The sequence below is a fragment of the Canis lupus genome, chromosome 5 (genome assembly GCF_003254725.2).
Source record: "Canis lupus dingo isolate Sandy chromosome 5, ASM325472v2, whole genome shotgun sequence".
NCBI classification, from domain to species: Eukaryota; Metazoa; Chordata; class Mammalia; order Carnivora; family Canidae; genus Canis; species Canis lupus.
This window is the reverse complement of record NC_064247.1, coordinates 64394481-64534287: the sequence shown is the minus strand read 5'-3', so window position 1 is coordinate 64534287 and position 139807 is coordinate 64394481. Positions and strand designations below refer to the sequence as shown.

The following is a 139807-nucleotide window of genomic DNA, read 5'->3' as shown; positions in this document are numbered from 1 at the left end:
GGATGATGGGCATCCCAGCATTGGGGCAGTGTCTGTGGAGTGCTCACGTGTGCTTACTGAACACCTGGCTGTGGAGGGCTTCAGGAAGAACAGAGGCAAGAGACAGGCATCTTCAGTGGGTGCAGACAGATGAAAGAGCAGGACACATGGATGGGAAGTGCAGGGGCTCTGTGCAGTTGCAACAAGAGGATGGGGGTGGGCTTGAGGAGCGAGAAGACTCTGGATTTGATTCTGAGGGTGACAGGGATGGGGAAAGGCTCCAGAAGGGCAGAGAAGGGGAAGAGGACTGTTAGGAGCAAGCCAGGTGAGTGATGGGGGAGCCTGACCCTGCAGGGAGTTAGGAAGACAGTGAGGACGAGGAGAAAGCTGTGCAGAAGGTGGTGGGACTGGGCTCCATCTGCATGGCCCAGCGAGGCACTCGGGGCACCCTCAGCTCTGGCCTCCCATCCACTTCCTATCTGTAGTGCCCCTGCCAGGAGCCTTTTCCCAGGTCCCAAGGGACCTTCAGCGGGACTATGGCCCCACAGCCACCCCGGCTCTGTCTCTTCATCCCTACCCAGGCCAAGCCTCCAGCCCGGAGAGGAGAGAGAAGAGGAGAGATCCTCAGATCAAGAAGCCACTAGGGAGAGCTTTTAAAAATGCAATTAAATAGAAAATAATTAAATCCAATTAAAAATGAACCATGGGGGAGTTCTGGGGGCCTCCATGTGAAAGCTCAGGCTGTCTCCATCCTGTGTTGGCAGCCTTCCCAGTGTTCATGAGTCGGATGTTTAAGGTGGAATGAGGAAGGCCAGGCACCCCCAACACCCTCAGGGCTCAGACACTGCTTGCCTTGGACCCATCCATCCTTTCCTACCCCTGAAGCTCCCCCCAAGCCTGTCCCTTCATCCTTTGGGATGCCTAGTAGTTTTACTCTTGCCAAATGCCAAAAAAAGCATCTGAAATTCATTCACTTAGGGCTGCCATCCATGCCACCCAGGTGCTCGTCTGGCAGATTTGCCAGTTCCATCCTATCTGGGATGGTGGACCTCTGGACTCTGAATTTATGGTAAGCCCCAGGTGATTCTGGCAACTAGAAGCTGTGGTCCAGTGCCCTCCTTGAGAAATAATCTATGGCCTAGAGAGGAAGTGTGGCCCAATGCTGCACAGGGAGCCTGGGGCAGTGGGATGGAGCTTGGTGGAAGGTTCTCTGGCCAGAATGTGGGGTAAGGTGAAGGAGATGGGAACAAGCCTGCTGGAATGGGGTTCCTCCCCTGACTCATCCACTATCACATGTGGCCACAACTATTTGCCAGGTGAGGGCTGAGTCCTGGGCTGAGAGTCTCCTGAGGCTGTCTCCCCAGGGTCCAGCGCTGTGTAGGTGCGTGTCTGTGAGACTGAGCTGCTCAGGACCATATCAGCAGAATGGACCTTGTGGGGGCCAGCTCTGCCAGGGTCATCTGCACTCTGTCAAGGAGCAGCACCTTGCTCTTTGCATGACGAGCACCTGGTTTCAGGGGCTCAGGTAGAGAGCCCCTCTAGGGTGCCTGTCTGCCTCCAGATAATGCTCCAAAGTCATCAATGGCCAGAAATCTCCTTCTTAGAGGGAGGGCAGTGTCTGGAGAAGGCACTCTTTTTATTATACACACAAAAAATAGTGTTAAATGGAGATTAAGAGCCTACAAACTGCAGTACAAGAAAGCCATCAAAAAAAAAAAAAAAAAAAAAAAAAGGAAAAAGAAAGCCATCAAAACGTCCCTTCTGTTTCTCACCTCCAGGGCCTCAGTGTCCCCACATCCTTCCAGGACAGCTGTGCAGAGGCAAGCACCTGCGTGACTGCGTGGTCACATAATGTCCATGTGTGTGCGCATATGCGAGCCACCAGCCCATGAGCACGTCTGCATCGTCCATCCTGTCCCCACCTGAATGGCAGCACATGGCAGGACAGTGAGTTCCAACTGTTGCTGGCATTGCAATCACCCAGAGAAAGAAGCATGGCTCCACCCTAGAGATCCTGAGCCCATCTCAGGAGGTACCTGGGCAGTTGTCATTCCATATATAATTTTATTCTGAGGATTTTAATATTCACCCAGTGCTGAATATCCTGTGGTAGAACCCAGTGGAAAGCTTTGCTGCTTTTCCTTTGACACGTCTGGACAGGAAAAACACCACATGCCCCAAGCTAGCGTATCAGGGGTGAATTCCTGGGGCAGACTGGGTGGGTCACAGGATGCTCAGTGAAGTCCTGCACAGTGGGGAGAGGGCGGGGGTCTTCCAGCTTGCAGGCGGGGAAGCCACACTGGGCTAGGTGGGAGCAGGCTGGGTTACTAGCGTGGTTATTTACCTTTTCAAAGCTGAAGGGAAGGATGCATGTGGCTACGAAGCAGTCACAGGGTGGATGAGGCAAGCATCTTAGATATGCTCTCTCCACCTGCCTCCCACCCTCTTTCCACTTGCAGAGGCTGAACGCTGATGGCCAATCTTGGACTCTCCTGAGGCTCGCGTTCTGGATGCAGGGGAGGCCCCACCAACTAGCTATTTTCAGAGAAAGTGGACAGGTCCTGGTGAAATCACAAGCCACAATTATCTCTAGCTCCAGGTTTTATGGGGCAGGCCTAGAAGTGGCCTGCAGCCCATCATCCGGAGCTTGGCCAGCCCCCTAAACAGTGAGGTGGTATGGAAAACACAGTCTTCTGGAGGATGAGCACCAGGACTGGTCAACATTGTCCTTAGCATGAGGACCTACATGGTTGTAGTTTCCCTGTCCTCAGAGAGAACAGAGGAGGGACTGAGCTGATGGGAGGTGTTGCTGCACAATCTGGAATCTAGCCCTCTAAATGCCACCAGGGAGTGAGAGCCTCACACAGCGGGGAACATAGTCCCACCCATCAGCAAACCCTGGAGAGCTAGCCATGTGGCCCTGGCCCACCGCAGGCTGGAGGGCAGTCTCCACACCGGTGGCAGGCAGGCAGGCATGCACCGGGCACATGGCTTCGGTAGGGGCTAGGCTTCCCTTTAGGGTGATGAGGAGGCCGGCAATCCATCTAGGGCATGCACACTGGGTGGACAGACCGCAGCTCGGGCCCATCTGTGCAGCCTCACTCTTTGCAGGCCCTGGAAGCTCTGGGACTCAGGACAGAGGGGAGGCTGGAGGCCAAAGCCCCAGGTCCTGGGGGATGGAAGAGGGGCGCTCCCGAGGGGGAGGCGGGGATGGCGGTAGCCCTGGGAGCATCGTCACTGAGGTGCAGGGCTCAGCAGGCTTTTGCTGCTCACCACCTGTCTGTCCAGCCCGAGGCCAGGATGGGAGCGGCAGGGCGTGGGGGCACCGACCTCCACGGTACTCCTGCCAGGTGCCAGAAGGCTGCCCGACCTTTGTGCACCGCTCTGCAGGCAGCTCACACCCCAAGGCTGGTGCACGGGGGCCTGCACCCTGGGTCTCCCCATGCCCAGCTTCTCCGTGGAGAGGGTATCCCTGGGCGGCCCGGGGCCAGGGGTCATGGGCGCCTGGCCCCTCTCCCTGCCAGGCAGCCCCCCTCCAGGGATGGAGCTGCAGGGGGCACCGGCCTCCTGCCTTCCCGGGCCCTCTTCCAGCCCTTCCCTCCGCGCCCCACTCCCCGGTAGCTCACTGTAAGGGCAGAGCCTTGCGGACAGGCCGGCCTCCAGGGTGGGCGCAGGCATCACCGGGCCCCAGCCTTCGTCCTCCACCTGCTGCAGCGCCTTCAGGTGCCCCGTGGGGCGGCTCCCTCGCCCACGGTGCCTCCCGGAGCTCGCGGCCGGACGCCCATTGGGCGCAGCATGTGTCCAACACTCCAGGTGGGGAGGAGCTTACAGCATCCGGTGGTGGGGGCAGTGGCCAAGGAGCCTGAGGGGTAAGGGGCTGCGGGTGAGGCCGGGCCGGAGCCTGGGGGGTGCCAGGAGCACTGGCTTCCGCAGGTCAGGTCCCAGGGGGTGGGGGTGGGGGCTGATTCTTCAGCCTCTCCTCCTGTCTCAGGTGGGCTCCAGGAGGGGCTGGGGTCTGGAGCCAGTATCCCTCCGCTCACCCGGCTGGAACACCTGAGCTGTTCAGGGCTAGGCGGGGCTGCAGGCCACTGCTTGGGGTGTGTGTGTGTGAGCAAGCCACGGCTTGGGGAGGGGGTTGCAGGCCATGGCTGGGGGTGGCGGCTGCCTGAGAGGGCTGCAGCCTGCTCCTCCACTGGCCCAGGGATCCCAGGGGCTGCCCATGGGAGCACGGGAAGGACAGGTGAGGTCAGCAGAGATCAGATGAGCTAGTGGGCCGGGAGGAGGATGTGACTGTAGCTGAGACACCTTCCTAGGAGCCCCCTGGGTGGCGGGCCTCATGCCTGCTGCCAGACCTTTCCTCTCCCTAAGGCAGTGGTGGCTGGCCTGTTGAAGACACTGTGGCCTTTTGTCTCCAGCAGGGAGGAACCAGATGTGGGGGGCCACTTGAGCTCTGTTTCGGTCCCAGCTCTGCGGCCAGCCGGCTTTCTGACCTTTCCTGAGCTGTGTCAGCACTTCCTCTGGTATGGGGGCCATGCCTGCTGCACAGACCTGCTTTGAGAATGAGGCGGGAGGACAAGGATGCGGTGTCAGCTGCTGCCTTGCCCATGGCTCTGCCCACCTCTGGGCGGGGGACCCTAACAGCAGCCCACCCCCTGCCCTTCTTTCAACTTACCCTTCAGCGGTTGGTTCAGAGATGAGCATGTGACCCAAGATGAGGGAGACTTCAGGAGACCATCTTTCTAGCTCTTATGGGAGATCTGTAGGAAGACAAACCACTGTTCTCTATGCTAGTTACCCATGTGTGGGTGTGAGGTTTGGGATCACAGAGTCATCTTGGTACCAGCCTCATCTTGGACTGTGGCATGTCTGAGGTTAAGAAGTTAGGCTTCCCTGCTTTCGAGGATGCTGGCAGAGGACATGAGACTTCTGATCAGAGCCGGAGAGCTTTCTTGGTCGTGGTGCAGGCAGAAGCTTGTGTTCTGGCTTTGGGGGCTTCCCTTCTGCCTGAGTCCCATGGGTGTGATCCAGATGGATGCTGTGCGTGCAGGGAGTCTGAGGAATGGTGTGCTGAGCTAGACTTAGTGACCTAGCTTGCCTGACTTTTCCTCCAGGAAACGAACAACTTTGCTCTTGACTTTGGAGGGAAGATTGCCTGTGCCAAGGCTGTTTGCTAACCAGGCATCCTCGATAATATGGTTGGGACCCAGAGTTGTCAGTGCCCCACCCTGCAAGGTGTGCAGAACTGTGACAGACCCAGGGAGGCAGTGGCTGGGTGACCATGTGAAGGAATCTGGGTCTCTGATGACATTATGAAGCTGCTGAGTCAGCCCCAGTGGGATCCTGCCCATTTCTGAACCATGTTTGGATAGGTAATGTTTCCTTACACTGTATGCTTGTGGGGTGCCGCCTAAAGCACCAGAAGCAACTGCCATCTGCTCCAACAGGCTTTACTTGGTCTTACTGCTGCTTTTTTTTTGTTTTTTTTTTTGTTTTTTTTTTTGGTCCTTTTTTTTTTGTTTTTTTTTTTTGTTTTTTTTTTGGTCTTACCGCTGTTAACCGTGTGGTCTAAGGCGGTAATTAAAACCCTGTGCTTGTCTTGCTGGGGTGTGGTAAGAGCCAAGTGAGGTTCTGTAGGCAAGTGTTGAGAAAGCCAGAACATGTTGGTGGGAAGACACGATTATCTCCACTCTTCCACTTCACCCCTGGTTGGAGATGGGGACTTGAACTGGTTTCCTGGGTCTTTGTTACAGCAGCTGAAGTAAGGGCAGGTGTAGGAAGGAGGGCACTGCCCCCCATCCCCAGCAACTCTGGTTGAACTTGTGTGGGAAAGGCCACGACCTAGCCAAACGTTGAGGGCACTGAAACTTGGAGGCAGAGTAGGTGGAGGAACTTAATGCTCTGCCAGGTGGGGGGCTGCAGACGGAACGTTGTGTCCTCCAAGTTCCTAAGTTGGACCAAGCACCCAGTGTGATGGCATCAGGAGGGGTGGGTGGGAGCCTCATGATGGGATTAGAGTCCTAACGGCAGAGCCCCCAGGGGTTGTGCCCATGCCCTGCCTGCCCTGTGAGTACACAGTAAGCGAGTACCGTATGTGAATTAGGAAGTGGGTCCTCCCCAGACACGAGATCGGCAGCACCCTGGGCCTGGACTTGCAGCCCCCTGGGCTGTGAGAGATCAGCCACCTCAAGGAACTGACCGCGCAGGATGGGGAGAGAAGAAGGCCATCCATGGGTGTGTCTATGTTCCCTGTCAGCGGGCAATGCCAGCAATTTTACAGGTCACTGGTGAGCAGGTGAGCTGCCCCACATCCTCACCAGGACTTGCTTCATTGGTCTTTTAACTGCAGCCTCTCTGGTGGGTGAGGAGTGGAGTCTCAACGAAGGTTGAACTTTTCCTATGTCTATGGGCTTTTGGGTATCTTCTTTTGTGAAAGATCAAAATCACTTGCTCGTTTTACTTCCTGATTGGTAGGAGTTCTTTATGTGTTTGCGGGGCATGGTCTGACATGTGGTGGTGACTAGGGTGGGGGGTGACACTCCTGCCTTGCCGGGGCCCGCGTGCAGCACCGGGGCCTGCCTGTGCCCAGCCTTGTGTAGCCCTTCCCGGCACCCTGAGCCCACTCCCCTCTCCCAGCCCAGCACTTCCCAGAGAAACACACACACGAGTGGCTTGAGGTGTCCTGCAGGAAACAGAGCAGTTCCCTTTTGTTTGACACAGTACCTGCACACTCAGCTGATCCTGGTTTTAGGAGTTTCTGTGAATGTCCTGTGGAAGTTGCGAGGCGTGTTCTGAGACAAGAGTAGAGTGTGCTGCCCAGTCTAATCCTGATCCAGAGCTAAGGCATTGTGGATGCAGAGTTTTAAACACACACTCACCGTGGAGACACATAGATGCCACACATACATCCACATGCTCATCCACATGCCACACATGTATTTATATGTACGTGCACATGTACCACACACATATATACATGCTTATACACGTATCACACCACACATATGCATACATACACCATGCACACACACCACCCACATACATATACATCACACACATATAGACATCACACCCACCACGCATATGCACACACCACACATGCCCTACATACATGTATATGTGTTCATGTGCACCACACATGCACACACCTTGTGTTCCCTGGGGGCTGCTGTTCAGGGCCTGGGTAGCACATTCTTAGCACTAGCCTTGGTGACTCTCCCCCCTGCAAAGTCTTCCTCTGCTCCACAGGCTCTCAATTCTTAGGAGCTGGGGTCTGCATCAGCGGGGGATGGAGAGTGCCGCACACCTTTGGACCTACCTGAAAGGTCCCCTCTGTTAGCCTGGCTTCCTGTCCCCCAACCTCAGGCCCCCTTCCATCTGGGCCTGGGGCTCCTGGCCTCCCACAGCCTCTAAGACACCCGTTCCTCCTCACCTCTCATCCTCCCTCCCCACCACTTGAGGCTGGCTCTGCCATGCATCACACTCCCCATGTTCGGCAACAGCTGGCTGAGCTTAATTAAGCCCCACAGTGCGGGTTTCCACCTGGTGAGGAATTAACAACAATAACAAAATAGTAAATATCCAAGGGGTGGGGTGTGAAGAGGTGAGCTGCGGGATGGGGAGCCCCCTAAAATAGCCTGCAGGTCCTGGCTGTCACCGACCAGTCCAGGCACGACATGACCAGCCCTTGCCATTCCTCCCACTGGGATGGTGGCCTCTGTCTTCAGGTGCATTCGTGTCCTTCCCTGTGGGAGAGGCAGGCCACAAGCAGCCTCACTCCACAAGTAAGAAGGCCTGGGCTCCAGAAGGCTGCATCTAAGGCATGAGCACGTTCGTAACTCACCGAGGTCTAGGCAGAATGACATGTAGGCTGTGATTGAGGTCCACATGCAGTATGCTTTGGGAGTGGGGAGGAAGGGGTCCTGGATTTGCTGTGGGCATTGTCTTCACTTTCCACAGAGGGGGTGTGGGCAGAGGCATTCCCAGCAAAAAGGGCCCAGAACTGGGACTGGGAAGATCTGCAGATTAAGTAGTGTCCCAAAATAAGCTTATGGCCTTGGTGCCACAGACCTTTTTTTTTGCTCATGGAGCCTGGGCTCTGCAGAAGGGTGGCAGTCCCAGGAGGGTTCTGAGTCTCAGCCCTGCAAGGCTGGAGCTGCCAGGTGACTTGCTTGGCTCCGAACAGTGCTCCGTTAACCACACCAGATGCACCCACCAGCTCTCCACAAAGGAAGCAGACGATGGAGTTGACTCAGGAGAGGCACTCCAGCAGTGTGGACCCCCCCAGGAAGGCACTTTCCAGGACACTCAGTGTTGGGCAGGACTGGCTGGTGCTTTGTGAGGTCCACCTGTGCACACAGATTGGTTCCTTTAAAGATGCTATTTATAACTTGATCCCCATCTGCTTCCAAAGGGGGCTTGGGAGATGCAAGAAACAACAGAACTGTGTAAATAGAAATGGCAGGCTGATTCATAGATTATTAAACTCCAAATCAGCCGTAAGTTTTATTCTGAACTTCCTGGCACCTAAGGCAAAAAGGGAAGCCAGAAGGATTTGTCAACTATAGATTTATATTTGTATGTTCAGATTTTTCAGGAAATTATAGGAGAGGACGGCACTTTCAAGGGAAAGCCATGGTAAGTGTGGAATGGATCCCCACTCTGGCCTCCAGAAAATCAATCGACCTGCCTGAAGCAGGAATAATGATAATAATAATAATAATAATGAACCAGTGTCTACCTGGTTCTCTCCACTCCCCCAGGACAGTGGGCAAGCCTGAGAGCACTGTGCAGACCATGACTATGCTGTATGTAGGATGCTTATTGTAATCCAGGAAGCTTCTGGACAGCAAGGATTGTGGTCACACCTCCCATTCAGGTAGACCACTACAGTTCCCAGGTCAGTGCTGGTCTGCCTGTCTTCCTGACTGGGCCATCCCCTTCACTCTCCAAGCAGCTTGGCTTGGGGATAAATCATAGGTCACCATATACACGTGTGTATATGTATTTCTATTTATTGCTCTTACTAATGTATTAAAGAAGTCTGTGATCTCCAGAGGTGTATGTTAAGAAAGAGTTAACAAGATACTAAGTCCAGGGAACAAGAGGGGATGTTTGCAAGATGTCACTTCTGAAGATGTAGGTTGATTCTCCAGCTCGTGGGGGCTTTTGTCCCTTGTCTCAAAGGCTCACGGGTGGGAAGGAAAAGGAAATGCAGGAGGCAAGCTCTGGGCAGTTCCAAGAACCCTCTTCACCATGGGCACTGGGAGAGAGCTCTGTCACTGCCTGTGTGACCTGGGCAAGAAACAGAATCTCTGTGAGGCTCTTCTTATCTGTAAAGTAAGGTTGTTGGAGGAGAGGAAATGGTTGGACAAATTGCTAGGCAGCTCATGGTGCCTGCAGCAGACACAGGGGAAGGCACAGGCAGCTTTGTGATTCTCCGCACATCGCTGTGTGCGGGAACCGGTTCCATGCTTCACCCTGCCTGGAGCCAGACAGCCGCCACCTTTTTCTGTGTGGGCAAGGTTTTAATTATGAATTCCTTTTGTTAGCTGATATATGACTTCTCAGAGTTTCTGTTTCTTCTTGTGTCAGTTTTGGTAATTTGTGTCTTTCAGGGAGTTTGCTTTTTTCTGCTAATTGTCAAATTATTGGCATAAAGTGGTCCATAGTGTTCTCTTGTTTCCCGTTTGATGTCTCTGGGGTCCTGGTGATGTGCTATGCTAGCTTTCATTCCTGATGTCAGAATAAAAACAAAATTTTGTTTTCTGTGTCTCTTTTTTCCTGAGTAATCTAACTAGGAGTTTATCAATTTTTATTAATCTTTTCAAAGAATTAGCTTTAGGGTTTTTAAAGTTTTTCTATATTGTTTAATTTATATTTTACTGATTTCTGCTTTTTATTGTATGCTTACTTCCAGTTTCTCAAGCTTAATTTCCTCTTTTTTTCCCACTTTTTCATGTAAAAGCTTGGGTAATTTCTTTAAATCATGTATTTTCTATCATGAGCACTTAAAGCTACGATGTTCACTTTAAGCACTATTTGGGTGATAGTCTGCAAATGTTGGTATCGTGTTTTCATTATTATTTAGCTCAAAATATTTTTTATTTTCTTCATGATTTGTTATATTCATAGGTTATTTAGAAATTTATTGTTTAATTTCCAAATAATTGAGGGAATTTTACAGATACCATAATGCAGTCAATTTCCAACTTTGCTACAGTCCAATCTAATTTGTATGATTTTAATTCTTTCATATTTATTCAGATGTGTTTTGGTAAATAAGCCATGTGTAGCTGAGTAAAAAAGTGTGTATTCTACTCTTGTTGGGTGGAATATACTATAAAATTAGGTCATGTTGGTTAATAGTGTTAAGTCTTTATATCCTCACAGATTTTTTTTTTCTCTACATATTCAATCAATTACTGAGAAGAGAGTATGAAAAACTCCAACTATGATTGTGGATTTCTCTTTGTCTCCATGTATATTTGTTAGTTTTTGCTGCACCTATTTTGAAGCTCTTATTATGCACACTCATTTATGATTGTTATGCCTTCCCAGTGAATTGAAAATACCTATATTCCACTTATGTTTTGAAGGACTTTTTTTGGTCATGATATAGACTTTTAGGCTCACAGCTTTATTTAAATACTTTAAAGATGCCATTCTGTGATATTGTGGCTTGTAGTGTCTCTCGTGAGAGGTCAACTGTGTATCTTTATCTCTTGTATATAATGTGCCAGTGATTTTCCTCTGGCTGCTTTTTTAATATTTTTTTTTAATTTTTATTTATTTATGAGTCACACACACAGAGAGAGAGAGAGAGGCAGAGACACAGGCAGAGGGAGAAGCAGGCTCCATGCACCGGGAGCCTGACGTGGGATTCGATCCTGGGTCTCCAGGATCGCGCCCTGGGCCAAAGGCAGGCGCTAAACCCCTGCGCCACCCAGGGATCCCTGGCTGCTTTAAAAAAAAAATTATTTACTTATTTGAGTGAGGTGGAGACAGAGAGAGAAAGAAACCTAAGCAGATTCCATGCTCAGCACAGAGCCTGATGCAGGAGTCAATCTCGCAATCCCGAGATCATGACCCCAGGATCATGACCTGAGCTGAAACCAAGAGTTGGAGCTCAACCACCTGAGCCACCCAGGCGCCTCTCTCTGGCTGCTTTTAAGCTGGCTTCTTTATCTTTTTTTTTTTTTATCTTTGATTTTAGTATATTTTTAGGTATTTTTTAAGTGTTTATGCTGCTTAGATTTTATTGATTTATGGGTTGATGTTTTTCATCAAATTTGGGAAAATCTCTGTTATTATTTCTTCAAATGTATTTTTTAGCCCCACAGTCCTTGCATTAGATAATATATTAGTATATACTATATAGTATATTAGTATATTAGACTCCTTGGCACTGTCCCATTGGTCATTAGGGTCTTTATTGTTATCATTGCTGTTTTGAAGGCTTCCCCTTTCCCCTTTCTATTCTTAAATTTAGATTGTTTCTAAGGAACATTTTTATTTTGAAATCCTTCAGTCATTTCTTCTATAGTCTAATCTGCTCTTAGACTCATCCTATGAATTTATTTCAGATTTGTATTTTTCAGTTCTATATTGTCCATCAGATTTTTCTCCTTATAGTTTCCACTCTGTTGAGAGTCTCCATCTCTTCATTCATGTCTTTTGTTTTAAATATTTCTGTTGTATTTCCAACATCTGTGTCATTTCTGGGTCTGCTCTAATGACTGGTTTTTATTTTATGTTTTCCTAGTAAAAGAAATATCTATCAATAATTTTGCATGTCTAGTAATTTTGTATTGTATGCTGGACTTTGTAAATCCTGGATTGTTGATGATCTGAGACATGTTGGGTTTTGCAAAGAGTGTTAAGTGTTGTTGTGGCAGAGTTAGTTTACAGGCAACTTGGATTAATATGTCCAAGCTTGGTTGGACCATGTGAGGGCAGGATCTCAAGTAGGGGTTGACTGGTTCTGCTTTTGAGACACTCTGTCTGGGGTGTTTGGTGTGGTCTCTCCTCTCCAGCAGACTGGAGTCTCCCAGCACTGTGCCAACTCCTGATTCTTGTCAGCTCACAGCCCTTAGGGGTTCTCAGCCAGGTCTTGTCACATCCCATCCTGGATGTGTATGGCTTACTGTTCACAGCTTCGGAGGAAGGCTGTGCAGATTTCTGGGCTTCCTTCTTTGTGCTGCATCCTCCCCTCTGTGCTCACAGACACCTCAGCAGTCCACCTTCAGTCTCTGTTTCCTCCACCTCTTGGGACCACTGCGCTGTGCTGGAGCTCTTCTTACCTGTGCAGGTTTGAGAATGGCTCTGCTCAGGAAGCTGGGGTGTTGTCCGTCATGCACACGTTTGGCCCACCTTAGTAGTTGTTTATAGCAGGAGAGTAAGTCCGATGCCCAGTCTATGTATCGTAGTCAAAAGCAGTGTCCACTCTAACTTTGCACCTGCTGCCTTGCTTTTCTTGTGTCCTTCTGAAGAACAGCCCCAGTCCCATCAAAGCCCAACTCAGTCCTCTGGACCCACTTCAGAGGTTGCGTCATCAGTAACCTTTTCACTTGTCCCTTTGGGATGGAGCTGTCCCCACGCTGAGCTTTATCATGTTCTCATGGCATTTTCTTCTGGACATTGAGCAAATCGAAGGTCACAGGCTCTGTCCTGTGCTCTGTGAAAACCTATATGGTGCCTGACACATTGTAGCTTCGATAAACCGTGAGCATACCGGACCAGAGGAGATCTAACCCCTTTGTTCTCTGTATGTGGGAAGTTTGCTGATGCACTTCAATTATGTCAGTCATCTACTCATTATTTAACCAAATTCATCGAACAGGCTTTGGGGCTAGAGATAAAATTCCTTGTCTTCACAGAGCCTTGAGACTGGAGTGAATGGGGAGAAATAAGGGAATAAGTGATGTCCATCAAGGGACCCTGGAATATAAGCCTAGAGGGGCCTTAGCCAGCCTGGCATGGGCACCCACATGTGTGGGCCAGGCCAGCTCTCCTGTTGGGGACCCGGGCAGGACATCTCCCAGGGGAGGTTCTGGGCCAAGTGTGCCCTACCTGAGGGTAGTCAGCCCTCTCAGGAAAGTTGGTAAGAGCAGGTGGGTCCCCACCACCTCATCTGGCCCTGCTTCCTACTGTTTTGATTATACTCTTTGCTGCTAGGTTTTTGGGAAAAGAGGCCAGGTGGCTTGTCAGGAAGAGAGGGGCCAGAGGAGTCTGTGTCCCCCTCAGCGCATCCCTGGCTCCAGGGGGCTGTGACTACGCACCCCTCCTAGCCCCCCATTCTCTGTCCCCCTCGATTCCTCCTGGTCTCTTCTCTCTCCCCTCAGACCCCCTCTCCTCCTGCAGCAACAAAGAAGTCACTGTCAGCCGCCACCCGGCCCCACCCCACCTGCTCAGAGACACTGATGCAGACTCCTCCCCCCTCTTCCCTCCTGCCCTCTCTCCCCATCTTGAAAGGCAGGAGAAATGAAGTCGAGATCTTCTCTTGGTGATAATTATTGAAAAGTTCAGTGCAGAGACAGACAGTGATGCTATGAGGAGGGAGAAGGGGGAGGATATTAAAATGCATGTGCACAGCTTGGCTTTGCAGCAGATGTTGGCATAATTAGAGAGGAAAAAATTATGAAATTAATTTGTGGTTCAATGTAAATTTCAGCGCTGGGCTCCAGTCACCTCGTGTGCACAGATAGACACGCACACGCACACACACACGCACACACACACATGCACGCATAGCCCAGCTGCCAGGGAAGTGGTAATTGTCAGAACCTATCCAGGGGGAGAGACTGGCATGAAAAACAGAGAGGAAGGGGACCGAGGGTGGGATGCGTCCTCTTAAAGGCACAGCCACTCCAGGGGCCGCAGGAGTGTGCCCCTCCCCCATGAGGGCACCTCTGCCCTCTGCTTAGGGTAGATGCACACACTGCTGGGCTCTGGGCATCCCCACTCCCCCACTGTGTGCAGCCCGCCCTCCCACTGCCAGGGCAAGCTCCCGGGAAGCAGCAGTTCAGCTGGTTCAGGGGTTCAGTCTGTAGCCGGGGTGGGAGCAGTCCAGGTGCACGGACTGTGAGCAAAGGCAGGAGGCGGCGGCACAGGTTTGGTGATGGCATGTTGTCACTCTGGCTGGTACGAGGTATACTGAGGGGGGGTGCCCAGGCCAGGCAGTGTCTGGGCAGCACTGGGGAGCCATGGGGAGTTCCTGGGCAGGGCAGGGGCATTAGGCAGCTCCTCGCTGAACCTCCTGGCTCTGGTCCCTCACCTTCACTCTCCTGCGTGTCAGCGTTGCTGGGACTTCTGAACCAGGCAGCTGCCCCTTGCAAGGCCCCCCGGGACAGGTGGATGCAGCAGAGGTGCCCTCTCCCACCACACTGGGGCTTCAGCCGGCAGCCCCCTCATCCTGCCCCCTACCAGACTGGGCTGACTCAGTGACCCCTTGGCCTATTTCACTGTCTGCTCACTGAGGGCTTCCCTGGGTGCCCTGGGATATGTCCGAGAAGGAGGTGTCCCTGGAAGCCCCTGGCTTCCCACTGGCTGCCACGGGGCCTCCCTTCACCTGTGAACAGTGACGAGCTTGTGGTGAATGCAGTACCCACTGCCTTCTCAGTGTGCCCTGCGTGCCGAGGAATCACCCACAGCCCAACTTGGGGACTCTGACCTGAGCCTCGGACCCCCAGGACCTCCACCTCCACCTTCTGTGGATGCTGAGCCTTCCCATCACCTTTCTCGCTTGGTGATTTCCCCACGTCCCTTCCAGGGGCTCTGATGTGTGCCCCCGAGCCCAGACACCTGTGCCCTGTGCCCACTATGAGCTGTTCCAGCCTGCTGGGAACTCCTATTCACCACTTTCTTCCTCATCCTCCAACACGCTGGATGAAAGCTCTCTACTGGCCCCTGTTCCCCTGAGGAGTCCTCATCCTTATGCACCCAGCTCAGGCCTTCCTCCTCCAGGAAGCCCTCCCTGACCACCCACTAAAGGGCAGGCACTTCTCTCGAGTTGTCAGTGATGTCTCTGCCCCTCCCTGCAGGACCACAGGCCTCTTCAAACACTGTGAGAGGCACCGCAGCCTTGAGCAGGTACCCACAGTCTCCTGGTTGTTTTCCATCTTCTCAGGAAGCCACATCGACATGCTGAGATTCATTATCTACGTCATGTTCTTCTCCTGGGACACGAGGAGAGGATTGGCTCTCCAAGACTCAGGCATTGCGGTTGGTGGGGTGCTTGCCCTCAGGGCATCTGGGTGGCAGTTCTGCAGGTGTCCAGCAGCGGCTCTGGTTTCACGGTGTGGCTGGTCAAGGCCCTGGGCAGGTAGCCCCCAGTGCAGGCAGGTTCAGAGGAGACAGCTGGATGGCCAAGAGTCAGGATTTTGTGTAGGGCCATTGGGCCCATGAGGGCTGGAGCCAGTGCTTTCTCCGTGTCCCTGTGGGCTCAGTACCCTGTGCCAGCTGCCTCCTCTGGACAGGGACAGAACTTGTGCAAGACTCTCCTGAGACACTCATGGTTGCCCCGGTCCTGTGGGTAAGCTCAGGCTGGCTTCCAGCCCTCTCTGAGTGATGGAACAGGCCCAGGCTGGGCCACAGCTGGGGTGAAAGCATGTCAGCTTCCTGCCCCTGACACTGTCTCCCTGCACGGCCAGCAGGAGGCTGGCCTCTCCTCATTCTTCAGTCTCTGGGGGCAGACAGACCAGTCCCCGTGCTGCGTTGCAGGCCAGAGTGCATTACCCCTCCAACCTGTTTCTCCTGCTGCCCAGGCTGGGGGTAGGGGTGGAGGATGCCATGGTCCCTCTGAGATGCTAGGACGAGGCAGGGTAGTGTAGATGAAGTCCCAGGCTGGTAGAGGTGAGGGGGGGAAGCCACGGTCCCTCTGAGACGCTGGGACAAGGCGGGGTGGTGTAGATGAGGTCCAAGGCTGGTGGAGGAGGTGAGTGAGGGGGGATGCCACAGTCCCTCTGAGATGCTGGGACAAGGCAGGGTGGTGTAGAAGAGGTCCCAGGCTGGTAGAGGTGAGGGGGGGCTGCTACGGTCCCCCTGAGATGCTGGGACAAGTGGGGTGGTGTAGATGAGGGTCTAGGTTCCAAACAGCCAGGCAGGAGGCTGATGTTTCTCACTTGGGCAACAGCCATAGAACTGCCCCCCTCACGGAGGCCCCAGGGCTCCCTCCCCACCACCCTGAGGAAGGTCAGCCTTCTTTGTACCCCTGGATTCTGTTTCTTTGTTTCAACTCATCCACATTCACTTCCTTGCAGCATAAACAATCAGCAAGAAGGGAGGCTGGGTCCCTGTCCGTGTGAATCTCGTGTGTAAATGGGTGTGCCCACGCTTGAAGGCACACAGAGTGGGGCTGCGTGTGGCGGGGGAGTGTGCAGGGTGGGTCATGGGTCTGTGCCTCCAGCCCTGTGTGTGTCTGTGTAGCATGTGGTCATGCGTGTTCATGGGGTTATTCCCAGAGGCCCCCCACCCCGCTCCACTCCCCAGCTCATTAAGGCTCTCCCATTATTCTGACATTTGTGCGCGTCACGTACTGGCAAGAAGTAATTTACTTAGAAGAAATTAAAAGTTCATTTTAATTGAGCGCACACTGCAGTATGCAAATGAGCACATTATGCACCCAACGCAGAGACAAAGCTATAATCAGCGCTTAACCCTGCACGCGCCGGCCCTCGTGCTTGTGCTGCATGGCTCTGGGGGGTGGAGAAGTTGCCCCATCCCCGAGTGGGGGCAGGCCACCCTGGCCTGACTCGTCCCTCCTGAGCCTCCTGTGAGCCTTTTCTGGATGTCAACAGCCACGTGAGCGCTGGTGCCTGAGGGAGAGCCCCAGGCCCTGAGCGCACCTCAGGCTCCAGCCAGGGCCCGGGCCAGCTGGGCTCAGCCAGGCCTGCAGCAGCCCAGCCCAGGCCAGGCCCGGCGGTGGGGAATCCCTGAGGCCTGCCATGCCCAACCCGCTGGAGGAGGGTCTCTGGGTGCTGGGTGCTGAGGGTTGGTTTCTGGTGCGCCACCCCTGGGAGGCAGAGCCGTGGGAGAGCCTGGGCAACCTGCAGGTCATACCAAACCGGCCAGGCCCAGGGTTGCTCCACGTGCCCTGCCCCAGGCGCGTCCATCCACTTACTGCCATTTATACTTGTCCTGGAAGTTCAGGAGGAGCAAGTGGCACGTCTGAGCGATGGAGACCTCTCAAGGAGTCAGGCTGGCCTCCATCCCCGGGACCTGCCTGAGTGCCTGTGCGACATGCCCCCACCCAGGGCAGCAGGCAGGGTCTCCAGCTGGAGGCCAGAGACAAGTGTCATGTTCCCACTGTATGTCATGCGTGGCATCTCTCCCTCCTCTGTCAGCGGGGCTGGCTGTGTGGGGCCCCTCACCGAGGCATCCAGCATCCTGTGAGATGTGCCACTGCAGCCCACGGCAGGGTCCGCACCCCACTCCCGCACTTCCCTTCCTCTTGTGCTTTGGTGTCTCTTCTCTGGTCCTGCCTTGCTGGTGGCTAGGCCAGCACCTGTTCAGCTCAGCCTAGCACACCCCAGAACTAGGGGGGACAGGGTGGGCTCCCCATCCCATCTCCCCGAGGACCCTGCCCCTGGGACGGAAGCTGGGCCCCCACTTGAGCTGTGGTTGGTCCCTGGGTGCTTATTTTTACGTCAGATTTTCCCTACCTGTCAGACCTGGGATTTTTAATGACACTGAAAATGAAGCTGGATCACAGATGTGAGCTGACAGCCAGCTGCGGGAGGGAGGCGATTACCGCCAGACCCAGCCCGCGATGCCCGCAGATTCGAACAAAGAAGCTATCCTGGCTCACTGGGGCGAGCCGAGACAGCAAGGGTCCAGGGAGGCTGTTTCTGCCCTGCCCGAGCACCCCCACTGCCCAGAGGCCACTGACTGAGCTCAGTCCCTTGGGGGCCGAGGCAGCGTGGCCCTGGCCCTCCCTCCCCTTCAACATCCCCAGCCCTGCCATGGTTCAGGTTCCGAGTGTGTTGGTGCTCCATCTTCCAGGCTCCCTGAGGGAGCCTGATGGGCCCAGGAATCTGCATTCTTAGCAGGTGCCTTAGGACTACCCTGTGGGCTGCACAACTGGTGTCCTCGGGCCTCGTCCTGACATAGAGAGTCCTCTCCCGGTCCACAGCCACATGGCCCCCTATTCCTAATTCCCTGGGAGGAGGAATGGTAGAGGCAAGAAGGGGTATAGCAGTGCAGCTTCTTTCCTCTTATTGTACCCCCAATTCCCTGGTGTGATGTTCTCCGGCCCCAGTGGGAGGCCAGCAAGTCTGTCTCCCTTGCTGCCAGGCTGAGTCCCCACAGCTGTCCCCTGACAGCTGAGCTGCTCTGTGCTGGTCGTGGCATTAGGCAGGTTTTCCAGCCCCTGTGTCTGTTCCTCCAGTGTCACAGCCACGACCTGGCTGCTTGGCTGAGTGATGTAGGGGTTCTCCCCATCCTCCCTGCAGTGGGGGGTCCGTGGTGAGGGGCCCAGCCACTTGTCTAGGCCCTGACCCAGCCATACTGGCTCTGGGGTGTTCCGGGGCGGTCCTCCTCTGGCAGCCCTTCTCTTGCTACAGCCAGAGGGTCTGGTTTTGGATGTCTTGGGTCTCTGATACCACTGCCATCCTTCCGCCTTGCGGCTCCCAGGCACCCAGCTGGCCACTGGCCTGTGCTTTTGTAGACTGGTTCCCCTCCCTAACCTCGCCACACCCTGTGTCCTGTGGCGCCTGTGCTGGGAGCTACATACTCCTGTGATTGTAGTCACTGTCCGCGGCTCTGAAGCTCTTGTCACTGTAGGCTTCTGTGGTTGAGTGTGCGTGTTAATACCCATTGGCACTGACTCCATTGCACATGTGCCGTGTGCCAGGTGTGGTCCATGGCCCCATTGGAGGCGTCCCCTCTAGGCCATGGCATAGTCCACAGCAGAGCTCGGGCCTTCCAGAACCCAGCTCTGTGTGACCCCAAGGCCTGTGTCCTTGGTCAGGGTGCGCTGCTGAGGTGGGAAGGAGGCAGTGTGCTGGGCAGTCTCCCATTGGTGTGGGTGGCCAGCAGTCCAGCTTGCAGCCCAGGGGGTGCAGCACTCGCCAGCAGTGGGATTTGTGGCCATGAGAACACTTGGTGAGAGCAGGATGTTCCTGGGTCTGTGGCCCAGGTCTCTTCTATGCTGGCAGCAACACTGCGGCTTGATGGCGTGCATGTGGGATGTCAACTAGCCATGGGAGGGGGCACCTTAGAGCCCATCTGTTCCAGGTGGCAAATGACTGGCACAGAGTGGCCCCCTGCAAGTCCCATGGGCTGTGGGACAGGGCTCTGTGACTGATAAACTCACGATGAGAACAGGCCTCTCATGATGCTGAGAAACTGAGTCTCCAAGAGGGAAAGTGGCCTGGCCTGGATTCCCCTGCAGACGCCAGTGTTATCTGTGCAAGCAGCCGTCTGCCAGGCCTCCCATGTCTGGTGGTCCATGCCCATGATCCCCATGGGCTCTCAGGGTGCCCATAGTAGCTGGCTGCTTCCTGATGTGGGGCCCCCATCCTGATTCCAAAGCTGTGGTTCAGGCGGAGTCTGTGGACTCTAAGAAATGCCATGCTTTGCCCAAGTGCAGCTGTGTCCCTTACTGCTGCTGGGCATGACAATGGGATGGTCTCACCGGTGTTTGCTGGCATGGGCCCAGCGTGGCTGCGCTTTGCACACTGCCTCGTCTGGTCCTCTAGGCAGGGGGACAGAGATCGGCTGTGTGCTGGTGTCTCTGCCGTGCTGGAGATAAGGCCCTCAGCTAGAAGTCTCACCCATTAAACATGGGCTCTGGGGGAACCAGAGCTGCCTGGTCACTTTGATGCTCCAGACTTTTCCAGGTGGACATGCTACTGTCCTCTGAGTGGGACTCTCAGCCATAGCATGTGGCAGTGTGGCCTGAAGATGCAGTCCGTGGACATCCTCAGCATCTCACTTCAGCCTGCACCAAATCCTGCAGTCCTAAGTGCCCTCCTCACAACTAGAGAGAGGCTCAGAGAAAAGTGGCTAAGTCCAGGGCACTGGCCTCCCTGTGCCCTCATCAGGATCTTTCTGAGACCTCACAAGCCCTGAATCTGACCAGATGTCTCTGATATGCCTCCTGCCCCTTAGGCCTGTACTATCACAAGCTCCATCACTTGGAGGAACATCCTCCTCTGTCTGTGAAAAGCCTTCTCCTGCAGGACCCAGGGCAAATGCCACTTCTTCCAGGAGCCTGCCTTGACTGCTCCAGTGGAAGCTCATTTTCCCTCTGAAATTGGAGGACTCTCTGCAGTGTGTCCTCTACCACCTTCTGTGAGTGCTGGCCTCTCACCCTGGTCAGGGGGTGGGGGGCAGCCCTTGTACCCACCACGGGCCCCAGCACTGTACCAAGATGGGATTTGGTGTCCTGTAGAGGCGGTAGGGTAAGTAAGGACATGGATGAAGATGAGGGATGGCTGAAGGGCCCAGGTGTCTCCAGTTCCTGACAATTGTAGGTGGGGGTCGTGAGCAGACTCCCAGCAGCACCAATCCCTGGACTGCTGGGCCTCCGAGGTCCCCGTATGGGCCCAGCAGAGAATGGGGCCCAGCCTGTCCGGGCACGTGTGGGAGCCCAGGGCCTTGGTGGGCTGGCTGTGCCCCAGGCAGGGCCTCCCCCGGGCTCCACACAGCAAACAGGAAAGAGTTAAGTCCTCTGCAAGAAGGAAGTGGTAAACAATTTTCTCTCCCTCGGCTAAATTAATATGCAAATTCCTGCACCCCTCCACTCCCTTCCCCTGCCTCGAAATTAGCGAGGTAGAATGCTCCGGCTAATTATACATTCAAACGAACAGGCGGCTTCTGGCGCCAAGAGGGCGCCGGAGGAAACTGATGTGTGTGCGCGTGCGGCCCTCCTGCTACATCTGGAGCCGCCCTCCTGTGGCCCGCAGATGTGACCTGGCAGTGACCGCGACCACCCAGGCTTAGGCAGAGGTGCGGAGATGGACACTCTCTGCACACACTCCCCTGGTCGCAGGCGGTGGGGAAGGGGAGTGCAGAAGGGAGACCCTGCACGCTGTCCCTTGTCCCCACCCGCCAGCCCACATCCCACCCTGCAGACAGGAGCCCCCTGATCCCGCGGTCAGGACTGCGAGCAGGGGGGTGACGGCTGCTGTCCAGCGGTCAGAGCCGGGCAGAGCATGGGTCCTGTCAGGCTGGGTGGGAGACAGGGGACAAGCCCTGGAGCTGCACCCAGAGGCTTCCCTGCAGGGCGGGCCGGGGCTTACGCGGGAGCCTCACCTCCAGCCACAAACTGTTCTACTCATCGTGGTTGTGGGTTAATTTCATCCCAGAAAGATGTTTTTCTGCAGAGTGGGAATTTGAACAGCGGGAGACAAGAGGCTGCCTGGGCACCAGGGGGGATCAGTGTCAGCAGGTGGTAGACAGAGCCAGACCCCCTGACCCCTTCTCAGGGGGCTGGTTCTTTCCCCTCCTGCGGGGCCCAACTCATCCTTGCACCTCCTCACACGTCCTGTGGGCAGCCCTGGGACCCACTGCCCCTCCAGCTTTGGTTTGCTCCATGGGCCCCTGGGGCCCCTGTCCCTTCCCTGCACTCCTGGGGGCACTTCTCCTGGTGCTGTGTTTATTTTTGTTGGGTATGGGGTTGGTTTTCCCAGAGTCTGGGAGGGGACCTGGTGGGACAGTGCCATGTGCTGGTCTTAAGATGTGTGGCCTGGAAGGTGAGCTGATGAGGAGCCACAGGGTAGCAGGAGCCCCTCGGTGAGGGACTCCAGTGACTAGAAACCCTTACCTCTCCCAGGAGGCTGTAAGGACACTGAAGTGGGCTGATGGGTAGGTGGTGACCCAGCCTGACGACTTACAGTGGAGCCAGGCAGACAGGCGGCCCTGAGCCCATAGCAAGCCGAGGTCAGAGAGGAGAGCAGAACCCCTCCCTCTTCCCCCCCCCCCCCCCCCCCCCGTGTTCCCTCACCTGGAAGCAGAAGTGTGGACCAGGCTTCGGAGGACACTGGCATGCACAGTGTGGCTCCTAGGTCCAGGTGATGGCTTGGGTCATGCCATGAACTTGGACATTCCCTGAAGGCCCCAGAGCGCAGCACTGATCTTAGTAGAAAGCCCAGAACAATCCTGCTCCCCAAAGAGGAAAGGGAAGCAGGGGCTACATAGAAAACTGGGAGGGAAGATAGGGCCAGGGGCTCTGGAAGCCGGCGAGGGCTGGTGAGGACCAGCAGGGCACACAAGTCCCTGGTTCCCTGCCACCCCAGCCTCCCTGCCCATCTGGAGAACAGCCCAGCTTCCCAGAGCCAGAAGGATCAAGAAGGTGAGCAAGAGAGCATGGTCCCCAGCAGCAGTGACAGGATTGATGGAGGATGTGATCACAGCTCTCCTCAGCACCTTGGGCAGGCACTTGCCAGCTGGATGGACAGGGGCGGCAGAGGAAGACAAATCACCCGGGAGAAGCGGTGCATCTCAGAGCCGCCGACGTGGCTATGATCAATAGGGACCCGCAGCTCTGAGCAGCCGATAGCGAGTAATAAATGGGAGCAAGTGGACAAGCGGATTAATGAGGCCTGGCGTGGGGAGGGTCTTCAAGAGGGGCCAGGAGCACAAGCCTGGGGTGAGAAGGAGGTGGGAGGTAGGGTGTCCATGGAGGCCTCCAGGGGTGGGGGGCCCAGTGGATGAGGCAATGTAGACAACAGGACAGAGCCCACCTACCCCACCAAGTGTGACCTGTGCTTCTGGGGAGGGGAGGCAGGCCTTGCACACCTGACCCCACGCCTGACCCAAGCAGCACCATCAGGCAGGCCTAGCGATGGGCATTGGACACTCTAGGCTGGGGTCTCTGGGAGGGGAAAAGGGCCAGAAAGCTGTTCCTCTTGCTTTCTGGCAGCAGCCCCCTCCCAGGAGATGCAAGGCTGCCCTAGTCGGGTTTGGGGTGCTTTGTCCTCTGACGGTGATGCATGGCCCCACTAATTCTCTGCACACGGCTGTTAATTCTGGCGCAGCTGCTGCCCCCGCCCTCCAGGCGCTCCGTAACGCCAGGCTGCGGAGCGCACTACAAATTAACACCATTTGTTCTGCCGAATGTGTTTTATTCCTACACTACACGCATAGCTTATTACCTCGCCGGCAGCGCGGGGAGAGAGGCAGTCGGCTGGGGAGCAGAGGGGGATGTGGCCCCTCTGGCTCTTCTGAACCCCCAGGCCCTCCGCCAGCACTGGACTCATGGACTATGACCTTGGAGGGCCACATCACTCCTGGGGGAGGGTCCTGGTTCCCATCTGCCCATCCTGGTGACAATGACCAGGGGTCCAGGTTTGACATTCCTGGGCAGTCTGTTCCTGCACCATCTAGCTCCCTGCCTTGGGGAGACGATCTGACCTCTGAGTTCCTGTGCCTGCCTCCCCAATAGTTAGACCTCCTTGGGCAGAGCTCAGGCTTGGCTGGGTTCATGGTACCGTTACCAGGTTTTTACCTGGTCACTGCAGGTGATTGTTCTCAATGTCTGAGCAAGCAGTTAGCCACAAAGATTCGATCCGGAGGCCAGGGCAGGTGGGTAAGGCCCTGATGGAGAGTCGGGGACCCCCTCCCAGGCTGGAGCCTTCCTTGCAGGTGGACAGAGTGGAGTTTGGTCGGGTGATCCTGGGCAGTGTCTCCAAGTTGGGACCCTGCAAGTGTGAGGGACAGGTATTGCCCAAGGGGGGCAGGATTCAGGCCCTGGTAGGCACAGCCCCTCCGTAGCTCTGCCTGCAGAGCCCTCACACAACAGTGCTTCCCCGCACCCTGTGGGCATCTCAGGAGCAGCCCTCCCTTGGGACCAGGGAGGCCCTGGCTGCGCAGAAGGCAAGAAGGCAGAGGATTTTGCTAAAAACCTGCCATATGCTGACTTCTCCTAAGACCAGGGACACAAGGACACCTCTAGGCAAGACCCGCCTGCTGACCTGTCCCCTCATCCCTGAGCCTCCTATGTTGGAGGGATGTGTTCTGCACCTGCAGGAGTGGGGTACAGAGTGGGGCAATGCTTGGGCGGCTTGCACAGCACACCTGGATCCCAACCAGGGTCCTAAGCCCCTTTCCCTGCTCACAGATGAACATAAAGGCAGCCGGATGGGGAGGCTCCATTGGGGCTGGGGTGGCCCTGGGGAAGAGGCAGCAGAGGGGTTGTCTAGACCATGGGTGGCCAGTGGCAGTTGCCAGCCTGGGCTGAGTGAAGCCTAGTCACTACCCGCTGGCATTTCCAGGGTTGATGCAGGCCAGGCTCTACACCAAGCACCATGCTTCTGTGATCTGGGGTGTGGCTTTTACAGACGAGAAGGTGGAAATGGGACAGATCATGCAACAAGCACCTCTCTGCCCCCCTCCCAACCATGTGGAGCTGGTCTGGGCCCCCAAGCCCCCACCAGCATCCTAGCCCTGAGGACACCCACCACCGGTCTGTAAAGCACACTGTAATGCCTAGAGCCTAGTCAGATTTGGGGAGAGGAGGGTGGGGCTGCCCAAGTGTGGGCAGCACCGGAGCAGAGGTGCTGAGGGCCCGGGCCAGACGGGAGGGAGCAGACAGCCAGCCTTGGAGCCATCAGGGGCAGCCACCCAGAGGCACCTTGGGCCTGGAACCCCGGCCTCCAGACAACTGTCTTGTTTCATGGAACGCTATGGTGGGGGCTGGGGTCCAGGAGCCGGTGCAGCAGCCCACTTCATTCCAGGCCAGGATGTGTGCCTGTGGAGCACCTTCCCACTGGTGTGAACAGCTTGCATGGGACTGGGGGACTGGGGAAGCGACCCCTGCAGGGGCTGCTCAGCCAGCTGGCCCCAGTGCCAGGTCTGCTCCAGCTGGGAAGGGGCACAGTGACTGGGGTCCTATCCATTGCATTTCAGAGACCTGGTGAGGAGGTCAGTGAGGGCACAAGGCTGGCCCCGCAGGGGCTGCAGATAGTAGTTGTGGTTCTCCAAGGGCCCTGTAAGGGCCTGGGGGCTGCCCTGCATGACCAGCATGTGGAGGATGTCTGGCCCAGAGCACAGGGTTGAGTCTGTTCTGCTCAACATTATGAACCTTGACTCTGTCTCTGTGTCTAGAACCCAGCGGATAGTAGATTTTCAGTTGATAATAAGACAGACAGATGGACAGCGGGTAACTGAAGTGCCAGGAAGAACTGCCTGTGGTTGCCGCCACACTGTGGCAGGGCCTTCGGTGGGCTATGGGTCAGGCCTCATTGCCAGGGGGCAGGGGCCCTGGGACACCAGAGCAAATGATGGAAGGGAGCCACAGAGCAGAATGGCCGGTCCCATGAGGGGCAGCCGGTGCTCCTGAGAGGTGGCTAGCGTTTAGAGCAGGGGTTGGGTGGGCACGCTTGCAGGCGCCTGCTATTCCTGGGACCGTCTGCAAGGCTGGGTGCCTGGGCTGACCCTCCATGCTGTGGGGAGCTACAGAAGCTCTTCTGTCAAGAGGCAGAAAGGCTCCATGAATATTTCATTACAGATGCAATGTGGTGTCCGTGAGGAACATCTGGCGGGAGTCTCCCGGGAGCTGGGAGCCCATGCAGGAAGCAGGACTGTGAAATTTGGCAGCAGAGGGGCCAAGAGCAGTGAGCAGAGGCACTGGCCTCTGCTGCTGAGGGTGACTTGAGTCCAGCCACCCTGTGGTCCCTCTGGTTCTCCCTGCCACCCACCCTGTTTCCAGAGATAAAGATGTGCCCGTGTGAGGGCGAACATCCTGACCAGCCTTCTCTGTAGCCTCCACAGCATAGCTCCCACTACCAGCTCCACCTGTCCCAGGTCCATGGCCACTAGAACAGGCTGTGATTGGCCAGGGGCAGAGGGGACGGTCACAGCAACCTGGAACTCCTTGGTTCCTGGTATTCCCTGCTGGGTACTCAGACCAGGGATCACCTGGGCCAGGCCAGTGCCTGCCCTGCTGGTGGGAGTGTCAGGGCTATTATTAGAAAGTCCTGGGGTCTGGGGACAGAATGACCCCCCCTACATCCAGCCTCCAAAGTCCTGGGCAAACATGTGCTAGCGCAGGGCGTGGTCCCAGAAGACCTGGGAAAGCTCTCTCCACAGGATTTTTTTGGTCCACACCTGCCTGTCCTCTGGGGGATGCCTGCCCACCTCATGGCCACCCACACTGAAGCATGGAGACCATGGGCCACCCCCCGCCAAGTGGCACACCCCAGACAATACCCGCCAGTGCCCAGTGCCATGGAGCCTACTCCTGGGAGCTCCAGAGAAGCTGCTCACCCGGTACTCTGAGAGGTGAGGTTCACACAGCCAGCCCTGGTTCTGGGAGCCCCTTACCCCCACTGCCCATCCAGCCAAGTGGATGGTGTGTCCATCAGAGCCCCTTCCCTCTGCCTGAGCATCTTCGTGAATGGGCCTCTTCAGGGGTCTGAGCCCTGCCTCAAGCATTCCATCTCCCCTGATGCCAGATACCTTGTCCCCCGGGCTCCTGCACCAGCTGTGCCCCACCCCCACCCCCCAGTCCCTGTATCTCAGCCCAGACCCCTAGCTATCCCCCAGGGTGAGGCTGCTCTGGCCCCAGCCAGGCTCTACACTCAGCTCTTCACACTCCCGCAGCCTTAGCTCCTGAGTCAGCAATCTCCACCTTTGCCTTGCCTGCCACATGCCCCAGGCCTTCTTGTGTGGCACCTTCATTCTGTGTCCACACCAGCAGCTCAGAGCATCACACAGGACAGGACCCAGTGCAGAGCCCCTGGTGCTGTCCCACCTGCTCCTGTGCCCCAGCCTGAGGCATGTGTCACTTTGGCACATGTGCTTAGAAAAGGGGAAGATACCCTGGCTCCCTCCCACCCGCCCAGAGGGGGTGGCCAGACACCTGCCCACTGCACACACACCCTCTTCTACCTCCTGCTGCCCTGGCCCTTTCTGCTCAAGCACGGCTGCTCCCCATTGGACAGCTTGCCCCTGTGCCCTTGGCAGCTGGGCTCCTTGGCACCACCGTCCAAGCTCCTGCTGATGGGCACGCTTGGCTGCAGTCCCACTGCCTGCGCACAGACACCGTGGTGCCGAGCCAGTCTGTGGGGCTCTGGGCAGCTGAAAGGGAGGGAAGTGGAGATGCTTGTCTTGAGGCCTTTCAGCCCCTCCAGCCATGTCCCCAAACCTGTCCTCCCAACCCCCACTGGGTCCCTGGGTTGACCTTTGAGAAGAAATAGCAGACATACAAGGACATTTGGGGACACCCTGGGGACAGGGTGGAGCTGGCCCTGTGAGCCAGCGGGGCATCAGGTGGAGGTGGCGCACCCAGGACCCCAGAGGGAGGGGCCCGAGCGCCAGAGCCAGCAGCGCTGCCAGGCTGAGGACCTGGGCTGTCCCCTCGCGCCCTCGCGCTGCACAGCCCAGCCTGCCGGGCCTTATTCCCGTGTGCAGGGAGAGTCCCCCTCCGCCCCGACGACTCCTGGCCACTGCACCTGAACCAACAGGCCCCCAGGGTGGAGGACCGTCTCCTGCGCCCTGGACAGTGCTCAGGGAGGTGGGCTTGAAAGGGTCCCCCTTATGCTGGCCTGGACTCCGGACAGCCCAGAGCCCCCTGGGTGCAGCCGCCGCTGCAAGCCGCCCGCCTCGCACCCCCGCCCAGGCCGAGCCGCCGCGCCCGTTACCTGTGCCGCTGCCCGCGTCGCCTGCGCCCGGCCGCTCCTCCACCGCTCCTTCGCCCGGCGGCTGCCGCCTTCCCACGCCGGCTGCCAGCAAGCGGCGCTGGGTTTTGTTTGCGAGCCTGGCCCCCGCGTGGCAAGCGTCCATCTCCCCGCACAGCCGCCCCGCACCTCGCCCTCTCCGGCCGGGTGCCAGCGCGGAGGGAACTGGCACGGACGGAGCCGGCCAGCCTCCCGCAGCTGAGCGTAGCCACGCCGCCACTGCTGCTTTTTTTGTATTTGAAACACACACGCACTCTCTCGCACACGCACACGCACGCACGCCAAGCCCCCCGCCCTGGCGACACGCATCCCTTCTGTCAGGAGCAGCCCCAGCCAAGAAAGCCCGGCAGCGGGCGGGCGGCCGCGAGAGCCTTCCTCTCCTCGCCGCCTCCCTCCCACGCAGCCAGCGGGACTCAAGTCGCACTCGGGAGCCTTCTGATTGGGTGCCCCTCGCTGCCCGCCACCCGCCGGCGGCCGCATCCGGCCCTGGCCCTTCCCAGAGGGGCGCTTCTGGTGGAGCACCACTGCCCACTGGATGGCTGGGGCCTGGCCTCCTGCAGCTGCCAGTGTGGCGGGCAGCCGGGCCACCCAGGGCCACCGTGGAAGGCATGTGGTAGTGTCGGGCCGACCTCCAGTGGAGAGGGGGTGGTGGATGCCACCAGCTGGCCGCACGGGGGGCCACCTCCATCTTCCCCTTGCTCATGGGCCACCAGGCTTAGCGGCCAGCACAGGGCCTGCCAGAGCCTGTGTGGGGCGAGGGTGGGAGAAGGGGGGTGCCTGGCCCCAGGCTCCATCCGTGCTGACCACGCTGGGCGAGGTGGGTATCCCTCTGTAAGACCCCTGTGGGTAAGGGTGCACCCCATCACCCAGCAGGCCCTGCCATTGGCCACGTTTCCCCTCCTGCCCATGATGTGACCCCTGAGGCGGTGAGACCTGAGGTGTGTGGCCACCATAGCAACTGCCACACTGCCCAGCCAGGTGACACCTGCAATCCAGGTGTGGCTGTGGGAGCCGGGATTGTGGCAGGTGTAGTGATGTCTCTGTGCCCTTCCCTGGAGGGTGTAGTCCATGGAGAACTGAAGAGCAGAAGTCTCCAGAACATCCCCTCAGAATGAAATGAACGACGGCTGTTCATCTGTGGGACACTCGCGGTGTGTCAGGTCCCCACCAGGTGGGCCTTACCTGTAGCCAGTTCTCCCAACATCTCCGTGAGGTGCCCCTGTGGCCACACTGTCCACCAGCTGGAATGCTGCTGCTTAGAGACAAGGAGCCTGATGGTGACAGCCGTCCACATGTGGGCTGTTCTGCAGCAGCACGCTGGCAAGCACGGCCTCCAAAACACCCCAAGACCCTGCTTAGCAGCTGTGTTAAGTCCTCCCTGGTGGCAGGTGTCAGGCCACAAGCGTAAGGTCCCTGAGAATAAGGTGAGCGGCACTGGCTCCCCTGGCTGTGCGTACCTGCCTGCACGTTCTTGTGCCCCAGCTTGTGCAATGGCCACTGCGCACGTGGTGGTGGGGGCCAGTGCACAGCCCGCCTGGTCTCTGGCATTTCCTTCCAGCTGCACTGTCGTGGCCACTGTGGGAGCCATCTGGCTCCCTGTCCTTTTGGGCTGTCTTCGCTTGGTTTTGATACCAGGGTTAAGCGATCTTTGTAAACTCAGTTGGGAATTGACTTTCCTCGTCTGCGGACAAGCGCTTGCCGGCAAGGCCTTCTGAGCCGACTGCCCTCTGGGGAGTAACTTCTGGATTATGTTTTCAGTTTCTTCCTTGGTTGTGATTATTGTCTGGATTTTCTGCCTTCTTAGGTCTGTTCTGATAACCTGTATGTTTTCAGAAAGTGAGTAATGCGGGGTAGAACCATGTGAGTTCTGTCAGCCTGTAGTCTAGTCTCCTGTGCCAGGTGGTTACACGTTCCTCATCGCTCCGCGCCCCAGCCTCATACTTCTGGGTTAGATTACATAGAAGCTGTACTACCTTGTTGTTTGTTTGCTTTTTTAGTAAAGAAATATCTCTCAGCTACATCTGTCAATACTATTTTCTCTGCCTCCTAATTTATTGTTTCTGCTTTATTTACTTATTTTGTGTACTTTCTTTTTTTATATATATATTTTTAAATTTTTATTTATTTATGATAGTCACAGAGAGAGAGAGAGAGAGAGAGAGGCAGAGACACAGGCAGAGGGAGAAGCAGGCTCCATGCACCGGGAGCCCGATGTGGGATTCAATCCCGGGTCTCCAGGATCGTGCCCTGGGCCAAAGGCAGGCACCAAACCGCTGCGCCACCCAGGGATCCCTTTTGTGTACTTTCTTTGGGTTATTTTTTCTTTTCTTTTCTTTTTTAGTTTTCACTTAAATTCCAGTTAGTCAACGTACAGTGTGTTAGGAGTTCTGGGCACGTGACTCAGCGACCCAGCACTCACAAACACCCAAGGCTTATCACGACGGGTTTTTATTCTGACCTTTGATCCGGACACCCTTTACCCCGTGGTCACTGATGGCCTCCACTGTGTCAACATCTAGAAACTTCACTGTTATTTTTTTGATATTTTGTACTGACAATTTTGGTTTCCTTTAATCAAGTTATATTTTAAATTCCAGCTGGAGTAGGGGGTTGCCTGGGTGGCTCAGTGGTTGAGCATCTGCCTTCAGCTCGCAGTCCTGGGATCAAATTTCACATCAGGATCCCCGCAGGGAACCTGCTTCTCCCTCTGCCTCTCTGTGTGTCTCTCATGAATAAATAAATAAAATCTTTTTAATTAATTAATTAATTACAGCTGGGAATTGTAGCAAACCCTCAACTGATAATTATTAGCTTCGACATACTGTAGTTTATGAGTCCTGCCTGGGTGACGTCTGAGGCGTCCAGCTGTCCTGGCCGTCCTGGGACTGGGGGGACTGCCCAGGACACGTACCTGTGGTGCCAGGCAGACCAGGACAAGCTGGCCACCCTGGCCACCCTGGCTTTCTTGGTCACCTAAAGTGTGACTTGTCTTAGTACTTGCTACAAGGGAACTTGGCAAGAATGTGTTTCCTGAGTATAGGTCACAGAGTTTAAATTTAGACCTACTTAATTAATTTAATTAATAATATTTCTCAGTTCCTCTATATCTATTTTTTTTTTTGCTAATTTGATTAGTCAAAAACTGAGGGAAGTGTGTTAAAGTGTGGCCACTGCTACTGTATCTGTCAGTTTTTCCATATATTTTCACCCCAGTTTGCCTTACACACTTCAGTACTGTTCTTGTTCATGTGAAAGTTCATTATTGTGAAATTGATAAGCCTTTAGCAAGACTGACCAAATTAGAATGAAAGAAGATTGAAATATCAACACCAGGACGAACCAGGGGGCCACATGCCCTGAAGCCGCTCCAGAGCTTATCAAGGAATCAGGTGCCTGGCAGCTCAGTTGGTGAATCATCTGCCTTTGGCTCAGGTCATGATCCCAGGGTCCTGGGATTGAGCCCCACATCAGGCTCCCCATGGGGAGCCTGCTTCTCCTTCTCCCTCTGCCCCTCCCTCTCTCTACTCATGCTTGGCTCTCTCTCTCTCAAATAAATAAAATCTTTTATACAAAAACAAAAATTGCGTTTACTTACAGATGTCATGATTATGTTAAAAAATCTCAAGAATTCTACAAAATATAATTGGAACTAATAAATGATTCAGCAAGATTTCAGGATGCAAGGTCAACACACAAAATCCGTCACATTTACATATGTGTCTATATGTATACACCCACACATGTACACACCTGTACGTTACACGTATACTTATAATACATATTGTGAATATTATATATATTATAAACAAGTATGTGGAAACTGAAATTTAAAATCCCACAGTATTGGGGCAGCTGGACGGCGCAGTCAGTTAAGTGTCCAACTCTTGATTTCAGCTTGGATCGTGATCTCAGGGCTCGGAGATCGAATCCTGCATCCAGCTCTGCACTTGGCATGGAGTCTGTTTGAGATTCTCTCTCCCTCTGCCTCTGCCCCTGCTCACCCTCTTTCTCCCTCAAAAAATTAAACAAAAAATAAAAAATAAAATCCTATAGTATTCATAATCACTCCAAAAGATGAAATGCTTAAATGTAAGCTTAACAAAATATGTGCAAGATCTATAAGCTGCATCTTCCAGAATGCTGCTGAAAGAACCAAGTAAATGGAGGGACATTTCATGCTTACAGATTGGAAGATCCAACAAATAAACATATCAATCCCATCTCATATTGAGCTGTAGATTTAGCATGATTCATATTAAAACTCCAAGGTGTTTTATAGATGTAGATAGACAAAATTACTCTAAAATGTACACAGAAAGGCAGAGGACCTAGGTCGTCCTGAAAAAAAGAAGAAAGTACATCTAAAATTGTACCACCACTGCAGAGTCAAGATTGTATGATACTGGTATAGGGACAGATCCCGGGTGGATAGAACAGAAGAGACCCACGCAGACATGCCCGGACGGCTTCTGACAAAGATATGAAAACAATTCAGTGGATGAAGGAACAGCCTTTTTACCACTTGGAGCTGGAGCAAGTGGACATCCACATGCAAACATTAACTCTAAATACAGTTAGAATCTGCAAATCTGTAGAGACAAGTTGGATGTGTGGCTGCCAGGGCCTGGGGCAGGGGCTGGGCACCAGGTGTACGTTTGGGGTGATAGGAAAATACCAGAGCTGGATGGTGGTGATGGCTGCACAACGTTGTGAATGTACTTAGCGCCTCTGAATTGTACCCTTTAAAATGGTAAATTTTGTGTTATGTGTGTTTTACTAGAATAAAAAAAAGTGAACTCAAAACAGATCACAGTCTTAAATCCAAAACGTAAAACTGTAACAGCTTTAGAAAAAAGCACACAAGATTTCTTAGGGCTACGTGAAAGTTTTTGTTCTCAGAATTGACAGCGAAGCACGATCCATAAATGGGAAAAACTGATAAACCGAACCTCATCAAAATTAAAAGCCTTTTCTCTGCAGATTATCTTGTTGAGAGGATGGGGAGACCAGCTGCATGCTGGGTGGAGTATTTGCCAAGCAAGCACGAGGCAGAGGGCTGGAATATGGGGTATATGGAGAACCCCGTAGCCCCATGCTGTAGAGATGGGCCAGGGAGAGTGCAGGAAAGGTAGGAGCAGAAACCTCACTGGAGAGGTCACAGCACAGGAGCCCCAGAAAGGACATCCAAGGCCATTTGCCTTAGGGAGATGAAAAATGGGGCTGCCATCACACATCACTGTTCATGTAACAGGCTGGCGAGAACAGAGGGGGGCACCTCACCCCAGGCTGGCCAGAGCATAGACGGGCCGGGCTCTCCGACGCGGCTGCTAAGTGCCCTGAGCACAGCCTCCCTGACTGTGGGGCAGCCTCATGAGGCAGAACAGGCTCCCCGGGGTGTATGTCCCAGAGGAGTGGACACCTGTGTTCACGCTAGAACCTGTACATGGATATTCCTGGCAGCTCCATGAAACACCAGGGGGGCACCCAGTTGCCCTGCAGCAGGTGGATGGTCAGCCCCGTTGCACTGCGTCCACACCAGGGGCATGCCTCGGTGCTGCGGGGAGCAGTGCCTCGTGCACATCCCGGATTGCCAAGGGCCTGTGCTGAACCGGAGGGAGCCAGTCCCAGAAGGTGACATGCGTCGTGAGCCCATTTGTGCATCGTTCTCGAGGTGACAGACCCGCAGAAATGGAACGCCGGCCGGGAGTGGTCAGGGGCTGCGGAGAAGACGGCAGTGGGAGGGAGGCCAGAGGGTAGCACTGGGGGGATGCTGCTCTGCAGCTCGTCGGGGACAAGGACCCCCGGGGTCTCCACGTGCATCCATGCTGACCTGGCTGCTGGGCAGAAAGCCTCTGACTGTGCGCAGGTGCTGGGCTTGCTCCCCACACTCACCTGGGGTGTGAGGCTGGAGCTGTGAAGGGCTCCAGGGACGACTGGCCTCCCCAGAAGAACTGGTCTCTTTCGTCTCATCTGAACCTTTGTGTGTGGAATTCCACTTCCAATCCCAAAACCTCTATTTCCTTTGGTTTCGATTTCCTGGCCTGTCTCATCCAACTTCAATGTCAACCTTTCTGACTGGCTCCTTTTACATATTTCTTACATATTTCAGTTCACTGTTGACTTTTTGCCAAATCTGAGAGCCTTTGTCTTTGAAAATGGAGTCAGATGTATTTGTAGTTATTGTCACAACGGCAGTGATGAGTGCTCTGTCCCTCTTGTGTCCCATGCTTGCCCTGCGTGTTTGCTGTCCCTGCCACTGGGCCTTCGCAGGTGCTCTTCCTGTTTTTCATCTCCTTGTACTCACCTTACTTAGGGGTGAACCTGCCTTCCTGTCTCTAACTAGCTGCGTCAGCCACTGTGGGAAGCCTGTCCACCCCCGCGGGCTCCTGCTTGGTCGCCTTGCCTGACTCTACCCTCCTGGATTGTGGAGGGATCTTAGGAAAAGGAAGACTTGCTTGGTGTTGTTTTAGCATATTACATTTTCTTTGAAATTCTTTTATGGCGGGGTGCCAGTGGAGGAGGGGTGCTCCATCAGGTAAGCATCTGCCGTCAGCTCAGGTCAGGAGATCAGGGGCCTGGGTTTGAGTCCTCTGTCGGGTGCCCTGATTGGTAGGGAGTCTGCTTCCCCCTCATGCACACACGCTCTCTTTCTCTCTCTCTCCCAAATAAATAAATAAAGTCTTTTTAAAAATAAAAGTAAAATCACCTATGGCCTTGAGAGGTAGGTGCTGAGCTGGCTCAGTCAGTGGAATGTATGACTCTTGATCTCAGGATTGTAAGTTTGAGCCCCACATTTGGGTGTAGAGATGACTTAAAAATAAAATCTTTGAAAAATTGTTGATGGCATTGGTATATCCTGTTATTTAACCACATCATACTGGTCATTTGGATTTGCTTCTGTGTTTAAATTTTTGCTCTCAGTTAGTCTTCAGTAGCACCATGTCCTGATTCTGATGAGATTTCCCCCGATTCCTCTCCTATTAGGTTGCAGCTTGCCCTTGGCATAATATCTGAGTTTCGCAGCTGTATATAAAATCTTGGATCAAAATCATTCTCTCTCAAAACTCTGAATACTGCCTTATGATTTTTAGAACATATTATTTTAAGGTTGTGACAAATTTAATGTAATATTTAATTTTTTTCTCTGTCTAGAGGTTTAATAGATTTATTTCTTTACCCTCAACACCTAGAATGCTTTTTCCTCTGATAATCATCTAAGGGTTTTCTTCTTTCGTTGAGTCGTTTCATCCTTAGATGAGAAGCATCTCCTTCATATCATAGATTGTTGCTCTGTCCTGCCCATTCTTGGCTGTTTGGGGGTGATGTCTGCCACCTGCACAGGGCCGGCCCACTGCCTGCCCATGTTCTGTCTTCTCTTGGATTTCTGGGGTGACTCCTGCATGTCTGCTATCCTGGGTGCTAACACCATTTTTTTAAACAGCTTTATTGTGACATAATTTTTTTCTAAAGACTTATTTATTCATAATAGAGACAGAGAGACGCAGAGACACAGGCAGAGGGAGAAGCAGGCGCCCCACAGTGAGCCCAATGTGGGACTGGATCCTGAAACCCCAGGATCAGGCCCTGAGCCGAAGGCAGATGCTCAACCACTGAGCCACCCAGGCGTCCCTATTGTGACATAATTGACATATGATTAAGTATGTATATTTTAGATGTAGGGTGTAAGTTTTAACATATGCATTCAGAAACCACAACCAAGATACTGGACACATCGCCTTTTGCAACCCCTCCCTCCCACAGTTCCCACCCAGCGGCAGGCACAGAGCCTGGGTGACCTGTGACCAGTGGGTGATTGGGATAGGAAGGGCACCAGGACAGCCCCCAAGGAAGGCATGACAGGGAGTGCCGTGGATGCAGATGGGTGGGATCAGAAGGATGAAAGTGCCCTGTCTGTGTGACCATAACAGAGCAGCTCTGGGCATGTTGTGGCTAGAGCTGGTCTGCTATGGGTCCGGGGAGGATGTGCTCGGCAGGAGGCAGAGGGAGGGTCTGGAAAGCATCCAGGCATGAGGACCTGGGACATTTATAGGGACTCCCATGCCCTGGAGAGAAGCTGTGACATGCTGGCCTGCAGATCCCCTGAGAGGCAAGGCCCTGGGAAAGGGAGTGCAGCTTTCTGCTCTGAGGTCATCTGAAGCCACATAGAAGACTGTGCTCAGTGCAGGGTGGAGACGAGTGTTTCTGAGTAGGGATGTGGCTGGGGGCCAGGCCTGTCCTGGAGGATGTGGGGTTCCTGAGCCTGACATCATCTTTGAGTAATAGTGTCTCTAGCAGCTATGTGTTGACCCAAGGACAGAGAAAGGACACCTGGTGTAAAGGGTCAGCTCCTCACACCTCATGGGTCCTGAAGGCCCAGCACCGTCTTAAGATGGTTCGTTATGGCCATGAGACTGAAGGCAATGGCCTCTGGGCCTCAGTTTTCCCTTCTGCTCCATGAGGAGTACAGGGTCTCTGAGAGATCCTCACCCCAAGTACCCCCTTGAGGGAGGAGACTTCTGGCCCTCAGGATGCTGAGGTGTCCACAGAGTGGGAAGAGGCTAAGAATGGGGAGGTGTCAGCATCGTGGCCGCAGGTGTGGTCCAGCCAGCGCAAGCCCAGGCCAGAGGAAAGAGGAAGGGAGACTGGCCATGGGGAGGCTTGGCTTGTGGGATTTTCCCCTGTTAGACACCCAGTGAGGCCCCAGAAGCGGGGGCTAACCCTCAAGCAGGCTGAGCTCATGACTCACCCAGGCCCACCTATCCTAGATCACGAGACAGCGGACAGCTGTCCGCAGCCTGGGGTCATGTGTTACCTGGGGGCACCCATGGCCCACCAGGAAGGGAGGTCACCTAGAAGCTCTGGCTCTGACCCAGGGTGCCCCATCTTCTCAGCATGAGGCCTCCCTTGGGGTGCGGGCCCTTCTGCTGCTGTGCCAGAAGCCCTAGGAGCCTTGTTCCTGGCTGTGCCTGGCCCTGAGCTCTGCAAGTGACCACAGCTCAGCCCTGTCCACTCTGCAGCCTGTGGGGGTGGGGGTGGGGGTGGAGTGGGAAACAACCAGCGACAGAAAGGCAGGGCCCCTCGGGCCTCTAATTGGGCCCTGGGCAGGTGGAGTCAGCGGGACTGGTGCTAGTTGGAGCTCATGACCGGCTAACCACTGCTGCATCTGTTTCTCTCTGAACCTTGGTCTCCCCATCCCCAGGCCGGGAACAGAGGTCCCTACCACAGCTGGCACATCTGAGATGGAGCCCGACCGCCTTCCCGTTACTTCCTGCCCTGTACGCTTAGGGCTAGGGAAGTCCTCCCTTCTCTTCTCCACAAGTGAACTCCCTTTGGGGAGGCCACGTGGTGATCCAAGAAGATGTTTATCAGATGAATGTCTTCTCTGTGCCTAGTACGTGTGACCTTGAAAGCTTTGCAAACCTCCTATCTTGGGATCCCTGGGTGGCTCAGCGGTTTAGCACCGGCCTTCACGCCCAGGGGCTGATTCTGGAGACCCGGGATGGAGTCCCACGTCGGGCTCCCTGCATGGAGCCTGCTTCTCCCCTGCCTGTGTCTCTGCCTCTCTCTCTCTCTGTGTGTCTCAAATAAATAAATAAAATCCTTAAAAAAAGCACAAAAAAACCTCCTACCTTGAGCACCATGCTTCTAGTATGAGCATCCCAACTGCTAATCCTAAAACAGATGGCCATTCAAAGCCAGTGGAGACACGCCGTTTTGCCTGTAGAGCAAATCCAAGATGCCCCGACCGTGGGGGCCCAAGGCTCAGTCCCACCCCTCAGCAGGGCTAGGGTTCCAAGATGTGGGCACCTTGACTCTGGGTGGATGCTCAGCTCTGGGAGTCCCTGAGCCTGTGGGAATATAGGAGGTCCCACCACTGCTCCTGGAGACTGCCTCCTCAGAGCCAGACCCCTGCCAGCCCTCCATGCATTGTCCCGAGCCAGAAGCACCCCTAGAAGAGAGGGTGAAGGCTTGTTCATGGTCCCCCAGCAAATCCGTGGCCACACCTGACCAGGACCAGGCCTTGCATCCCACAGAAGGGTTTTCCCTCTGGCCAATGCATCCCTCCTTCCAAAGCCCAGGAAGGCCTGGAGGCTGCAGGAGTTTGCAGGAATTGCCCTGAAGATGGCTAGGGCCACATCCCGGCCTCAGGCTAGGTCGCTTTGCCCTGCTTCTAGAAATTTCTATGAACTCGAAGGCATGATCATGTGAGCCACTTTCTTTGCAATCACACATTGACCCTGCCACGTGCCGGGGAGGTGGATGGTAGTGTCCCAGACCCAGGTCCTGGTTTGGAGTCCCTGGCCAACCCCTCCCCCAGCATGTCCCTTATGTTGCTGTAGTGGCTCTGTAGCCCATCCTTGCCCTGGGAGGCAACCGTCTGCTCTGGCTGTAGCCTGGGGGGTGGTCCCAGCCGGCATGGGCTGGCAGTGGTGCCATCCGGCATCTGCACCTGAGCCGATGCATACAGTGCGTGGGCGCAGGGATGATCTGTCCCTCACCCACCCAGCACTGGGAAGTGAAATTGCTGGGTGTGCAGGCAGCAGGGGCCACCAGGTGGGTTTTTAAGGGTGGCTCGGATGCTAGTCTCTTGCCCAGGCACCTGGGTAGACTCTGGTGTCCTCAGCAGTTGGTTTTGAAGGGCTGGGCCCCCGGGGGTGTGAGAAAGAGCCCTGTCCCACCCACACGCCACCAGCCACCGGTTTCCGGAGGAGGCGACTCTGTAGCCGGAACACCAGGGTGCCTGTGCACACGGCTTCCATGTCCCAGGATCCTACGTGGGCAGCTGCAGGAGGGCCCATGTGGAGAGACACCTGCCCCCAGACCTTGTCGTCATCCCTGTCCACCTTGTCCTTTTCTTCTTCAAAGGGGGAAGCAGGCTCAGAGCCAGAACTAGCCACACTCTCTGGGTGGGAAGTGGGGGAGGAATGAGCATGTTCACAGGAGCCTTGACCAAGTACAGACCCCTGGGGGCCTTGCTGAGCAATCAGTGCTTGCTCTGTTCAGCCCGCAGCCCCCAGGAGGAACTCGGGCCACCGCTCATTCCCGGGCCAGGCTGGGAAGGTCTGCTGTGCCACCCAATCCAGGCATTCTCAAACTAGGTTTCCGAGAGGACCAGGGTTCCAGGGGCCTCTTAGAGGCTGCCTAGGGGGTGGCACAGCAAACCTCCCAAGTTCTGCCCCTACTCCCAGCAACTCTGGCCGTCCGTCCAGTTTACATATTCCTGGGGAGTATTGTTTAGAGTAAGTCAATGTTAGGCTTTCACATAAAAAAATTTCTTTGGGGGCAGCCCGGGTGGCTCAGCGGTTTGGCACCTACCTTCAGCCCAGGGCCTGACCCGGGATCGAGTCACACGTTGGGCTCCCTGTGTGGAGCCTGCTTCTCCCTCTGCCTGTGTCTCTGCCTCTCTCTCTCTCTCTCTCTCTCTGTCTCTCATGAATAAATAAATAAAATCTTTAAAAAAAATTTCTTGGGGAAGAAGGATGGTTCCAGGAGATACATGTGTTAAAACTGTAAACCTTGGATTTCATCCAACCCTATATTTCAACATAAGGGAAACTGAGGTCCCAAGAGCATATGTGAGCTTCTGGGATGCTGTGTAGCCAACTCAGAATGCAGGCCCCTACCTGGCCAGTGGTTGTGGGTCACCCCATCGTTGCAAAGAGCTTGGCTGGATGGACTTGGGGCCGGTCCCCCAAGTCAGGGTCCTGTGGGGATGGCCTCACTGGTCTGAACTGCTCTAGGAATTAACCTGCATCTCACAGCCACAACCCCTGACTTGGGGAGCCCCTCACACTGCTCTCCACTGTGGCACTTACACAACTGTATGAGTGACCACTCGTGTCCTGTTTGTGGGACTGTGTCGCTGCATCTTGAGAAGCTTGTCATGCTATGGGATTGTCTGGTGGGGGAGGTGTGAGTGGCCAGTTGATACCTGCCAGCCACGGGCAAGGAGCAGTGACTGGGAAGGAGAGAAGTGGCGGGGTGGGGGTGGGGGGGTGGGAGGTCACAGCTCACCCAAAGAGAATCAAAGTTTTTTAAAAAGATTTTATTTATTTATTCATGACAGACACAGAAAAAGAAGCAGAGACATAGGCAGAGGGAGAAACGGGTTCCTCGCAGGGAGCCCAATATGGGACTCCATCCCCAGACCTGGGATCACGCCCTGAGCCAAAGGCAGATGCTCAACCACTGAGCCACCCAGGCGTTCCAAGAATCAAATTTAAGAATGTGATCATTGTGCTGGTCAAGAGAATTGCACTTACGGCTGGGTTTGATGGGCCCTGGCTGTGGAGGACCTCCCTCCATTGCAGATGCAGATAGGTACCCCACCCACCCACACACCACCAGCTTTGGCAGATACTTACAGTGCAGCATGTTCTAGACAGACACACCAGGAGCAGAGACCAAACCTGCCCTGGGGGCAGAATTTTGTCTGTTGTTTGGGAGGAGGGTGTCCCCATGATCCTTGTGGCTAAAATAAGATGAGGGGTTAGGGAGGGGACAGCCTCTGGGGGGATCCCCAGGGACTAACCAAACATTGGCAGTAATGCTGCAACAGCGCCAGGCCCTAGAGCTGCAGCCACTGTGGAGAGCCATCACCCTGGTGTGCGTCTCCAGTGCCATCGTTCCTGGTGGGGCTGTGTGTGGCCAAGCAACAGGCAAACATGGGACAGGCAGCCTGGCACTGAACGCATGTGCCCAGCACTGCCCCACAGCTGAGGTTCTTGTTTGCCAAGTGTGTTGGCCAGAGGAAACGGGCCTCACTGTGGCAGCCCTGCCCCTTACTTCCCCACCCAGAGCCCGAGGCCAAGCGCTGTGGCCCTTACCCCTCTTCCCATGCTGGCTCTGCCGAATACCACCCACACAGGAATTGCCAGCCACCACACCACCCAAAGTGCCAGCCAATCACAGGTGATTACTGAGTGCCAGGCTCCATGGGAGACCCAGAGTGGGGTTTGGGTGATCCCACTGCCAATGTTGAGCTCATGCAAAGGCTCTCTGCCCTGGCTGCTGCATGGAGAAGCCCTGAGAAGCCTGGAGTAGTCTTGATGCCCAGGCACCAGCCAGACCAGCCCTGCCAGCACACTCGTTGTTGGCAAGCTCACAGGGTATGATTCAGGAGAAGATCAGGGAAGGGATGTGAACAGAGTCCACCTCCAGTAAATCCCAGGTTGCTCTCCCAGCTCCACCACCTACTGATCCTAAGGCCTTGGCCAGAACCTGTGCTCCCCAATTTAGTTTTTCCATCTGTAAAGTAGGTGCCTCCTAGGTCCCTGAGATCAAATGAGGACAGATTATTTCCGTTCCTAGCAAGAGAGGGCACCAACCCAATGTGCACTGTCATGTCATGGGCACAGGTTAGTACTTTAATCCTCACAGGGAGGAGGATTAATCCTCTGGGAGCTGAGATGTTGTTACCTCAACTTATAGGAGAGGAAGCTGAGGCACTGAGAGGGTCAGCAGTTCACCTGAGACCATGCAACTAGTATGGAAGAAAGCTGACAGTCAGCTGATACAATGATGGTGGTCATGGTGGTCATGGTGATGGCAGGGATAATGATGGTGGTGATGGTAATGATGGTGATGGTAGTAGTGACAGTGATGATGGTGGTGGTGATGGTGGTAGTGGTGGTGATGGTGATGGCAGTGATAATGGTGGTGGTGATGGTAATGATGGTGACGGTAGCAGTGACAGTGATGATGGTGGTGGTGATGGTGGTAGTGGTGATATCTAGCATACAGCACTAATCCACGGCTGGCAGCAGTTTATACAGCTTAACTCATTTAACTCTCACAATTAGCCACTGATTATCTCCAATTATAGATGAGGACAGTGAGTCATGAGAGAATAAATAACTTGCTTGAAGCTGCACAGCCAGCCAGTGGCAGAGCAGGGACTCAGAGCATCAGAGGCCTGACTAGTTTAATGTAATGGTGCCTGTGAGTCTCCCCCACAAGCCTGCTGCCCACTCCAAGTGTCCCTGCCCCACTCTCCTTGACTGTTAAAGGCAGGAGATTGTGGCCTTTCTGTGAGCTTGAGAAGTCCATATGGGATGATTCTATGGAGTCCCTTGGCCCCTGCTGACCCAGGGTGAAGGTTCAGTATACTACCCATGTCACTGTTGTCACTGTCCTGCCTGTGCCTTGTCCAGTCCACCAAAGGCCTGGCTGTCTCTGCATGCAGCCTCTGTGGATGCCATTATGTTGGGCCAAGGACTGGTCTTCCTTTGCGGCTATGGCAACCAAGGATGCCAGGGGATAGCTGGCCCCTATACTCCCTCCCCAGTGTAGGGATCAGGGCGCAGAGATTCCAGAGGGATGGGATAGAGTCTTGCACAGAAAGGCCCTGGGAGGGCACAGGACAGTCTGGTCCCACCTCTTGCTCATGGGGAAGGGGGACTGAGGCACAGAGGGGCCAGTGGGCAGCAGGGAGAGTACAAACACAGGGCATTTGTGCCATGGACTGGCTGGCATGGAGCCCACTCTGGAATGGGCTGGGCTCAGGACTGAGACTGCTCAGGTGTTCGTTTTATGAAATCAGATGCCCCTACTGCCAGTGTACATATGTTCCAGGAGTATTGAAACGAAAATCATGAGCATGGGAGAAGTGTTCCCAGGAAGGGGCTTTGTGGGGACCCCAGAAGGGTGGAGAAGACTATGGAAGCCCCAGGCTCCTTGCTGATGGCCAGTAGCCCAGTGAGGGGTGGCCCTTCCACCCACTAGCCTTTGACAACTTCTTCTAGCCTCTGACAATAGCCCACGCTGTTAGCCTCCCTGCTGGGAGGCCAGGAGCTAGGCAGGTGCTAGGATGGGGCCCAGGGCCACTTTGCTCCCCCGAGACCACCCAAGGTAAACCTAGAGGGAACATGGCTGACATGGACTTGCTGTGGGTCTGGAAAGGGGATGTGGAGCCCAGAGTGACCTGAATTCCACAATCATTCCAGCAGAGAATAGAGAGACAACCAGCAGCCAAGGCCAGGCCTTGGAAAGGAGGGTGTGAGGTCAGGCACCCCCTGGCCCAGGAGCGGCTCTGGGCTCCCCCAGGGGCCAGCACTGTGTTCGGTCCCCCTCCAGCCCCAGGACCGTGCTGAACCCGGGGGTGGGTGTGAGCCTGGGCAGAGCTGGGCTCTGGAACTGCTGGGAAGCTCTCCTGGGCCTCTTGTTTCCTGACAGTAAACGTACTCTGAAGCCCACACCATCTCCCCACCCTTCAGCCCCACAGCTCTGTTCTGGGCAGCCCGAGACCCTCCTGAACCCAAGAGCTGTGGCATCTTGAGTGAGACCATGGGCTATTGTCCCCTCTGGAGCTCTCAGCTCACGTTTGACAGCAGGAAAAAGGCCATGCAGGTGTCCAGGTATCCAGGTGTCTTGTGTGGCTCAGCTGTTCCCAGTCCGTGTCCAAGAGCTCCCTGCAGCACTCACCTCACTGACAGCAGCCCCCTCTGTTCCTCTGGGGCCTATGCTGCACACCGCTGCTCCTGCTCTGTGTCTTGCTGGACGACAGGCCATGTACTGTGCATCCTGACAGTTCACATACCCTCTCTGATCTGATCTCAGGGTGAGTCTTCCTGAAAAAAAAAAATGGGGGAAATTAGGACATCTACTGTTAAGAAGCAGGACCTAAGAATGATCCAGGTGAGGTGACTACTCCTTTGCGCCCTGTCCTCAGAAGCCCAGTAAAGTAGGAGGAAAGACATAAGGAACAATGCCCCTGTGCACCCCAGCTCTGTTTCCAGTAAGCTCAGTCCCGTGGTCCCCTGACTGCTGGCTCACCCCTCTGTGTGGTGCAGAGGCCCATGGGGAGGCATCAGCATGGCCCTAGTGAGAGAGCAGGGGGGAGGGGGCCAGCAGGCTCTGCAGGTAGGAGACCTCAGTGAACATGAATCCAGCCAGTGGCTCGCTCTGCGGACACCCCCATCTTGTCCCACACCATGTCTGCGTCTGTTTCTGAGCCCCCTCCCAGTGACCCCTGGCCTCGCCTCCCTTCCCTTCGAAGGGCCTGTCAGCGGGCCTGGGGATGACCGCATGGCCCCTCCTGCCCCCCTGGCCCATGTGCTCATCCCACGACACCCACCTTCCTACAGTGTGCAGGTGCATCATGCAGGTTCTCCGGGAAACAAGCAGCAGGAGGCACGTGTGCACCAGGAGACCTGTTGCTGGAACCACCTCAGCCTTCATGGAGGCCAGGACGTCCCTCGGTCTGTTGTGCATGAGCTAGAGCGCCTGCGGTGCTCTGATCCAGCCACATGCAGAGGCAGAGAACCAGAGACTCGCCGTCTGAGGGCAGGAGCAGGTGCATGTCACAGCCCACACAGACAGCAAATTCACCTCCCTCCACCTCGTTCCACTCAGGCCCTTGGGGGACTGGACAAGGCCCATGCACAGGTACCGGCGCAAAGGCCAGCCCTTCCAGAAACACATTTGCAGACATAGCCCACCTGCACGTTCCTGAGTGCAGGCAGCCTGACCAGGGAGTTAACTGCCAGAGCTAGAGAAGTGGTCCCTGTGTACTTCCTGTTTTGTCACAGAAGATACTAGAAGATGATTCAGTATGAACAGTCATTGTTGCTGCCTCATGAAGGACCATCTCAGGGGAAGCTGGGTCTCCTTGACTGTGTGTGAGCTGCCAAGGTCTTGGCGCTGCGGCCTCCATCGGGCTCTGGCTCAGCCCCTCAAAGCGCTGCAGGGCAAGGCCAACTCTGGAAAAGGCAAAACAATGGTATGTTCTTTTTTTTTTTAATTTTTTTTTATTTATTTATGATAGTCACAGAGAGACAGAGAGGCAGAGACATAGGCAGAGGGAGAAGCAGGCTCCATGCACCGGGAGCCCGACGTGGGATTCAACCCCGGGTCTCCAGGATTGTGCCCTGGGCCAAAGGCAGGCGCTAAACCGCTGCGCCACCAGGGATCCCCAATGGTATGTTCTTACGCAGGTGGTTGTGATCTTGCAGAGCACAGGATGCGTGGCAGGCACCACAGCGGTGCCCACGTGGAGTGCCTGCCCAGGAGCCACACACAGGCGCCAAGGGGATGAATTTCTGCCCGTCCCTGGCCTCTGGACTTGATCTGAGGGCTTCCCCATCTGAACAAAAGGTCCACCTGCCACAGCCGAGAGACTCCCCAGCCTCCAAACCCTGCTTCTGGGAGTGGGGATCACAGTCCATACTTGCAGCTCTGGGCTGTGTTGTAGGGTTTGAACCCCCGCGGTGTGGCCTCTCCTCATTTCTTCCCCCCTGGTCCCTGTGCATTGAGGAAGGATGAGCCTGTCCTTCCTCCCACTGCCACCTTCAGGGAACTTAACTGTAAATAACAGAAAACCAAATTCAAAGTGGCTAAAGCTGGGATCCCTGGGTGGCGCAGCGGTTTGGCGCCTGCCTTTGGCCCAGGGCGCAATTCTGGAGACCCGGGATCGAATCCCACATCGGGCTCCCGGTGCATGGAGCCTGCTTCTCCCTCTGCCTGTGTCTCTGCCTCTCTTTCTCTGTAACTATCATAAATAAATAAAAATTAAAAAAAAAAAAAAAAAACAAAGTGGCTAAAGCTACTTAGCTCGCCTCAGCACCGGTCCAGAGGCAGGACAGTCCCTGATAAGTGCACTGGCTCTGCATATGGCCCAGGACTCAGGCTCTGTCTGCCTCTTCTGTTAGCTCCCTCTCCAGATGGTGCTTCTCACGGTTACAAGACGGCTGTAGTGGCTCCAGACATCACAGACACAGCATCCACCATGGATGGGTGGGGGCTGCTTCTTCCCATGCATCTGGCTTTCACCGGTGAGAACAACATTCCCAGGCTTGCCCTCTCATCTCATGACCAGAGTCTCCACAAGGAGAATGAGCCCATTGTGACTGGCTTGGGTCAGTGATGATTTGCCCTCCAGGGCTGGGCATCCGGGACCCCCCTTCCTTGAAGCACTTGACTCAGGGATGGTGGGAACATGAACACAGGATCCAGAGGAAAGAGGGAAGGAAGGTAGACTGGCTAATGTTCGTCCAGTGGTTATCAACAGAATCTGCCAGGGTGGTTTCCTGGGTTTTGTGATGTCAATCACTGACTTGGTGGCAGTGGTCTTGATGGCAGTTCCTACCAATACCAGTCACCCTCCTTAATAATCAGCAGCTCGTGCTTTGGGGTGACCAGATGTAAGAGTCAGAAGGGCTCCATTCACTCATCCTTGTCTTCTGAGCACCTTCCTCATGCGGGCACACCCCAGGAACCAGACGTGGCCTGGCCTCGAAGTGCCACATGGTGCGGTTCCTTCCAGCCTCTGCCCCCACAATGTAACTTCCAGATTCTTTCCGGCCAGTGCCAATGCAACCCCAGCTGCCCTCCACCGTCTGCTTGGGTCCAGTTTCCACTGAGCGAGGACTGCTCCCAGCGGGCCCTGCCTGCCCTCCTCCTCCTCCTCCCCATGTCTCGTCCTGCTTGTCCTTCCAGCACCCGTTCAGATGTTGCTCCCAGAACACCTGCCTTGAACCCACCTGTCTGAATGGAGGTTCTCCTGTTCCCGCCCTACTCCAAGAAGCACATGTTTATGTAGACGTTGTGTAACGATGAGAGAAACTACTTGTTCAGCCTTGGCCATATCGTGGGCGGTGCTGAGAGCTTTACATGGAAAATATTCCTTAACTGTTACAATATCCTTTTGAAGTAGGCACCTCACCTCAGGTAGGAACAGACCCAGAGAAGTTAATCTGTCAGATGTCACACAGCTGTAACGGATTGGACCAGGGTGTTCATCCTTTATTGCTGTATTCAGATCACCCTGGAACCTAGTTCACAAGTGTTTATGGTCTCACACAGTTTCTGGGGTCAGGAATCCAGAAGAGAGGTTCAGTGGGGCGGGCTGGTGCAGGGCCTCCCTGGATGTTGCTCTGGAAGCTCGGCAGGGGCTACTGGCTCATCTGGAGGCTTGAGCGGGACTGCCCGTGTGGCTGTGGGAAGGAGGTCTCACGCGCCCAGTGTCCTGCAACGTGGCTGCCAGTGGCCCCCAAGTGGGCAGCTAACCAGGAGCAGGATGGAATCTTAATGCTTCGGATGACCTCGCCCAGGAGTCACACACTGCCGTTCCAAACCTGGTGTTGACACAGGCCAGCCCAGTCATGGGAGGCGACGTGCATGGGCACAGGCGGTGGGAGGCTGACAGTGTGGATGGGATCAGAACAGGTCCCCCAGGCGCTGCAGGCTAGCCCACCCCCATATGTGCATCCAGGGCCCGACACCCGCTCCCCATGCCACAGTGCGCCAGCCTATGGCAGGAAGAGAATGTGTTCAGACATCACCAAGTTTCCCTGTCTGTGGAAGCTGCTGCCAGCCAGATCTGTGCTTTGCTTTAATCAAGTGAAAAAGTGCGACCCAGGTGCCCCCAGCAGTTTGGGATCATTAAGCTGGGGGTGTGAACAAACTTATGGGGAGGGGGCTGTGATTCCTACCCAGCCTCTCCGCACATTTCCAGGATGCTCTGGTTTCCTCTGGAGAGTGCTAGGGGTTGGGAGTAGACTGGGGGCCTCAGGGTGAGGCTGGGCTGCACCTGATTCTGCCCGCATTGTTGGGGTACCACTTGCCCCGCCATCTGCCTTCTGAAGGAGCCACCCTAATCCTCTAATTTCCGCATCCTGAGCACCCACTCTAAGGCCTCTGTGGAGGGGCTGCTGACCAGCAACAGTGGTTAGTGTCTGAGAACAGCTGGGAGCATCCTGGCCCCGCTGTCCTCCTAGCTGGAGGATGCCAGGAACGGAGGTGGGGCTGCCCCTACTGTTCTGTGGATGAGGGGCATCAGGCCACATCCCCTTACACTCTGGGGCTCTGCTTGGAACCAGGAGCAGTCTGGGTGGCCAGGGCCACACAGCCCCATGGAAGCCCTGCACCCCAACTCCCTCCCAATGGCACTCCACTTCCCAGGGTCAGATCCACGGGCAACCTAGGTTTGGAACAGGTAGGAGTCTCCCTCTGGGAGACTCTGGGGGTCTCCAGGGGAGGTGAGGAGCTCACCTGCCCCTGGCTGACATGGGCCTGCCAGCTGTAGGATTCAGCTCCCCCACCAATTCACAGGTTCGAGGAGCATGTGTGGCTCTCAGAGTGGTGCTGGGGGGCCATGCAGGAGCTCATCCCTTCAGAACACGCCTGCTTCCACTTCTCATGCTGCTTTGCCCACATGCAGTGGGAAACCCTAGCACACATGCAATTTTGTGTTCTAATTTTTGAATGTTAGGATTTTTAAAAGTACTTCTTTATTTTTAAAAAAGATTTATTTACTTATTTGAGAGAGCGCATGTACAAGTGGGGCGAGGGGCGGAGGAGGAGGAGAGAGAATGTCGAGTGGATTCTGCACTGAGCACAGTGCCCCCCATGGGGCTTGATTTCATGACCTTGAGGCCATGACCTGAGCTGAAATCAAGAGTCAGATGCTTAACTGACTGAGCCACTTGGGTGCCCCAGAAAGTACTTTAAATTTTTTTTTTTTTTTATGTATTAGAGAGTGAGCACAAGCAGGGTTAGGGCAGAGGAGAGGGAGAAGCAGGCCCCGTTGAGCAGGGAGCCTGATATAGGGCTCAACCCCAGGACCCCAGGGTCATGACCTAAGCTGAAGGCAAACGCTTCACGGACTGAGCCCTCCAGGTGCCCTGAGAAAGTACTTTATGCTATTTTTTTTAGAACATAGGTGGTCATAAGCAGTTCTAGGGTTCTGTGTGGCTTCCCTCTTCTCCTTTCATGGCAGCCCAGTGTTCGCCAGGCCATGAATATCTCTGAGGGCACACCTCATGGAGAGGACTTCTTATGGAAGTGGTTGGTCTGGCATTGTGTGGGGTAGAGTCTCAGTTTAAGCCAAGGGACACACATGTCTGGTGGCTCACCCAGCCTCACAGCCATGAGAAGGTGGGAGGAGTGCAGCAGAGGGACAGGACTGGGTTCTGTGTTCAAAATCCCAGCTCCATCAAGCGGTAGGCATGTGAGCAGGGACAGGTGACAGGACTTCCCTGTTTGTGTGTGGGGACAGGTGCAAGGCAGCCCTTTGCCTGACAGTCACACAGCTCCTTGCCTCACTACCTGGACCCCTGCTTGGAAGCACCTGCCCAGAGGGGCCCCAGAGTCTCCTCCATGTTTGAAAGCCATCGTGGTCACCTTGCCGGGCTTGATTCTAGAGAGCACTTACTGTCAGCCTCAGCCAGCATGGGCAGCCCTGACAAAGTGCCACAGACTTTGACTTCCCACAGTCCGGCCAAAGTCCTGGGGGATAGAAGGCCAACGGTTGGGCGCCGGCTTCCTGGCCAGGGCCTGTCGCCTGCTTGTGTCCTCACACAGCGGAAAGCATACAGGAGGCAAGCTCTCTGGGACTCATCATGGGGCTCTGCCTCACGCCTTCGTCTGTCCTAATTGCCTCGCAAAGACCCCACTTCTTCACATAAGAGGCAGAGTTTCAATATGTGAACTCTGGCGGGGGGGCCACGTTGAGGCCACAACCACAGACGGCATACAACCTGCCCACCTACTCACCGTCACCCCCACCCCCGCAGCCCATGAGCCACGGGAGTGCCTACATCCCTGTGTCTGCAACACAGCTGGGGATACACGAGTGCCTGCAACACCCACCCGCCCATCTCATGAACCTCTAGGAGGCCAGGGGCCCATGGAGACACTGAAGGCCCTGTGCTGGTCAGAGGAGGCTGGGGCCATGACAATTTCCGTGTGGATGGTGACCCACGTCCTTGCCCAGCGGGCCTGCTGGAGAGCCCTCCCTTGGGGGTCCTTTTGGTGTGTAGGAGCCAGAGGTGAGAATACAGCCATGGTGGCTGTGCTGGGCAGGTGATCCCGAGGTCTGAGGAGTCATGAAGTTTACATGAAGTCCTTGTCCCCACCCCCTTTAAGAATTATTTTGTAGTCTGTTTATCACAGTTCCACAGAGTTTGAGGGACCACTGTCCCCTTTCTGCCCACAGAGGCGACACAACTTACCTCCATCTGCCTGCATGGTCTCCACAGCCACCCCTGTCACTGAGTGCTCCCATGGTGGACACTCAGCCCTCCCCCTACACCCTTCCTGCACCCCATCCCTCCAAGAGTCAGCATAGACACGGGTAGGCCAAGGTGCGTAAGCACCTTATACAGGTTTGTGCTGCTGTGATCTGTAAATGCTACAGGGAACAGCCTCCTAGGATGTCTGCTCTGCCATGGCCACGCGTCCTCCCATGGTCTTTGAGGGAGTCACCCCCCTTTCCCTTGATCCTTTCGTATGTGACCGTCCCTCTTGGATGCCCAGACTTTCCCTGGATTATTCACATCCCCTCCCAAAGGAGCCAAGGCAGCAGACAGTCCACCGCTTCCATGTTCCTGGGGATGCCGTCAGGTGGAGGTTCCCCGGGGGGCAGTGGGGACGGGACTCAGAATTCCCCTGGGCCCATCTATTGCCGCCTCAGTGCCCGGGAGTGAAGTCAGGCCTGCCCGGCCCCAGAGGGGTTCGAAGGAGAACCAAGCAGGACTGGACGTGTCGGGGAAAGGAAGGGTGAGTCTGCCCGACCGGGCACAGAGGCGAGGTGGGGAGCCCCGACCGCTGCTGCGGACAGTCCCCCAGATGGAAGCTGGAGACCAGGGCACCAGCGGACTCCGCTGAGGACCCGCTTCCCGGTTCAAGGTCTGTGTGTGCCCCCGAAGGGCAAGGGGCCCCGGGGCCTCTGCTGTCGAGGCAGGGGGGTCCCCGTGACCAGGCACCTCCTGGGGTCGGCCTGCTGGTAGCGTCTCAGGGTGGGGGCGCCTAGGACTCGGCCTAAGAATTCTAGAGTCCCACGTTCCCTGCAGAACAGCGAAGCTGCCCCTCCCGTGGGCCGGCGCCCGCCCCGCCCCAGGCGCCCCCGCCCCGCCCCAGCAGAAGCCCGCCGCGGCCCTGCAGCTTCTCTGCCGGTCGCTTCCCCCCCGCTCCGGGGCCGCTCTCTCCAGCGCCACGGGCCCACCGGTCTCGGGTCCGGCTGCCTGTCCGGGACGGTCGGGCTCCGGGCCCGCAGGCTGCGCGGCCGCAGGGCACGAGCGCGGGGCGGGGCGGGCGGGGCGGGCGGGGCGGGGCGGGGCGGGGCGGGGGAGCCGGGGGCCCGAACCGCCGCCGGAACTGCCGCCTCCGCCGCCGCCGCTCCCGGAGGACCCGCTGGGGAGGGACGCAGCCGCGGTTCCGGTTCCGGCCCCGAGGAGCCGCGGGGAGAGGAGGAGCGGGCGTCCCTCCGGCCAGGTAGGGCGCCCTCCGCCCCGCGCCACCCCCACCCCCGCAGGTGGCCGGGGTCGCGTGCAGGGACCCCGGCCCGGGCCGCCGCTCCTGTGCCGCTCAGGCCGCTCCCCGCTCCCCACCCTGCGCCCAGTGTGGGGTGCACCTGCACACCTGGGGGCCGGGGCGGGCATGATGGGGGGGGCCAGCCTAGTGGGGGGTGCACCTGCACACCTGGGGGCCGGGGCGGGCGTGACGGGGGGGCAGCCTGGTGTGGGGTGCACCTGCACACCTGGGGGCCGGGGCGGGCGTGACGGGGGGGGGGGGGGCCAGCCTGGTGTGGGGTGCACCTGCACACCTGGGGGCCGGGGCGGGCGTGACGGGGGGGGGGGCAGCCTGGTGTGGGGTGCACCTGCACACCTGGGGACCGGGGCGGGCGTGACGGGGGGGGGGGGCCAGCCTGGTGTGGGGTGCACCTGCACACCTGGGGGCCGGGGCGGGCGTGACGGGGGGGGGGGGCAGCCTGGTGTGGGGTGCACCTGCACACCTGGGGACCGGGGCGGGCGTGACGGGGGGGGGGGCCAGCCTGGTGTGGGGTGCACCTGCACACCTGGGGACCGGGGCGGGCGTGACGGGGGGGGGGGCCAGCCTGGTGTGGGGTGCACCTGCACACCTGGGGACCGGGGCGGGCGTGACGGGGGGGGGGGGCAGCCTGGTGGGGGGTGCACCTGCACACCTGGGGGCCGGGGCGGGCGTGACGGGGGGGGGGGGGGGGGGCCAGCCTGGTGTGGGGTGCACCTGCACACCTGGGGGCCGGGGCGGGCGTGACGGGGGGGCAGCCTGGTGTGGGGTGCACCTGCACACCTGGGGGCTGGGGCGGGCATGACGGGGGGGGGGCCAGCCTGGTGTGGGGTGCACCTGCACACCTGGGGGCCGGGGCGGGCGTGACGGGGGGGGCAGCCTGGTGTGGGGTGCACCTGCACACCTGGGGACCGGGGCGGGCGTGACGGGGGGGGGGGGCCAGCCTGGTGTGGGGTGCACCTGCACACCTGGGGGCCGGGGCGGGCGTGACGGGGGGGGGGGCAGCCTGGTGGGGGGTGCACCTGCACACCTGGGGACCGGGGCAGGTGTGACAGAGGAGGGCCAGCCAGGTGTGGGGTGCACCTGTACACCTGGGGACCAGGGCGGGGCAGGCGTGACAGGAGGGCCAGCCAGGTGTGGGGGTGCACCTGTACACCTGGGGACCAGGGCGGGCATGACGGGGGGCCAGCCGGTTGTGGGGTGCACCTGCACACCTGGGGGCCAGGGAGGGCATGACGAGGGGGCCAGCCTGGTGGCGGGGTGCACCTGTACACCTGGGGGCCGGGGCGGGCATGACAGGAGGGCCAGCCTGGTTGGGGGGGGTGCACCTGTACACCTGGGGACCGGGGCGGGCGTGACAGAGGAGGGCCAGCCAGGTGTGGGGGTGCACCTGTACACCTGGGGACCAGGGCGGGGCAGGCGTGACGGGGGGCCAGCCGGGTGTGGGGTGCACTTGCACACCTGGGGGCCAAGGCGGGCATGACGGGAGGACCAGCCGGGTGTGGGGTGCACCTGCACACCTGGGGGCCGGGGCGGGCATGACAGAGGAGGGCCAGCCGGGTGTGGGGTGCACCTGCACACCTGGGGGCCAGGGCGGGCATGACGGGGGGGGCCAGCCTGGTGGGGGGGTGCACCTGTACACCTGGGGGCCGGGGCGGGCATGACGGAGGAGGGCCAGCCGGGTGTGGGGGTGCACCTGCACACCTGGGGGCCGGGGCGGGACGGGCATGACAGGGGAGGGCCAGCCGGGTGTGGGGGTGCACCTGTACACCTAGGGACCGGGTGTGACAGGGGAGGGCCAGCCAGGTGTGGGGGTGCACCTGCATGCCTGGGGGCCAGGGCCGGGTGTGACAGGGGAGGGCCAGCCGGGTGTGGGGGTGCACCTGCACACCTGGAGGGCTGGCCCCCGTGTGTGGGCCAGGGGCTCTGGTTATGGGCAGTAACCGCGGGGGGCCAGGTGCTTGGAAGGCCCTGGGAGCAGCCCCCTTCTGGGAGGCCGGGGAGACTGTGATCCAGACTGAAGACTTTGCTGGGAAGAGAAGGGGTGAGGAGTTAGAGCCCTCATGTGGGGAGATGTTGCGCCAGGGGCCCAGGTGGGAGCATGGGGGGAGTGGCGGGAGGTGACCACCCGGACCAGAGGGCCCATGCCCCGGCACCTACCCTTGTCGAGGCCGACTCAGTCGTTGGAGTGGACGCCAGACTTGGGATTACAAGCCTTATCCCTCCAGATGGCTTTTTTTTTTTTTTTTGATAATTTTTCTTCTTTTTTTTCTTTTTATTTTTTATTGGAGTTCGATTTGCCAACATATAGCATAACACCCAGTGCTCATCCCGCCAAGTGCCCCCCTCAGTGCCCGTTACCCAGTCACCCTATCCCCCACCCACCTCCCTTTCCACCACCCCTTGTTCGTTTCCCAGAGTTAGGTGTCTCTCATGGTTTGTTATGGCATTTTTGAGACGGCTTTTGACTTCCTAATACGGATATGGGTTTAAGCATGTGTCTTTCCCTTTCAGTGTTTTGATTTGAATGTAGTGTTCATGAATGCAGCGAGAATGTTTTAAGTCTGTCACTTAAAAACATAACCTTGAAAACAGCCCCCGAAACCCGCAGGCGTGGTGTTGAAATGAATGCCTTCCGCCGCCAGGAGAATGCGGTCCACTCGCACCCAGGCCACTGAGGCAGCAGACGACAGAAAGTGCTGGGCTCCACTTTATGTTCAGGCTCTGGGGGGCGTGGGGCAGGCTGGCGTCGGCCCATCAGGTGCCATTTTATTCATTTTGAAACCAGCCACCTTCGTTTGAATGCAAGTATCATTTATGAAGTGATCTTTGTCGCGGGGCTCCCTGGCGAGCACCAGGCTAACAGTGCTGCAGCCGTTGGTCCCCCTTGCGTGCCGACGGTCCCTGCACTGGCTGTGCCACAGTCTTGTTATTACATGGGGACGTGAAGGCTTCCACACGTGAAGAAACCAGGAGGAACGGGGCAGACGCCCAGATGTGTGTTGAGGGAGACCACAGGTGCAGCGCTGCGTGTTGGGCAAGGCTTCCGAGAGGCCCGCGTGTGCTGGTGGTCTGCCCTGGAATGTCACAGTTAAGGTAACAATGGTCTCTGCCATGCCTCTGGCTGGACACCTGCAGCTGGGGCAATCTGAGAGTGTCCCCGGGGGGAGGAGGGGACGCTCTGTTTCCCAAAATGCAGGTTTCTGTGCTGTTGGCTGAGGTTCTGTTGCAATGCTGCACAGTGACGCTGCTTCTCCCTGGCTGGCCCATGTGCGGAGACCAGTTTTGTGAAGTTGGGCCATTGAGACAGAAAGCCCCATGGCCTCACTGCATGTCCTTGGTGGCTGTGTCGCTCTAGGCTGTGCTGCTAGGGGAGATGGGGAGTCAGCCCTGTGACCAAATGAGGCCCCGTGGTCGGAAGGTGGGGTTTCTTCCTGGGCATTCTGGACCTGGGGGTACCTCACAACTAAAGTAACTTTTAATTTGGGTAAATATCACCACAGTCCCCTCCAGAGAGGTTGCGCTGCTTATTCTCCCGCAGAACGTGTGGGAGGATGGGGCCATCCCTTCAGAGCGGCTTGTGAGTCTCTCAGATATGTGACCCCCAAATCACTTGCTCATTAACAGAACAAAGCTAAAGTCCTCAAGGTCAGGGGATTTGGGCCCTGCCTTAGGCAAGCCAAAACATCAATCTGTTCAGGGTAGACTGTGGTCTCCCTCCCAAAGCACCTCCTGGCGAGCACCACCTGGCAAGCACTTCCAGGCGAGCACCTCTGGGGGAGCATTGAGAGGGCCTCCTCTGGGAATCTATTCCTGGAACTACCCGCTGTGAGTTCAGGTGCTGGCACCTGGCGGCCCTTCCTTCCCAAATTGGCTTTCTCTGCGGGTGCGCAGTGTCCAGGCAGCAGGGCTGATGTCACTGTCGACACAAACTGTTTAGGAACCAGTAGTTCTAATGAATAGAAGAATGCCATTCGCTGCTGGCTGTTTGCTCCTATCGCTTGAGAAATCAGAGCTATAGATAGTTACAAACACCCTGTAGATCCACCATCCAGAAAATTTTGTTTTTTGTCTTTTGTGTGTAGAAGAAAATACTAATGCTGAAGCAGAAGCATCTCCAGTTTTAAAAAATAAATGGCACCAGAACCAGCTCACTGAGGGGCTCGCGTTCAAAGCATAACCCCCCGTTCTGGCAATTCTTATTGCCGTGGAGCTTGTTTGTTTTGTTAGGTAATTATAAAGTGTTGTGTGTAATCTGTTTTTAAATTAAGAACAGAGAACAAAACTGTTTGGTGCACATAACAAACAATAACACATTAGTTTCCCCCTGTAGCAAGTTACTGAGAGAGAGAGAAGTGTGGATCTGTCAGGGAGCGAGCCTGCTGATGGGAAAGGGGCCTCGCCATGTGTCCCTGGGGTGGGGGGTGGAGGGCAGGGGAGACGGAGCAGGAGGGAGGCATCGGGGGCACCTAGGGACCCTGCCGGGGTCCTTCCTTAGCGTCTTTGTTCTGCTGGGCCTGCAGGAGGGGCACAAGATGTACGGCTTCTGTTTGACAGTGTTGTGGGCCACCAGGCATCCCACTAGCCCGTAGCACTCAGAGGTGCCCTCTGGCCCGGGAATGCCCTCTGCCCACGGGAATGGTGGGTGTGTGGTCCTGAGCTGATGTGTGCTTCGCTGCAGGAGGGATGGTGCAGGTTGGGCTCTGTCCCTGACCTGGAGGCTAAGCAGCTATGAATTTTTTGTGCATGACATGGGGTCAAAGGTGATCTCTTTGTTTGCTAAGAGGGTGGTAGAAGGTGAGGTCATGAGGCCCAGACTCGTAGTTTGAGAGGTGCCTTCTCACTGTCAGTGTCGAGTGGTACTCATGAGACATGCCTGAGGAGCAAGTGTGTCCACTCATGTGCTTCAGGTCATGGGGCCCAGAAAGGGGCAGGGCACTTGCCCAGGGAGAGAGGCACGGTAACCCCTGAAGGAGCTGTGCAGGTGGGGATTTCAAGCCAGGGTGAATGGCTGTGGCTGACCTCCCAGGCTACCCTGGCTCTGGATACACAGGAGGCAGAGTCCAGGGTAGCTGGCAGGCTCCTGACCTCTGGAATGGGGCTGAACTTCGGTTATAAACTGCCATCCTTGCAGAAGCCATGTGGACAGTGTACACCCATTCGTGTCATGTCCCTGTGAAGCCATGTCCCAGAGTAGGACATGGGCACAGAGCCAGAATGGCCCTCAAAGGCCAGAGCTTCAGACAGACCACAGGAAGCTGCCTGGCTCTCCCTTCTCTCAGCGCTCAGGACATTCCAGTAGGTGGCTGGCTAGCCACAGCCTCTCCCAGCAGGCTCTCCCATCTCTCTGGCCACACTGGGCTGTTATTTTATCATCATGTTAGCTGAGGGAGAGGGAGGAATCATGTCTTAGCCTAAACCCAAGCTGACACTCTTGGGACACATATGTTCACTTTATTTGAGACTCTTCAGGCCACCTCATTGCCAAATGCCCTCCCTGTGGGAAGCATGCAGAGCAGAAGCGAGCCGCAAATCTGAGCTCTGTGTGCCAGAGGCTCCAGGCTTTGCCTGCTGGTGGACAGAGAATGGGTGCTTGGCGGCCCTCGGGACTTATCCTCTTTGCACGTGATTTCCCAGCTCAGATTTTATTCAGAATTTACTTTAAGGGCATTGAATTTGCTTTCCTTGGTTTTACCAAATTTAGTTGTTTTAGAATCTCATATATTTTGCAAATTCTTTAATGAGAGTAAATAAAGCCCTGGAACATTGGACAGTAAACCCTGAAGGTGCCGCATTGTGTGTCGCATCTCCTGTTTCAGGACGGCCCCTGGTGGATGAAGCCAGGCAGACTCCATCTGGCCAGGTGTCCCACACACTGCTCTGCGGTGGAACAGGTCTGGTGGCAGTAACCTGCACTGCTCCTCTCTCTTCGGCCCCACTCCAGGTACCCAAGTGGATGTCTATAGGTGTGACGCTGGGCCACCTGGCCATGTCCTTCTGGCGCCTGCGCTGTGCTGTGGCCTCCCGCTGGCCGACTCCTTTGAGACGCGGAGGAAGCAGCCCCCTGCACACGGCCCCAGCCGCCTGTCCTGACAAGAGCGCCCCTGTGTTTACCCGCGCCCTGGCCTTTGGAGACAGGATTGCTCTCGTCGACCAGTATGGCCACCACACATACAAGGACCTTTACTACCACAGCCTCCGCCTGTCCCAGGAGGTGTGCAGGCTCCGCGAGTGCACTGGCGGGGACCTCCAGGAGGAGAGGGTCTCCTTCCTGTGCTCCAACGACGTCTCCTATGTGGTTGCACAGTGGGCCTCATGGATGAGCGGAGGCATTGCTGTCCCCCTCTACAAGAAGCATCCCCCAGCCGAGCTGGAGTATTTCATCCGGGACTCCCGGAGCTCTGTGGTCCTTGCGGGCCAGGAGTACATGGAGCTCCTGCGCCCAGTGGTCAAGAAGCTGGGGGTCCCACTGCTGCCTCTCTCGTCCACAGTTTATGGTGCGGCGGCCGAGGAGCCTGGGGAGGGGAAGGTTTGGGAGCAGAACTGGAGGGACCGTGGTGCCATGATCATGTACACCAGTGGGACCACGGGGAGGCCCAAGGGAGTCCTGAGCACTCACCACAACATCAGGGCCATGGTGAGTGCTCGCGCGCCTCATGCTGGGGCCTCCGGGGTGGTGGTCTGCTTGCCTTTCCTTTCCTCTGTGGTGCCATAGCTGCCACTGTTCTGCCGACCCTCCCTGACGTGTGCTGCCAGAAGTGACCGCAGCCCTGGGACCCATGGGCCCACCAAGGCATCCTCAGGGCTATGCAGCAAGTGGATGGCACTGTGGCCGGTGCACAATGGTGAGGGTTCCAGAGACAGCACCGAAATAGGCCTGACCTGGGAAACCCCCACACAGGACTCAAGGATCTTGTTCCGTGGCCTCGGTGTCTCAGCCAAGCTCCCCAGCTGCCTTATTCACCTATAACTTATATCCTTCCTCCTTCCAAAAAATATGAGTATGTGCGAGCAAGACTCTTGTATGCTTGGAGCAGTAAAATAGAGTCTCAGAACCACAAAGATCAGGTATGAGGTCAGTGCCCTTGGGTCTCAGGCTAGTTCGGTCCCCTCCATTGGGGTAAACTGAGTCCAGGCTGCAGGCAAGGCACCACTGATAGGTCTGCTCTGTCAGGAGACAAAGAAGACACACTTGTCCAGAGAGACCATCTGCTGATTGGTCTCTGCAAGGGGTAAGTATGTCACATGTGTTTGCCACAGTAGTCACTGAGGCATGCGGGGTGCCGTCCTCACTGGTACTTTGCAGAAGGTTCCACTGGTCACATTTCACGCTGCTCCTCAGTAATAGCTAAGCATATGGTAGAAACCCAACTCTGGGTTCTGTGACCATTCAGCTGGGATGAGGGAGGCACCAGAACCAGACAGGCGGTGCAGGGTGGGTGATTGGGTTCAAGTGTGGACTCTGCTAGGGCCTAGGATCCCACGGGCGGGCTGGAGCACCTCTGACTGCCTGGCGGTAGAGCCAGCAAGATACGTGGAGGACTTGGGACACCCCCCTCCCATCTAAGCCCTGACCATGTCCAGCGGTGTTCTTGGATGTGGGAGTCTGAAAGTAAGCCCATGGTCACATGACCACTGTCACCCTCAGAGGCTGAGAAGGGCAGGGCACCAGAATGTGAGCCTCCCCACTCCTCTTCCTCACCGGCCTGCTGGCTTCCTTCCTTCCCTCCTGTCTGAGGTTGTGCTGTCATCCCACAGGTGACAGGGCTGGTCCACAAGTGGGCGTGGAGTAAACACGATGTGATCCTGCATGTCCTCCCGCTGCACCATGTACACGGCGTGGTAAACAAGCTGCTCTGTCCCCTTTGGGTGGGGGCCACCTGTGTGATGCTCCCTGAGTTCAATGCTCAGCTGGTAAGTTGGACTAGATGCCCCACTCTGCAGTATAGACTTTGCCAGCTGTGCCAGTCCCCTGTTACTGCTGGAACAAATTATCCCAAACTAGAAGAGCTTAAAACAACACACGTTGATCCTCTCAGTTCTAAAGTCAATTCCATGGTCTCGTGGCATGAAAGTTGGGGTGTGGGCAGGGCTGCTTGCGCCTGGAGAGGCCTTTCCTTGCTGCCTCCAGCCTCTGACACCACTGCGCCCTTTTGTGGTAGCGCCCTTTTGTGCAGACCCACCTGCATGTCCAGGGGACCCTCCTTTCTCAGAAGCCTTACCTTAAACCATATCTGGAGAGTCCCTTTTGCCACATGAGGTGACATGTCCATGTGGACTAGGTGGGGCATTGGGTCCATTGCTCAGCCAAGCACACCAGCTTTCCTTTGTCCTGGAGCAGGAGGTCCAGCCGGGGGCTCTCTTGCTCTTCTGGTATGCCCCCCAGCACATTGTCCCCACCCCACCCCCCCCAGCCGGGCTAAGCAGCATGCAGTGATTAGGGTGCCACTATGCAGGGAGGAGAGACCTGGGTCAGATGCCGACCTGCCGCTGGATACTCTGTGAGCCTATGTCACCTCTGTCGTGGTCAAGGCTGGGCTCTGCACAGAGTGCCCTTGCTGAGGTCTGCACGCACGTGTCCTGGGAGGAGCCACTCTGCAGGGAGGCCGTGAAGCACAGTGCTTTGAAAAAGACCTGAGATTTTTGTTGATTTTCACTATAACTTACATGGTGAATAGAACTTTTATTCACAGGTGAAAGGTTGAAAAGGAGGATGTGGAAAAACACCTTTGTGTTCAGGTCTCCATACTAGTTCTCAAATCACAAAATGGCCAGATTGCCAAAGCAGAGAGTACAGGAAACCACAGGCCCGGGCCCCTAGTGTGCACAGGCTGCATGAGTTGGTGGCTGTGCAGGGGCCATCCAGCAGGGTGGACCATCCCCACAGAGTGGACTGTCCCCAGCAGGGTAGACCACCCCCAGCAGGCAGGGACCGAGCACACGCTGCAGCCGGCGCTCACCTAGCACTCCAGCTGTTTTTGTTTTTGTTTTTTGTTTTTTGTTTTTTTAATTTTTATTTATTTATGATAGTCACACAGAGAGAGAGAGAGAGAGGCAGAGACATAAGCAGAGGGAGAAGCAGGCTCCATGCACGGGAGCCCGACATGGGACTCGATCCCGAGTCTCCAGGATCGCGCCCTGGGCCAAAGGCAGGCGCCAAACCGCTGCACCACCCAGGGATCCCTACTCCAGCTGTTTGAAGGCTCTCTGCCCCTTGGAGGGTCTGTCTGATTCTCTGCCCAGCAGCTCGGAGCTTGCATTTTGGTCACCTGCTACTTTCCTCACAAAGGGGCCCTGGGAAGCCAGAGTCCCTGGTCTCCAGCATTCAGCAGCATCCACCTTCCTGTCTCCTGGAACAGGGCAGGGATCAGGGGCTTAAGCCTCGTCACTTCCTGCAGAGCTCTGGGCTTGTACGTACATGTTTGTCTGTGAGCGTCTGTCCTTTATTTATTTTTTGCATCCATTAGCAAGATGTATTCTAAGGTATCAGAAAAGCCTCAGATTATTTTTGGGGCCTGGAAATGCCAGACATTTTGTCTGTAGAAATTAACAGTGGTCACTGCTTTGCTTTACAGGATTTCGGCTCAGGATGGTTTTCATAGGTGCTGCACTTTCAGACACTGGGCTTAGTCTAGGCCTCTATTAAGGAACTCATTTAGAGCTGTGGCCAGGTTTCTGTAATGGTATTAGACGGCCTGGGGTCCTGGGCTCTATAGGTCACCCCACTGAGCCCAGTGTGGCTCTCCATGCCCTGTGATGTGGTCTGGTGAGATGGCAGTGATGTGAAGACAGGCAGGAAGGTGGGTGGGTTGACAGCCTGCTGTCACCACCTGAGGGACAAAGTATGGCTGTTGATTAGGCTGAGTCTCTCCTGCATCTGTATGGATTCCTGGGGGCTGACTCCCCAGGGTCACCGCACGTCATAGAGGGTGCTATTTCCACCAAAGGCACTAAATCAGGGCCGTGGGACCAGCTAGGGACCTGCCTGCTGGGCAGAGGCTGTGCCAGACAGATGAGGTAGGAGGATGCCCCAAGAACCCCAGTCATGTGAGGTCAGGGCTCTGAGCACTGAGACCACTGCTCCCAGGGGCTCAGCCATGCAGGCTGCCAGGTCACCCCCTGCCCAGGACACCGTTTCCCTTGGTTAAACATGCTGCCCTGGGAGACCAGTGGCCCCAGAACAGATTCATTCTGGGATCTGGAAAACGGGCATCTTGGTGAGAGGTGGAGGGTGGGAGGTACTTCCAGGCAGTGTGTGTGTCAGGGTGCCTACAGTCATGTAGGCCTCAAATGGGGGTCTCAGGGGCAGGGCGTGCACGGGAACCGCAGGACCCGACAGCAGCTGTTTTCCTGCCTCTGCTCTCTGGTTGTGGGGTGTCCTCAGTGCCCACTTTTGGCCAGAGTAGCTTCATAAGAACCTCCTTCTGTGTTGTTAAGAATTACAAAAAAGAATGAGTAGTGGTTTGATCCTTGGGGTCATTGCTTTAGGCTGATTCAGCCTTGCCTGGAGTGCCCAACCTGCCTAGCAGCCCTCCAGGGCCAGGACCTAACCCCAGCTTTCCAGTCCTGGCCACACAGCAGGCCATGTGGGGAAAGGGTGAGTGACCCTCACACTGCTGCAGCCAGGGGGTCTGGGGCCCCAACTCGTTAAATTTTAAAGCTCCCAGGGGTTCCTGGGTGCAGCCTGATTTGGGAAATGCTGTCTGATCTGTGCTGTGACATCTCACGGCAGAGCAGGGCCCAGTGGTCTCTCTGCCTCAGAAATGCTTTTGTGAATAAAAGGGAGGGCCGAGGAGGCTTGTTTTCCGCAAGGAATTCCCCAAATGTGCAGTTTTTAGTTTATGGATGAGTTGGGACAACATGGAGGAGACACTGCTGCTATAAATGTCATGCTTCAGGACAGCAGCTACTGCCTCTGCTGACTTGGGTAAATTCCAAGACAGGCGTCCTTAGGAGGCAGCATCTGGTAGATGTTCTCTGTGTGCTGGGGTCACATGCCAGCATGAAGGTCTGTAGGACTGGTCAGCACCCTTCATTTGGCTGACCATGTGCTCCATCCTTCCTTTAGCCTCATGTGGGAAGCCTGGGGACCACGTGTACGGCCAGTAGAGAAGGCCTGGCCAGGACCATGGGACCCCGGAATGGATGGACAGCTCATGAGCCCTGCCCTCCCTCCTCTCATGCCAGGGCAGCAGGTGAGGGATGAACCCCCTCACGGTGCCTCCCTGGGAAGTGGTACAGTGGAAGTCTGTCCCGTCATGTGCACTCTGGTCCACGTATTGCTGGTAACAGGTAGGCCCTGGGTGGGCAGGGTAAGATCTGGCCAAGTTCAGGGTGTTGTCAGGACTCATCAGGCCGGGAGGTGACGGGGTCTGCAACAGGTCAGCCATGCATTTAAATGCTATGTGGCATCAGGCAGTTCCTCCTCAGCCAGATCAGGACATCCACACTCATTTCGACCTCAGTCCTCCCAAAGCCGCACCTTCCCCAGTGACAGGTGACCATGAGGGTGCTGCCCAGGACGGCACTGTTTTGACAGACCCACGCTTCTGCTCCACATGGGATTTCCAACAAGTCTGCATTCCAGAGCTTGGAAAGGACCTTAGGTGTAGTTGGATCAGTGCCATGGTGGGGGGCAGAGATGGAATTGCAGGCCCAGGTCATGGTCATGGCCACGCCAGGGCTGTGAGGACCCTGTCAGGCAGCTGTCCCATCCACATGGATTTCCTGTCCTTGCTGGGCTTGCTGCTTGGTACCCCCTGGTTTTGATCTATTAGGTCTGTCCCCTCTCTACTCAGCAGGAGGAAGTGTGGATTGCAGGAAGCTTGCCATGTTTTATCTTCACTTCTCGTTTCTCTGCTCAGTAATAAAGTGGGGTCATGTCCACCTAAGTGAACTTCCTCAGTCATGCCAAATGTTTGGTTGAACATCTATTCTTAGTATTTTCTGACTAATAAGTATTCAGTTCATTGCCTGTAAAGAATTGTACATTATCAGTTTTAGAGGTCTTTAGAGAGATAATTTAATCTAAACCCTTTTATCATAATCTTAAAACTTGTTAAAGTAGGTAATGTTTCAGACATCTACAAGAGAGAGGAATGCCCATGTGCCTTTGCCCAGCCTCGGCTGCTCCTGACTCAGGGTCATTCTTGTTTGAGCTGGAAACACCTTCTCCCGTGTCAAGGTTAGTTTGAAAGGAATGCCAGCTATCAGATGATTTCTGCATCTCTAAAAGCTAAGGATGCTTTTTCTTAGAGTTGTGACAGCACTGTCATCACAGGGAGTAAAGAACAAGAGTCTCTGCTGTCATGTGTCACCAGCAGTACCCTCACTGCCAGGACCACCTCAGTCTCCATTGTGTTGGGATTAGATCTAAATGATGCCTGCCTCGTGCAGACACCACCTGTGGCTTCCCCTGCAGGTTCCTCTCTGTTTTCCTGGCATGTTGAGTTTGTTTAAGAAATCAGGCTGTGGGTCCTGTAGATTTGGCAAAGTCTGTTTTATGCAGATTGCATTCCGATAGCGTCATTAAACGTGTTTCCCTGTCCCCTGTATTTCCTGAGAATTGGTGATGAGATTCTGGGTTTCTGTGTTGCTGTGGTGATGGTGGGGAGACTTTAGGATGGTGAATGTCTGCCTGCAGGGGCATGTTGTCATGGCTGCATTTACTTTCATTGATAACAGTTTACGTATGTAAACTAAATTGTATGTACATTAGGTGTGCAGCATCTGTCTTTATGTCTGTGACACACCTGTGCAGCCATCCACACCCGGATGAAGACAGTGGACATTCTCTTCACCCCAGAAGGTCTCCTCCTGCCTCAGTGCCCTCCCCAAACCCACCAGAGCTAATGCTAGCCCAACTCCTGAACTGTGGACGCCTTCCACATGCTCTTGTGGGCATGAGCTTTACAGGGCATGCTCCTTTGTGCTCTTTAGCTCATCGCATGGTACTGAGATGTATTCTCACACTGCATCACTTGTCACTTGGTCTTTTGTGTTGCTATGTTTTGTCCTCTTGCTTGTCCATGCTGCCCCTGAAGGACGTTGGGTTGTTTCCAGTCTGAGGGACATTATGAATAAAGCTGCAATGGACATTCTCATAAGGATCTTTTTGTGGACACCTCTCTTGGGTCTCTGCTGGACGCCCACCAGGCCGGACACATCTTTAATTTTGGTGAAACTGTGGAAGAGTTCTCCAGGACAGCTGTATGTTTAATCCCCCACAAGCAATGGGTGAGAGTGGCTCCATGTTCTCACCAACACTTGACATTGATAGTCATGTGACTTCCAGCCATTTCAGTGGGTGTCGAGTATGTGTGCATTTCCGCTTCCTTTTGTTGAGATGTGGTGCACACACCGTGGGATCTCAATATACATAGTTCACTATGTTGTGGTGAATGTGTGTGGGCCCTCTGGGCTCGGGATCTAAAATGTTCCCATCCTGCCGGGAGATCTGTTGTGCCTCCTTCCAGCCACCTCATCGCATTTTATTACCATGACACCACTGATCTGTTCCTGAACCTTACACGTGCTGGGCTCACAGTGACCATAGTCCTGTATCTCATTGCTGTCACCATGACATCTTTGAGATTTATCCACATCCACCTGACAACAGTTAATGCCTCCTCATCAGCAGGGGTCCCACTGCTGCTCATCCATTTTCCTGTTGGTAGACATTGGGGTGGTGTCCATTTTGGCTTTATGAGTAAAACAGCCAGGAACATTCCATTGAAGTTTTTCTACAGATGTATATTTTCATTTCTTTGGGGTAAATACACAGGGGTAGGATTACTGGGTTGTGGAGTCATGTAGTTTGACTTTATGAGAAACTGCCAAAATGTGGTTTCTGTTTTCTGCTTCTGTCAGCAGTGACAAGGGTGGCAGAGCTCCACCCCTGCTAGGCTTTTTGCATTTCGTCCACCCTCCTGCATGTGCCCTGCTACATCATTTTTGTTATAAAATTTGCATTTCTTTTGAGTACTTTCTCATGTGCTTGTTGGTCATTCAAAAATATTTTCAAATTGAGCTTTTTGTTATTGGTCTGTAGGTGTTCTTTATATATTCTGGATAAAAGGCCTTTGTCAGAATAACATATTGTGAATCTTCTCCAGTCTGGTTTTGGTTTCACAAACCAATGTCTTTTTTAAGTGTCTTGTGATACAGAGAATTTTTACTTTTGTAACTCTGATTTGGAAGTGGTCATGGTGTGGATATCATTGACTTATTCACAGTTTTTGGAGAAAGCATTAACATTGCACAATTGATTGCTAGCTATTGGTTTTATAGTTGCTGTATATGAGCTCAAGGATGGACTAGCTCCTCCTTGTCTGCTGAGAGCTCTTATCTTAGAGGGGTAGAGTATTACTTACGGCCTTATCTACTGTGATGATCACATGGCATCTGCCCCTTTATTTACTTATTATCTATTTCCCCCTTTAGTCTGCTAATGCAGTTACTTACACTGATTAAAGTCTGTCGTGTTTCTAGCTTCCTAACCTTGCAGCCCTGCGAGCAGACTTCCTAAGGGTGGGATGAATTGTCCTTTTATGTGTTGCTAGATCTGATTTGCTGATATTTTGCTTAAGCTTTTGCATCTATGTTTAGAAGGAATACGGGTCTGTAGCCGTCTCATGACCTCCTTGCTGGGCTTCTGTGTTGAGGCAGTGCTTCCCTTTTCAGGGCTTTTCCTCCCTGGGCAGGTTGGTGTAAGGCTGACACTGCTCTTCCCTTGAGTGTGTACTGAGGTCACCCTGGAAGCCATGTGGGCCAGACCTCTCTCCAGAAGGGCTTTTAATTAAGGGTTCAGTTTCTTTAACATATGTAAGACTTCTAATATTTCCTATTTTGTTTCTTATGTCAGTTTTAGTAAGTTTTTGTTTTTAAAGGAAATTGTCCATTTCATCAAAACTGTGAAATTCATGGTAGTTCATAGTTTCTCTTCTGTGTCCCTGGGATCTGTGGTGATGCCTCCATTAGCACTGATACAGGTGGTTTATGTTTTCCTCCCATTACTGTGCTCACTCTTGTGTCACAGTTTTTCTCTAATGCACCTGTGATTTCTGTGCCTTCGACCTCTTGTTCTTTATTCCTTCCTGACTTCGTCTTCATGACACATCATCATTGTTACTTTAAGTCGTCAGGAGTCTATAACTTCTATGGTGATTACCAGGCCTTTCCTTTTGTGGCCCTCCCCCATGCTCTTTCAGGTTCATGAGTCTCCAAGCTTGTTTCCCTGAAGTGTTCATGTTGTATCTTTCTCACACCTCTGCCGAGATGTATTTCTCATACTGTGAAAGTCACTATTGTACATGATTAAGTGATTTTTCATAAACCTAGAGTTGCCCAGCCATTGTCTCACTCCCTACTCCCATGCAGCCCTGTCTGCCTGTCTCTGCATGTTTCCTTCCCTGGACACTGCATGACACCAAGTCCTATGGCTTGCAGGGTCTTATGTCTGCTTCCTTCTTTGTGCAAAACATCTCTGAGTCTCACTCATGTTGTAGCACGTGGGCCAGTGGTTGCTCTTTTTGTTTCTGAAGAGCACCCCATTGTGTCGCTTCACATGCTCTCTTCGCCTGTGAACCATCCAATGGGCTTTGGGTTGCTTCCAGTTTTTGTCCATTAGGAATAACGCTGCTGTGAACATTTGCACCCAAATCCCTGTGTGGTCATGTTTTCACGTACCTTATAGAGATATGCGGGAATAGATTATCGGATTGTAGGGCAAGTTTATGTTTTGTATTTCAGGAAACTGCCCAACTATTTCCCACATTGGCTCTTGATTACATTCTCACTAGCAGTGTGCAAGGACCCTAGTCTTGCCACATCAGTGCCAGCCCTTCTTGTTGTTTAAGTTATTGTTAGAGTTATTCTAGTACATATAAAGTGAGATCTACTATGGTTTCCATTTGCATTTCCTTTTCAATTTTAAGATCATTTGAGAGAGAGAATATGAGCAAGGAGGGACAGAGGGAGAGAGAATCTGCAACAGACTCAACACTGAGTACAGAGCCCAATATGGGGCTCAATCCCACAACCCTGAGATCATGACCTGAGCTGAAATCAAGACTCAGACACTTAACCAACTGAGCTGTGCCCCCTCAGTTTGCATTTCCTTAATGACTAATGATGTTGAGCATTTTTTTCATGGTCTTGCTTGCATCCTTATATCTTCCTGGGTGAACTGTTTAGACCTTTTGCCCATTTTTATACTCGTTATTTATCTTATTGATTAGTGATTATTTGTATATTCTGGATATGTCTTTTGTCAGATGGTTTGCAAATATTTTCTCCCAGTCTGGCTTGTCTCTTCATTTTTTATTTTTTTATTTTTTTAGATTTTATTTATTTTTTCATGAGAAGCACAGAGGCAGAGACATAGGCAGAGGTAGAAGCAGGCTCCCTATGGGGAGCCCAGTGTGGGTCTCCATCCCAGAACCCTGGGATCATGACCTGAGTTGAAGGTAGACGCTCAACCACTGAGCCACCCAGGTGCCCTATCTCTTCATTTTCTTAATGGTATCTTCTGAAACACGTTTTTAGTTTGATGAAGTCCATTGTATCAATTAATTTCCTAGATCATGCTTTTGGTGTCATATCTGAGAAATCTTTGCTCAAACAAGATCATGAAGATTTTTTCCTAGAAGTTTTATAGTTTGAGCTTATGCATTTAGGTCTCTGATTCAGTTTGGATTAATTTTTGTATGTGACAAAGGTCTAAAATTCATCTTTTTGTATGTGGTGTTCAGTTGATCTAACACTGTTAAAAAAATTATTCTTTACCCATTTGAAATGGGGGCTCCTTTGTCAAAAACCAGTTGGGGGACGCCTGGGTGGCTCAATGGTTGAGCGTCTGCCTTTGGCTCAGGGCGTGATCCTGGAATACCAGGATCAAGTCCCACATCAGGCTGCCTGCATGGAGCCTGCTTCTCCCTCTGCCTGTGTCTTTGCCTTTCTCTCTGTATCTCTCGTGAATAAGTAAACAAATAATCTTAAAAAAAAAAAAAAAAAACACCAGTTGGCCATGGGGCACCTGGGTGGTATGGTCAGTTGAGCATCTGACTCTTGGTTTCAGCTCAGGTCATGATCTGAGGGTTGTGAGATCGAGCCTCTGTCAGGCTCTGTGCTCAGGGGGGGAGTTTGCTTCTCCCTCTCCCTCCTCCTCTGCCCCTCCCCCGCACTTGCTTGCGCATGCAGGTGTGCTCTCTCTCTCTTTCAAATGAATAAATCAATAAATCAGTAAGTTTTTATTTTTATTTTTTTTAAGGAAACCAGGCTTTTTTTTTTTTTAAAGATTTTATTTATTTATTCATGAGAGACACAGAGAGAGAGAGGCAGAGAAACAGGCAGAGGGAGAAGCAGGCTCCATGCAGGGAGCCGGATGTGGGACCCCATCCCAGATCTCCAGGATCACACCCTGGGCTGTAGGCGGCGCTAAACCACTGCGCCACCAGGGCTGCCCAATCAGTAAGTTTTTAAAACAAACAATTGGCCACACATGTATTGGTTTATTTGTGGGCTCTGGTTGGTCATTCATCTGGAGGTCTGATCTTCCACCAGCACCACGCTGCACTGGTCACTCTTGCATTAGAGCAAGTTTAAGAGTCGAGAAGAATGAGCCCTCCACACTTATTCTCTCCTTTTTCACGCTTGTTTTGGCTCTTTTGAGTCTCTACCGTTCCATGAGAGTGGTAGAGTCAGCTTGTTGGTTGTTGGAACCAGAGTTTGTTGGGGGGAGCACGTTGATACTGTGGCTTGGGTGGGGAGACTTGCCATCTCATCCATGTTGAGGCTGCCTGCCCATGGACATGGGGAGTCTCTGCCAAGCCCCCAGGTGTGCTGCGCTGATGTGTCTTTCCCACTACCCTGTCTCCTGTCTGTCCTGCCTTGCTTTGGTGCAGATCTTTTCCATGAGCCCATGTCTTGCGGCTTCTATCCTTTCTTCTGCATGGTCTCATCCATGCCTGAGTCTGTCCAGTGAATTTGTGGCTTCAGATGACTTGTCTCCGAGTTTAATAATGGTTCTGTTTTATGTTTCTACTTCTCCAATGAAATCCTTGATTTTCCCTCGTTTTGTTCATCTTTCCTTCTAAATTTCACAGGCCTGTAATTATCTGAATTCCTTGTCTGGGGATGCCTGGATGGCTCAGCAGTTAGGTGTCTGCCTTTGGCTTGGGCCATGATCCTGGAGTCCCGGGATCGAGTCCCACACTGGGCTCCCTGCATGGAACCTGCTTCTTCCTCTGCCCGTGTCTCTGCCTCTCTCTCTCTCTCTCTCTCTCTCTCTCTCTGTGTGTCTCATGAATAAATAAATAAAATCTTAAAAAAAAAAAAAAACAATTCCTTGTCTGATAATTCCAGCATCTTCTGAGGGTCTGCTTCTGTTGACTTTTTTCCCTAATTATGGCTCACATATTCCTGTTTCTCTACATGCTTTGCAATATAAGGGGCACTAATCATTGTCTTTAAGATTTTATTTATTTATTCATGATAGTCTCAGAGAGAGAGAGAGGCAGAGAGACACAGGCAGAGGGAGAAGCAGGCTCCATGCACCGGGAGCCCGACGTGGGATTCGATCCCGGGTCTCCAGGATCGCGCCCTGGGCCAAAGGCAGGCGCCAAACCGCTGCGCCACCCAGGGATCCCTAATCATTGTCTTTAAAAGAATGATACTATTTCCCGTCAGAGACACACCTACCCTCCACACAGCCTGTCCATGTAGGGGTCAGAGTGTTTGGGATTGGCCCCTCGAATGTCACAGGGCAAGGTCTGTATATGTTTGGGGTCCTGTGAGCCTCCTGTGCTCATCCTGGCCAGAGGCTTACGTGGCAACACTGGGGTGAAGAGAGCCACAGAATGAGGGGGCTGTGTCAGCTTTTCTTGAACACTGGGGGGTCACACCCAAGCTCTTTAACCAGTGAGGCACATAGAACATCTTTATATTAAAACAGGAAGCAGGGTGCCTGGGTGGCTCAGTCAGTGAAGCATCTGCCTTCGGCTCCAGTCATGATCCTGGGGTCCTGGGATCAAGTCTTGCATCGGGCTCCCTGCTCAGTGGGGGAGTCTACTTCTACATCTCCTGCTGCTCCCTCTGCCTGTGCTTGCTTACTCTCTCTGTCAAATAAATAAAATCAGAAAGAAAAGAAAAGAAAGAAAAGAAAAGAAAAGAAAAGAAAAGAAAAGAAAAGAAAAGAAAAGAAAAGAAGAAAGAAAAGAAAAAAAGAAGAGAAAAGAAAGAAAAAGAAAAGAAAGCATCTGTTACCAAGTGAAATACAAAATTCATGTGACTTTTTCTAATATAACCAGACAGTCATATGTTCACCATCTTTGAGCAGCTGCTGGTGCCGGGCCTTATGCTGACCCAAGGCTCACAGGTGCCCCTTGGAAGAGCATGAGGTGCCCCATCTCTCCTGACAAGATCCAACGCCAGGGCTGTGCCTCTGCTCTTGTCATGGTTACCCTGTGGCCTGACACCAGTATCTCCTGGCAAAGGGGACTCCCACGGCAATAGCCAGAGGCTATATCAGCCAAGTGAGAGGCCTTGTATTGGGAGCCACTTATGGATCTTTAAAGAGAAGGAAGAGGGTGTCTCCATTAAGATGTGCTGGAGCTGGATGAGCCTGCCTGCGTCGGAGTGTGTGCATGTTTTCTCACGTTTTGCTCTTTCCTGTTTTTTTCCTTTCTAGGTTTGGGAAAAGCTCTTGGGCTGTGAAACTCCACGGATTAACGTATTTATGGCAGTGCCTACAATCTATGCCAAGCTGATGGATTATTATGACAGACATTTCACCCAGCCTCACGTCCAGGATTTTGTCCGTGCGGTTTGTGAAGAGAGGATTAGGTAAATGGAAATAGTCCATTCTCTGGCCCAGAAAGCCTTAAAGATCAACTAACATCACATATGTTTAGTAAAACAGTCCTAAGTTTTAGAAAGCAGTGTATTCCACTCCCTTTAAAGTGTACAGCGAGCTGTTTTCTGCATGTCTGTCCGTATTCCATCTCTCTCTCTCTCTCTCTCTCTGAGTCTGTCCAGATACACCTGTCTCTCTGTGTCCTTCTGTCCTATGGTCCAATCTGAAGGACAAGGGCCCGCTCTCACCCGTTCTGACCTGTCTGACCTCGCTTCATCTCCCTCCACCTCAGTCTCTGGCCCTTGAGCCACCCCCTGTGGAGCACCCCCACCCTGTCCTGTGCCTCCCAGATCTGTTCACAAGTACCCTTCCTGATAGAGGCGCTGGATCTTGCGGGTCCTTCAGTAGCGTGAGGCTTGTTCTGCTTTACCTTACAAACCTGCAGACCCAGTATGCTTCTCCCCGATTTTCACCCAAGCTTGAGTCACTTAAGAGTGCCCACCCAAGCTGGCGTGGTGAGTTTTCATGGGACCAGAGAGACGTGAAATGCTGTCTGAGGCGAGCATAGCCTTTTACCAGCTCAGAGCGAGCTGCCTGGCCAGCGTGAACTGGAAGTTCTGAATGTGGTGGGGTGTATGTGGTGCTGGAGTGATGTAAGTAGGAGCTCTCAGACGCTGCGTGGTGTGTGTCACGCCCGCGAGCTCATCCACTGCAGCATCACTCAGCTGTGGGCTCTCTCCTTTCATCTGCCCCTCCTGCTCCTCAGGCCTGGAAGCAGTTTATACACAAACCAAATTCTTATTATTGCTGTGATTTAGGATTGTTTATAGACAGTGCATAGTCGTGTGCAAAGAATGCCTCCAAAGACTTGAAAACTTTTTTTTACCTTGATTACCTGTTCCTTTTGAAGACCTGTTTATACTGTAAGATGCACCCAACAAATTATTTTTAAAAGAACAGAGGTAAACTTTGGCCCCCGATACCTTGTTTGTCATGAACTTGAGGATACTGGAGTTGAATGAAGAGCGCTGTGCACAACAGGTTTTTGTTGTCCTGGCGAGGGCCACCCCCAAGAAGCTAAGGCTGCCTCTGTTGTGCTGGCAGGTTGATGGTTTCAGGCTCAGCTGCCCTGCCTCTGCCTGTGCTAGAGAAGTGGCAAAGCATCACAGGCCACACTTTGCTGGAACGGTACGGGATGACGGAGATCGGCATGGCGCTGTCCAACCCTCTGACCACAGTGCGCGTGCCAGGTATGAGCAGCACCTGCCTGCTGTGTCCTCCTCTCTGCCCCGAGCTCCTAGGTGGGCCAGTCCTACTGGGCCAGAGAACTACCTTGGGGTGCTAGCCAGGTGGCTGTGGCCTATCCCCCTGTGGGCACTCACATTTCTCCCAAGTGGCCAGTCGGGGACAGGAGAGAAGGGTGTTCCTTATACAGTGTCCTTCCCTGGTGACCAGTGGGAAGAATGGGAATGACCAGGACCCATGTGCTCAGCAGAGTGCCTCCTGGGGTAGGCACTGCTTCCATGTAGACCAAGGGGCCATCGGCCAGAGCCTCCCTCCCATCCAGGCCCCCGGGGTCACGCAGGGCGTAGGGACAGCAGGTGAGGGAGCCCTCCATCTATCTGGATGATGTGGGCTGCCGACAGGGCTTCCTGCCCTGGGCCTACCATACAGCCTTCTGTAAGATGTTCCACTCTGACTTTAACTCAGATTTTCACATCCTGGGTCCTCAGCAGGGAATCCGCCAGCAGAGCACAGGCCTAAGGTGTGAATGTGTGGTGTGCTGTTCTCAGTGCTCTCCCTGTCTTCATGAGGCACCTCCTCCAGGGTGTCCAAAACAAGAGAGATCCCAATTGGAGGCAAGAGAAAAACAACTCTGTGATTCTGTCCGTGCGTCCATTTATCGTGCACACACAGTAAAATTCCCCTTCCAGTGTGCAGTCCTATGAGGTTTGCAAAACACATAGCCAACCACACTCTTGGGACATGGAGTGTCTGGCAGCTCAGTCCCTCCCCTGGCATACTCAGCACCTCCCCACCCCAGGCCAGGCAAGCAGGTACCTGTTTCTCTTCTAGCACCTTTTCTGGAATGTCAGTCAATGGGAACAAGGCCTAATGGGTCGCTTAGTGGGAAATGTCTGAGATTCATCCATGTGGATGCGAGTTCCTTTCCCTTGCTGAGTGGGATTCCACAGTGTGGACAGGCCAATGTTCTTGGCCTGCTCCTCTGCCGAAGGACACTGGATCGTGTCTGGTTTGGGATGGTTGCCAGTAGAGCTGCTGTAAAGGTCTGAGTGCAGGTTCTCTGTGAACATGTGCCTCTATTTCTCATGAGTCGGTACCCAGAGTGGAGTTGGTGGTCAGAAGGTAAATGAGCACCTGTCTTCCCAAGAAGCTGCCACAGTGTGTCCATAGCAGCTCCTGATGCAGAGGTGATCTTGCCCAGGTGATAGACGAGGACACTAAGGCAGGTACCCAAGCTGTCCGGGGCCACATAGCTGATGTGTGACTGGGTGGACATACATACTATTACACTGGGACACCCGCTTTGCCAAGAGCACAGCAGCATGGCACAGTTTCAGGGAAGAGAGAGGGCACAGAGATGCGTGGGGACCCTTCTGGGCCCTAATTATTATAGAAGCAAACATAAGGCTGAGAGCCAAGACTAGGAGCCAGGACAAGATGGAGGGCACAGGGAGCTGGGTGCTCACCCCAGGTGGTGGAGGCAGAATCCCCAGGTGAGTGGGGCAAGCAGCCACCCTGGACAGAGGTCACGCAGGGTCTCCGGCTAGCCTGGCCTTCTCCAGCCCTGTCTGAGGAAGGCAGAACCTAGGCTCTAGACCTCAAGGCTTATTGGGCAGAAAGTTCTTGAATCTTGGGTGATTGCTGCAGCTCTCACCCAGCCCTTGGGGCCATCGTGAGGAACAGGAGGGCACAGCCACCATCTCTCTCCCTACCTCGGGATCAAATACCCATGACCATTTCTGTAATGCAGGCTGCTGGCAGTTAAGTGCAAGACTGTTTCTTTGGTTTGGAAAAAAGTAGAGTCATTTCTGGAGAAGCTCAGTTGAGGGGTTTCCTTGGCCCCTTCAGGTCTTATCCGTGTGCTTCGATGCCCAGGCTGGGCTTCTGTTGCACTTGGGACACAGCCGACCAGCCTCAGGCCCATGTCACACCTGCTTGCAGCCTCTTCCTTCCCACTGCCTACATGGCCTCTGAGTGTTGCTCTCAGGGTCACTGCAGTGACGACCAGGATTTGTTTTTAAAGGCTCTCAGAACCTGATGGGGGCACATGGGCCAGGCGAGCCTTGAAAGAGAGACCTGCCATACAAGGAGGGTCGTTTGCTGCCAGTCGATCTTCTGATTATTCCTTCTCTGTGTCCCTGGTGGTTACTGTGAAGGGAGATGAATAATTCATGGCCTGGCGCTGCTGGGCCTAATCACGCTCTAATTGGAGGTGGAGATCAGAGGCGCTAATGGCTCCTGCCGCTGGCTCCGTGGAGCGCTGACAGGAGCGCCAGGACCTTATCAGCCTGTTTCCGTTCTCTGGGGACCAGCTGCAGAGCTGCCTCCTTCCCTAGTTGCTGGACAGAGCCACAGGCCAATCACAGATATCTAGGACAAGCCGACAACTGTCTTAGATGCAGAAGAACGACATGCACTCCTGACTGTGGCCAGCACTGACCCTGTGTGGACATTAGGAGAGAGGCTGTCCCCGTGGGTGTGGGGGAGAGGGCACTGCTGGTGGACCTTGGTCTTCCCGGCCAGCTAGGGCAGGGTAGTCGTGGGCTCCATGGCTGCCCCACGCAGACTGCAGCATCTTCTTTGCTTGGACCTCACCCTCCAGTACCTCCAGCCATGAAACTAGAGTCATTGTCTCTCTGCCTGGAGATTTCAGTCACACTGTTGTGTATGATGCTGTAATTAATTAAGATTCTGTTAGCACTTCCATTACAGATCTTAGTTCACTCGAGATGGAGAGAAGACCAGAGAGGGGCAGGAGGAGCCTGAGAAGAGGGTTTTTCCTTTGTGAAAAATATTCCAAGGAGAAACCAGTGGATTGAAAGAAGGAGAGAATGGTGGGTGGGGTGAAGAGGCTGGCGTTTTTGAGTTGAGGAGGATGGTTAGAGGACCTCCTTCTTAAGAGAAATCTGTATTTGGTCTTTGCCACTCTTGGAATTGCTTGGGTGCTGGAGCCGCCAAGGGGTCTTAGTGATTCTCAGAAACCCCGTCCCCAACAGTGGAGTCTGTGCTGAGATGACTGGGAAAGCCGCTGAAGGTGGGGTAGACCCTCTGGGCAGGGAAGAGGGTGTCCTGAGTTGGTACCCAGTGGCTTCCTCAGTTGTGGACCCCCAGAGAAACCAGAGGAGGTGCTGGAGGGGGTGCCCTGGAGGTCATGGGAGCTCAGGGACCCCCTTCCTGGGCATGTCTTCCATCTGCTTTTCCTAAGTCCCATCCTTCATGGTGGTGGTAAATCTAGTGCTGCATTCTGTGAGTCGTTCTAGCAAATTATTGAGCCTAAGGAGAGGGGGTCGTGGGAACCTGTCATATGTAGCCGGGCCAGACAGTTGTGGGTCATCTGGGACACAGCACTATAACTAGCTCTGAGGCAGCACAATGTTTGGGTTGAGCTCTTGACCTCTAACAGCTGCTGCAAGTCGTCAGACACAGCAGGGGCCATACACCTCCCCTGCCCAGAGGCCAGCTGCCCTGTCAACACACCTCCTCTGTGGTCCCAGGGAAAGAAGGAAAGGGGAGGAAGAGCCAGTTTTTGTTTCTGAGTGAGGCTATGGGTCCTGCTTAAGATCCTGTAGTGAAGCTGATGATGTCATCATTCTTCCTGACGGCTGGCTGAGTATTCATGGGACCATTACCTCTGGCAGGTACCTGAAGAAGTATCTGACCTGCTTAGGAGGTGGTAAATCAGCAAATGACCGTACTCAGCCTCAGCATGGAGGCTGCTGACCTGGTGCAGCCACAATAAACTTGTCCTGTCGGGGGACACGGGAGCGTTGTGAGTACTCCAGGGCCTGCAGCAGCACTGGGCAGCCAGTGGGGGAGGGCTGGGCAGGGCGGCCTGTCTAAGCATCCTCCTGGCTGGCCCTGTCCCACATCAGCTTTCCTCCACTGCCTCCGTCCACCCACTTTGGCCATAACGTACCAGGAGTGGGAAGTGGTCTCCCAGCAGGCAGAGCTCTGGCACCGGCCGTCACTGAGCTGCGTCCCGGTTAGCATAGGCCTGAGGCCTAGGGAGGAGCAGCATCTGTGGCAGAGGAGTTAAGTTTGTTGCTGAAAAGCATCCACAAGGAAAGGGACCATTTATCAACTCTAGAAAGGGAAAGGACCTCGAGGTCACCTGGAAGGCGTGTCTAGACCACTGGTCCGGTGGCATCTGGTCTTTGCTATGGCCATGGGTGTGCTGAGCCAGGCCAGAAGTGGGGTGTGAGGGGCAGGTTCACAGGCCAGTTTTTGCCTCTGGCCCATGTCTCATTTGCACACTGGGGATGAAACTCCCTCTCTTCCTGGCTGGCATCTCAAGTGTCCTGGTGCCTGTGCGGCCACATGCTGAGAACAGATACATCTCCAGAGGACCAGGGGGATCCCATGTCTGAGACTCTGTGGGGATTGTCTGGAGTGGGCAGACCCACATAGGCAGACTATCAGCATGACTGCTGACAGCTCAGGTTTCCTTCGGGGTGATGGAAGGTTCTGGAACTAGATGGCTGTGACAGTTGCCTAGCATCATGAATGTGCAAAATGCCAGAGTTGTGTGCTTTGTGATGATTAATTGTATCTCCTCTAGATTTAACTTTTTAAAAATCTTTGGAAGCAAAACAAGAAGACAAAGGGACAGGAGGGAGCTGGTTTTGTGCTTTCCACCAGGCAGGGACACGGGCTCCTGACCAGAGTGAGGCATGAGGCCACCAGGATATGAGACAGCCAACAGCCCTCTGTGATGGCACTGTAGGGAGGACCTCAGATACAGAAGACAGGCCACAAGGATAGTATGGCACCATGCTAGCAAACCAAGGTCCTGTTTAACTGACCCTCCTGGGAGTTTGCATCCCAGAATCCTGATCGTATGTAGACTTTTAGAGTCAGCCTGCCGGGCATGTGTCCCGTGACAAATCCTCACTGATTTTAATGATTAAAATAAAGAGCCTGAAGCCTTGATGTGAGTCTTCACAGATACCGAGCATTTGGTGTGGGGACCTCTGTCCACATTGGTCCTTTGTATTATGGCTGCGGGGCCTTGCTGTGGCTGCCTCAGGGCAGGACAGGCTGCCACACTGGGTGCTTTGGTGGGGATGAACACACTGAGCAAACCCTGAGTGCCTAATAAATGAACCAGAATGCTAATGGAATCCTCTGCCTGCCAGCTCAGTCCCTCTTGGGCCATCTGTGTACCAGTGCTTTCCAATGGCCCCTGGAGACAGTCCACCATTACCAGGGCCTTTCTGGAGGTGGCAGCAGCCTCAGCCTCAAGCCTGGGCACCAGGAGTCTCCCCCATGAACATCCAGAGCCAGTCTCACAGACTGTGGGCAGCTGTGAGTCTTAGCGGCCACCTGCACACACCACGTGGAGCCCTGTATCCTTGTCCCAGGCTCTTCTGCTGGCCCTGCAGCCCTCTCCTTTCTCTTCTGCAGGTTCCGTGGGGACCCCGCTGCCAGGCGTTGAGGTGCGCATTGTCTCAGAAAACCCGAAGAAGGAGGGCTGTCCCTATGTGCTCCATGCAGAAGGAAATGAAAAGGAGACGCAGGTGGGCTGCTCTGTGCTCTGCTGGCGGTGCACGCATCACACAGCCATACCAAGTAATAGTGACAGATCTGGTGATCATAAGTGAATGGGAATCATAGACAAGGATTGGTGGGAACTGGAAGTTTGGTTTAAGAGGAGATAACTTCGTCTATAGCCGACACGCAGACTAGACTTAAGAGATGTCAGCAGTAGTGGGTCTGGGTGTCAGCTTCTCTCCCGCTCCACACTGGCCTCCCCTGGGGTCTCAGTGTCCATGTCTGAAGGAGATGCTTGAGGAGATGGTCGAACAAATGGGTAGAACTGGGTGGTTTTAGGTGTAATCTTACGAAAATGTCCACCCAAGAAAACCCCTCACCAGGTCCCCCGAGTGGAGGTCAGCCCGTGGCTCCTCCCCCGGTTCCCTTGGCCTCCAGACCCTACTCTCCGTGTGTGTGGGCAGGTTCCATGCTGCCCTCTTCAGGACAGCCTTGAGGTCCTGAGGCACATTCCATCACTCCCTGACCACCCTCTGCCTGGGCTCTTACCTCAATAATGGCTGGCCCGGACCTTCAGCCTCAGCTGAAAGATCAAGAAGACCTTGAGGTCTTCTTCTGGCTCACAGCCTGCGCCCTGCAGCCCCTTCGCCTCCTCGTGAGCCTGCTCATGCTCCAATAACCTGCGCCAGCATCCGGTGGTCCAGCCCTCCCTACAATGATGGGCTGCCTCCCCCTCTGGACATGCAGCCTGTTTGCTGGGTCAGGGATGGCTGGGTGTGGGTTAAGGGACCCTGGCCCTTCAGGGCGTGTAGGTCAGTCACATGCCAGCAGCACAGACAGCATCACCCACTACTGCATCCTCCAGGTGCCATCCACCTGATGACTTGGCCTCCATACATACCTGGGGACCATCTCCCCCTAAAATTACAATAAAATCCACTGCTTCACCTGGAAGGCAGGCAGCCCAGCCCACCCACCTGCCAGTGCTCCTCAACTGTCTTTACTTGCCTCCATGTACAGAGAGCTCTGGCAGCCCGGCCCTTGTCCATCAGAAGGAAACATGTGTTCCAAGGGTGGCCCTGGGCAGACCAATACCACTGCCGGGGCCTGGGGGTCATGGGGATGGGAGAGGCTGAGGGAGCCAGAGTCCCACTTCCCCACGTGTGAGCCAAGCACACACGCACCTACGACCTTCTAAATGTGAAGACTGGGGATTCAGTGCTCTTGATGGCATGTTCTAGAACATTCTCAGCTTGGTCAAGAAATCAGTATAACCATCTAGAACAGAGCTGCCTCGATGACCATGTGCATGCTCAAGGCCACTGTGCATCCCACACACAGGCCTCAGTATGCATGGCCCACTGTGGGGCGCTGTGACCTGGGAGGCTGCCCTCTCCCCCATGGTCCTGCTCGCAGGAACCCCCAGCTGTGGCCTGAGTTACCGACCCCACCTCCAGACTGTGGGACTTTAGGCCTTGTGCATGTTACCCAAAAGGGCCATGCCTCACTCTGCATCTCCCTCTGTCCTTTCAAAGTGGGGACTCAGACTGTTGTCACTGTCCCCCCAGGACCTTGTGCAGCTTCTGTCTGGCTCCCCACACCATGAGGGCCAGTTATAACCCACATCTTTCCCAGGAACCCATTGGCACTATGACATGTGCATGAACCCTGGGGAGGCTCAGGTCATCCTGAAGGAAGCGTCATTTTCATGATGCATTACAGTGGAAACGAGCTAACCTGTTATCTCATCAGGGACCTAGGTGAGCCATGCATGGGGACATGGCCTGGAAGCATGATTCCTCCAAAGCCAGGATCTACTGTGTTTACAAGGACTTGCAACATGTTGCTTGAAGTGCAGATGCCCTCTCTGAAAACAGATTTGCCAAACAAAGCTTTCCAGTCCTCCCATGACACGTAAATTCTGAGTACACTCCAAACTGGTGAGGACTGATGTGTTTAATGTTTCAGAAGTCAGGACAGCTGAAGACAGCTTCTCAATGTTTTTTAAGTTTTAGTTGGAAATAATCTCAAGCTTTCAGAAAAGTTGCAAAAATGAGTATGAGGAACATCCAGCCTTGTGTGTGCCCTCACACAAACCCACCTGTTGTCTGCACGCCCTGCCCTCTCACTCTGGGCTGGGTGCAGTGTCCCATGGAGCCAGCAGGGTCAGAGATGGGTGTCAGCCGTGATGGCACCCAGAGGCAGTGCAGGGCATGGTGTCCTGCAGGCTGGGGGCTCTGGGGTCTCTGCCCTACAAAGAGGAGACCCTGGGGAGGGTGGGAGCAGAAGGGCGGCTAGGCCAAGTGGTACTTTCCAGACAGCAGGGAGAATTCACGTTTGCTCACAGGCCCAGAGCAGGGGGGAGAGGCATTCATGCCTGTGGCGCCCAGTGGCCATGGCAGTGGGGCAGTACCGGAGTCTGAGAAAGGCCCTGACAACTCAGGAAGGGGGCTCACAGGGCATGTGGTGGGACATACCTGTGCACTCTCATGTAGTGAACCTATCATGTCTTATCCGTGTCCCCATCGTGTGGTTGCCCTGGCTGTGGCTGGTTGGTGACATGGCTGCCTTCCCTGCCATCCACAGCCCTGTGCTGGTGCTTCCTGAGCCTTGCCGCTCTGTCTGGCAGGACTTTAGGTGCTGGAAGAGTAGGCTCCCTCCTCTCCCCGACCTGGACAGTTCTCTGGCTCCATTTGTCTGACTGCTGTCTTGTCTCCCTGCTGGGCCGTGGTCAGGCCACACCTGCCCAGAGGACCCAGTGACTTTGTTTACCATAGTGCCTCTTTCACATGCCGTGGCCCCCCAGCTGGCTTCTCCTTTAACCCCCGTGAGCATGCCACACATTGTCTCTGTGTCTCTGTCTATTTACCTTCAAAGTGTTCCCTGTCAGGAGAGCCAAGCACCAGCCAGCAGCAGCGGGTCTCTCAGCAGACAAATGGCTTCAAAGCTGAATGAAGCCCCAGCCTGTACACAGAAGTATCTTCTCTTGCTGGGGCTTCAATGACCACAAGCTCAGGCTGAAGCAGGCATCGACAGCGAGCCCTCCTTCCCTTTTTTTCCCCTTAAAAATTAATTATCTTGTTGTTTATCTGCATGCAAGCTGTCACTCTGGACAGCAGCCTGCTTGGTTACCTTTCCTCCCGACGGCCACCAGCATCTCCTGGGTTCCCCTCCTGCATCTTCTCCTGCCCCTGCCTGTTGCTGCCATCTGTTGCTGCTGCGTGCCGCCAACTGCTGCACGCGACACACAGTGGGGCATGGCCTGGGGACAGGGTGCCACAGGGTTTGGACACCCTCTGGCCCTGCCATGGGTGGGGTGTGGAGACCATACTATCCCCACAGAAGCACGCACCTGGACAAACAGACTGTCATCAGCCATGTGTTCCTTGCCTCTTGGGGTGAGGTGGGTGTACCATCTCCCTACAAGGACCAGGTAGGAGGCGGCACTGCCCCAAATGGGGGATCTTTGCAAGGAAAAGGCAGGCAAGTGGCACTCATGTGCCAGACCTATGTGTGTGCAAGCTCTTAGCCGCCCTGTGTTTCTCTGTCCCCAATAACCAGAGCCTGCCCCCAGATACCCTGAGAGGTGTGCTCGAGCAGGGGATGATAAGGACCCACACCTCCTTCCTGCCATGGGCCTCATCCTTGCATGTGTGTCCAGCCCATGTCCCGAGGCCTGACAAGTGGGCAGCATTGAGTGAGACAGCCGTTCATCAGGACACCAGAAGCCCACGGCCAAGGAGGGACCCAGGGGACTTCAGGGTCAAGAGCTCTGCTGTGGGTCCTGCCCCTCCTCACCAGCCTCCGTGGCCCATAAGTTGCCCACCTGCATTCCTGCACCTTCCTCCACCACGATTTCCCCCATTCCTTAGTGTGAGCTTGGGCAGGTGTCAGGGGTTCTACCTGGCGGCTTTCCAGCAACATCTGCTCATAGAGGAAAAGACATTCAGGCTGCTTGCAGATGAGGGAGCTGGAGGTTCTCTACCATGGTCCTGGTCACAGTAAAATGGGGTGGCACTCGTACATTGATGCACATGCCCTGGGGCACGTGGTACCCTACATGCCAGAACACAGGAACCCCCTGTAGAAACAGCCCAGGCTTTGGCTGCAGTGTGTGAAGCAGTGTTGTGTGTGACTGCAGGGCTCCCAGATCTGTGTGCCCCATCCAGCCTGCCCCTGCCCCGCCCTATGCTCTTCCCAGCACAGGTGGGGTGTGAGCTGCACAGCTCCAGCTCTGCGGGGACCTGGTGATCTAGGCCATGGGTTTTAGTCTAAGTGAATGTTTATTGTTATGCATCATCTTAGATTATTTCTCTATGATACTGTTCTCCTCAGACTGTTCCTCTCTTCTCCTGGTTTATCTTCACTCTTGATAACACCTCACACCCTTGTCTCTAAAATTTACAATGTCAATGACCAAGATTAATCTGTCTTTATTTTTGTAGGGTCTGAGTCAGTAACACAAGCTACTGTGTGATGGATGAATGTGTACTTAGAGCTTCATATTGCTGCTTCACTTTTCTCTCTCCCTAAAGAAAGGAAAAATGTTTTTTTTTTTTTTGCATAAAGAAAATGATGACATATCTTAGTTACTTGATACTTGCTTTCCCTACAACTGAGACTCCCTGACAAATCTGTGCAAAAATTAGGATTGATACAAATTCTGTCTTTATGGTATTGAACCTGTGATGGGTACCACGTATTTGAGCAGAGTCAAATGGTTATATGTTATATAGAGTACATGGTTATATGTTCTCTATTGACCTGTGTATCTGTTTCTCTGCTCACACCAGTCTTAACTACTGCTGTGTTATGGTGAGTCTCAGAATGATGGCATTATGTCACCGACTTTATTCTTCTCATTCAGAGTTGTCTAGCTATTCTAATTATTTTGCCTGCCATGGCAATTTTTAAAATAGCTTGTTTATATCTATACAAAAATCTTCTTGGGATCTTGATGAAAACTGCATTAAATCTGGGGTGCCCAGATGGTTCAGTTAAGAGTCCAACTCTTGGTTTCGACTCAGGTTGTGATCTCAAGGTCATGAGATTGAGCCCCACATCGGGCTCTTAGCTCAGCATGGAGTCTCCTTCAGATTCTCTCTCTCCTCCTCCCACTTGCCCCTCTCCTCATTCACATTCTCACTTTCTCAAATAAATAAATCTTTGTCTAAATTGCATTAAATCTGTAGATCAGTTTAGGGAGAATTAACATCTTCACTCTGCCAAGTCTAATCCATGAACATGGTATGCCTCTGTACTCACTTAGGTCTGTTTTAGTGTGTGTGTTTCATGCCCCACTAGATAAATAACCAGGTATCCCTCCTCTCTTCTCTCCTCCTTTCCTCCGTCCTCCTCCTTTCCTTCTTTTCCAGTTATTGTAGGTGTGGGGTTTTCTGTTTTTTGAACTGTTCATTGCAGGCATATAGAAATACATTGATTTGAGTGTATTGGCTTCATAACCTTTAGTAACCTTGTTAAATTCACTTTTTAGTTTTAGAAGGTATTTTTGTAGGTTTTCTGGGATTTTTAAAATATCAACAACCATGTTTTCTGCAAGTAGGAACAGTTTTACTTCCTCCTTTGCAATCTGTGTGTTTCCATTTCTTCTCCTTTCCTTAAATGCCCTGAGGAGGATTTCCAGTGTGATGTCAAATGGAAAAAAAAAAAGGGGGGGGAGACACCCTTACCTTGTCTTTGATCTTATGGAGAAGGATTGGTCTTTAATTATTAAGCCTCACATTAGCTAAAGGCTTTTTGTAGATTCCATCCTACTTATGATATGCTGAGTTCTTAGCATGAATGGATGAGATATTTTCACTTTTTTTTTGAGAGGATGGGGAGGGGCAGAAGGAGAGAGAGAATCTCCAGCAGACTCCTCACTGAGCACAGAGCCTGACACAGAGCTTGAATTCATGACCCTGAGATCATAACCTGAGCCAAAACCAAGAGCTGGATGCTTAACCCACTGAGCCACCTGGGCACCCCTGGATAAAATATTTTCAAGTGCTTTTTTTTTTTTTTTTTTTTACATCAACTGCTTTTTCCTCACTAGGCTGCTAATATAGTGGATCACATTGGTGGATTTCCTAGTGTTGAATCAGCCTTGTGCTCCTAAGACAAACCACACTCACTTGTGGCGTATTGTTTATTTTATATTGTGCTAGATTGGATCTGCTAGCCTTTTGCTGAGGACGTTTACATCGAGGTTTCCTTTTGTTGTGCTTTTTTGTCTTGTTTGGGTGTCAAGGTAATGCTAGCATCATCAAATGAGTTGGGGATTATGCCCTCCTCTCCTGCTCTCTGGAGGAAGCTACATATAATTGGTATCATATACTTATTGAGATGTTGGATAGAATTTACCAGTGAAACTATCTGGGCCTAGAGTCTTCTTTTTTGGAAGATTTCAACTATTAACTCATTTTCTTTAATGATTATAGGACTATTCGGATCATCTAATGCATCTTGGGTGAATTTTGGTAGATTGCGGTTTTTGAGGAATTGGTCCCTTTAAGTTGTTGAATTGATGCATGTAGGATTTCTCACAATGTCCCCTTATTCATCTTTTCATGTCTGTATAATCTGAGGTAATGCCCTTCTCATTCCTCTTATGGATAGTTTGAGACTTCTGCTTTTTCCTTTGTTGTTCTTGCTACAAGATTATCCTTTTATTGAACCTTCTTCAAAGAACTTGTTTTTTGATTCCTGGGGTTTTCTCTTTACTTTTCCTTTTTCCAATTCATGCATTTACCAGCACAGATCTCCTTGCAGCACCCAGGGGCTTGCCCTCTCCCTGCGAATTTTGATATGTTTTCATTTTCATTCAATTCAAAATATTTTCTGATTTTATTTTCCTTAAGACTTATTTGACTCATGGATTTTTTAGAAGTGTCTTTATTTTCCAAGTGTTTGGAGAGTTATCTTCCTGTTACTCATTTTTAGTTTTGTTCTGTTATAATCAGAGAGCATACTGGGTACGATTCCAGTTGTTTTGTGAAGGCATGTGTGCACCCCGGAATGCGGCCTTCTTGGTGAACATGCATTCTGCTGGTTTGGGATGCTATGCAAATGGCAGTCCGGGGCACGTGGTTGGTGATGCTCTGTGCCGCACATCCATGCCAAGTAACCAGTTCTGTCACAGAGGAGGGGTGTGTCTCCTCCATTGTAATTGTCTGTTTCTGCTTTTGGGTTTTTGCTGATATATTTTGAAAGTCTGTTACTTGATGAATACACATTTTTAATTGTTACGGTTTCTCAGTGACTTAACCATTCTGTCGTCAGGCAGACCTGCTGGTAATGATCTTTGCTGTTAAGTTTGTTTGGTCTGGCATTAATATTCCAGAGTCAATGTAGTTTGTTTGGAGGGTGTTTCATGGTGTGTAGGGTCCCATCCCCTTGCTTCTAACCTGCCTGTGTAACCGTACCAGAAGTGAGTTTCTTAAAGAGAGTAGATGGTCGAATCATGTATGGTTTTTCAATCCAGTCTGGCAATCTTTTAATTGGTGTGTTTAGAGCATTTACACTTGACTTAATTATTGAAACACTTGAACGTATGCCTGCCGCCATTTGTTATCTGCTCACTGTTGTTCCCTTGGTGTCTCGTCCCTCTTTGGACTTATTTTTAGCATTCCATTTTAATTTACCTGATGAGTTTTTGAACATATGCTTTTGTACAGTTTTTTAGTAGTTCTAAGGACTACAATAAATACACTTCACTTTTTGAAACCTACTTAGACTCAGCACTTAACACTCCCAGAAGAACATGGAATTCCTCCAGTCAAAGAGAAAAACATTCAGTAATGCTTGTTAAAGATGGCGAGGCAGACTTTATTCAGGAGCATTGGGGTGAGTGAGGGCCCAGTGCCGTGGGGTTTTACAGTACAGGCGAGAGTTGGGCTTAGCTCTGAATGCAGTGTGGGCCAGGGGAAATGTCCTACGTGTAGCCACTGGGGTCTGTGGATAGACTTGCTGAGGGAAACACGGGGAGGGGGGGCAGGTTGTGAATCTGGCTAAACTACCTGCCCAGATCTCTGGTGAGGGCATGCCAGGGTGATCAGGTGTCACTTGGGGGTGGTAGCACATTTGAGGGTGACCAGGTATCAGGATGGGGGTCTCTTGCTAAAGGAATAGAGCAGAGTTCTTGCTAGAACTGGATTTCACAGGAAGGGCACAGATGGGCCTAGGAGAAGGTTCAGGAGCCTGACTGCAGTCTGGTCAGGCAAAGAGTCTTTGTCGCCACCGTATGGTCACTTTGCCTTTTCCCCATTTAGCATTGTGTGTAACATCTGCATATGTTATAAACTCCATCAGACAGTGCTACAGTGTTTGCTTTCAGCCTTCAGGATGGTTTTAAAGAACTCATGAGGAACAAAATGGTCAGTTTTGTTCACCCAGGTATTTACTGATTCGTTTGCTTTTATATCACTTCTGAGTTTCCATATTTCCCCCTGGAATCATTTCCCTTCTGTCTGAAGAACATTTTCTGGTAATTCTTTCAGATCAGATCTGCTGGCCACAAGTTCTCTTGTTTTCAGTTTATCTAAGAACATCTTTGTCTTTTCTTCCAAACCGGAGCGTTACTTTCACTGGATCTGGGATTTGGGGCTGAGGCTTGGGAGTGGGTCCCCCTTCTCTGGCCTGTATGGTTTCTGCCCAAAAGGCAGGCGTCGTCAGAAGCATGGCTCCTCTCTGGCCACTGCCAGACTTTTCCTTTATCCTTGGTCTTCAGTGATTGGATTATGATGTGTCTGAGCCTGTGTTTCTTTGGGTTTGCCCTTTTGGGGGTGTTCCTGGAGCTTCTTGAATCTATAGGTTTATGTATTTCACCATACTTGAGAGTTTTCAGCCAAATTTTATCCAGTTTCTCGCTGCTCCTGGCATCTCCTCTGCTGGGAATCTGGCAGCAGCAATGTTAGTGTGCATGGTAGTGAGGAGGACGAGTGAGCATGTTTTCCTGTTGCTCGAGTTAGGAGGGCAAATCCTATTGACCGATCTTCCAGTTCAGGACTCTGCTTTGTGACCTTCTGCTATGAAGTCAATCCCGGGAATGTTTCCTACTTCTGTCATTGTATTTTTCAGTTCTAAAATTTCCATTTGATTTTGCTTTATAACTTTTATTTCTCTCCTGAGACTTTCAATTTTTCATTTACTTCTTGGGTGTTTGGTCTTCCTTTTGGAGCACATTTGTAGTACATGGTTTAAATTCTTTGTCAGGTATGCCTAAACATCGGTGCCGCCCTGCAGTGTCCTGCACCGATGGCCTTTTTTTGTTAAGAGTTGACATTTTGATGGCTCTTCACATGCTGAGTAATCTTGTGTCCAGGAAATTTCAATATTACATTGTAAGACTCTGGATCTCATTTCTGTCCGTTGGAGGAGGCTGGCTTCTGTGTTGTTTTATTTCATCCCATTGGCTTCAGCCCACAGGTTTCAGCCTGCCTTCTTGGGGGTTGGCAGCCATGCACACTTGTTTCAAGGCCTTTACCCCACAGGTTTGCTGTCCTGTGACCACTCTGACCTGAGCAGTGGAATCAGATAAAGGGCAGAGGTGGGAAGATGGGTGGGGTTCAAATGAAGTGTGTGGTTTGGCTGGAAAACAAACACAGACCTCCTCTAAGCAGGCTGGTTGACGGGTGCCCGGCTGGGCCCCAAATGTGGAGCCCAGTCCCCTTAGGACAGGGGCACCTGTGTCAGTAGGAAGTGGGCTACAGAGTCAGTGGAGAGCTGCTGATGCGGGACAGGCTCTGGCTGCCTGCCTGCCGCATCGGCCTTGGAAATGTGGATTGTGTCCAGGCCTCAGACAAATGAGATGGTTTTACAGCCTCTTTAAAAGGGTCTCTAAAAAAAAAAAAAAAAAAAAAAAAAAGGGTCTCTGATTTTTATTTTTTTAAAAAAATAGAGGGGGCTGGTTCTTCCCCAGAATGAGTTCATTCCAGGTAGGAGTTGATGAGTAAGAACAGAGCATCCCTGGCCCCTTTCACTCACCTTTTCTCTGTCCAGTGATGGCTTCACACAGGGCCTGACATGCACAGGCCTCTACACATTGTTTTTCTGATTTCACTGAAGCCCTACTCAGGTTCTTATAAAACCCAGCCTCCCTCCTGCCCTGTACTGTGGTCACCACGAGAGATGAATCCCCTCCTTCCCGGGACCACATAATCTGGGTGCCACTGTGTCCTGGGTACCTGGGTCTTACCCACAGAGCCGTCCTCTCAGTTGTGCTCCGCCTCCTCCTCACCAAGGAAAGAGACCGACTCCAGAAGGCCCCACGGGAGCCTCCGAAGCCCAGCTGCTGCAGCCCCGGTGGGTGTGGTGGCTGCCCATGCCTCCCTGAGGCTCCTGTGTGCCATGGTTTGTGCAGGAACACCCTGAAGACAGAGTTTCATGGAGTGTCGGGAGCACAGTTTTAGAAGAGGACGGGCAGCTTGAACCTTGAACCCTGCCAGGCCCTGATTATGACATGGGTCAGTGACTCATGTCTTCGAGTCTAGAGCACGGGGCTTTTTAGGATGAATGTGGTGACACACAGCTCCCCACCCTAGTGGGCCAGCACTGCACCGTGTCGTCTGATGGAGTTCCAATGTTGAAAGATGCATTTTTCAATCATTTCCAACAAAGTGTCTAATTTCAGAAGCGAGTATGATCAACTGGGGGAGGGGTCACGAAAAAGGCAGATGAAGCCCCCATCTTGAGAGGTGTGTGCTCTCTCCCTTGCTGACAGGTGACCCCAGGGTTCAAGGAAAAGGAAGGGGAGCTCTTGGTCAGGGGACCATCTGTGTTCCGAGAATACTGGGACAAACCAGAAGAGACGAGACAAGCCTTCACCTGGGATGGCTGGTTCAAGACAGGTAGGAGGGAGGCCTGGACACCCCAGAATCTTCTGTCCAGGACAGAAATAGGGGGTGTACTCTGTCATCATGGTCAGGAGCCCCTGGATGTCAGACCCTCCTTGCCCCTCCCTCACCCCAAGGCCCCTGCTTTAGAAGTCTTCTCCCCCTGCCAGGATCCAAGTTGTTCTGGGGTTCCTTTTCCATTTGGGTCATTTCACATTCTCCATGCTATGCCTGGGCCCTGCCTTGGTGTGCAGTTGGCACCATCCCCGCAGGACACAGAGCCTTCCTGGGATCCCCCTGCATGCCTCACTTGGCCACAGTGGTCCTGAAATGTGGACTTTATAGCAGACACTGTGAATATTAGGTTTGCAACATATAGATTCACTGGTATCCCAGAACACCAGCCCTGGCCTATAGGTGGTTGGGTTCTGAGTTCCAGGTGGTTCCTCCTCTTCTTTCTGCCCATCTGTATGTCTAAAACTTCTCTGCGACAATGCATCATTTCATAATAGTCTTAAGACAATGTTTTCCAAAAAGAAAGGCCTGTTTTCACACATCACCACACATGGCCCCATAATCACAAATCTGCCTCATCTCCTGTTCTGTGGGAAGCAGAGGTGAAGAAAAAGGCAGAAAATGGGCAAAGCGGAAACCACGGGGCTACCGTGTGCCCTAGGAGAAGGATGGTGGCCACACAGCATGTGCAGCTCATGCCTGGCATTCGCTCAGGCACCTCCCTGGGCTCAGGTCGGCATGGCTCTATGTGGGGCGGGATGGCATGTCCTCTGATCTGCTGCTGTTAGACCTGAGGTCACCAAGTGGTAGAGTGGGGACCCTCATAGACCCCAGCAGTCTCGGGGTGCCATGTGGACCTGTCGGGTGAGGGCTTGGCATGAAGGGGCAGACAGAGTCTTCCTGAGGAGGTACGTGTCGGGGGGCCCCCTTCTTGTCCCACTGTTAGGCAGCACGTGGGTCCTGATTTGCTGGTCCCAGCCAGTCCCATGTCCACACTGTAAGTCCTGCAGCTGTCTATGCTTCTCCCTCATGCCTGCAAACCTCATGAGGGAGAAGGACACCCAGGCAGCTGGGTTGGAGGTGTCCAGCCTCCCCTGTCCCTGCCTGAGGAGCAGAGGAAGCAAGCATGGGTGGTTATGAGGGTTTGGAGAGGGGACATCTCTCAGCCTTCAGAGCAAGACCAGTGAGAACCTGGTCGAGAGCCCTGACAGGTGAGCAGAGGGCTCAGTGGTCGAGTCCCAGGAGCCCCGGTCACCTGTTCCAGGGCCTCCTAGTTCCGTAACTTAGACTGCCTGGATTCTCTTTGTGAGCATTGCATTCACACAAGCCAGCCTGAGAGCAGCAGACCTCTCCCCATCACTGTCCTTCACGTGAGGTGTTTGAGCTAACCTCGCTTCTGTGTATATCCCTCCTCTGTGTGGTCCCAGTGTGGAAACCTGACTTGCTTTGTGGCTATCTTCTTTTATTTTTAAATTCAGATAAAAGCTTCAGGGTTTTTTATTTTTCTTTAAAAGCACAGGAACCCAAGCCCTGTGGATTTTGTGGGTAGCAGCTCCCTGAGCGCCGGGCGGCGGCAATGCAAAATGTGGGGCAGTCAGCGTTAAAACGTTCAGCCACTGCTGCTGATGAATATTTGAGTTGAAAAGGAATAGCATGCATTAATTATTATAAAGAGATGTCTTTAGGAGAAAATGATTTTGAAACTCAGTTTAATTTCATTGTAATGCGCTGCAAACAGGAAGGGAGTGTGTGTGTTTAATTGGCTCTCGGGGGTGAGGCCTGGAAGCCGTGTGCCTTTGTCACAGGCCATTAGCGATACAGGCTGCATAATGAGCGGGTGCAATCAGCTCGCAGCTGCTGGCTCCTGCGGGGAGAGCATGATATTAAATAGAAATCAGGATAAATTAAACTTAACCCTTTCCCTGGCCAGCTCCTCCTGCCACAGAATTCTGGCGGGAGCTAGAGAGCCACTGCTGGTGGGCCATGAGGAAGGGCTGAGTCCATGTCTGGATGAGGGGAGAGATCACCAGCCAGTCCTACTGCCCCCCAGTCGCCCATGTCCACCTCCTTCCCCAGATATACAGGGGGCTCTCAGCAAGCCCTCAGGCATCGTGGACTCCCCCTACAGAGGAGACCCAAGGTCTCCCCCGAGAAACTCTGCTGACAGCCACGGTGACTCCTCCCAACTTTTGTTCACTTGAGCACCACCACAGCCAGAGAGAAGCTATTGGACATGCACATGGCACCAGTGCTAGCCCAGGGTAGGGGGACAGCTGATTCCAGGAGCCAGGCATCCTCAGGCCTTTATGATGAAGCAGAGGACACAGAGGTGACATGGGATGGGGACGAGGACATGGAGGTGACACAGGATGGAGATGAGGACATGGGACAGGGACAAAGGCTTGGAGATGACATAGGATGGAGATGAGGGCATGGAATGGAGATGAGGACATGGGACAGGGATGAGGACATGGAGGTGACACGGGATGGAGATGAGGACATGGGATGGAGATGAAGACACAGGACAGAGGTAAGGACATAGGATGGACATGGGGACAGAGCTGAGCAGATGTCACAGTTCCTACTACCTTTGACGCTTCCTGCTAAGCAGATCTGTGTTGGAGACACTGCTAACTGAGCATAAGGAAACAAACAGCCTCTCTGACTTACTGTAAAAATACTTCACCATGCACTGTTTAGTGTTAAGTGACCTAGTAAACACGCATCACTTCCACATCAGCGTGTCAGTCAAAGATAGTTCAGGGAAAATCCACCAGAACATCAGCGGGTTCTTGCCTCCCTCCATGGCAGACATGACGTTATTCCTGGAGACAGACATCACAGCACCAGCAGAGCGACAGCGGAGCCCTCACGGGCCTCGGCACCCATGTAGGGCTGCTCTCCAAACCACTGCTCACAGAGCTCAGGCCGCCCTAGGGGGAACAGGCGCAGGTGATGGGCACATCACAGAAGAGCAGAGCTCTGGGCCTAAAAATATACAAGATACCGTCTCACTTCCTCGTGGTGAACAAGAGAAATGCAGAAACAGTGATTGACTCCTGTCACCAAATGTGAAATTCTGACAAAGCTGGGCCTCGCTGCCGTGAGGCGGGTGCTTTCCCTCCAACAGGTGACACTGTGTCCAGAGTGTTTCTGGGAACATGTTCATCAAGGGTGACGAGAAGCAGGCAGAGCCAGGTGCACAGGCATCTGCGGCGGCATTATTTCTAAAACACAAGGCTAGAAGCTGTGTTCAGATGCGTCCAACAGTGGGTCTCAGGAGGCCTTTAGACCTTGTGCTCTGAAGAGCAATGACATGACCTGATGACCTGTGTGTTGGGTGTGGGCATCTGCGCATCTGTCAGCCGCTGGGCTCCTGTGAGCCAAGCATGGCTGCTGGCCACCATCACTTACAGGAGGGCTCCTTCCATCCTTGTATCTCTGGTCTCCAGTGCTCCCTCGCTGAGCTTCACTGCTCTCAGGGACACACTTGGTACACGCTTTGCTCACGTTTCACACCTCTGCAATGGAGAAGGCATCAGAATGGCACTCAGGCACAATCTGTTCTGGTCAGCTCCTGCCTTGCCACTGTTGGGAGTTCTGGGTTACCTCTCCAACAAGGAGATCTTAATCTTGACCTGTAAGTCCCAGTTAGGAGCTAGGCCAAGTGCTGCATGTTAGCGGGTATGGGTACGTGGAGGGGATGGCTGCCCCTGACCTGTGCGTTTCACTGAGAGGGAGGCAGGGTCACCATGAAGGCTATGCCAGATGACAGGGCCCCTCTGGGATGCTGGGTGGACCAGCCGTGCAGTCTGCAACTGGCCCAAGCCCTGTGCTGGCGACTCCTTCTGTGCATGGAAAGTTTGGATGTGTTGTGTCTTATTTTTTTATCTTGCTTAAGAATCCTTTGTTTCCCAGGGTTCGCAGGGGTGCTCTCCTGTGTCTCTTCTGCCGCTTGCCAGGCTTTGCGTTCATAAAGTTAAGTCCCAGACCCCCTGGAACATGTTTTCGTGAACCATGACACAGTGACCCAGTGGCGACATGAGACCGTCTTCTGTCTCCTCTGTTGGATGTTGAGCACCTGCTGCACGCGGGCTGTCTTCTGGGGCCACTAGTCAGTCCAGACCCCTGGGCAGAGGATGAGTGTCTGTAAGTCTTCAGTTTTTATCACAGTTATACACAGATGGCTTGAAGACTCCACTAGCTTTACCAGTGTGAGAACAGTAGCCATTTGCACCTGAGCTGATTCCATCTCTATACCTGTCCTCCCCCTGGAAGCAGCACATTCAGTGGCTGCAGCACTGTCTGTGCCATGAGGCAGTGGATGCAGCACTCGCTTGAGCCTCATGGGGACCCTGGTCCTTTTGTCCTCTCGCTCCTTGAGTGAGGCGCCCTGGTGCCACCATTCCTGCTTGGGGAGGACTCCGGGGCCTGCTGCCCTACATAGGCCCCCCTTCCTCCTTCCCTGCTGCTCTGTAGTTGGGAGAGCTGCGTTCTCCAGGAGTGAGCCTCCTGGCGGTGCAGTGTCAGCTGTGCATTTTGGTGGGGAGGGGTGTCTAACAGTGTCTTCACTAGGGCAGGCCAGATAGAGCTCAGGGGGGTTAGAGATCATATTTATTGGTTTCTAGCTTCACCATGCTTGCTGTCAGCTACAGCCGCTTCCTGCTGGGCACTGTATGACCTTCCCCCTCTTTGGAGTCCCAGAGAATCTTCTCCATCCCAGATTCCTAACATCCGACAAGTCGAGTGCCTTGGGTGCTCTGACTTGACTTCCTTCCTCGTGCTCACATTCTGGACACCACGTCCTGTGATTGTGGGAGCCTTTCAGCTGATTGTCTTCCCTCCAGAACCTGGCCGGCACCTGGGGGCTGAGAGCAGGAAGGGCAGGTGGGAGGAAGTCCCCCCACTCCAGCCCCAGCTTGGGGTGATGCCAGGAATAGCCCGTGCTGGAGTCCAACAGTGTCTAACAGGTGCCAGGCACAGAAAAGATGGCTGAGTTCTCAGCTGCTTCCCTGCCCACCCAGTGCACACCCCCTGTGCAGCCCCCTTGTGCACCCGCCCCAACCCTGGGCAGCCCCCACCCCCGAGAGCAGAACAGGTCTTTCCCAGCAGGGGGGATGCTGATACCTAAGGGACAGATGACTTCATTGGACACATTCATTAGTATCACAGTGAGCAGTTTCCTGTGCTTGCCTCTCAGTCGGGAGCTTAGTTAATACCAATTCTTTACCTAATAAGTGATTGCTTGATCACAGCGAGTTGCAGACATGGGACATAACTTGGGGGTGAGTCCCCCACGGTCAGCTGGGAACTTCTCCACAAAGCAAATAGCGGTTTCTTAACCCTCTCTATTTGAGATGGATACAGATTCATGGGAAGATGCAGGTGGCGTGCAGGGTGGCCCCTTACACCCTCTCCCCATCCCCATGTCCACATCCTCGTCACCAGCGTGACAGCAGGGCCTGTCCCTGGGCTTTCCAAGGCCCGCCAGCCCTACACACGTGTGTGCACATGCATGTGTGTCCTCTGCTCACTGCCCTCATGTCTGCTGTGCAGCCTGTCTATTCCCATCTACCCCCACCCCTCACCGCAGCCATCTACCCCCACTACCCTCACCCCAGCCGCCCTGTCACTTGTTCAAGGAAGAGACACAGACCCTACAGGTGCCACCTCTGGAGACCGGCCTTTTCTCCTCAGCATAATTCTTTGAATCTGCATCCCTGGCGAGGCTTCCAGCTCCACACCTAACCCTGCAGGAGACAGACACTCAGGGAAAGCATGGAAGGATCTCCTCTGGAGGAGGTGCAGCCCGTGGTGTGGAGCAGGCATGAGCTGGCACATGCCAGGTACCAGTGCCTGAACACAGGGCCCTTGTGTGCACCTGACCAGGCTCAGCCCACATCTCCCTGGAGGTAGGGCTGGACACAGCTGCAGAGCTGCTGCTTGGTGTCCAAGGTGAGGTGGGGCCTGAGGTGCGTCACGTGGCACCAGAGCGAGGCCTTGGGCTCCCCATGGGAGCACAGGGATGGGGAGCTCACCACAGAGTATCTCAGCCTCCACCGAGCATGAGCATGCCAGGCGGGTAGGTGTTGTCATTGTGTCACCTGCTTCCTGGAGGCACATTAGTGTTTCTTCTTGCCATGAATGGCAGGACACCACCTGGCCACACGGAGCCTACACAGCCTGCCAGCACCTTCTCAGACACCCATTGGTACATTTAGGGAATAGGTAGCTGGGGGTCAGGAAGCTCTTGGGGGAACACACAGCTGTCCAGCCAAAGCTGGGCCTGCACCCCAGAAATAGGGGGCTCAGTGGGTTTGCAGGACCCAGGTCAGGTGTGTCCACCCCAGTCATCCCCGCAGCCACACCCACGTCCCTTCCCACCAGCCAGCCGCCACCCAGTCACCGTTTCCAAAGGTACACTTGCAGTGCCTCTGTCAGTGGGAGAGAACCCACCACACTCCTGGCCCTGTGCTCTTGGAGCCTGGCCTTCCCGCGCCGCCATATGTAAGCCAGTCACCCATCCCTGCACCAGCATCTGTCGTGTTCAGTAGACCGGATCATGCCCTAGGCCGCGGCAGGTCAGGCAGCGGCAAATGATGGATGGTGCCTTCCTGCGTGGGAGGCGTGACTCGTCATGAAACATTGATGATTTATTCCAGCTAATGACCCAGCATGGGTCTCAGGGTGTGTGAGCGTAGGTAGGGAGGCACCAGTGCTGTTCCCAGAGGGCCGGGTAGGGGCATCCCCACAGGCACACGCTCACATGTGTGTGCCCCATGGGAGCACTTACACATGCCACACGTATGGACATGCATCCACACACATACTTGAGCCCGCCTCCCCTGCACCCTCCCTGTTCTGGTCTGGCACTCACTGTCCCCCCCCGCCACCTGCCTGTGCTAGGATGCCTGGTGAGCATCATGTGGCCCAGTGCTGCCCGAGAGAGGACCAGGTGGACCTCCGGGGGCCTGGCATGTGAGGGAAGCATGGCAGGAAACCACGCAGTCAGTGTGGAGGGGCAGGAGGGCGTTCTCCTCCTTCAGAGACCTGGGTGACTACTTGCAGCCCAGGAGACCCCACGAGTGAAAGCGGGCTGCAGTGATGCCCGACTCCACTGGGACCCTGCTGTGACTGGGACCCCCACCCCGATGGGATGGCAGGAGACTGAAATTCTTGTTCTCTCTGCTCAGGCCTGAGAAAGAGCAGGAAGCAGTGTTGCTGAGTGCTGACAGCGCTAGCTGTCCTGCCTCTGAGCCCTGATCTCTGCTCTGAGACACTGCTGTGTGCAGAGGGCCGTCTGGGGTCAGGCCACAGGCTGAGATCACAGTCCTTGAGTTCCATGCTTGCCCCCTTGTCCTGAAACACCCCACATGCACCCCCATCACCCTGCGGGTCCCGGGGTAGGGGACCTATGTTCCCTGACACAGGCATGCAGCATGCATGTGCCCCTCGAAACCTGCTGGGCCCTGGAGTGCACCTCTTTGTGACCAGACCCCCTTTCCTCAGGTGACACGGCCGTGTTTAAGGACGGCATGTACTGGATCCGGGGCCGAACATCCGTAGACATCATTAAGAGCGGTGGCTACAAGATCAGCGCCCTGGAGGTGGAGCGGCTCCTGCTGACACACCCCAGCATCACCGGTACGTGGCACCCAGCCCCATGGCAGGGACTTCCCACGGTGAGCTGGGTCCAGACCCGGCTGTCTTGGAAACATTCTGAACATGCTTCCATGTGTATTTCATTGTAGATAGAGCCAGACCAGGTTACTTACCCTTGGGGCACAGTTAGGGACCTCCCCACCCCTGGCACGTCCATACGCCCTGCCTCTGCGCCATGGCTAGCGTCCAGGCCTGAGCAGGTTGCACTGGTCTGCACAGCCCATATGCTCAGGAGCCCTGGCTTGCTCAGGAGAGCTGTGGTGGGGGGTGGTCCTCGTGCTGCCCCCATGCACTGGTGGTTGCTGGTCCGGGAAATGTGGGCACTGCCCAGACCTGCTCCTACCTCAGGTCACAGGCTGTGAGGACCATGGGGATGGCAGAGGCTCCCCGACAGGACCCATTTGTTATCATCCCCAGCCCTCCTACCAGTGATCCTGCCCTAGGGCAGTGCAGGGGGGTGGAGGGCAGAGATGGGAAAGCCAGCCCCCACTCTGGGCTCCACCCAAAACACAGTGTCCCCTACATGACCCCCATGTTGACCCCATGCTTCCCAGCTGGCAGCAGTCAACATAGCATTTCTTCTGTTCACAGATGTAGCTGTGATTGGAGTTCCAGACATGACATGGGGCCAACGGGTCACCGCAGTGGTGACCCTGCAAGAGGGACACTCGCTGTCCCACAGAGAGCTCAAAGAGTGGGCAAGGTAGGGGCAGGCACGGGATGGACTGTCCCGGGGTCGAGGGCGGGGTGGGCAGCGGGGTCCTGAGTCTTGCAGGGACGGCAGGGGAGCCAGGAAGGCCAGATGACATGTTACATTCCTGAGGCTGCAGGGAAGCTCCGTGATGGTAGCTGGCGAGCTGTAGTGAGCGGTACGTCCCCTCCCAACCCTCTCCTGGGCAGACCACCCACCCACCTGTGCTGAACAAGACAAGGATTTGCATGTAGCCTGGGGTGCTGGGGCCACAGCTCTGCATTCCATGGGCTCACTTTCACCTTACTGTAGACCGTCTCCAGAGCTTCGTGCCATGTGCCATGGCTCTGGGGCTTTCTCTGCATGCTGACACTCACAGGCCCCCTCCCCTATGCCTGCAGCACCCTGCAGTCTGTCCCACCAAAGGCCAATGGGATAGGCAGCAAGAAGAGCAGTAGCGCCGAGTTCAGAAAGGAAGCTTGTCATGATACCCCCAGTCTTTATTTCGAACCTGAGAAGTTTCTCCTTCCTCTGCCCTCTCCCTGCACCCCCTTCCTTCCCAACTTGCCTCCCACTCCTCAGCGCTAGAGATATTTTTGGCTCGTCCAACATGATTTCACAACAGCAGGAGCCCTTGTTTCATGAGGGGACAGCACAGCTGGGCGATTTACTTCCCCTGGATTTACAGAATCATGCTTACAGCGAGCTGTTTAACAAAGGAGAAGCTTCTAGTCGCCCTCTGCCAAGCTCTCCACCAGAGAGGGTCAGGTCCAGTGTCAGGGTAACCCATGGCTGTCCCCAGCCAGAAGCCCCCATACCCCATGTTCACACTTACCCCCTTCGGTGCATGCACACCTGTCTGGCTTGTGGCCATGGCCACTGTGTGTGCTTGGGGTGGGGGGGCCGCCCCCCGGGAGGTCAGGGCAGACAGTCTATCCACCATCTCCAGGACTGTCCCTCAGTGAGGCCGGCATCCAGGCCTCTGTGTCCTCAAGCCCTGCAGTCACTAGGCGGTGACGTGGAGGCCACTTAGCCTGTGGAGAGCAGGTCCAATGTGGCTCCACCTCTCCCAATGTGGCTCTTGAGGAAGATGCACTCTCTCTCTAGGTCATGTCCACAGCCATTTAGGGGTCTTTTTAGAGGTTCCTTTAAATAACATTTTCCTCTGTGCTCCCGTTTTTTTTCTTTGTGGAGATTCCATGCTCCATCTCTACCCTCCAGGAAGGGCCTGACCCTTCTTCCCTGTTCTGTGCCCCAAGCTGGAGTCGGGGGTTCAGGCTGCACATCCCCTTGCAAGGGTGAGCATGGCCTGGAGTGGGGTCTGGGACCACCTGCTACCACTTCCATCCCCCCAGATTCCAAGTCAGAAAGGGATGTGGGATTTCCACACCTGGAAGGAATCTAGGCTCTGTGATCTTGAACCACAAGTAATGTCTGATGAGACCATGAAGGAGTGGTGGGCACCCTGCTTTGCGCCTGCCACACCTTCTCCCTGGAGAACATGTCCGTGGTCCTCATGCATGTGTCCCTGGGGAAGCCTGCTGTTCACAAATAACTCCAGTCTGCCTTGATGCGCGTCTCATTTCCTGTTGAACCCGTTGCTAAGCTGTGGCCCTTTGCACATGTCCAGGGGTGGCCCATGTTCCCAGGAAGAGCCCTCAGTCCCCAGGGGTGAAGGCCTGCTGTCCTCAGAAATGCCAGGCCCACAGGTGCCCTTCAGAACACTTCCACGTCATTTCCTAGCTTTTATGGCTTTCGTTCCTTTTTTTTTTTTTAAAGACTTTATTTATCTATTCGTGAGAGACACAAAGAGAGAGAGAGAGGCAGAGACAGGCAGAGGGAGAAGCAGGCTCCATGCAGGGAGCCCAACGCGGGACTCGATCCCGGGTCTCCAGGATCACACCCCAGGCTGAAGGTGGCACCAAACCGCTAAGCCACTGGGGCCACTCTCATTCCTTTCTTCTAAAGTGGCTGCTACGTTAGGGTTCATAAGGCCCGGCTCTATCGCCCCCTCCCATGACGTCCTTCCCCCCCTTCATGCACCAGCAGCACTTCTGCCGCTCTGGCTCTGCACCCTACTACTATTGATGCTCCAACAGACTCAGCTGCAAAAGGCCAACTGTTGAGCAGAAGCCCCGCTGAGAACAGTCGACCCTCATGTGTGTTGTATGTTGTGTTGTGTATAGCATGTACCGTGTCCTCACGGCACATAAGCTGCAGAAGGAGGAAGAAAATCACAAGAGGGACAAAACACATTTTCAGTTCTCTTCTCTATTGAAAAATCCACATATGAGTGGATTCATGCAACTCAAGCCAGTGTTGTTCAAGGGTCAGCTGTGTTTCTGTTCAAGCGTTGTCTCTGGGAGAGGATTTAGTCACCAGGAAATGCCATGTGTGTCCCAGCCTGGCCCCCAGGCCCAAGGGCCTCAGCAGCTGCCTGGGGACTTGGCAGCGTCTCTGTCTGAAAACACCTTTAATGTGGCCTTCATTCCCGAGTTCTGTCTGTGGATTGACGGGAACCCATGCCCCACAGCCTGCTCACCTGGCCATCCATCATGGGGATCGCTGTGCCTCGGGTGGCACCCAGAACTGCCTCTGCCCTCCCTCTCTGGGCCCTGGCCCCAGCTGGATGCTGGGCCACCAACAGGGAAGACAGAGAAGCAGGCGTGGGGAGAGCCGCCCTAACTGGAGTACCCAGGTTTGGGCAGTGGGGCTGGGGCGCGGGAATGTTCTGTGATGGGGCTGTGATGTTCTATGTTCTGTGATGGGGCTGCAGGGGTGCAGCCTGCCATGCTGCGAGAGTCACTCGGACAGTCCTGGTAGCTTGTTGCAGCAAAGTCCAGCCAGCTGCATGTGTCCTCTGGGCCCTTGTGGACAGCTGCCAGGACCATAGGTGGGGCACCCTCTCAGGCATGAGCCCACACCTGCACCCCAAACTCCCCGCTGGCCTGCAGCTGGTGCATTCAGCACGAACCACCCCAAGGTAACCATGCATCACTGGGGTATTGGTGATACTTGGCACCTGTGAGCACTTGGACCCTGCCCACAAAGTCAATTATCATGTGTTATTCACGAGCACCCAGCTGCTAAGGCTGAGATTTGGGGGTTCTCTGCTACCACACATCATGAGCTCACCATGATACCTCCCCAGTGGCTGAGACCCCCACTGCCTGGCAGCATCTTGTGCTTTCCTTACCTTGGGGCATGTGGCCCCCATGTGCAGCTGTTGGAGGGCAAGGGGTAGATGGCTGAGACGGGGTCTCAGGAGAGAACCGGTGCCCGCAGCCGAAGGAGTAGTTTCTCAGAGTAGAGCCTGGAGGTGACAAGATCCCACCACGTGGCCACTCACAGGAGAATGCACCGTGTAATGGGGGGACCCTCCTGAGAGTACAGGATGCAGGGCAGCTGAGACCAACAGGCCAGTCCCTCCCACTGCTCATCCCAAGGCTCTGCAGGAAGGATAGCACCAGTCCACAAGGCCACAGCACCCAGGGGTCTGCAGGCATCCACTGGCCCTGCCCACCTGCCTGCTCCACCCATGTGGCCAAGGCCTGCTGTCATGACAGCCAGCTGAGAGTGGGGCCTGCTCTTCCCGGCTCTGGGAGGCCTGGCCCCAAGGAGGGCTCGTCCTCTGCCCACATCCTCTCCGTGTTAGCATTCTGCAGCAGAGATGCCCTCCTGGGGCAGGCACGGGTATGGTTGGGCTTCGGGGCCCCATGGGACATCTGCCCCCCTTGCCAGGCTGCCTGTCCCATGGTATGCCTGCCACTCAGACCCTACTTGTCTCTGCAGGGGCTTCCTGGCCCCATATGCTGTGCCTTCGGAGCTCCTGCTGGTGGATGAGATCCCGCGGAACCAGATGGGGAAGATCAACAAGAGAGATCTCCTCCGGCAGTTCTATCCGAGCAACCAGGGTGACCTGAGACCAGGCGCCAGTGAGCCGGATTCCCCTTTACCTAGAGCCCCCTAACCCAGACAGAAGCAAGATCACAGTACTCTGCCCAAGGCTGCTGGGGAGTGGCACTCACAGCACAGCTGCAGTCGAGCTTTTCCAGAATGTTCTGTACCCAGAACATGTGTCTAAAAAGAGCAGCAAAACCAAGTGGGGGGGCCACTGGTCCTGGGCAGGGGGAGGTGACCATAGAAAGGCCATAGACGCCGGCATGACCGCCCCCCACCCCTACGCCATGCAGCCTAACTCTCCTCCCAGCCTCCCAGGGGCCAGGTTTGCTCCGGTGATCAGCCCACGCTCCTGCCTGAGGCTGGGGCACACACAGTGGTCACCACCTACTGAGCAGGCTGGCTACCCAAGGCCAGCTCAGCTGCCTGCCTGCCATCCAGCTCTTCTCAGGGGGACGGCCGTTGGCATCACATCCAACACTGCGTGACCAGGCTTCTGGCTGTCCGAGGTCTTCCCTTGTGGTGACTAGGGAGCCACATGCCACTGGAGACACTCCAATCGAGCACTGCAAGTCTTCACTGAGTCTCACTGGTTTCCACTGTATCTCATACTACTGGACATTTTGATTTCTGAAAAAGTTTATGTAATTATTTGGTCTATGCTATGATCTGTATGAAATACTTTCAAAAAATAATCGTCCTCAACTGACAAGACCACAGAAGGATGTTGACTTGTCTTTGGAATGCACGCGTCTAAGAACACCAAGTGCTCTGCCCCACTTGCTGTGTCAATGTGACCAAGCGTCCTGAGGCTTCCAGAAGGTTCCCCCTTGGCTGGAATGGCCTCCCACACACACAAACATGTGTGCCTGCTTCCTGAGGGCACGGCCTTGGCTGGACAACACCCCCATCCTGCACTCCAATCCCAGTCAGAAGTCCTCAGTGCTGAGCCCTCGGGGTCAGGACAGATGCCCCTGTCTCTTGGGTGGGGGTGGGGTGTGAGTCCCTACAAGGGATTGGACTCTCCAGGTGTATCCATGGGCAGAGCCACTTGCCACCCGCCCCCCGCCCCCCGCTGCCCCTGCAGCCCAGGGCAGGGGCCAGGCGCCCCTGAGGGAGGGGGTGGTGCCAGCACTCCAGGCCAGCTGAGGCAGGACGACCCCAGGAGTCAGGTCCTGGTGCACTAAGCCTGACATTCCTGTCTGGGGAAGGGTGTAGGAGACAGGCTCTGCTCCGCTTCGGGAGGTTAACATCTCCGTGTAAAACAGAGCAGTGCCTGACGGATGGAAGCAAACCCCACGTGGGAGACACGCACCCCTGCCCTGCAACACGCCCCGGCCCCTGGCTGAGCAGCCAGATCGTAAAGTCCTCCAAGAACTGCTGGAACCAGCTTATGCTCAAAAACTCCCACTCCTTTTCTGTTGAGTTTCTACATGAAAATGTTCTTGGGCGGCCCAGGTGGCTCAGCGGTTTAGCGCCGCCTTCAGCCCAGGGCATGATCCTGGAGACCCGGGATCGAGTCCCACGTCAGGCTCCCTGCGTGGAGCCTGCTTCTCCCTCTGTTTGTGTCTCTGCCTCTCTCTGCGTCTCTCATGAATAAATAAATAAATTTTAAAAACAATAAAAAATAAAAACGTTCTTGAAGAAGATTCAAGCACTATATTATAAACAATAAATTTGGAAACTGTGGCTCCAGTTCTTAAAGAAGCCATGGCCTGTGTGTGACCTCGCCACTGGGGCCCTCGCCCTGGCCCCCCAGGTGACTGTGCTGTCCCCTGCCCACTTCTCCCTGCTGCCCCTTCCCTTCCTGGGCCTGTCTGTGCCTCCCCTGCCCTGGGCCGCTGGACACTTGGCTTGCATCTCCCATCCTGTGTCCTCAGCAGCTGCAGTGGGGCCTGTCTTTCTACTTGAGGTCTCTGCTTCTCTGGTCAGTTGCTCAGGGTCACCTTCATCATTGTGGTCCTGTGTGCATTGCCGTGGCTGCTCGGTGGCCCTTCTGGAACCTCCAGAGCCCAAGCAGCACACTGGGATCCCTGCGCCCGACCCTAGTGTGCCCTCTGGGCCCATGTTCCCCACCCCAGCCTGTGGCCTGCAGGGCACAGCGTATACTCCTTTAAAACATGACCAATAAGTAAATTCTGGGCTCACCAAATAGATCAGCGTCAGATTATCACACCCACATCTGTGACACATCCACATACATGGGGACATGTCTCTGGGGAAGACCTGGACATTAGTAAAACTGGTAGATGGACGGCCACAGTGTGGGACAACTGCCTGGGACCCTCTGCCATGAGGTTGGGGGGTTTGCACCCCCTGAGTAGGAGCGAGAGGAGGGCAGCAGCCCCACTCAGATCCCCACTGTGTGCAGCAAACCTGACTGGCTGTGTTCCTGGAGCCAGGCTCGCAGACGGACTCCCAGGGGGTGTGCCCAGCCTGTCATGCAGCCTGGCAAGCTGTGGCCATGTGCTGAGCGGCTGTCCAGAGTCCCAGGAAGAGGGAGAGCAGGTGAAAACCACACTGTGGCTGAGGGGGGCGGTCAGATACACAACAAACTGAGTGGGGCCGTGTGACAAAGGGCACGGGCAGTGGTCGGGGCAGGAGGGCCAGGCAGTGTTCTCAGGAGCAGTCTGGGATGTGCTTTGGCAGCAGGGGTAGGAGGCCGGTACAGCGTGTGCCAAGGAGAGGGGTTTTGGCTCGGTCTCTGCAGGCCAGAAGGTCACCTCAGTCCTGGCCACACCCTGGAGCTGCAGCAGCAGGACTGTCCCTGGGGAGCCAGAGCCAGAGGGACCAGGTGACACTGGATTGGCTGGTGCTGGCCTGGACGATGAGAGGTGGGGGCCACAGAGGCTTCTAGAAGCCAGGAAAGATGGGGAAAGATTCTCCCCTGGAGATTCCAGGAGGAACTGGCCCTGTGACAGCAAGATGTTAACACATGAGGCCCCGGCTGGACTTCCTACCCCTGGCCTGAGAGGACCAGCCTGTGTCCGCCCCCAACCCCGTCTCCTCTCCACTGGCGTTCTAAGAGGAAGAAAGGGGCCACTAGAGGTGCTCTAGAACCCCGTCCGGGAGCCTCTGCATTCTCCTCTCACAGCCAGCATCCTGAGAACTTGGCCCCCTTCACACCCTTCGCCGTGACCATGAGAGATACATGGAAGTGGGTCTGGCATGGGAATAGAGGGGTGTGGGGCAGAGGTCTCCAGGCGGCGTGTGGAGGGCTGGCTCATCCTTGCAGATGCCATCACTCAGCCGGGGCAGGAGACCCCAATTTAATCCTTGCCAATACCTCCCAGCAACCTTGCTTTCCTTTCCCTCCTCCAGTTCCTGAATTGGGGACATTTCCACGGTTTGGAAAGCAGTGGGGTGGGTGGCCAGGGCCTAAGGACCCACCCTGCGTGCCTCTCAGAGCCTGTTTCATCAGGAAGACAAGGACAAGGGCACCCACACCTCGGGACAGAGGATTTGGTGGAAATCACATTCCTGAGGGTCCCTCCCTGTGCCTGGCCCAGGTCATGGGCATGGAAGCCCCTACATGGCCCTCAACCCCTAACAGGTGGATCTTCCAGACCCTCCATTCAGGGGCCCCAGAACCTGGGTGTGCAGGAACAGGGCTCGGGATGGTGGGGAGCCTGGGGGCCCAAGCTGCATGGGAGGGGTAGAGCTGGGGCAGGTGGTTCCATCCCTATGTTTGTGCTGGTGCATAGCGTTTGCTGCGGGTGTGTGCAATGTGCACACGTGCGTGTAAGGGGCTGAGCACAAGCGTGTGTGGGGCTGGTCGTCTGTGAATGTGTACATACAGGGAACTGTATCTGTGGGCTTGCATGTCCACTTCTGGGTGTGACCTGCCTGTGTGAGGACTGCACGCCCCTCCACGTGGTGGCCCTGGCCCTCTGCGGCCCTCCAAGCGGGAGCCAGTCCCACCCAGGCAGCGTCTCTCGTCATCGGCTTGCAGGGCACGTCGTCCGCTAACAGTCGCTCGCAGACGCACAGCCATTCAATTACTCTGTAGCGGCTACAGGCCATTAAGCCATCGGTCGGCTTCATTCCAGGTTGCCAGCCCTCTCCCCCACCAGCTCGCTGTCGAACCACTAAAACAGCAATACAACAAGCAGCCGCATCCCTGGTGCCCCCGTGATGTTCCCGTTGGCACCTGCCTCAGTGGGGAAGAGCCGCTGCTTAGAAAGAAGATGATGTCAGGCTGCAGCAGCCGATGGACTGCCTCCTGCACACACGCAAGTACACACTGCATGTGTGTGAATGGACAGATGTACACGACTGAGCACATACACATAGACATGGTCTGGACCCTGAAGTCCCCTGTGAGGTGTCGGCTGCCTCTGGGCCTCCGGCGGCCAATGAGGGCCAGAGCAGGATCCGGGGTAGCTCCGAGATGTGCTGGGAGCCAGCCGCAGGGGGCACGTGGACCCCAGCTTCTCCCACCCCAGATTGTGAGTCTCCCACAGAACGGGCCCATGCTCTGTCCATCCAGCTCAGCGGGTCTGGGCCTCATGCAGGACTGGCCTCCTGTCCTGTTCAAGAAGTGACAATAGCAGTCCCAGCGTCCCCATCACAGGAGCTGCCGTGTGGGTTCAGAGCTGCCCCAGATCTGCCATGTGCACCCACCTGAGCTCCACGTTGCCACACACAGGCCCGCCCACTCCCGTGTGTCACCTTCGTGGACGGCATCGTCATCAGCACGCCTCTCTTCCTGAAAAGGCTGTGCCGTGGACACTGCCTCCAGCAGACGAGACACCATATCTCTCCTCCATGCAACATGGACGGACAGACATCATCTTTGCCGCAGTGCTGGGTATTGCGTGTGAAGCAGGAGCTCTGTGTGCTCTCCCCTAGTTCGTTCTGAGGAGGAATATTTTGGATACATTTCCCAGCCATTTGAGGTTTTGTTCTGTGAATTCCCTGTTCAGGTTCTCTGCCCATTTTCTATTTGGTTGGTAATTTTCTGGATTATGCATTGGTTATGTGGCTTGCCTTTTATTTTGTTTAATGGTATCAATTAATATGAAGAATTTTTAAATTTTCATGTGTTCAAATGCATTCATCTTATGATTTGTGTTTTTTTTTTTTTTTTGTCTAAAAAGTCCTTTCCTGTCCCTAAGTTCTTAAATACATCTTCGCATATATTTGTCTAAAAGCTATAAAGTGGGGCAGCCTGGGTGGCTCAGTGGTTTAGTGCTGCCTCCAGCCCAGGGCCTGATCCTGGAGACCCGGGATTGGGTCCCACATCGGGCTCCCTGCATGGAGCCTGCTTCTCCCTCTGCCTGTGTCTCTGTCTCTCATGAATAAATAAAATCTTAATAATAATAATAATTAATAAATAAAAGCTATAAAGCTTTGCTTTGCTGGCGTAAGCCCTTAGTTCCTTGGGAATTTATCTTCAGGCGTGGTGTGAAAGGCCCTGATGTTTCCTGGGTGGAGGGGCTGGTGTTTCCACCTGTCCCCTGAGCTGTGTGTGGCTTCTGCCCAGCCTCACACCCAGGTGCCCGGACTCATGCCCAGGGGTGCCGGCCTCATGCCCAGGTGTGCTGCACACCCAGGTATCCCAGCCTTACCCCCAGGTACCTGGCCTCATGCCCAGGTGTGTTGTGCCCAGGCGTGCCATGCCACTCTGTCGTTAGGACAAGGCTCTGCTCCCATGTCCTTCTGCACAGTGTCTTGGCTGTTCTTGACCCTCTGCTCTTCCATCTGAATTTTAAGAGCAGCTTCAAGTCGCTTTTTTAAAAAACCTTATTGCAAGGGCGCCTGGGTGGCTCCGTCAGTGAAGCATCCGACTCTTGATTTCAGTGCAGGTCATGATCTCAGGGTCCATATCAGGCTCCGAGCTCAGCAGGAGTCTGCCAGAGATTTGCTGCCTCTCTGCCCCCCACTCGTGCGTGCATGTGTGTGTGCGTGCACTCTTGCGTTCTCTCTCAAATAAATAAAACCTTATTGGAGCTGATGGAATTTACAAGTTAATTTGGTGACATTTGACATCTTCACAAAACCGCGCCCTCTGGTCCACAGACACGGCCTGGCTCTGCGTGCATATAGTCCTCTTAGTAGTACTTGTGCCCGTCTCCAGAGACGGTCGGTCACTGATCCTCCTTTGGTTTTGCTTGAATCCTGCTCCATGATTTCATCAGTCCCTGAAACGGTGTGTGTATTGGGTTTCCACCCGGAGCATCGCCCGGTTCTTTGTGCGTTCCTTCTGTGGGCCATCAGCACCTGCCCGCTAGCAAGTCCCATCTCGTCCTTTGCCTCCCCGCGCCTCCTCTCATGGCCCTGCTGAGACATGCAGTGAAATGAAAACCAGGAAGGGTGGGGGTGCCCCAGAGCCACTGTCCAGCTCCGCGGGTGCCTGGCACAGATCAGCTCACGTACAGCTGAGAAGCTCTGGGCACAAGCATGAAAGTTCATTGAGAGCTTTCTTCTCTGTTAAACGGTCCATCCCTCCCATCTTCGGCTGTTCCCATGGACCTACTGACGGCGTTCTGACACAAAGTGCTGCAGTGTCCCTGGGACGACCCCATGTGGACACGTGTGCGGAGGGGGGCAGGGGCCCAAGGCAGTGTCTGAGTCATGTGAGTATTGAGCACTAGGATTTCTTATCTACAATTCCAAAACCCAAAAGCTTTGAAAATCAAAGTTGCTTATTTTGTTTTTTGTTTTTTTTAAAGATTTTTTTATTTATTCATTCATGAGAGAGAGAGATAGAGAGGCAGAGACACAGGCAGAGGGAGAAGCAGGCATCATACAGAGAGCCTGATGTGGGACTCGATCCAGGGTCTCCAGGATCATGCCCTGGGCTGCAGGCGGCGCCAAACCGCTGCGCCACCGGGGCTGCCCATTTTGTTTGTTTTTATGTTAGTGGTAAACTGATTTGGCAGATGCTGTATCTAAACATCCGTGGCCTCTCCCAAATTCACACGTTGAACCAGACCTCCCAGCATGATGGTATCAGAAGGCAGGGCCGTGGGAGGTGGTGAGGTCATGAGGTGGAGCCTCACGGTGGGATTCATGCCCTTAAAGCAGACCCCAAGGAGCACCCTGGCCGCTCCCACCTCGTGGAGACACCCTGTGAGCCAGAAGCTCTCACCAGACACGGAATGTGCTGGAGTACCTTGGACTCCCAGCCTCCGGACCTGGGAGCAATCGGTTTGTTGTTGCTTCCTTGCAGCTGCCCAAATGGACAGGTCTTTCTGGACCTCACTGGTTGCTTGCTGCCACCCAAGACCCAAATGGAGCAATGGAGCAGTGTGTGATGTGGCACGTGTGCCTTTCAAACATCCAAAAAATTGTGAATCCTAACACATTTCTTACCCAGGGCTTTGCATGCAGGACTTAGGCCTGCATTTGATTTAGGATTTTGAAGGGTGGTAAAAATGGCTCGAGACCTGCTGGGCCTGCGGTTTTTTCCGGCACAGGGTTGGGGGCGTCTTTATCACTGATTTCATCTCCTTAATGATTACTGGTTTGTCCACAGTTGTTACTTCTTCAAGAATCCAGGTGATTCCCTGCATCTTCTGTGAGAACATGCCTGCTGTCCAGCTTTCAGATTGATTGGTGTGATGTCCACTGTCTTCTCTGACACTTAAACCTTGTTCTGATGGTGCCAGTCCTGCCCTGTCCCTCACCATGCACCTCCTTGGTTGACATTGCTGGAGTTTGTCTGTTTAGCTTTTCCTTCTGTTTGCTCATCTTGGTTTCTTTTGCATTACCTTCCACCATTACCTTCCTCTCCTGCCTCCTGACACCTTCCCCTGGCAGCTTGGGCCCTGACTGGTGCCATCAGGCTTGTTCTGGTAAATACATCCCAGTGCTTAGGTGCCGCTCGATTGCCATCACGCTTTGCTATATGGCGCTTCTGGTTCCAAACTGTGGTCATACCTACTTTCATTTAATCTCTTATTCCACGCTTCTCAGGAGCACCTGTCACCCACCACGTTCCTACTGCTTGCCCGTCATCCCGAGTGCACAGGACTGTGGCCGCAGGTCCTAGAAACCCAAGGCGCTTTTTGCGTCCCCTAAGCAGCCAGGTTTGTTTCAGAGCCCACTGATTGAACACGTGACACTGTGGTCACCTTGGGGTCAACTTGAAGTCACCCTCATCCCCCAGGAAGCGTCCCTTTGAAATCTCTGCATGGTGGGCTTGAGCATCTCTCCTTTCTGTGTCTCAACACTATGTTCTTTGGCCCATCTGTTTATGATTATTATATATTTTTGGTGAATTGTTAGCGTTTCAATCTCTATTCATGTTTTTTCCTTAAGTTTTCTTTTTCTGAGAAATCTTGCTCTTCTCTTGTGGGGCGCATGTGTTCAGACCGTGCATCCTGGTGCCATTTCTTCACGTGTAGTTTGGGATGAGTCTACTGTGAGCAGCAGAGCTCACATCTGTAACTACGGTGGATAATCCATTGCTTAGTTACTGAATTTACTCCATTTATTGTGATGGTTCGCGTACTTGGACTTATTTCTGCAATCTTAGTTTGTATTTTATGCCCACCACCTTACAGATTTTTGGTTTGTTTTGCCTTCTTCTTTGTTTTATTAATGACCTTCTGTACTTTTTCTTCTTTGCTTATTTGGACATTATAAATTAAATTTCTGGGGTGCCTGGCTGGCTCAGTCGGTGGAGCGTGCCACTCTTGATCTCGGGGTTGTGAGTCCAAGCCCCATGTTGGGTGTGGAGATGACTTTAAAAAAATAATAAATATATATTGAATTTCTGTTGAGTACCCTTAATATTTTTAAATGCACACAATAACACTCTTAGTTACAGCTCTTTTTCCAAATAAGTTGATGGTTATACAGTATGTGGACACTGAGGCCAGATGCGAACTTCCACCCTGGCCCGTACGATTCTGATAGGCTTCTCTAGAGTTTCAGTCTTGTTTTAGAAACAAAAATTAATAGTCTTTGTTTTTACAGTCAGTGGATAAACTTAGTGACATTTTCTCAATTTCTTGGCTCAGTGGATTTCCTTGTAGTAAAGGATGCTCTGTGGTTGTTGTCTTTGTAAGCATCTCTTGAGTGGCCAACTCGCTTAGCCTTCGCATATCTGAGTCTGTTTTGTCCTCACTTTTAAACGACGGGCTACCTGGGTACAAGGAGCCACCTCTCTGCACGTCTGCTCCTGCCTCCTTTGGCCTTCATGTCTTCCAAGTTCACGGGCCTTTTTTCCTGGTGCTGTTAAGGTTTTCTCTGTCCTTGACATAACAGTGTACGTACACAATGAACACCACCAGCGAGGGTGAGCCTCGCTCAGATAGGCAGCGCTGGTTTGTACGTCCTCCCCGTTGCCTGAGAGCTCTCTGGACAACGAGCATGCTCCTCTCTGGGTAGAGACCTACATGGAGTACCCTTGGCCTTGGCCCTGACCCACTCAGCTCACCTGCTCAAGCCCACTTCCATGCGAAAGCAGCCCAGCCAGACCTTTGGGACCCTAGCTGACATGCCCAGAGCCCAGCAGAGACCTCGGTCTCTCCATACCCCTTAGTTCGGTTTCTCTTGGAGCAGCTAGTGGGACAGGCTCTCCAGAGAGTTCTGAATCTTGCTTCTTTCAACAGCCACAGATGTGGGCCACCATCTGGGACTGCATTCCAGGCAGGAACAGAACCACTGGCCAGGGGCCGGCCAGTATCTGTCCTCCAGGTGAAGACATGTCTGCCAACAGGCCATCCACCCACACTATGCCATCAAAGGGAAGAGCCACGCAGGAGGCTCAGACAGGCATTTCTGCCAAGGCCTAATCCTGAATCTGTGGATGTCCCCTCCCGTATGCACCTGGAGCCACAGTATGTCTGTCAGATGCCATTATTCGTTAAACTTCAGATTAACTGGGTATGGTATGGTGCTGCCCCATGAAGCCTCACTCAGGGGGACAAGGTGCTGGACGCTGGCTGGCCACATGCATCCTTGGCTGAGGAGGGCAAGACACTGGCAATGGGGCACAGGTGGTGCCCTGAAATGAAATTGGGGCCTCTCTGTACCCGAAGAAGGTGCCAGGTACCCAGTTCAGAAACCCAAGGGCTTGGGCAGGGACAGGATCAGAGCAGCATCCAAAGGGGTCAAAGGACTTGAGAGGGCAGCTGCCTGACAGGAGGTACAAGCTAGCTCAGATATGCTGAGTATGGGAGCTGGGGTGGAGGAGTCTGGAATGTTCTGGGGATTCCGGCTCAGCAGCCTGAATTAGGGTACAGGGGGAGGAAGCAGGGTGGTGCACACGCTCAGCGTGAACTGACAGCACTGGGCCTGGACGTCCACCAGAGAGGAGGTGGGGGGCGGGGTCCCTACAGAGATTCATACATGCTCCCAACATTTGGGAGAAAGCAGGGAGCGGCCGGACCAAGGAGAATGTCTGAACCATGCTGATTCTCTCCCAGGAGGCAAGGAGGCCGTTCACCGGTGTTGCCCAGTGTGGCCTGGGCACCTTGCTTGGCAGCCTGCAATCCTGGGTGCACCGGGTGGCTTCTGGGCCGTGTGCCAGTTCTTGCACCAACCTGGCACCCCTGCCCCGGGTCCATCTGTGTGGAGAAGGGCCGTGGGCCTGTCACAGGGTGGGACACACAGCAGGTCCCACAGCGACCCCGCCTGTCGGCAACACCCTGCTGACAAAGGCTGCACTGCCTGGAAGAGCCGCCAGCACCAGCGGCCCCAGCATGACCGGTGAAATATGCCAGCAGACTGCAGGGATCCTGTTACGGCAGTGGATTTCGTCAGAATGATCGTTAACGTGATTTATACAGTTGTTTGGGATTCTCTACTCCCACATTTGTCACCAGTCCACTTGATATTGATCTGAGGACAGTGGTGGCAGTGCTGGCTGAGTCGAGTGGGCGGGGGGGTGGGCGGTGGAGAGGTGCTGACGGCGCGGACTACCCACCCCAACCCTCTCCCACTCGGAATGAGGCGCTGCCAACGCACAGCTTTGCTGGCAGCTTCTCTGGGCCACATGGAAAGAAGGGTGAGACAGATGAGGGCACGGGGGCCTTGGGCATGGCGTCCCCTCCTCCCAGGTTGGGAAGGACCAGCCACTAGGTGGCCTCCTTTGCCTGGAGCCCATCCGTCCAGCTTCTTCCAGGCCTGACACTCTCCAGCCCGGGGCCATGCACCCAGGGTGTGGGAGTGTGACCCAGCTGCACTCCAGGACCTGGAGAACTGGCCTGTGTCACAGCCAGGACACAGACTCACTGGGGCCGTGCTGAAGAAAGGGGGCTTCATCTCAGGCTCCATAGGACCCCAAAGGGGTGCACCCTCTTGCCCCTTCTTGAGGATGCTCCATCTGTGTCTGCTTGCTGCCAGCGCCCACTGGGCACAGACCACCAGCCAGGCCAGCCGGGACTGCACATGTGGTACATGTGCCCCAAGAGCCGTCTCATACCACCCCGGCACCCCACACCTGCTTCACCAGTTGTTTCTGGCTCCTGCTTTCCACCCCTTCCTGCCCAGCTCAGCGGGCAGCTGCCCACACCATCCCTGTCCTAGGTCCTCAGCACCCTGAAACTGAAGGAGCAGGATGGGGGCACCTACACACCTGTCCTAGGGTCTTGGGGTGCATGGGTCCCCCCGGCCTGTCTTCTGAGAGTTTTTACTGGAGTGAGTTCTTCCATCAAAACCGACCTTCTGCAGACAGCTTACAAATTCCTGTAAAACACGACCACGTGCGCCCGGTGACCTATTCTCTGGCCTGCCCTCCACTTAGCCCTGCGTGTGCCCCATCAGTATGACCAAGGTGTTCCCGCAAACTCCAGGTTCCTGAGCACTCCCAGGCTGACCTCAGGATCTTGGGGCTCTGATGGGGGTGACCTAGCTCAGCCAACAAGAGTGCCCCTTGGCAGAGGCTGTGACCCAGAGCCCTTGCTGACCGGGCCACCCCCAGGGCATCCAGGCTGCTGCCAACACCAGGGCAAACTCTCAGGCAAGCTGCTCCCGGCCCAGCCAGGGGTGGACATGGGCAGGAATCTGTGCTGACTCCAAGGCCAGCGTCCCCTCATCCCTCCTGGGAGAGCAAGAAGTCGAGGAGTCTATGCCGCTGTCCCTCTGTCCTGGGAAGAGTGAGGGGATGCAGCGTCCCCGTGGGGCTCCATTCCCAGAGAAGCCTGAGGATGGGACAGGTACGTCTGAGCTGACCATTACCCCTACCCCCGCCCCGCCCCTAAGTGCAGAGCTGGGACACCTGGGCCAGAATTGGGAGGACCAGCCCGGCTCTCCTGCCCCCTCTGCCCAGGCTTCCCTAGAGCCACACTGCCCCCTGCTGGTGCCCTCATGTTTGGCAGGAGCTCCTAGGACACCCTGCCTCCCTCACCAGATGACCTGGCCCCCTCCCAGGCCCCTGGGGTTAATTATCACCTAGGGGACCCAGGAATGCAGCCCCAGTGGGTCCGGAGCCCCTCCCTGGTTGGACCCCAGGTGACCGTATCAGCTGCAGGGCAGGTGGCCACTGGGCAAGACAGGACCCCAGCCCCAGCAGCTGGGGGCTTGGGGCTCAGGCACAGCTCTGGAGGGAGGCCAGGATGCAGAACCAGTGGGGCACCCCAGGCCCCCACCCAGTCCGTCTCCTGTCTGCTGCCTGAGACACTCTGCCTCAATGTTTGAGCATCTGAGACTTTAAAACAGTTTGGGAATGGCTACTCAGTGTGTGTTTGGGGACCCTCACTGGGCTGAACAGACAAGCCCCCGCCAAACCTGATGGCCTCACCGGCACCGCATCCTGTGGCCGCCAGAGGGCAAGCACGGCCCGGGCCGGGGCATGACATCATGTGTCCCCAGGCCAGCCCAGCCTGCCCGCCCCCAGGCACCCCACCCCCACCCCATCTGTCCCCTCCGACACCCGCAACCCTCCAAGGGATGGAAAGCCCCCGCAGGACCCCAAGGCCCCATCCAGGCCACAGGGGCCCCCCATACTCTACACCTACCGGCCAGCATTTGTCGGGCTCCCTAGAGCACCCTCCTGAAGCTGTTTCACAACCTTAGGATTTGGTTCTTTCTGACGCCCCTGGGACAGCAGCCCCCCAGGACTTTCTCCACGCTAAAGCCCAAGAGCCTGGAGTGTGGGAACTGAAGGGCCCTCCACCGAGCCCCTTTCCTGACCTCCAGGTCAGGCCCATCACTGAAGGGTTGGCCTGAGCGTCCGCCAGACTCCCTGTTCTTGTCTGTTCTTGGTACATGTGCCCCAAGAGCCGTCTCATACCACCCCGGCACCCCACACCTGCTTCACCAGTTGTTTCTGGCTCCTGCCTAGAGATCAGCCATGCAGGGGTGAGAAGGGTGCTGTCATCCTATGCAGCTGCCCCTGGGCATCTCCACATGGATGACCACAGGCATCCCAGGGGATGTCCATGAGCAAGCTGCCCTCTGCCCAGGCCAACAGCTGGTATCAGGTCCCCTACAGACCTCTGGCCTCCGTGTCCATCCCCACTGGGCAGGTTCCCCTCCAGGCAGCCCCAGGAGCTGTGTTCAGGCTGCAGGCGGTGTGGACATGGCAGGGGTCCCATGCAGGAAGCAAAGCAGACGCTCAGTGAATACCAGCTGGCGCTGGCAAGTCACTCAGCCCCCGTGCACCTGGCCTATCAACGTCCTACCCCTAGCACACCTAGCAACTGGGATATGAGGTCAGGCGTCAGAGATTGGCTCCACAGAGTGTTCTACTCCTGGTCACAGAACAGAAAACCAAAGGCATGGGGTTGGCCGCCAGAGGCGGGGGAGGCACCCCCACATCGGCCTGGGGGAGTGTGAGCTGTGGAGCTGCATGGGGGGCGGAGGGTGGAGTCTGCCAGAGGCTACAGGGGTGGGGAGAGCGACCCAGAGTTGAGGGTCAGAGCCACACAGCTGGGGTGCAGAAGACAGACTCCAGGGGCCCAGATACCCCCAGCCCGTGGGAAAACGAGAACGCTCCTCTGGAGGGGCCAGTCTCCCTTTGGCCTAGAGCGGACCAGCCCTGGATGAGAACTCCACGCTTGAGGAACCCAATGCCCTCCCTTGGACACTTGGGGAAACCGAGAGTGCTACAGAAAGCCCTGAGCTAGGACTGGAACCCAGGAGGAGGGTAGCCCCTCCCTGCCCCTGCAGGAAGGCTTCTTCACAGCCTGGGGACCACACCTCTTCCCAGCAGCCCTCCCCTGTATCTGGGGCTCACCCATGATCAGACCCAGCTTGCCCTCCCCTCGGAAGCCCCCCACCACCAGAGATTGTTGGATGGGAGACAAATAAATGCCCAAAAACAGCATGGATGAAGGATGGGCAGAGAGAGGAGAGGGCCTCACAGGGCCATGTCCTTCACCCCTGGTTAGTGTGCTGAGGTTAATCAGGGGGCACAGAGGCCAGCCACCTGCTCCCTTCTACCTCCCCCTACACTAGTCCCAGGGGGCAGAAACTCAAAGCATTCAGGGGGCTGGCCTACAGGTGTTTAGGGTCCCTAACCTCAAGGGCAGGACGGTGGCCCTTGGGGGCCACTCCCCAGGCCTGGGGCCACAGAGCTGGGGATAGAAGGAGCTTCCCGCCACCTCCCCACCTGGAGGAGTACGTGCCAGGAACACCGTCACTGCCAGAGCCTCCTGCAGGCAGTCTGGCCTCCTTCCAAGCAGGCCAAGGGCACAGATGGTACCGCACCTGTTCCACCGCCCCACAATCTGGACCGGAGAGCAGAGGCCCGGGGCCTGCTTCCCCGACACTCCACTCCTGGTCAGAAGAAAGCCTGTTGGCCCACAGGGTCCTTTCTTGGTGCTTTGCTCTCCACCCTGCATGACTGCAAGCTGGGTCTGTGAGCTACAGACCCAGGCACTCAGGAGTTCAGGGGCTTCAAGAGGAGAGTGGGAGGACACTAACCCAAGAACTGCCCACCTAACAGGAGGCCGCCCCGGAAACCAGGGGAGGAAGGCGGACTAACTCCAGGCTCGGTCTGTGCCTGGCCTCCTCCATGCTACCCCCTCCCACTGCCAGAAGATGCCACGGGCTCTGCCGGGTGGGGGGCAGTGTCTAACAGGGTGGCCAGGGTGACTGTTAGACAAAGCCCTCAAGGTGGCCAGCAACATGGCTTTGGCGGCAGGAGGGATAGCAGGGAAAGAGCACTGCGGGTAGCGCGAAGAGCCAGTGCAAAGGCCCAGGGACAGGAGTGCGCCTGGTGAATCCCGAGCAGCAAGATGAATCCGGACGCACTCCGGCCCGCCCGCAGCCCACACCCCGCCCACCGCCCTCTTTTCTGGCAGGCCTCCTTTTCTCGCCGCTGCACTGGGGAGCTCTGCACCCCAGGACAGCGGCCTGACCTCTACCCGCGGCCCTCCAGTATCTGGCCAGGTCCGCCCCGCCCTCGGGGCACACATGCTGTCGCTCATCCCAGGTCCCGCCCTTGGCACCCCCCATTCCGTGGCCCAGGCCCCGCCCTTGACTCCGCCTCCTACTCCCCCACGCAGTGCTGTCACTCAACCGCGGGCCCCGCCCCTCGCCCCTGCTCCACCCCCGCACACGTGCTGCCGCTCGGCCCAGGCCCCGCCCTTCGCCCCGCCTGCCCCGCCGTATCCGTGCTGTCGCTCAGCCCAGGCCCCGCCCCCAACGCGCCCCCGAGCTGTCGCTCAGCCTCAGGCCCCGCCCCCAACGCGCCCCCGAGCTGTCGCTCAGCCTCAGGCCCCGCCCCCAACGCGCCCCCGAGCTGGCGCTCAGCCCAGGCCCCGCCCCCAACGCGCCCCCGAGCTGTCGCTCAGCCCAGGCCCCGCCCCCAACGCGCCCCCGAGCTGTCGCTCAGCCTCAGGCCCCGCCCCCAACGCGCCCCCGAGCTGTCGCTCAGCCTCAGGCCCCGCCCCCAACGCGCCCCCGAGCTGCCGCTCAGCCCAGGCCCCGCCCCCAACGCGCCCCCGAGCTGTCGCTCAGCCCAGGCCCCGCCCCCAACGCGCCCCCGAGCTGTCGCTCAGCCTCAGGCCCCGCCCCCAACGCGCCCCGAGCTGTCGCTCAGCCCAGGCCCCGCCCCCAACGCGCCCCCGAGCTGTCGCTCAGCCTCAGGCCCCGCCCCCAACGCGCCCCCGAGCTGCCGCTCAGCCCAGGCCCCGCCCCCAACGCGCCCCCGAGCTGTCGCTCAGCCCAGGCCCCGCCCCCAACGCGCCCCCGAGCTGCCGCTCAGCCCAGGCCCCGCCCCCGGAGCACACGTGCTGTCACTCACTTGCTCCCCCCACCCCCCGCCGCCCGCACACTTGTGCTGTCACTCAGCCCGGGTTGTGTCCGAGCAGGAGGCCGCCCGCCGGACACTCGGTTCTGCTCCGCTCGCCCATGGACGTCGCGCTCCTGCTCGCCCTCGGGCTGCTGGCCCAGGTAAGGCGTCTGGCCGCGGGTCGCCTGCCCCCTGCCCCGTCGGGTCGGTGTCTTCCAGCGGGACGCTCCGGGAGCCCCGTGCGCAGAGTAGCCATAGGTGGTGCCCGGTGGGCAGCTCTTTGCAGGGCGCTTTGGGTCCCGCGGCCGCCCCGCCTGGACTGCATGGGGAGCCCACCAGCCGACCCTTTCCCCGAGGAGCGGCTGTCCACCCTGCCAGGGAGAGGGGAGCAACAGGAGCACCTCCCAACCCCCCGCCAGGAGCCTGCAGACCGCTTTCTCTAGGGACACCCCTGTTGAGCTGGCATATGACCCTGGTCAGCCTTGGCAGAACTGAGACACCCCACCCTGTGCCCGCCAGCAGCGGCAGCGCTGGAACCCTCTGTCCCTTGGGGGTGCTCTGGAGCCAGGCCCCTGGCACTTACGGCCTGCCACCCCCACAATCCTGGCCTGTGCCCGGTTCCCTGGTCCTTCTGATGTGGGAGTGGGTGGGTAGGAGGAAGCCCAGGCAGCTGCCCTCCTCCCCACCATGGGCACCCCCTGGGGGGGGGGCATGTCTTACACTCTGGGCCAAGGTGGCCCTTTGGAACAAGCACTAGGCTGTGCCTTCGGAGACAGGGCTGAGTCAGGGTCATAGGCCAGGGGCCACTGTGCAGAACACAGGAGCTTAGTTCTCCCACGCTTGGCGGGTAATGAGCATGAGGGCTGAGCCTGTGCATGCCCCCAGGTGATGGCTCCTACAGTGCCAGACACTGGCAAGGAGAACCAAGTTTCCCGGCGCCCACTCTGGGGGCTTCTTGACACCCTGCCCCCGACTCTCAAAAAGCTATGGCTGGAAGCCAGCTGGAACCCCTGCCCACAGCTCCAGTCACCTCCACCCCTGCCTTCAGCCTCCCCTGCCCTCCCACAGTGGCCTGCCTGGGCCTGGGCTGCCCATGTCCAGCTGGCTTAGCACAGCCTGGCTGCCCCAGCCTGCACTCCTCCAGCTCTCTACTGGAGGCCACACCGTACAGGGGTCTTCTGGCCTCCCCCCGCACAGGGCCCTATGCCCCCCCACACACATTGGGGACCATTCCAGAAGGCTGCACACCTCTCATGCCCCCTCCCCACTTAGTGTAGGAGCAGCAGTCCACCCCCATCCTGCTCCTGGAGAGCTGCCTCTTTGGGTTTGGGGTGTTCACCTTTCACCAGGTCCCAGGAGAGCTCTGCTGCAGGGAGAGAGGAGCCCCCTCCCAGATTCCTCTCCCTTCCTTGGGGCTATTAAAGAGTGACCACACACACAGGGACATACACAGGCTTTATGGAATTGGGGGGATTGGCTAATGGGGCTTGGCCCCTGGGGTCTTGCACTCTGTGTGGCTCAGATTAGCGCCAGTGCAAGGAGAGCTTCTCCAGACCCCTGAAATAGGTGTGTGTCAGGACCCTGCCCACCCCTCCCCCACCCGGCTCAGCTTTCACACTTTTGTCCTCTCCAGTCAAGTCACATGGCCGCTGATGGCTGCTCTTGGATACCCCTTCCTCCACCTCTGTGAGCCCCCAAGGCAGGCCAGCCTGGGCATGGCAGAGCTGTCTCTGCCCTGGTTGGGGGCCAGGGCCAGGACCCTGCATTGATCTGTTGCTTCGGTTGGCTTTGCCTGTGTCCCCTTAAAATCTCAACCCATGAGTTGAGTGTGTCCTTTCAGAGCTGGTCTCTGGTGGCTGGTCTCTGGTGGCTCCCTCCCCAGGCCCACAGTGTCCCTGCAGCCAGCCAGGCCTACCCCCTGGGCCCCCACCCCACCTGAGAGTGGTAGAGGGATGGGGGAGCAGGGATGATTCAGGGCAAGCCCATGCCCTATGGGAGGGGATCCAAGCCTGGAAGGAAGATGAAGCAGTAGCTGTTCCCCACCCCCCCCCCAACTCTGCCAAGTGTGGAGACCCCTCAGGGCGATTGGGACAGGACCTAGAACAGGAAATCAGCAGCAGACGGAGGCTGAGGCCACGTCTGCCAGTACTGAGAGGGGTCACGGTCCCCATGGTAGTGTGATGGTAACCCAAGCAGCAGAGGGCAGTGGCTCCTGGACCACTGTGCTGAGCCCCTGCAGCGGGGGGAGCAGACTGGCCACACAGCTGCTCCTTCCACTTGCCCCGTTGCTTCGCCCCACACCCCCCTCCTTGGGAACAGCAGCTGCAGGGGGATGCTGGGGCCACCGGGGACCAGGGGAACAGCTGGGTCCGTTCCTGGCATGCCTGATGCCTGCCAGGCCGTCCAGGAACGGGATGGTCCGGATTCCAGCCTGGGGGGAAGGGGCTCCGGCCTGGGAAGCTGGTGGGGAGTGCAGACCCCACCCACGGTGTTCCACCAGGCTACAGGCCTCCCACCTGGTTCCTAGAACCCCAGAAACCCAGAGCCGGAAGCTGTGTTGGATGGGCCTCCGCACACGCAGTGTAGAATTAACCCAAGAACGTGTCCCTCGAACCCCTTTCTGCAGCTGTATTTTGTAAGATTTGCCAGCTACCCCCGACAGGGCGATAGAAAATGTTCCCTTCCTCGCCTTCAGTCATGACACAGCAGCAGCTGGGGCTACAGACATGAATGTCCACCCAAGCTCAGGCTTTGGGCTGCCGTCTGCATCCCGGCGGTGCTAAGGAGCCGCAGGGGCCGGCAGTGCCAGGAGATAGAGCAGGAGCTCCTCGGTTTATACCCAGCCTCCCCAGTCGGCAGCTTCTGTACCCGGGGTGGCCACCCAGGGCAGGTGAGCATCCCACCTTCTTCCTGGCTCGTGGGAGACTAGGCTGTCCCTTCTAATTCCTTTTTCTGAACCCGCCAGGGGCTGGTGGAGAGAAGCAGAGAGCTGTGTTGGCCGCACACAAGCAGAACAGGTTCCTGCGGAGGGGGTGGGAGCTCTATTGCTCAGGAGCCATTGGGGTTGGGTGTTGGGGCTGGGGCGGGCCCCAGTGAGGGGACGGTGGCCCCAGCATTTCTAGGGCTTGCACACTACCTTCTCAGGTTCGTGGTTAAGAGGAAGGCCGAGGATGAGCATGGGGGTGTCATTGGGCATTGTTTGGGGAAAGTGTGCCCATGATGTCCATGGGTTCTGGCCCAACTTGAGGTACAGCAAGGGTGGGCGGCACAGGTGAGCCCAGGTCCACTCCATGGTGTTTTCCTTGATGGATTTCGTTGCCCATATCCCAGGGGTCTGTGTGAGCTGGCTTTGTCCTGGAACCAGATGTCCCATGATCCCCCAGGCGGCTCCAGGCCTCCCCCAGCCAGCCACGTCTTCTGGGAAGGGGATGGTAGGAGGGCAGAGACTAGCTGAGCAATACCCCGGACAGCCGGAAGTGGGCTGCGGCCCAGCCCAACCACCCCACCCACCGCAGCCTCTGATCTGGGCGGGGGGCCACTGCCAAGGCTCTGTGGCTTCTGCTGACCTCCTGAACTTGGGCCGTGGACAGACTGGGACCCGGGACTCCCAGGCTCTGCCACGACCACACTGGCCCCACACCACACTGGCGGGCATCCTGGAATGTCAGCCAAGGCTATTGGCTGAGGCCAGGGTGGGAGGCAGCCAGAGGCTCTATAGTGGGCTGGACAGGGGGGAGAGTGTCCCTTTCTGTTCCCCCAAGGGTCTGAGATCAAGGGCTGTCTGCAGACTGTCCTCTGCCCACCTGCCCCAGTTCTCTGCATTCCCATCTCCTCCACGCTGCGGCTGCGCTTCCTTAAGAGCAATAGAGGTTCAGATGCTGGTTCCCTGTGGCCCCGGCTCCTGTGCTCTCTGGCTGTATGGGCTTGAGTAGAATGGCTCGGCCTCTCTGAGCCCTGCTCTGGGGAACTGAAATGAGTGCCACCTCCCATTCCTAGGGGCTTGAGGGCTGAGGGCCAGGGGAGGGGACCAGAAAGGATACAGGCTCCATGCTGTCCTCAGGGTACTCAGGAAGCAATAGCATGAAGACCAAGGCCAGCAGGTCTCCATCTGGTGGGAACACCATGCTGACCTGGAAGTGGTTTGTACTCCATGATTTTGGCAAGAAGCCCCTACTGCCCGAGGCAGGCTTGGGACCAGCGCTGCCATCTGTCAGGCTGTGCATGGCCTGGGGGCCCGGCCAGGACCTCTGTCCTTTTTGTAAACCAAGTTCAGTTCACAGCTACCTGGATCCCAGGCCCCTGTGAGGTAAATGCCCCTGGGATTTCAGATGAGAAGGCAGAGGAGGATTCCAGGAGGGAGAAGATGGCCTGAGACTAGAAGGAAAGAGCAGTGGTCACTTGCACGTTCTTGCTGTTGTGTCCACAAAGTACACCAGCCTTGGGCATGGAGCACAAAGCCGACTGGGTGCTGGGAGGCTGGGGAGAAGAGTGCAGGCAGTGGGGCACACACAGGCACCTCCTCCCTGCCCCTGCCCATCCCACCCCAAAGCACCCCCTTCACTAGTCGCTGATGCTGCCGCCTCTGGCCACTAGGCCACCCCATCCCTGCTCATCGCTCTGTGGACTGTGTGGCTTAGGGAAGCAGCTGGGGATGAGCTCAGGACATTGAAAGGGCAGCCAGGGAGCATGCCCCGCTCAGAGGTGCCCTGGGAGCCACCCTCTCCACCTTAGCTAGGAGGGAGCCCCCCCTCCAGAAGGGCCCAGGGGCCTGGAGACTCTGTGTGGGGCCAGAGAGCTTCTATGGCCATCAGAGTACCAAGGGCGGGTGTCTGGGGTGGTGTCCCCTCTGCCTGCTGCCAGCTGGCCTGCCCGTGCTTGGGCTTGGGGAGGGGCAGGGCGGGGGCAGCTGCAAATGCAGTGTTGTGGGGGTGGGCATGAGCAGCCTTGGAGGGAGCATTGCTCACATTCTCCTGCAGCCAGAGCCAGCTGGGTCCAGCAGGTGACCAAGCACCCTCCCCCAGACCCTACCCCAAGCCCACTCAGACCTGCCAGCGCCCTGTTGAGGATCCTGGTACAGAGACCCCATGTTTAAACCAAGGCCATCCCAGGAAACTGGGGATGTGCTTGAGGGGCTGCTGCCAGCTCTGCCCTTAATTGAGGGGTGGGTTGGGTGCTTTTTCCAGGCCTCGGTCTTCCATCTGAGCTGTGAGGGTGGTACTATCTGTCGTCACCACAGGGACCCTCATAAGGCAGTGGGTCTCAAGGAGGTGCCCTCCTCCTGTCATGCTCCTCAATGGCCCTGGTTCTGAGCCCACAGCCTGGCCCAGGGAAGGGCCAGGAAGTGTCTGCAAGCCCCCCACCCTGCCCCCAGGGTAGAGAAGAGAGCTGCTGCAGCATGCCCCCCAGGCACCACTACTTGGGCAGACTGCATCAAGCAGGGCAGCTCAGTTCCCTGGGCGAGTGGAGAGGAGGGAGGAGCAAGCCTGGGGCCTGAGGTTTCTGGGGTTCAGGAGCCAGAGTATTGCTCCATGGGTCAGAGAATAGCGGGGGGGGGGGTAGTCCCTGGCTTTATTGTCCAGTCCCCGTGTCATAAGCCGTCCTGAGAACTCTGCCTGTTGCTGACCCCCTGGACATCAGAGCTGAGTCTTCATTCCTATGGAACAGTGGGGGGTGGGGGAAGCCATGTGGGGACTGCCCCTGGGGACCCCTGTAGATCCTCCAGAAATGCCTGCCTCCTGGAAGCTTCACAGTGTGAACCCCACACCCTCCCGCACAGGTGGCCCGTCCCCTCTCTGCAGACAAAAACCTTGGCCTGGTTGCCTTGACCAGCCCTTGGGAATGGAAGCCATGAGGGGGTCTCTGTGGCTGCTTGTCACTTCCCCTTCCCCACCCACCCAGGTCCAGATGAGGAAGGGGAAGGGAGCCCCCCCCCCAGCCTCCGGACCCAGGAGCTCCCTTTCCCCTGCTCCTGTTCCCAGTGGCTGCCTTGCTTGTCACTCTGCTTCCCTCTGCTCCTGAGCACTGTGTGCTCCCCAAGCCCTGGTGTAGCCTCCCGTGGGCCACCTGAGGAGAGGGGTGCTGCGTTCCTCCCAGCCCATCAGCAAACATTCACGGGCCTGAGGCATCTCCCAGCAGGGGACAGGAGACAGACCCAAGGTATTGGGGGCTCCCATGACTGTGAGTGAGCTCAGGGCGCCCATGGGGCCAAGGTCCAGGTGGTTGGCTCCTCTGAGGCCTGGCACACGGGGTTGCATGCTGTGTGACTGACAGCTGTCTCTGCCTTTGTTGTAGAGCCTGGGCCCTTCACTAGGGGTCCCTGGGCGGAGGAGGCTCAGTACCCTATACCCCTGGCACCGGGCAGTGGTGTCTGGCCGTGTGCGGAGAGCCTGGGTCATCCCCCCCATCAGCGTATCCGAGAACCACAAGCGCCTCCCGTATCCCCTGGTGCAGGTGAGGGGCCGCGGGGCTTCACAGGCACAGCAGCGGCTGGGCTGTCCCCACTGGGTTCCCGGAGGTGTGGGCTGTAGAACAGGCACACTGTCTGGGCTGAGGGTCTGGCTGCCCCCACCCCAGCTGGGGGAGGGGAGGCCAGGAAGAGGAGAGGGGCCCTGGCCTTTGGGGGCACCTCCCCTAGCCTGCTTCCTGCCCTCACAGATCAAATCGGACAAGCAGCCACTGGGCAGTGTCATCTACAGCATCCAGGGGCCCGGCGTGGATGAGGAGCCCCAGGGCGTGTTCTCCATTGACAAGTTCACCGGGAAGGTGTTCCTGAACGCCATGCTGGATCGGGAGAAGACAGACCGCTTCAGGGTGGGGCCCACTGGAGGGAGGGGTGCAGGAAGCTGGGAGCCTCCTTCTCCCAGGCTCCTATCCTAGGGTTGGGGCATTGGGCCACGTGTCCTTTGGGAGGTAGGCACGGGGATTTGGGACAGGACCTGCAGCCCAAAGGTGTTCAGAGTTACATACCCATTTAACAGATGAGTGTGAACAAGCTGAGGCCACAAGGAGATGGGGCTTGGTCTTGCCAGAGGAGGCCAGATGGGGCAGCCTACAGACAATGGTGAGGTCTTCACTGCCTCCACCAGTTCTACCCGCCTGGCTGCATTGGGTGGGAATGGGGTGTTGTGGAGGATCCCACCGGATGGCCACTCTCAGTGGCAGCTGTCCCTGGATTCTCAGGGGAAGGTGGCAGAGGACCCGCCCCTTGTAGGCCTGTGAGGTGTGAAACAAGGCTGGTGGGGAGGGAGATTAAGACCCAGGCTGCTGGAGAGGCTGCGGAGGGCAGTGGACTCCCGTGAGTTCCCCTGAGAGTAATCCACCCTCCCCAACAGCCTCTCGGGAACTGCTTCCACCTAGTCCTGGGGGAGGGGGGGCTTCAGACTTTGCTTCTCCTGTGCTCTAAATCTTCCTGCAGAACAGTCTTACGCAGAGTTAGCAGAGATCATGATTTTACCTGGAAATGACACTGCACCCGCTCTCCAAGAGGGTGGGAAGTGGTTTAATTTTAAGTTTCATGTATTAAGTTTCCAGAGGAGCCTAAACCAATTAGCAGAAGGGAGGGAGCAGGAGCGCCAGTGAGAGTGCCTTTCCCCTCTCATAAGGCACTGCTGTGAGCTGCCCACCGAGGCAAGAGGGGAGGCGGGTGGCTGCCCGCCGCCCGCTGTGGGAAGCAGGCTGTATTCCGGGAGGTCTCATCTGCCATCCACATGCCGTTTCTCCCGGTTTAAGTGGGTTTTCCCAGCGGGACACCAAGTCTGCACTGTCCCTGTGCATAGCCCAGGGGAGCCACCAGGATCTGGGGAGCACAGCACCAGCCCTTGCTCTCTGCTTGGCTAGTTAAGGGCCTTTGCTCTGGACCTCGGAGGAGCCACCCTAGAGGAGCCCACGGACCTGGAGATCGTGGTTGTGGATCAGAATGACAACCGGCCTGTCTTCCGGCAGGAGGCATTCATGGGCCGGGTGCTGGAAGGTGCCGTGCCAGGTGAGGCAGAGCTGGACTGCCAGCGCCCACAGGCTGGGGGGCGGGGGGGGCCTTAGCAGAGGGGCTCTGAGTTGGTCAGAGGGTCCAGGGTTCCCTTCAAGACTTCTCTGTAATCCTTCAAATACTCTGAAAATAAGCAAACAGACTCCGGGAGAAGGGACTTTGCACAAGAGTCAACTCGAGTCACTTCCTGTTTCACTATGGATTTTAAACCCCAGTGTCTTCCAAATCGCAGTGAGAGGATGGGGGGATGGCAGAGCTGGGGCGCAGATGCTGCTGCTCGCACGGAGGTGAAAGCACCACAGGAAAGGAACTGCTCCGTGGATTTGGCGCATGCATGGTGCTCTAGCCAGCCCCTCTGTTGGGTTCCAGGGCACTTTGTCCCTTCAAAGGGAAATGCACCCCCTTAGCAGTCACCCCGCTCCTTGCTTCTCAGTCCTACATCTTGATTGCAAAGAACACACAACCTTCCCTCTTTCATGGGTCTTCACAGGATGGCCTTGCTGGTCTGACCTCCTTCTACCTGGTGGTTTCCTCCCTCTTTCCTTCCTACTCCCGTCTGGTCAAGTCCCAGGCAAGCTGCACACCTGAGGCTTGGAGCTTGGACTCGGGGAGGTGGGCTCCTGCTTGGCTGCCTGGATATCTTTTATTTCACCTCATTTTTCGTGTTTTGAGATTTAAAGTGACAATCTTATTTTTTTAACTTCTTTTTTTTAAAAGACTTTTTAAAAAAGATTTTATTTATTTATTCATGAGAGACAGAGAGAGAGAGGGAGGGGCAGAGACACAGGCAGAGGGAGAAGCAGGCTCCATGCAGGGAGCCCGACGACGTGGGACTCGATCCCGGGGCTCCAGGATCACACCCTGGGCTGAAGGCAGCGCTAAACCACTGAGCCACCCAGGCTGCCCAAGACTTATTTTAAAGAGAGAGTGTGTGCGAGCACGAGGCGGAGAGAGAGAGGGAGAGGGTGAGGAAGAGGCTGTCCTAAGACTCTGGGCTGAGCCCACTCAGGCTGGATCCTGGGACCTCGATCGAAATCGCCACCTGAACTGGAACCAGGAGTCGGGCGCTTCACCGACTGCGCCACCCAGGCACTCTACTACTTTTTATTTTGACATTATTTGAGACTTGCAAAAAAGCTGCAAAGAATTGCAACAGAGATGTGAGGTTTATCATGTTTGCTTTAAACTTTTTTCTCCTTCCTTCCGGCCTCTTTCCTTTCTGGAGTGCAGGTTGCACACCCTACGCTCTCAGAATGGGCCCTAAGAACTTGGACATGGTGTAACCGTCAGTCAGGAAGTTATTGTGGACACGTGCTACCAGTTAGAGCGCTGCCTTCATACTCCTCTCAGGTCTCCCTTCTTGAGTCCCCATCTTTCCCGAGCGTCATCCACCATCTCAGGAGAGGCCCCCACACCCTGACCCGTTCTTTCAGCATGCTGATAGGTGGTGGCCCCAGCATCTGACTGGCCGCAGACCTGGTTTCTTGGCCACTGGATCGTTGAGGATGGATTCCTTTCCTCCCCATCTTCTGTGTGTGATAGCACAGGAGAGAGGGAGGGACGTGGTAAACGTCTGGGAGTGCTGGCTGGCGGGTGCTGGAAGTGGTCTAGTCTGCAGCTGGGCTGGCCTGGCCTCTGCTGCTGCATTAGTGCAGCCGCCTGGGGCCTGTTGGTACTGCCACCCGAGTAACCAAGTAGCCATGCCCCCTCCTGGCGTGGCCACTGCCATGTGGTCGGAGCATGGGCTCCTGGGTGTAGGACCTCCCAAGCACCTGAGCCTTTTCAGTGCGGCTGCATCAGGGTTCTGTCCCTCCAACTTGGAGCAGCGCCCTACCCTCCTCTCCCAGCCCCCACCATCGCCCGGAGCATCTGTGGGGTCTGGTCCTCCTGCCCCAGCCTGTATGTGAGTGCTTCGGGGCTGGTGGGGAAGAGCTGAGCACAGGCATAGCCCCTCTGTGGGGGCTCCTGGGACCGTGAGCTGTCAGGCTTGTCCACACTCAGCCTTAGACCATCTGACCCGATTCCACCTGCTGTCTGCCTGCTCCACTCCACCAAAAGCTGAAGCCTCTTTATGGCCGCCTCTCCTTAGGGACTGGACACATCCTGGATTTCAGTTTATTGGGTTACCCTGTGCCCTTGCCAATATGACAAGCTCAGAATAAGCATGATATTGTGCACCACCCGCTCGTTCCCATCATGAGGTCGGGACTATGTTCCTTGTCCACCTCCGAAGCCCCCGCACCATTGCATTCCCCTCCATCTGCAGTGGGCACTTACCTATTAGGCATTTAGGACGCTGATATTTTGTTTTCAACAAAATTTTGTTTTGCTAACATACGTACAAACCATCCCAACCATCTTTAAGGAGACAGTTCGGGATATTAAATACATTCCTAATGTTGTGTAGCCGTCCCCACTACCCATCCCCATAGCTCTCCTTCTTTCCAAATAGAAACCCCGTCCCATTAAATCCCAACGCTCCCTCCCCTTCCCCAGCCCCTGGCTTCTCCCATCTACTTTCCACCTCTGTAAATCTGTCTCAGGACCTCATCAATGGAATCGTGGAGCATTTGTCCTTCTGTGACTGGTCTGACTTCACTGGTCATGAGTGTCCTCCAGGTCTGTCCATGGGGTAGTACATGTGAGGATGTCCTTCCTTCTTAAAGCTGAATGATATTCCATTATGTGGAGGGACCACATTTAACCTACCTTGTAGGCGGATACTTTGCTTTCACATGAATAATGTTATGAATGTGAGTGAGATACACCCAGAGAGGAGCTGCTGGGTCATACGGTGATTCTGTGAGTGACGGCCGCACTGTCTCCACGCCAGCTGCACCATCTCACATGCAACCAGTGATGCACAGGGTCCTGGCCTCTCCACATCCTTGCCAATGTTGATTTTCTGGATTTTTTTTATAGTAGTCATCGTAACAGCCGTGAGCTGATGTCTTCTTGTTGTTTTGGTTTGCGTTTCCCTCAGGATGACTGATATGGAGCATCTCTTCACGTTCTTGTTGGCCATTTGTATATTTTATTTGGAGAAATGTCTCTTTAGGGCCTTTGCCCATTTTAAAATTGTGTCGTGTTTTTGTTGTTTTTATGGGTTCTCTGGACACCCTGGATATTCCTTCACAGATACATGATTTGCAGATATTTTCTCCCATTCTGGTTTGCCTTTTTACCTGGTCAGGGGTGTCTCTGCTGCACAGCATTTGAAAACATTCATGAGGCCAGTGTGTCATTTTGGGGGCCCATACCTTGGGTGTCATATCCGAAAATCCATTACCGAATCCAGTGTTGTGAAACATTTGCCCTGTTTTCTTCCAAGAGTTTTACAGTTTTAGGTCTTGCATTTAGGTCTTTGACCTACTTTGAGGTAATTTGTGTATATGGTGTGAGGTTGGGGTCCAGCCTCATTCTTTGCCACATGGACATCCAGCTCTTCCAGCACCATTTGTTTTTTTTTTTTTTTTTTTTTAAGATTTTATTTATTCATAGAGACAGAGAGAGAGGGGCAGAGACACAGGCAGAGGGAGAAGCAGGCTCCATACAGGAAGCCTGACGTGGGACTCCATCCCGGGTCTCCAGGATCACAAGCTGCAGGTGGCGCTAAACTCCTGTACCACTGGGGCTGCCCGTCTTCCGGCACCATTTGTTGAAAAGACGGTCCTATCCCCCTTGAATGGTCTTGGCACCCTTTGCCAAAAATTATTTGACCACACGTGTGTGGGCTTTTCCCCAGATTCTCTATCCCACTGGTCTGTGTGTCTGTCTTCATAGCCACAGCACATTGTTTTGATCACTGTACATTTGGAGTGAGGTTTGAAATCAGAAAGTATGAGTCTTCTAGTTTTGTTCTTTCTCAAGATTGTTTTATTTGGGTTTCCTTGAGATTCTATGTGAATTTTAGAATGATTTTTTTACTTATGCAAAAGAAATGTCCTTGGGATCTTGATAGAGATTGCATTGATTCTGTAGATCACTTTGGGTGGTGCTGACATTTAACAATATTAAGTCTCCTGGGGTCTCTGGGCAGCTCAGTCAGGCATCCAGCTCTTGATTTCGGCTTAGGTCATGATCTCAGGGTCATAGGATTGAGCCCCACATTGGGCTCCCAGCCCACCAGGCTGTCTCCACGTCTGGGGGCACAGGTGTTAGCTCTCGATTACACATCTGTCAGGCACCCCTGCCTCCTCCACATAGCATGAGGCAAAAGGTTCAAGGCTGTACAGGCTGCATGGGGGAGCTGTGAGACACATCTGAGGGGGCTGGCACCCGTGTGCACCATCCCTGCTTGTCCCTGTCCTCACCAGGCACCTACGTGACCAGGGCTGAAGCCACAGATGCTGATGACCCGGAAACAGACAACGCAGCGCTGCGGTACTCCATCTTGGAGCAGGGCAGTCCCCAGCTGTTTAGCATCGATGAGCACACAGGGGACATACGCACCGTGCAAGTGGGCCTGGACCGGGAGGTTAGGCTGCCAATACGCTGGCACACGTGCTGGGGGCCAGGGCAGCCACTGTCACGTCGGCCTGTCTCTGCCCTTGTTAGTCCCCTAGGCCCCAATGGGGGCAGCTCATCTCCAGTTGGGACCCTCTTCCCAGGCTCCGCCCGGCCTCCGAAGTCAAGGGCACCCCCCCTTGCTATAGACACACATGATGGCTTTGGGCACATACCCAGCCTGGCACCGCTCTGCCTCATGGCTGGCTGTGCGGTGAGGTCCAGGGAGGCACTGAAGGGCCATCCTTGTGATGCCAACCCCTTTGGGCTTCTTGGCCTTGGGTCGGGCTATGTGAGTGGCTCCATAGTGACCAGTTATGTTCTGCGGTAATGGCCACCCTTCTGCAGTCTTCCTCTGTCGGGACCCCTGCTGCCCCTCACTGCCAGGCTTTTGTGCAGCTGCAGCACCTCAGGGAATCCCTCCTTGGTTTCCCTGTGGCCCCCTCCATGGCTCTGTCTGGTCACTTGCTGCATTGGGTGGTCTTCATTGGTCTGCCTCCCTCTCTGCCACTGGGTATGGCTCCACAGGGCAGGGACCCAGCTTGTCAGTGCCCCTCAGTGTCCAGCACCCAGATAAGCATGCAGGAAGTGCTGCATGAATCCTGTCCACCCTCGTCACTGACCTCTTACCCACTTTGGGCTGGAGCAGAGCCTGGGGTTGGTGGTGGTGTCGTTAGACCCAGAGAGCCTGGGAGGGCTGCGCCCAAAGGTGGTGTCTCCTTGCCCTCCCCAGGCCCTCAGGTGCCCCGGTTCCCTGACTGCATGTTGCTGTGCCCCCAGGTGGTCGCCGTGTATAATCTGACCCTGCAGGTAGCGGACATGTCTGGAGACGGCCTCACTGCCACGGCCTCGGCCATCATCACTCTGGAGGATGTCAATGATAATGCACCCGGGTTCACCCAGGATGAGGTGCTGCCACCATGCACAGCCCTGCTGGCCCCTGCTGGGGACTGCCCGCCCTTCCTCAGATTCCTGGCAGGGACAAGGGACTTTGTGGAGGGGTGGGAGGTTAGGAGTTTTGCAGAAGGAGCCCAAGTTAGAGTAGTTGCTCGTGAGCACATAAACAGCACGAGAAGCTGGGAGATCAGCCCCGGGGGACCCCTCTGTGGCCCTTGGGCAGCAAGAGGGAGTCTTCCCTGCACCCCTGCCATGTGGGAGGGAGCAGTCGGCCCTCCCCTCCCAAAGGCAGTACACAGGGTGCCTGGCATTCAGCTGAGCCCACAGAGGGGGCTGTGACTCACCAGGAGACAAGGCCAGGAGGCTCCTAGTGGGTGAGACAGGGCAAGGGAGGGCATCTCCTCGCGGGACTGTCTCCCTGCCCCCGACAGCCCCGGCAGTAATGAGGTCTGGGCTCCCACAGTTCTTCATGGAGGTCACCGAAGCTGTCAGCGGAGTGGACGTGGGGCGGCTCGAGGTGCAGGACAGGGACCTGCCAGGATCCCCCAACTGGGCAGCCAGGTTCACCATCCTAGAGGGCGATCCCAATGGACAGTTCACTATCCGCACGGACCCTAAGACCAATGAGGGCGTGCTGTCAGTGGTGAAGGTGAGTGGGGGACCCCGTGTGGGGCATCCTTGGAAAGAACTGGATGCTGGGGGAGCCGGCAGTGCTGGGGCTCTAGGCTCAGGCCACACGGACCCCTGGCACCCCCATAGCCTGTGTGTTGTTTGTGGAGCTGTGCCTCTTCGGGTGGCGATGTGTGTAGATACAGAGCACACCTGTGTCAGCCTGGGGGAGGAACTTGCACATGCACAGGGACACAGGTATATTCAGATACTGAAGCATGAAGAGCTTTATTGCAGGGCTGGCCAGCAGTCTGCAAAATCCTCTGTCCTCAGGAAGTTTCAGGTCTGCTCGGTGACTTTGGGCTACGCACGGGACTCACTGGGGTCAGCTGGGATAATCTTTATTTAAAGTCAGCTGATTATAGAGGCTAATTTAACCCCACTATCAAACACCTTCTCCACAACACCCGGATAAGCGCTGCTCGAGTCACTGGGAGGACCACCTGACCAAGTGACACATAGAGTTGATGATGCAATACCTAACAAACTCAGTTTGAATGATGAGTATTTATCGTTTTTACATAATTCTTTGTGCCTTTTGGTCCTGAATCATTTTTATTTTCCAGAGCTGAAAAGTAGAAGGGAAAGAAGAGACACAGGGGTAGTGTACTCTTGTGGGGGCCTCACCTTGCCCCGTGAGGCCTCACCTTGCTGCCTCTGGGGGTCCTAGTCCTGAGGACTTCCCCCTCTGCTTCTCCCTCTCCAGCCCCTGGACTACGAGAGTTGTGAGCAGTACGACCTCAGAGTGGCAGTGCAGAACGAGGCCCCCTTACAGGCAGCTGCCCCCAGGGCTGAGCGGGGCCAGGCCAGGGTCAGCGTACGGGTGCAGGATGTCAACGAGGCTCCCGTGTTCCAGGAGAACCCATTGCGGACCAGCCTGCCAGAGGGGGTGCTCCCCGGAACCCCCGTGGCCACCTTCTCTGCCCAAGACCCTGACACAGAGCAGCTGCAGAGGCTCAGGTGGGGGACCCTCGGGGTTGGGGGCCCCAGGGGTAGGAGGGAGGGAGCTACAGGCCCATTTGTCTATTTCCCAGCCAGATCCAGGAGCACTGATCCTTCCCATCAGTACTCTGGCCAGTGGGCAGAGGGCTCATCTGCCTGTGTGCACCCCTGAGGGTCCATGCATGTGTGCATGTTGGGGTGAACTTGTGCCACACAGCAGGGCTAGGCTCTAGCTGGCACATGCTCATGACACCCATCTGTCCTAGCTAGCCTCTGAGTACCCAGCTCTGCCCATCCTGCTGAGCTGATGATCCCATGGGGCTAGCTGTTCACAGTTCGGATTTCACCCCCTGGCCCTGCCCTTGTGCACCCGTGTCTGTCTCCATGGTGTCCATGTGTTGAAAGGTTGTGCTGTGGCACTGAGTGACCATGGGGTCCTGAGGTCCTGGCCCCAGGCCTCAGTCTCTTTATCTGTCAATTGAGACAGAAAACACCAGCTCAAGGCAGTTGGGACACTAGTGTCAGAGGTGCACACGTGTGCAAGTGGAGAATGCACAGGTGTGCATGCATATGTGTGGGATGTGTGTGTAAATGCATGTGGAGGACGTATGTGTGTGCATTGTATATGCAAGTGTGAGGAATGTGTGTGAGTGTACTATATGTGTCCATGGGTATGCTCACGTGTGTAAGTGTGCCCACACCCTCAGGGGTCCTGTGTAAGCTCAGGGCCACTCTGTCCCCTCCTTGGCCAATAGCTACTCCAAGGACTACGACCCAGAGGACTGGCTGCAAGTGGACAGAGCCACGGGTCGGGTCCAGACCCAGCGAGTGCTCAGCCCAGCATCACCTTTCCTCAAGGACGGCTGGTACAGGGCCATTATCCTGGCTTGCGACGATGGTGAGGGCCAAGCCTGTGCCCGGGCTCCCGGGCTCCCTGGCTCAGGCTGGGCACCCCTGTGAATGCCCAGGGCTGAGAGCTATGCGCTCCCAGGGGCGGACATCTAGGGTGGGCGGTCTGCTCTCGCAGAGCAAGGAGTCCACCAGGCCTGTCCTGCCCGCAGCCTCCCCACCCCGGACGGCCACTGGGACCCTGTCCGTTGAGATCCTGGAGGTCAATGACCATGCCCCTGAGCTGTCCCTCCGATCTGGTAGCGTGTGCAGCGAGCCAGGTCAGGGCTCTGGCCTTCTCCTGGGGGCCACAGATGAGGACCTGCCCCCCCACGGGGCCCCCTTCCACTTTCAGCTGAGTCCCCGAGTCCCAGAGCTTACCCAGAACTGGAGCCTCAGCCAGATTAATGGTGAGTTCCCCCAACCACACTCCTGAGGGCCCAGACCTGAGATGGGGCGGGGGGGCAGCGACTCAACACTGTGGTCCTGCTGGTTCCCACTGCAGGGCATTCTCTGGCAGGGTGGGAATTTGTACTCCCAGTGAGCAGATGGGGAGACTGAGGCCCCAGAGCCCCCTGCTGACCTCGAGCGCCCTCTGCAGTGAGCCACGCGCAGCTGCGGCTGCGACACCAGGTCCGGGAGGGTCTGCACCGCCTCAGCCTGTTGCTCCGAGACTCAGGGCAGCCGCCCCAGCAGCGTGAGCAGCCCCTGAACGTGACGGTGTGCCGCTGTGGCAAGGATGGTGCCTGTCTGCCGGGGGCCACTGCCCGGCGGGCAGGGGGCGCGGGCATCAGCCTAGGTGCCCTGGTCATCGTGCTGGCCAGTGTCATCCTGCTCCTCCGTGAGTGCCTGCGTGCAGACACCTGCTGGGCTCTGGCCTCGCCCCTCGCCGCCCCGCCCCACCCCCAGCCCCGAGTCCAGCCTCAGCTCAATGGCCAAGCACCCACCTCCTCCTGTCCACCCCCTCCCCCCCTCAGTGCTGGCCCTGCCAGTGGCCCTCGTTGCAAGGTCCCGGCAGCAGTCTGGCGACAAGGGATTTCTGCATGGGCTGCAGGATGATCTGCGGGACAACATCCTCAACTACGATGAGCAAGGGGGCGGAGAGGAGGACCAGGTGAAGGGAGGGTGTGGGGGGAGGTGGTCGGGAGGGTCCCCAAGGATCCCAGCCTGTGGGCCGTGCTCCAGGAGGAGGGGCAGGGCCCCCGCTGGCCTGCAGGTCCTCCTAGGTCCTCCCTGCCAGGCACCCCCCACCCACCTGGTGACTGATTGGAGCTGAATGCCACCTCCTTCGTCTCCAGGATGCCTATGACATCAACCAGCTGCGCCACCCGACAGAGCTGGCAGCTCTGTGCCGGCCACCAGTGCGCCGAGATGCCCCGTTCAGCCGAGGGTGCCCCCAGGCCGCCCGCGTGCTGCCCAGCAGCCCTGCTAATATTGCTGACTTCATCAATGATGTAGGTGCTCCTGGGGTGCACAGAGAGGGGTGGCGGCAGGGGGACATGCTGTAGCCCTTGTTGTGCATGTGGTAGGTACCACCTGTGTGCACACCTCACTGGAGCCTCGGGATATGCACCATTGATGGAGAGCGGGTCCAGTGCTGGGGACCCTGGCTGAGCTGCTGTGGGGCTCGGGAGGATCTGAGGGCTGAGTGAGGCTGGGGAGGTGAGGAGACCACAGACACAAAGCCCTGGGAGAAGAGGAAGCTGCCTATCCCTGCAGCAGATTGTGCTGGGCCTGGTTGAGCTGAGGTACCCTGGGGCTGGGGGTGCTGCTGCCTGTCGAATCTAGGCACCCCATGGTTTGTCAGGAGTCAGCATCAAGGAGTTCCTGCACTCAACACAAGAGATGCCCAGAACACATGAAACCCAATTGGGTGGGCTGTAGGAGAACACATGGGCACCTGTCACTATATCACCTGCCACACTCGCTGGCAGAGTGGGTGCAGTGGTTCAGAGAGAGATGCCTGGACTGTGGCAAGCCCAGATGCAGGTCAGCGCAGGAGCATGTGTGACCCTGTGAGGGACAGTGCAGAGAGGGTGGGGACAGAACCATTGACCAAATCTTGAAAAGGGAGAAAGCAGGTAGTCTCACACAGATGATGGAATGCTGGGGGTCTTGGTGTCCCAGCCCTAAGGCAGGAGAGCCACCCAGAGGAAAATTTCTCTTCAAATCCACACCCTGGGCAGGGTCTCCTCCTGGTCAGCCCTCAGCCCTCCTCTGCCCATCCGAGGGCCCCTCCATTTTTAGGGTCCGTGTCCGTGCCTGGGGCTGAGCTTGACCTGTGTTATAACCTGAGAGGTGGAGGGTACCCAGGGGGTGTGTGCAGGGGTCTGAGCTCCCCGGGCCTCTCCACAGGGCTTGGAGGTGGCAGACAGTGACCCCAGCGTTCCACCCTATGACACCGCTCTCATCTATGACTATGAGGGGGACGGTTCTGTGGCAGGAACACTGAGCTCCATCCTATCCAGCCTGGGGGATGAGGATCAAGACTACAGCTGCCTCTGGGACTGGGGTCCCCGCTTCGCCCGGCTGGCTGACCTGTACGGGCCCCCATGAGGGCTGGACTGAGGGCCACGGAAGCGGGGGGCCTTTCTGCTGCAGATCTGCGTCTCCCCTACTTGCTGAGGGCACAGCCCTGGACACACAGGGCAGCCGTCATTTCCTGGGCGGCAGCCGTGAGGCCCAGCTGACTTGGCAGAGGCGGCCCGAGGGCCCCGTCCAGGCAGCCCGCTTCTGTGGGGGAGGACGGAGTCCAGGCAGGGCCTCACAGCCTGGAGGGCAGGAGCAGACGGGAGAACCAGATGACCCAGCTCTCTGCTGCCTCCCGCTCACACCGACCTCACTTTCCTGTGAAAGGAATCGGCCCTTCCTCACCAGCATTAAAAACCTGCTCTTCTCTCCAGTGTGGGTGGTGGTGACCTGCAGAGCCCAGCTCCTCCCACTACTGTCTGCAGTGGTGGCCCGACCCCATGGGCTGGGGATGGTGGCCAGGCTGTGGATGCCCTGGCTGGGGGTGGGCCCCGGGGGTGCGGCCTGAGGGAAGCAGCAGTGAGGATACCAAGTTCCATGGATGCTTTTATCCTCCACAGTGGGTGGTGGGTGCTCCCTGAGGAGCAGCGGCAGCCAGCAGGGGTGGGGGAGCCCCCTCCATGGCCCTGGCTCCCGGTCAGCCCTCCTGGTCCCGTGGCGTCCCTGCCAGCTGGTGGGAGGCTGGCAGCAGTGGCAGGTGGTCCAGGGGGGCCCGGCAGGGGTGGCCCCCGTGGAGCAGGGACAGGCGGTCAGCGTCCTGCAGTGACGCAGGCAGTGGGTGGCCCTGGCTCTCAGGCAGCAGCAGGATGCACAGCAGGGCGAGGACGGCAAAGGACGCAAAGACTACGTGGTGCAGGAAGAAGCCGCGCCGGCCGTGCAGGTCGGCCAGGGGGGCAGCTGCCTGGCCCAGGAAGCCAGCCCCCAGCACGAGGCCCAGCCTGGCCCCCCTATGGGAGAGGGTGCCATGGGGGGCTTGCCAGGGATGCCCCGGGACAGGGGGGCAAGGCTGGGGGCTCCAGGAAGACCAAACTTTAAAGTGTGTGTGGAAAAAAGTTCTCCTCCCCCACCTGGAAATCAGAAACCTGCTTTTCCCTGGGAACTCTGCTCCTCTGCTCCCCTGCTCCCCTCTGTGACTAGTGTCCCCCAGGCCACCTGGGTGTGCTGGGCCAAGCTGGGAAGGGGGCTGGCCCGGCAGCCAGCAGCTTACCTGATGACGGTGGGGAGCACCTCTGCCGCTAAGAGGCTACTGAGTGCAGACATGGCCTGGGAGGCCAGGAGGCCCAGGACAGAGAGGGACACCACAGTCCAGCCTGGCAAGTCTGGGGACAAGGAGAAGGCTCCCACACTGCCCAGGGGCCTAGTCTCCCAGCCCTACACTGCACCCTGTGCTGGGGGGACAGGGGTCAGGCATTCAGCTGCCACCGACTTGAACCAGACCCTTATATGGAGCCCCTTCCGGAGGAGCCTCTGGGCACTTTAACTCTTTAGGTGTCAGTTTCTCCAGCTTCACAGTGGGGACATGAATGGGGTAAGAAGCACAGTTTTATCCCAGCACTCTGTGCCTCTCTTGGGGGCCCAGGAAGGGGCCGATCCCAGGACCCATCCCCCGCCCCCACCAGTCAGACCTCCGCAGCCTGCAGGGCCCCACACTCACACTGGGTCCCAGCAAGGAGCAGCAGGGATGCCAGGCCCATGACCAGGGTGCCCAGCAATAGGACCGGGCGTCGCCCCCAGCGGTCCCCCATGAGCAGCAGCAACAAGGTGGCTACAGCCTCCAGGCCAGCGCCCAGGAAGTAGGGCTGGTAGAAGGCGGGCTCCCTCGGGGTCAGGCTGTGCAGGAAGCTGGCTCTGATGCCCCCACAGATCAGCCTGAGAGGGAGGGGGAGGGAGGGCAGAGTGATGGCCCAACCAGGACAGGGGACTCCAGAGACCAAAGACCCACCCTGGAAGGAAGGCTCAGACACCGTCAGCCCACCCACCCATGCCCTCCCGTCCTCACGAACTGAAGCCCAGGATGAGTCCATCTCTCCAGGCGACACAGGTGTGCCAGAGCTCCAGGATGGAGTGGTACTGGGGCTGAGGGCTCCCTGCACCCAGCATGTCCAGTTCTGTGGCTCCGGGGACAGGAGGGAGCTCATATGAGGGGCTGACCCTCCTCCAGGACCCAGGTCTCCCCTCTCCTGGCTGGAGCCTTACCTGTAGCCAGGGAGCTCTCCTCCTCCGGGCTGTCCTCGGGGTCCCCAGCTTCTGCCAAATGCCACAGGATCCTCCTGGCTCGGGCTGGCTGTCCTGTGGCCAGCAGCCAGCAGGGAGACTCAGGGAACAGGGCTGGGAACCTGCAAGTGTGGGGTGAAGATGCTCATGGGTCCTCTGTGCAAGGACGGCAGGGGCCAGGGGTCAGTGCCCCCTCCCAGGACCCAGGGGGTGAGGACAAGCCATGGCTCTCCTGCCCCATACCCACATGCCGGTGCTGTACAAAGTTGCACGGGGAAGTGTTACTGAACTACCTACCACCATACTCACCCCCAAAAGAGCAGCAAGAGTCCTGTTACCAGGGCGCTCAGCCCCTGCAGAAGGCGCCAGTCCTGTGCGAGCAGGGCTAGGCCCGGCAGCAGCAGAGTGCCCAGCACCGAGAAGAGGCCAGCTGCCGCGGAGAATACCAGGCGGTTGGGGGGGGGTCACACAGCTCCAAGCCTGGGCAGAAACAGCCTGAGACCGAGGCCCCTCGGGAGAGCCGCCCTGTCCAGGGCTGTGGGGGACTAGTCCCTAACCTATGGTGTCTGAGGCCAACCCCAGGTACTGCCTCCTCCAGTGACCGGAAATCCCGGTCGACAGCAGAGCTCCCAGAACAGAGTGCCCCTCCCGCCCTCTCAAGAAGGGCCCTCAGTGAGTGCCAGAGGGGCCTCCCACACCACCTGACTGGCCCTGCAGCTGTGCTGAGGAGGAGGCCTGGCCCGAGGATCTGGCCCCAGAAGCACCCTGTGGTACTCACGAGCCACGTAGAGGGCAAGGGAAAAAGCCTGCCAAGGCCCCCCCGTGCAGCAGCCTCAGAGCCAGCAGGGCAGGAAAGCTGGCAGCCAGGGCCTCACTGACCCCCAGGCCCGTGGCCAGCACCAGGGAGGCCACGAACACAGGCCGACGTCCAAACCTGGGGCAGCAGGGGACACGTGCGGATGAGGTCAGGACAGCTCGGGGATCTACCCAGACCCTGGAGCCTTGACAGGAGCGCGGCTGGGCAGGACTCACCAGTCACAGCCCGTGCCCAGCAGGACGCAGCCCAGCAGCCAGCCTAGGAGGTGGCTCATCTGCTCCAGGGGTACCTTCCAGCCATCCTCACACACGAGGTTCCACTGTGGGGGACGCCAGTCACCTGTTGGCTGAGGAGGACCACCCTCCCCTTGCTGCAGTTCCCAGAATGTCAGGCTACCAGGGCTGGATAGGTCAAGTCCTCTCTGGAGACGGGGGAACTGAGGCATGGGGGAAGGACTTGCTCAAGGTCACATGGCATATTCTTCTGATGCTGCGATGTGAACAAGTGCTGGTCTGAGCCCCCAGAGGGGGTGACAGGGGTCTCAGGACACCCCATGGAGACCCAAGTCTGCTATTTCTCTGCATAGGGTCCCACTCCCGCACAGGTGACACCTGAGTGGTCTAAGCTGTGCCCAGGGCCTCCCGGCCTTGCCCCCACCTCACTCCTTCAAGAATGACTCCCAGAGGAAGCTGCAGGGCTGTGCTCACCTGCTTTTCCTGAGGCGCCTGATCTCAGTTGTGCACTTCCCCATCCTCCCTTCCTGGTTTCTGCGCCTTCTCCCCAAATCTAACATATTGTCTTAAACGCTACTAGGTCAGAGTATGTTTACGTTAAAAACTGAATGCTCGTGAAAGCTGGTGGCATGCTGACCAATCAGTCCTCCAACAAGAGGGCAGGTGCAGAGACAATGGGATGGAGGAAAAGCACCCCAACCAGTTTCAGGGCTCTGGGCAGGGATGCAGCAACCCTGTGCACCCTGGGTCAGTCAGGCTGTGGGGCAGAGGCCAGGAAGGGGCAGAGCCGGCAGGTCCAGCCCAAGGGCACAATGAGAGGGAGAGGGGCCTGCGAGGTTCCAACGGCCCCCTCCCCATCTCTTCCCACCCAGACCCCTGCGTGCCCCTCGGTTACCCCTCAGGTGGAAGGTCTGCTTTTCCCAAATGGATCTCTACTGGCTACCTTGCCTCAAAGCCCTGTCTCAGGAGCCACCCCGACACCTACATAGCCCAAAGCCAGAGCTTACTCAAGAGGTCGGCGGCACTGAAGTGGTGGCCCTATCGGCTCATACCTTCCGCGGAACTCCTCTTCCTGCCCGCCCTGGCAGTCCTCGGGCAGTAGGCTCTGCCCTTAGGCCTGGGGCCGCCCTACCTGGGCCTTTGCCACATCCTCTGACCCCCAAGCACGAGCCCAGCAGAGAGCCCCCAGCCCCAGCGCAGGGGAGCAGGGGGACAGAAACAGGGGGGCGGGGGAGGGGCGCGCTCGCGTGTCGGGGTTGCACCTGGGTCACGGGGCTCCGCAGTAGGCCGGCGGCGGGCAGCGCGTAGTGCCAGCCGCGCGTGCAGGGCCGGGTCCCGTTGGGGTAGCGCAGCAGCAGGCAGGGGCTCAGGGCGCCCGAGGGGCCCAGGCGGGGGACACTGGCGGCCAGCAGCGCGGGTCCGCGGAGGGCGCGCAGCGCGGGGGGCAG

At 55.7% G+C, this 139807-nt stretch overlaps 3 protein-coding genes across 10 annotated transcripts; 2 read left to right on the top strand and 1 right to left on the bottom strand.

The window, feature by feature from the left end:
* The first annotated feature begins 50685 nt into the window (after window positions 1–50685).
* Window positions 50686–105859, top strand: ACSF3 (acyl-CoA synthetase family member 3). 7 transcript variants are annotated; one of them, XM_049110591.1, is made up of 11 exons: window positions 53291–53957; window positions 54947–55091; window positions 56806–57498; window positions 58620–58775; window positions 70549–70703; window positions 71818–71963; window positions 77362–77474; window positions 88169–88295; window positions 95805–95939; window positions 96549–96660; window positions 100441–102195. In XM_049110591.1, exons 3-11 carry the CDS (start codon window positions 56818–56820, stop codon window positions 100616–100618), a joined length of 1803 nt encoding a protein of 600 aa, XP_048966548.1. In that variant the 5' UTR covers window positions 53291–53957; window positions 54947–55091; window positions 56806–56817; the 3' UTR covers window positions 100619–102195. The 7 variants fall into 7 exon arrangements, with proteins under 7 accessions (XP_025282899.1, XP_035571724.1, XP_048966548.1 ...); XM_025427114.3 differs by lacking the exons at window positions 53291–53957; window positions 54947–55091 and adding an exon at window positions 50686–50807; XM_035715831.2 differs by lacking the exons at window positions 53291–53957; window positions 54947–55091 and adding an exon at window positions 50730–50807 and having other exon boundaries at window positions 56681–57498.
* A 10852-nt stretch (window positions 105860–116711) lies between these two features.
* CDH15 (cadherin 15) lies at window positions 116712–135468 on the top strand. Of its 2 annotated transcripts, XM_025427116.2 has the most exons (14): window positions 116712–116841; window positions 122972–123130; window positions 123335–123490; window positions 124517–124661; window positions 128981–129141; window positions 129951–130079; window positions 130531–130716; window positions 131443–131696; window positions 132434–132576; window positions 132740–132976; window positions 133168–133407; window positions 133544–133680; window positions 133865–134020; window positions 134922–135468. In XM_025427116.2, exons 1-14 carry the CDS (start codon window positions 116800–116802, stop codon window positions 135120–135122), a joined length of 2346 nt encoding a protein of 781 aa, XP_025282901.1. In that variant the 5' UTR covers window positions 116712–116799; the 3' UTR covers window positions 135123–135468. The 2 variants fall into 2 exon arrangements, with proteins under 2 accessions (XP_025282901.1, XP_025282902.1); XM_025427117.2 differs by lacking the exon at window positions 122972–123130 and having other exon boundaries at window positions 116713–116841.
* Window positions 135469–135628: 160 nt separating this feature from the next.
* On the bottom strand, window positions 135629–139595 carry SLC22A31 (solute carrier family 22 member 31). Its single transcript, XM_035715830.2, is given in 10 exon segments — window positions 135629–136042; window positions 136303–136414; window positions 136750–136964; window positions 137095–137209; window positions 137292–137431; window positions 137619–137770; window positions 137773–137789; window positions 138088–138106; window positions 138108–138243; window positions 138342–139595. Coding segments are annotated over 10 exon segments (1446 nt in total). The 5' UTR covers window positions 138572–139595; the 3' UTR covers window positions 135629–135732.
* Window positions 139596–139807: the final 212 nt, after the last annotated feature.

Bases quoted from the DNA above. Each gene is read 5' to 3' on its own strand.
- ACSF3 (XM_025427114.3), top strand. From the start codon at position 56,818: ATGTCTATAGGTGTGACGCTGGGCCACCTGGCCATGTCCTTCTGGCGC. The intron at 58,776-70,548 runs GTAAGTTGGACT...TTTCCTTTCTAG, and splicing joins CTGAGTTCAATGCTCAGCTG to GTTTGGGAAAAGCTCTTGGG. The intron at 95,940-96,548 runs GTACGTGGCACC...TTCTGTTCACAG, and splicing joins GACACACCCCAGCATCACCG to ATGTAGCTGTGATTGGAGTT.
- CDH15 (XM_025427116.2), top strand. From the start codon at position 116,800: ATGGACGTCGCGCTCCTGCTCGCCCTCGGGCTGCTGGCCCAG. The intron at 129,142-129,950 runs GTTAGGCTGCCA...CTGTGCCCCCAG, and splicing joins AAGTGGGCCTGGACCGGGAG to GTGGTCGCCGTGTATAATCT. The intron at 130,080-130,530 runs GTGCTGCCACCA...GGGCTCCCACAG, and splicing joins CCGGGTTCACCCAGGATGAG to TTCTTCATGGAGGTCACCGA.